Raw genomic sequence first — 144,179 nt, 5'->3', positions numbered from 1 at the left:
TCCATCCTCTCTTGTATCATCATGTCTGCAGTCTCTGACCCTCTCTTGTATCATCATGTCTGCAGTCTCTGACCCTCTCTTGTATTATGTCTGCAGTGTCTGATCCTCTCCTGTAGTATGTCTGCAGTCTCTAACAATCTCCGGTATCTGGTCTGCAGTCTCTGACCATCTCCTGTATCATGTCTGCAGTCTCGGACCCTGTCCTGTAGTATGTCTGCAGTCTCTAACAATCTCCTGTAGTATGTCTGCAGTCTATGACCATCTCCTGTATCATGTCTGCAGTCCCCTGACCCTCTCTTGTAGTATTTTGGGGGCAGTCTGGAGCTCTTCTTTAAGTTGTCTGCTGTGTTTACACTTTGCTACATGCAAGGAGTGCTGTCTTTTTTTTAGAACAGATAAAATAAAAAAATTTAGTTCTTCTGACTGCTTGAATTTTTTGGATGAAAACCATGAGCAGTAATCGTGATGCATTGCAAAATCGAATCGGAGACAGGATAATCGTAATCAAATTGTGAGGCCAGTGAAGATGCGCATCCCTACTATACAGCGGGTTCGGGCTGCAGAGCAGGGAAAGCCTCTGCAGTCTATGACAGTGGGCGGGTTTGGGCTGCGGGGTGGGGGAAGCCTCTACCAGTCCTTTCCTGAGCCCCCTGTACCATGCCCTCCTGATCTTTTCATACTGTGCCCTCCTGACCCCTCTGTACCATGCCTTCCTGACCCCCTGTACCATGCCCTCCTGACCTTCCCATACCAGGCCATCCTGAACCCCCTGTAACATGTCTTCCTGAGCCCCCTGTACCGTGCCCTACTGACCTTCCCATACCAGGCCATTTTGAATCCCCTGTACTATGCCCTCCTGAGCCCCCTGTACATTGCTCTGCTGACCCCCAGTCCTGCTCACCCATGTCCACTGCTCTACTTTTCCCTGTACACTGCCCTACCTACTAGTGACCTCTGTACACTGCCCTACTTACTACTGACCTCTGTACACTGCCCTACCTACTACTGACCTCTGTACACTGCCCTACCTACTACTAACCTCTGAACACTGCCCTACCTACTACTAACCTCTGAACACTGCCCTACCTACCACTGAACTCTGCACACTCCCCTACCTACTACTAACCTCTGAACACTGACCTATCTACTACTGACCTCTTTACACTGACCTACTCACATCTTACACTGGCCAGAACTCAGAGCAGAAAGCCAGGCCTGAAACTAATCAAGCAAGTCAGCTTGCAGTACCAGTACAAATTACTTCCCAGACATGAAAAGATTGTGACTGAAAGTGAATGCAGAGTTTCTGGCTGAAGCTAACTTTTAAGGTAGGCTACATTTATATTTTTACGGTGACATTAGTTTTATTATATTTTCTAAGTTTTCTCCATGCTCCTTGTCCTTACTTTTCATTGTGGCTTGCTAATTAAATTCTTAAAGAAAATATGGCGCTGCACCTCAGGGACCTTTCATCTCTTCCTTGCTGTCCAAGTAGATCTCCACCTCTCAAAGGTTGCCTACCCCTGATCTACAGTATATAATATCATCAAAAGATTCTGGGAATCTGGAGATATCTCTGTGTGCAAGGGACATGGCCAAAACGCAATATTAGTTGCCCGTGATTTTTGGGCCATCAGACAGCACTACATTAAAAATAGGCATGATTTTGTGAAGGACATCACTGCATGAGACTCCTTCCAAAAATCGCTGTCTGTGAACACAGTTCACTCTATTGTGCAAAGAAGAAACCATATCTGAACATGATCCAGAAACGCTGCTGTCTTCTCTGGGCTAAAGCTCATTTAAAATGGCCTGTTGCAAAGTGGTAAACTGTTCTGTGGTCAGACAAATATAAATTTTACATTCTTTTTGGCAACCATGGGCCCCGCATCCTCCGGACTAAAGAGGAGAAGAACCTTCATAATTGTTATCAGGACTGAGTTCAAAAGTACTCTATCTCTGATGATATGGGGTGCAAGCGTGTATATGGAATGAGCAGCTTGCACTTCTGGAAAGGCACCATTAAAGTTTCACTAAGCCCACATCATAAATAAATATAAGTAAATGCTGTATTACATGCTGTTTATAATCACTCACTGAAAATCACTCAGTCAGTACGAGGTTCATTTTCTGTATTCTGCAAAAAAAAACTGGTTGATCCTGCTGCTCTCTATCTCCACCTTCTGTTTCGGTCCCCAATTTGGCTAGGGATTTTGCAGCTGGGGTGGCAACTCAGCACATGCTCAGTTTTCAGTAAGTTTCTATGCTGAGCATTTCCTCCCTCTCACATTTAAGCAGCCCATGTGACACACATGTGGGCGCATACACAGTGGTAAATAATAGCCCACTCCCTCCCTCCTCCTCCATGTCCACCAACCATGTAATATCCCACCTCCATTGTCTAAACACAATAGAAGTGGGATATTACATGTAGATTAATGGAGGCTTCACCTCCCTATTATTCTAAAACACAGGCTGGAGGGGTGTGACACAGCCTGTGACTGGCAGAAACCCACCCACACCATGTTATTGCCAAAAATAATAAAGATTTGAGTTCAAATATATATTTGTATGACAATTTAAAACAGTTCTATGATATTAATTATTTTTACTCCATATCCCAAAGGCTTTTTTTTTTTTTTTTTTTTTTATATGTGACCAGCAGCAGATAACTAGAATCTCCTCCTGCTTATGTTTCTCTGCAGACAGGCTGGGAAAGATCTGGGTCATATGACAGCTGTATATCGATTAGGAAAAAGGTACTTAGATGTTCTTTTTTAATTAAAATAATTACAGTGCCATCATCCACATACAGAAGGGACAATGTAAATAAAACAGTGAGGGTTTAGTATCACTTTAATGCTGAAAGATATATCCAGGTTTTAGTACAAAATTTGAAAACATTCTGTTTATGGATTTCAAAGCACTGGGTTTCAAATGTTCTGTTATCTTGGGTTCATTGCAATACATATCTAAAGAAAAGCTTGTTCAATAGGGTGCAGTGAACCCTATAACTAGCTGTCGTAAGATTCTTCTCATTCTGCAGCAAACATTAACTGTCACCAATAGAGAACATAAACTATGCTTTAAAATACCTGATTAATCATTTAAATATGAAGATATATCTAATGATCGTTATTAGGTAGTTTAAAGTACAGTGACTTGCACAAAGTGCAGGGACTGTTCTTTGTAATGTGAATGCTGCATACATTTGGAGAAACACTCCAACAAAAACTAGCAGTTCTAAGGGTTCTTTATCGCGTGCAGATATTTTTCAATATGTTGGAAAATCTTTAAGAATGGTCAACAGTTGTTGCCTCTTCCCCTGAATGGGAAAGAAACCCTTCTCCAGAAATGCATCACGTGCAATTATTGGCTGAGTCAGTGTAGAAAAACAGAGTTGTATTCTGGTGGTTGCCAATCCACAAAGTGACAGGTAGTTATCTCCTTGCCCATTGCTCTTTGTAAAAATCTGCCTGTGTGTGAGTTCCTTAATGTACAGTATATGTATAGCATCCTCTAGTGTGCTACTAGTGTATGTGTAGGTAAATGAGGGGGCTGCACATACAGGGGGTTCTTCCAAAGAAGTGGGGTTCTGAAAATAAGAGACACTTCTGCTCTTGCAGCATCCATCTGAACATTTTCTTCTCTCTTCACAGGTAATCTGCGTTTATATTCCCATGTCCTGCAAACTGAAAATTGACTGACCGCTTATATACATTTTTTGGTAATCTGCGTTTATATTCCCATGTCCTGCAAACTGAAAATTGACTGACCGCTTATATACATTTTTGGTAAATCTGTTTGTCACCGCTGTCTCAACTACATCTGTAGCCATGCTCACATTATTTCAATGTTTATTTAGCCATTAAGTCTTACCTAAATTATGGGTTTCCTTATCTTTACAATTTTGGCCTTTTAGTCCCCTTGCAGTTTGATTGTGGTGTGAAAGTTATGCCCTGCTTGCTGTGTTCCTAATATGCCCTCCTAATTGATTAATTGCCAGATTCCATCCACACCCAACACAGTATATAACAAGGCCTTCCTTACGGGGGAACATACAGGGGGCTGCACATACAGGGGGTTCTTCCAAAGAAGTGGGGTTCTGAAAATAAGAGACACTTCTGCTCTTGCACTTCAGCGATTGCACAAAGCTAACCATAGCAGATTGCAGATGATCTCATTTTCATATTATCTCACCTTCTCTGAAACATGCTCTCTTTACCTCTCCTCCTCTTCACAATTGCAGCCTCTCTCCTCAAGCTCCCTTTTCTACATCCCTCTGCTCCACCACACAATCTGTACATATCACCCTCACTTCTCCCCTCCCCCTACTACTGCACTCATCACCTCTTTCTAACTCTAAGCCCACTTGCTAACATACCCCCCAGGATACTAAAGCATGTCTCCTCATACAAATCATATTCTCATATTACCTCCCTCACTCTTCTGCTTCTCCTAATCGCTGGAGACATTTCCCCAAACCCTGGGCCTCCCTTATTTAACTGTGCCCAACACACCCATTACCATCACCATCACCCTACACCCTCTGGCAGTAGTCGCAATCTACACAATTTAGTCTCCATTCCTGTTCTTTCCAACGCCAGCCTCCCTCTCTCCTGTGCCCTCTGGAACGCCCGCTCTGTCTGCAACAAACTCACTGCTGTTCATGACCTCTTTGTCACTAATTCCTTTAATCTACTTGCTCTCACCGAAACCTAGCTCCACAAATATGACACCCCTTCTCCTGCTTCCCTCTCCCAGGGTGGCCTTCACTGGACTCACTCCCCTAGGCCTAATGGACGCAAGGGAGGTGGAGTGGGATTCCTCCTATCCCCCCAGAGCACCTTCCAGGTTATTCACCCTCCTCCCTCTTTTTCCCTCTCATCATTCGAAGCCCACTGTATACGTCTATTCTCTCCTACTTCCCTAAGAATTGCTGTGATCTACCGGCCCCCTGGACCACTATCGACTTTGCTTGATGAGTTTTCTGCCTGGCTACCCTACTTTCTCTCTTCGGATATTCCCACAATCCTTCTCGGTGATTTCAACATCCCTGCTAATACAAACACTCCTGCTACTTCTAAACTTCTTAGTCTAACCTCTTCATTTGACCTGAAGCAATGGGTACAGGCTTCTACTCACTCTGATGGCAACACCCTTGACCTTGTATTCTCCTACCTATGCACTCCGTGCAACTTCTCGAACAATCCTTTTCCTCTCTCCGACCACCACCTTATTATCTCCCCCTGTCTTCCACCACCTTTCCCTCCAATCGCCTAACCATCACCCGTAGAAGCTTTCGCAACTTCAACTCCTGTCTCCTCTATTCTGCTACTGACCACCTCTATGACAAAATCTCTCCCCTGTCCTGCCCCAACCAAGCCATGTCCATCTACAATAAATCTCTGTCCTCCACCCTGGACAAGCTTGCTCCCCTCACTACACGCAGAATCAGGCCTCGACCCCTACAACCCTGGCAAACAGATGACACTAAAATTCTCAAAAAACGTAGTCGTGCTCTTGAGCGTCTGTGGCACAAGACTAAGTCTCTCAAAGACTTCAACCAATACAAATCTGCCCTCCAAATATACTATTCTTTCCTCCACACTGCCAAGCAAACCTATTTTACAACTCTTATTAACACTTTCTCATCCAATCCCTGTAAACTCTTCTCTACCTTCAACTCTCTACTTTGTCCTCCACCGCCTCCACCCACTGACTTACTCACTGCCCAGGAAATCGCTAATCACTTCAAAAACAAGATTGATACAATCCGTGATGAAATCTCCATTCTACAGGTATCTCCCCCAGCTAAGACCCCATGTCAACAGGTACAACTGACACTCCCCCTATTCAAATCTACTACTACAGATGAAGTTGCTAAACTCCTTTCTATCGCCCACCTAACCACCTGTCCCCTGGACCCTATTCCCTCTCAAATGCTACGGTCACCCTCTGACCCCATCCTACACTCTCTAACCCACATCTTCAATCTCTCCCTCACCTCTGGCATCTTCCCCGATGCTCTAAAACATGCACTGGTCACCCCCATACTCAAAAAGCCGTCCTTGAACCCCGCCATTCTTAACAACCTACGCCCAATCTCCTTGCTCCCCTTTTCCTCTAAACTCCTTGAACGCCTGGTTTACAACCAACTGAGTGACCACCTCATTAAAAACAACCTTCTTGATCCCCTTCAATCTGGATTTCGCCCTCAACACTCCACAAAAACTGCTCTTTTAAAACTCACAAATGACCTACTAACTGCAAAAACCAACGGACACTACTCTGTACTCCTACTTCTGGATCTTTCAGCTGCCTTTGACACGGTTGACCACCCCCTCCTCCTCAAAAAACTTTACTCCCTCGGTCTCCGTGACCGTGCTCTTCAGTGGCTCTCATCCTACCTATCCCAACGTACCTTCAGTGTCACTTACAATTCTACTTCCTCCACTCCTTTTCCCTTCTCTGTCGGGGTCCCCCAAGGTTCTGTTCTTGGACCTCTTTTATTTTCAATCTACACCTCTTCCCTGGGTCAGCTGATAGCCTCTCACGGCTTTCAATATCATTTCTATGCTGATGACACACAAATCTATCTCTCCACCCCTCAACTCACTCCATCAGTCTCCTCACGCATCACTAACTTACTAACTGACATATCTGTATGGATGTCACACCACTTCCTCAAACTCAACTTGTCCAAAACCGAGCTTATAATATTTCCTCCCCCACGTTCCTCTTCCCCCGACTTCTCTGTCAAGAGCAATGGCAAAACCATCCACCCGTCCCCACATGTCAGGGTACTAGGTGTTATCCTGGATTCTGAACTCTCCTTTCAGCCCCACATCCAATCACTTTCCAAAGCTTGCCGCCTCAACCTCCGCAACATCTCTAAACTACGTCCCTTCCTAACCAATGAAACCACAAAGCTCCTGATTCACTCCCTGGTTATCTCTCGCCTTGACTACTGCAACTCACTCCTCATTGGCTTACCTTTAAATAGACTATCCCCCCTTCAGTCCATCATGAATGCTGCTGCCAGACTCATCCACCTTACAAACCGCTCAGTGTCTGCTACCCCTCTCTGCCAATCCCTCCATTGGCTACCACTCGCCCAACGAATTAAATTCAAAATACTAACAATAAGTTACAAAGCCATCCACAACTCTGCCCCCAGCTACATCACTAACCTAGTCTCAAAATACCAACCTAATCGCCCTCTCCGTTCCTCCCAAGATCTCCTGCTCTCTAGCTCCCTCATCACCTCCTCCCATATCCGCCTCCAGGACTTCGCCCGAGCCTCGCCCATCCTCTGGAATTCCCTACCCCAATCTGTCAGACTGTCTCCAACTTTATCCACTTTTAGGCGATCCCTGAAAACTTTCCTCTTCAGAGAAGCCTATCCTGCCTCCATCTAACAACTGCACTATTTTCTCCATTAGCTCATCCCCCACAGCTATTACCCTTTGTATAACTTGACCCTCCCTCCTAGATTGTAAGCTCTAACGAGCAGGGCCCTCTGATTCCTCCTGTATTGAATTGAATTGTATTGTACTTGTACTGTCTGCCCTAATGTTGTAAAGCGCTGCGTAAACTGTCGGCGCTATATAAATCCTGTATAATAATAATAATAATAATAATAATAGTGTATGTGTAGGTAAATGTATGTTTTGGCTCATGGTTAACTGATAAGACTTGAAGCTGGGTCAAGAGCTTATTGCAGGTCAGGGCTGGATTACTCATACAGACATGTCTTTAGTTCCTTCTTCTGGTTCTGGGAGTTTGGAGAAACTTCTGGAAGCTGTAGGGCGTAGGCCAGTAGGGTTAATCGGCATACTTAGTGGAGTTTGGCCAATCCCCAGGCAGTGAGCCTGGCACAGTGGCTAAGCCAGCCCTTAACGTGGTTGAAAAGGCAGAAGGTTTTTTATCTTAATGCATTCTATGCATTAAGATAAAAAAAACCTTCTGTGTGCAGCAGCCACCCTCAGTCCCCCTAATACTTACCTGAGCCCCATCTCGATCCTGCGATGTTGCGCGAGATACTCGTCTGTACAATATTCTCCCTCCTGAGTCATGCTGGCAGAGGAGTTGGGTGGAAGATGGAGTGCTGAGGAGACTGTCAGTAGCCCTTGGGGCGAACCCCTGTCAGGAAAGGGGGACGATTCTGCCTCGGGCTGGAATTCAGGCTGGCTTGGGAGGATCCTGAAAGAATCACGGTTTGAAAGGAATTTTACCTAAGAGGCAGCGGGAGCAAGGAGGACAGTGTGAGTGCATCCGCACGGTCAGGTTCTTACAAGGGGATAGGCTGCCACCTTTAGCAAGCCTTTCTGGAAGGCAGTGTTGTGCTTTTTGAGAGTTCCTAATCCTTAGGGGGCTTTTTCATTTTTCAATCTCAGAGACTGTCAGTGTTCAGGAAGAGGAGACAAATCTGGAGTTGTATATAGTTAGGAAGAAGAGAAAAACCAGGAGTTGTACACAGGGAGGAAATTTCCCTGGTATTTTTGCTATCAAGTTGGGCATCCCATAATTCCTATTCCCCATCCAAGTTATTATCCCTAATAAAACATAAAAGCCAAGCTCACAGACTGTTCCTTGTGTCTGGAAAAAGTGTGGAAAATGCTAGTTGCCTGACTGTGTAGGAATGGGGAACCCAATCGTCTGCATCCCCTGCTGGGGTAGTGCCAATTTGGGTTATTTTCATCAAAAAAATTTAGCAGAATACATTTTGGCCTAAATGTATGAAGAAAAATGTTTTATTTGCAAAATTTTATAACAGAAATTAAGAAAAAAAATTTGTTCACAAATTTTGGTCTTTTTTATTTTTTTTTTAGCAAAAAATAAAAAACCCAGTGGTGAATAAATACCACCAAAAGAAAGCTCATTTATGCGGGAAAAAATATAAAAATCTCAGTGTACAGTGTTCCATGACCCCACAATTGTCATTCGGTGTGACAGCGCTGAAAGTTAAAAATTGGCCTGGGCAGGAAGGGGGTAAAAGTGCCCAGTATTAAAGTAGTTAAGGTAATGTATTTAAAAAGTGTCAAAAGTGGCATGACCAAGATGGTGATCAGGACAGACATCTAGGTGCAGAGCTCTGCAGCCACGGAGGGGATATTATCCTGTATTCTTATTCTGGGCATGCTCAATCCTGCACACAATTTCTACTGAGAGTCCTGTCAGATGATGACAAACGACAGGGAGAAACACCAGTCCGGCGGCATGGTCGTCCATGTTGTGGGAGCTTCCAATATGGCCACACAGACTACGGATGCAGACCCGGCTCTTACAGAGCAGGCTAACTTATCAGCCCTGATGCAGGCAATCACTGGCTGCCAGACTGCACTCACCACAAAGATTGATTCCTAACAACTGGAGATGGGTCTTGACATGGATATTTATAGATGGGCAACTCCTATCCTCATATTGATTAGTGGTTCCAAATTAATAATAACTACTGCAGTAGGGAACAGACACAAAAGATACACTCTGCATCTTTCCAAATAACTGTTCTGCTTTATTATGACGCAATTGAAGGTTTTTATACACATGATTACATAGGTATCACATTAATATTACAATTGTACGTTTATGGTAACAAGGGGCATAACATTGGCAGACTTATTTTTAATCAGGACTCGAAAGAATGCAAACATGTAATGAAAACTTTAGTGCCCTCTGCACAGTGAGGGCAGTGTGCAATACATACAAAATAGAATACAATTATATACAAAACTTACAAATTTCCTTTACAGTTTCCTCTCTTTTGATTAATATTTTTTTTTTCACAAGAAAATAAATGTTTATTCGATTTTTACAATACAAGCGATGTATATACACAGTTGTTCACAGAAATACTGTTACATAGATTGTTACAGAACGAATGAGCGACACCTTAAAACAGGAGAAAGATGTACGGCGTTATTGAATTACATCACATTAGGAGATGAGATTGGAGGTAGTAAGTTCCAGCAGTATTATTTGAGGAGGTCTTGGAGGCAGGGAGGGGGAGGAAAAAAGGAGGGGCAGGGACTGTGAGGGGAAAAGGGGGGGGGGGAGGGCCAGAGGAAGGATCTCATCCATCCTAATAGGTTCACAGAGCTCAAACAGTGGTTAGGCATTCAGAAGATAAAAAATATTGGTAAATTATTGCGAGACGGGTCTAACATCATTATCTTGGTGATCATCCTCCACCTCTGTGCCCCACGCATCTATCCATCCTGACCATATCTTGTCAAATTTGGCAGGACAGTTACGATTGGCATAGGTAAGTTTTTATATAATAAAGCACAGAGTTCAATTTAAGGCACCATGAGGATACCCTGAGTGGGGCATTGTCCTTCCAGTGAAGGAATATCTCTCTATGAGCATAAAATGTGGCATAGTTCAAAAATAATCTAGTATATTTGCCTCTTACCTTGAGTCAAAAACATTGAGCAGCATCATTTTGGGGTCTGTTCCCAGCTCCAGAGAGGTAACCCGACTAAGGGTGTCAGCTATCTCCAACCAATAGTCTCCGAGGCGAGGACAGGACCATATCATATAAAAGAAGGGGGCGGAACTCTGACCACATCTAGAACAGGCCACCGGGATGTTAGGATTCATAATAGTTAACCGCTTTGGAGTGTAATAGGCTCTGTGGAGGAACTTGACCTGCATAAAACGGTCTCTGGCCGAAATCATATTAGTGACAAAGGATGATACATATGACTCCCACTCCTCCTCTGACAGATCTGGGATGTCCAATCTCCATTTATCTTGGGTTTTTTCAAGTTTTTTCAATGGAGCTATGGACAAGTAGAAATATAAGAAGGAGAGGGGTTTATCTATGACCCTGGCTGTGAATAGTCCATCCACAGAGTCTGATTTCAATATGATTTGTGCTGGGAATTGTTTCCTATACGCGTGTCGAAGCTGGTAGTAACAAAACAACATCCAACCCGGTAGTGAATAGGCATTTTTGAGATCAGAAAAGGATCTCAGTTTACAACCCAAAACTATATGCTTCAGTTTCACCATACCTTTCCCTGCCCAAACCTGGGGGTCAGGTACGGTATTCATGTGTGATAGATTAGGATTACCCCAAAGAGGAATGTGGGGAGAAAACATCTCAGGGGAGGCAAAGCGGGCTTTGGCTTTATTAAAAATATTGATGGTTGTACGCATCAGATTCGTGATGCCAGGGTGAGACCTCGCCCCCCCTGAATACTATGTTACTGAGAGAAGAGTATGAATCCATTATGGCTGCCTCCGATTTTACTGCTAGGTTGTCCTGCATTTGGGAAAACCACCATCTGATCGCCACCAGAACGGCTGTCCAGAAGTAGATCTGAAAATCTGGTAGGGACAGACCACCCTGGGTGACAGGCAGCTGGAGGGTAGTAATGGCCAGTCGTGGGGACCTACCGTTCCAAACAAAGGAAGAAATGATACTTTTTAGTCTTGTGAAGAATGAGGCTGGAGGAATTAAGGGGGCATTACGAAAAAAGTAAAGGAATTTGGGGAGATAAACCATTTTAACTAAATTTACCCTACCCACTGGTGATAGGGGAAGGGTCCTCCAGGCTATGCATTTTTGTGAAAAAATTTTTAGGAGTGGTTGAAGGTTCAGCTCATAATATGAGGACAATGGAGTCCCAATCCTCACTCCCAGGTATTTGAACTCAGATGTCCAGTTTAGGGGGGTGCCTGTTGATGGACGGTGACCCGACGCATTCAGTGAGAAAAGGAGAGATTTCCTCCAGTTAACTCTAATGCCCGAGAATGATCCTAATTCATCTATTATTTGTAGCACCGGTGGGAGGGAAGAAATGTCTTTAAGGAAAAGGAGGGTATCATCGGCGTCTAATGATATTTTGTCAGTTATCACACCGACTTGGATTCCCTTTACTGAGGAGGAGGATCTAATACGAGCTGCTATGGGTTCCATGGCTAGCGTGAATAATCCCGGGGATAGTGGACAGCCCTGTCCGATGCCCCTGGACAGGGGAAACGGCAAGGACTGTGAGTTATTCGTACGTATACGGGCCGTAGGATTGTGATATAGCATCTGGACCCAGCTAATAAAACGAAGGCCAAATCCAAATTTGCGGAGAACCGCCCAGAGGTAGCGCCACTCAACTGAATCAAAAGCCTTTTCAGTGTCTAGAGAGGCGACTACCTCCGGGCCGTCCCCACTCACCCTAGACAAATGCGTGAGGAGACGGCGAATGTTTATGTCGGTCCCTCTGCCCGGCATAAATCCAGATTGGTCCGCGTGCACCAGTGTCGTATTCACAGTGTTCAATCGACCCAGGCCAACGGGTAGAAAAAGGCACGGTACAGGAAAAACAGTAGATAATATCAGTCTGCTTAAGTGGGCGATCAAGTAGGTCACTTATCTGGGTGGGAGTGTGTCGATCCAGGCAGAGGCCTCTTCTGGGGACACAAAGAACCAAAACAGCCTCCGCGTCTTCCACCCTCAGCCTGTTTGGGAACAGCATGCTGTATTTAATATGATGAGAGCGAAGCCTCGCTCTAACTGCATCAAAGGATTTCCGTTGCTTTTGGGTTTCTAGCGAATAATCCAGGAAAATTAGGAGCTTAGCATTTTCGAAGTGGAGTTCGCCTTGGGCTCTGGCCTCTCTCATCACAATATCTTTGTCCCGAAAATGAAGGAGTTTGAAGATGAAGGTACAGGGCGGTGCCCCCTGGGGCCCCCTGGTGGTGGGTATGCGGTGGGCCCTTTCCACAGTAAAGAACGGGGAAAAATGTGCTGTAGGGAGTAGTTGTTGCAATAGACGTTCAGCGAAGGCCGTAGGATTCGTGCCCTCTGCCCCCTCAGGCAGTCCCTATATGTGCAGGTTAATCCTTCTGTTGCGGTTTTCTGCATCTTCTGCGTGGGACTCAAGCGTCTTTACCATGGCTTTAAGTGCATGAATGTCAGCCCCATGGTCATGCAACATATCCTCCGCCTGGGAGACCCGTTGCTCCACCTCAGATACTCTTCCCCAAAAGGCATCAAAATCCTTCCTAATAAATTCTACATTCGCTTGAATATGATCCACCTTAACGGTCAAGGTGGTTATGGCCTGCAGAACTGCTTTAAAATCGGCTCCTGTGGCAGGCATCCTGTCAGGGTCTTCGGCCTAGTTCTCCATCCTGGCAGGAGTCTTAGGCGAGGCCCTGGCTGCGGCCCTGTCTGCGATGTCGGGCTTTGTGGCCTTCTTCTGGGATCTGGGCTGACTCTTTCTTTTTTGCATACCCCAGGGAGGGCACCAGGAGTAGAGAGGGACAGGGAAAGCCCGCCGGAACTTCCGTTGGCGACGTCCGGACAGGGACCGTGCCGTCCGTGTGAGGCCGCGGGCAGGATTTTCCAGGTGAAGCTGCGGCTTCGGCCTAGTTCGCGAAGTGCGGCCTTGTCACTTCTTTTGTGGATTTCTGCTGGCCGGTTCTTCCCAAAACGATCTGAGGTGATTCCCCTGTCAGGAGGGATCTAGTAAGGGTAATATTGTGGGGTCTGCACCCAGTAAATTAGGATAATGGCATCCGGTCCTAGAGAGCTCAGACAAACACGTCTGCTCCCTCTGCCATCTCGGACACACCCCTTTGATCAATATTTTGATCACTAACTATACCTGCTATCACCTTTAACCTGGAACCTCCACACGCTTAGGTGGAGGTAGTCCTGGCCAAAGAGGCAAAACTCCATTGTGGAGAATATAATAGCTGAGTAGCTTTTTTCATTACAAAATTACTTTTCATTGTGAGCAACAAATGATTGATAAGACATATTTACAGAGTACTGGCTGTACACTCCTGTGGCCAGAATGGCCTTCTAGTTTCATTGTTGGCATGCTGACTTATCAGCATATGAAAACAAAGACAATTCTACATAAAATGGAAGACGTACAAAAGACAAATATGACTTCATGACTAAACTATTTTTCAAATCACTTTTACAGTATCTGGTATGGATCCAGGTGACTTTTCCTTCAAGTTTTGCACAACTGTACATGAAATAGATGCTGTATTGAGTCTCCAAACATTTCCTTATATATAAATGTCTCTTAACAATCCACAAGTCACCTGGTTTTAGTTTTAGATCCATTTAAACTTTTAGGATCTGGAATTAGGGAGAAAACACATAAATAAGTTTGTCAAAAACCTTAAAAGATCAGCAACATTCTCTGTGAGATCCAAATGGAGGACTTCTGCTGCTGAGACAAAATATAAGCAAGTGAGTAACACACTCCCAAACAAAATCCCATAGGGAGAGAGTCTGAAATCACCTTAGGAGCTTGATAAAATATAAGAAAACATTCAGGCAAAAGTTTTCTAGTTTCTTACTCTACTTTTTCCGCTACATTGTAGACAGTAGTGGGGTGTAAAAATAAAACCTCAAAACTTCTAGTAAGGATTCTCCTATAAAATAAAAAAAAGATTTCCTCTGTTACTCTCTGTAGATTCTGCGCTCTATACTTACAAACTACTTCTGATAACACTTTTTACTGTGGCCTTTGCAGTAGCATTTGCCACTGGACATCCAGAAAACGTGTCCATACAGACAAAATGCATACTCGTAAGATCCTGACTTGGGCATCTGGATCTATCTTTTTGTAATCTCTGGAAGGGATGTTCAGCTTTTGGTAAAACAAAAGTGGTATGTTATAAAAAAACAACTGTGGAGAACCCTGGCTCTATCCCATGCTCATTTACTAAGGCAGCCATAACTGCTTCTGACTGATGACATGGTGTACCTGTCATGCTGGAGGGAAAAGAGTGACTGGCAGGCATAAAGGATCAAATTTTTCCAAAATTTTTCCAAAATCCTGTTTCATAGTAAGTTGCCCCCTGTGGATCATTTGTTCTTCTCGTTCTGGGTCCTTAAAGTTGAATTATTAATCCCAGCTATAGTAGGCCAGAACTAGGGTGGAATCTGTGAGTTGCACAGACCCAGCAAGTGTCCGGGGCTTTAATGCAGCATCCTTAGTCACCTGGTCTGCTTCCATGTGTGAATTTTAATGTTAGTCTAGCTACCTCAGCAAGAACCTGGAAGGATAAAAACAGCCAATCAAATTAACTTAGCATGCTTGATTGGTTTACCTGCCGAAGTAAAAACAAACTTCTGGCCCGTCAAATGGAACCAAAAGTTCTCTATATCTTGACTATCTATATAAATATATACTCTTTTTACAGCTCACAGGCTTTGCTAAAACATGGAGCTCTGCTTCTTGATCTGGGGAAAAAGGATCCAATGACTCTGAATACAGAGTATCCTTCTGGGTGATAAACTGCATACTCAGTATGGGTATCGCCATCCTCAGTATAAAACCGGGATCAAATCTACAAAAAAGAAATATCTGGGTCTTCAGGGAGTATGTCCTGCACTGGGCTCACAGCAGCTGATTCCTATGTCATCAATTTAACACATGTGGTTTTCCTTATTCTCCAGCCTCCTCCAATAGGGGCAATAAGGTGGCTGGATTCAAATGTATGCATTTTTCATTGTTAGATTTGTACATAAACAAACAAAACAAATTCATATTTTGAACCTTTCATTAGACAAACATTTAGTTAGCTGTATATTTCCTGTGCAGAATGTGGGACCATTAAAAATTAAATATTTGACCAAAATAATGTCTAACTTTGTCTAATAGCACCTCGGACATCCCAACCTGCGAAAACTCATTTCAGGGAGGTGGCAAACTCATTTCAGGGAGGTGGCGCTCCGTGCGCCCATGCCCCCCACCCCTAATTTAACACAACTAGAGGATGATCAAATAAAATGGAATTAGTATACAGAGTTTTTTTTTGACAGCAAAAGTTTTTTATTTTATTTAAACATTAAAAACATACAAAGCATTGACAGTATACAGAGGTTTACTTCTTCTTAGAGATATTAAAGGAACACTCTAACCACCATGACCACTACAGTGATTTGAAGTGGTCATGGTGGTAGGAGTCAGTATGTGCAGGTTTTCTGCTTGAAACAGGTAGGGGGGGCAGAGAGAGAGAGACGTGGGGCTGAAAGAGGAGAGGGCTGAGAGAAAGGGGTGCTGAGAGAGGGGGGCTGAGAGAGGGGAAGGCTGAGAGAGGGGAAGGCTGAGAGAGGGGAAAGCTGAGAGAGGGGAGGGCTGAGAGAGGGGATGGCTGAGAGAGGGGGTGCTGAGAGAGGGGGATGCTGAGAGAGGGGGGTGCTAAGAGGGGGGTGTGTTGAGAGAGGGGGTGCCGTGAGAGGGGGGTGCTGAGAGAGGAGTGTGTTGAGAGAGGGGTGTGCTGAGAGAGGGGGTGTTGAGAGAGGGGAGGGCTCAGAGAGGGGGGTGCTGAGAGAGGGGGGTGTTAAGAGAGGGGGGTGCTGAGAGAGGGGGTGTTGAGAGAGGGGGGTGCTGAGAGTGGGGGGTGTTGAGAGAGGGGGGTGCTGAGAGAGGGGAGGGCTCAGAGAGGGGGGTGCTGAGAGAGGGGGTGCTGAGAGAGGGGGTGTTGAGAGAGGGGGGTGCTGAGAGAGGGGGGTGCTGAGAGAGGGGAAGGCTGAGAGAGGGGGGTGTTGAGAGAGGGGGTGCTGAGAGAGGGGAAGGCTGAGAGAGGGGGGTGTTGAGAGAGGGGAAGGCTAAGAGAGGGGGGTGCTGAGAGAGGGGAGTGAAGGGGGAAATGAGAGAGATCCTTAGTCCTGTCCCTATCTGCAGTCCCTCCTCTGTCCCATTGTACCAGAGTCTATCTGCAGCCTGCCTGTGTGTGTATAATGATGGTACAGTACCTTCCATTCCATGCCAATCTGTCTTCTTGTGAGCATCTGCTTTGATCCTTTCAGCTGCTCCCAACTATCCTCTGTGCCCCAAGTTAGCCTGTCCTCGCTCCGGGCTTCACATGACGCTAGAGAGCGGAGGAAGTTGGAGCAATCCATGTTGCTCTGGAAGCGCGGGGGTACCGTATGCTGCGCTCGCCCTGCTGCTTCACGCCTCTACTGGGGGCGGTGTCAAGGAGGAGGAAGCGGTGCTGGTGGAGCTCTTCTTTTGAGTCCCGGGCTCACTCAGGCCCATCAGCCTATCATCTGCCCTCGGCTCGCTGATTACTAGTACTGTGTGTGGCGATGGATGCCCGGCTGGCGGCCCCCTGCACCCCAAGGGCGATGCGGTTTTGATTGCTGCAGTAGTGCCACCAGCCCCGCTCCTATTAGCCCCCATTAGATGGCCATCACACTGGGGACAATACACCAGCAGCCGGGAGATTGCCCTCCACTTGCGGGTGTCCGGGAGCCGCAGCTGAAATGCGGGAGGCTCCCGCACCTCACGGGAGATTTGGGGTGTCTGGCACCTTTGCATAAAGCTACAGCTCTGATATATTGGGGTGAACCCTTCATTACTGGGTCCAGCTTGCATAAATATATTACAATGGCTTGTTTTCTATCACGCTGTTTGTGTAAGAACTCCAGGTTCATGTTTCAAAAAGACAACTTTTTCCTGGATATATTTTACATTTCTCATTGCTTGGCCTGTCGTTAGTTTTAGCTAGATAACACAAGTCCTTAGTTTCCATCTGACATTATTTTCCTGATGTCATAACATAATAAAAGATAACAATACCCTGCGGTCATGCAGAGATGTCCAATAAATCCAAAGTATTCTTCTGCTTATACCACTGCACTTAAAAGGAAAAGGAGCGCATCATTTCACAATCCACACTGCTTTGGATTTCAAAAATAAAAATAAATAAAAACAAAAGGACCAACAATCTGTATATGACAGAACAGAAAGCTCTCAGCCAGATCAAAAACTATAAAACAACTGGCTGCAGGTGGCATCTATCCTAACAGGGTGTGTGGTTGTGATGAGTCTGTTATATTTAAATTTTATTTATTATTACTCTCACATCATGGACCAGATATCAAATTATTATCAGACCTTTAGATTTAATTTTTGTAGAAAAACTTCTTATGTATCCTATCCATCTTGGCTTAGTTAAATATTATGGCAGCTGTATTCCAATTGACAACCTCATCTTAATCCTTTTTTTTCACTCAATAAGGGTTTATTGTATAAATGTAAAATGACAAAATTGTTATCTTAATCTAAACTAATCCCATTTTACAAATATCCCCAATAACCTGGATTTCATTTCCAACCAAAGGTTGTCTAAACCAGTTACAATATATCTATATTATTAATAAAATTGTTAAACTCATATCAGAAATTAATACTTAAGTGATAATCTCAATATCACATCCTAATTCTAATATATATCCACAGATATATTTCCTTTAGGATATTTTACTTAAATTCCCTGTTTTAAATTCACTGTTTCCACTATCAAAGGATATTCAATATGTGCAATACACGGTTAAATGTAACCTTCATTTTACCATGTTTGGAAAACAGATTCAAAATAATTGTGATCACATTGTTTATCATTAGATTAATTAACCCGGTACATTTTGTTACAAATGTTTTGTCTAAAAAACAGAAATTGGCATGGTGTCCTGCCAGCTTATCACTGATCTCTCATCCCAGCTACATTCTTTCATGAGAGCGCAAAGGAGATAGAACTAAAGGTTCCAGCATTCACACACATACACAAAGGATCAAAGGATATTCAATTTGTGCAATACACGGTTAAATGTAACCTTCATTTTACCATGTTTGGAAAACAGATTCAAAATAATTGTGATCACATTGTTTATCATTAGATTAACTAACCCGGCACATTTTGTTATAAATGTTTTGTCTAAAAAAAAGAAATTGGCATGGTGTCCTTCCAGCTTATCACTGATCTCTCATCCCAGCTACATTCTTTCATGAGAGCGCAAAGGAGATAGAACTAAAGGTTCCAGCATTCACACACATACACAAATATCTATCTAATATCGCTTACATTTTTCCCATTTGTACACAACACAGGCATATCATTCTCTCACTTTCTTTTAACTCTTTAATATTTCCCTGATTAAATTCTGCTTTCCTTATTTTGTTCTGATATTCTTTGCATCCCATGTATTGTAATCCCTTTCTTCACATACTCTAGCTTCTATGATTCTATGATCACACGGGCAGCCATAGTGCTCATCCTATCTTCCCTCTCTGACAACATATAAAGTATTCTGTTTTGACTCTAGTTGTAGTGCCTGACCCCAAATTCATCCCACAACTTAACATCAAAATGTCCCTTTCTGTCTAGTGTTAATTGTAACCCTTGATCCATCTTGCTCACATAGATAGATGTTTCTCTAGCTGTTTACTCTGCATGTTTCTTAGTCCCTGTGGACTTTGGTAACCCAGTTACCCATCGTGGATCCCTGTCCATTCTAATCATTTATCTGGGAGCTCAGTATAGGCGGAACCGCACCTTCGGTTCATATATTTTATAGCGCTCCTCTTGCACTGGGCATTTTTGAGGATCTCTTACCCTTCATTCCCTTACTTAATTTAATGCCCATAATGACTGGCCAGTCTTGTCTCTTCTCTACTTGTGCCTATACCCTCTTGCCTCTAAACTACTTCATCTAGCAGATGTGCACTACATATAACCTGTTAACAGCACTATTCTTCCCTTTCTGATCTATAACACTCCGATGGATAGTAGACAGTGACCACATAACATATAACCACCAATCAATACAGTTCGATTAAGGGGAGAAAAATAGGTACCCTTTGTCCCGAAAATGCCTTACAGATCAAGGAAGTCTGATGACTCAAATGTAAGCAAAAGGCTTACCTCAGCTGGCTGATTATCAGAAATTCCCGGATTGTCTCAAGCTCCTCATTTTGGATTCTCAGGGTCACCTGTAAATCTCCTCCTAAGCAAAGCTCACCATGTGACATGGAAATTTTTAGATAGGCAACTCCTATCCTCATATTGATTAGCGGTTCCAAATTAATAATAACTACTGCAGTAGGGAACAGACACAAAAGATATACTTCGCATCTTTCCAAATACCTGTTCTGCTTTATTGTGACGCAATTGAAGGTTTTTATACACATGATTACGTAGGTATCACATTAATATTACAATTGTACATTTATGGTAACAAGGGGCGTAACATAGGCAGACTAATTCTAATCAAGACTTGAAAGAATGCAAAAATGTAATGAAAACATTATTAGTGCCGTGTGCACAGTGAGGGCAGTGTGCGATACATACAAAATAGAATACAATTATATACAGAACTTACAAATCTCCTTTACAGTCTCATAAGGAAGGACATTGACAAAATCCATCACCAGATGACTGAGACTGAGCACCGTGTCGGCTACACAAAGGATTCAGGGACCATAAAACTACCCTACACTCTGTTCAGGTGCAGCTGAAACATCTTGAGTACAAGGCTGAGAACGCAGAGAATCGCAACTGGCGCAACAACCTCCGGCTCATCAGCCTGCCAGAGGGAGTGGAAGGCTCAGATATGCCGGCCTTTACTGAGCAACTCCTCCGCACTGTCTCTTCCCCCAGGCGGCCTTCTCGTCGCACTTCATAGTGGAACGGGCCCACAAAATGCCGCCTGCCTGTGGTCCCCCGGGAGCACCTCCCAGCACATCCATCTTCAAGCTGATGACTTTTAGAGATCGCAACCTGGTCCTCAGAGAGGCCCAAAAAGTGGATACCATCCGTTATGAAGCTGTGAGGCTTATGTTCTTCCCGGACTTCTTGGTGGATACACAGAAGCTCCGGAAATGCTTCGATTCAGTTAAGCAGTCCCTCCTCTCCAGAAGCATAAAGTACAGCATGCTATTTCCTGCTCGCCTGAGGGTGGTTGATGGAGAGGCGGTTTGTTTTTTCACCTCACCGGAGGAGGCTGCACAATGGGTTAATACCTTACCCCGCCAGTGAAACCTGATTTCCCTGATCTCACGTCAGAAGATGCCATGTGAGTACTCTTCTGTTGGTGCTCCTTCTCTTTGGGCTGGAATGGGCTGTCTTGCCGCTATATTTGAGGTGCACGTGTGTCTCTTCATGGAATTGTAGAATACTCTGGAGGTGACAGTGTCTATGCACATCGTCAGTCTGCACAGGTTTTACTGCCACCTCTACCTGTTACACACTTCACTACCCGGTCCCATGATCAGATGACTATCCTTATGGCCCAAGGATACTGAAGCAAGACTGCCCCCCCTGTTGATAACAGTGCATACTTTATATCCTTGGGGCTGGTTGCTGATGTTGTTTTTCCTATGCAGACTACATGCTGGATGTACCTTCCACCTTTTTGCAAATAGTTGATTCTGACCATAATACCCCTTTTTATATACTGGACAACTAGTATTTAAGTTTGTGCCCCCGGCTTCGTCCGGGTGATACCAATCCTCTACATTCCACCCTGTTGGCAGCATCTCTGCATTTCACCTATTCACTTTGTGCCTGGGTTAAATTTGCCTACTTGACTATTGTTCATGACTCCAAGCGGTTCGTAACCATGTTTGTTTTGGGGATCCAAGTGCATTTTAGTTAGAGTGAATGCATAGGGTGGGAGGGAGTTGGGGGAAACTCTATGACAACTGTTTTGTTTTTGTTATTTTTCATATGTTTTACTTTGGTTTTGAAAGTGTAGCGGGTGTCTTATTTCTCCTGCAACCCCGCCAAACTGGCCATCGTGAGTACACAAGCTTTTCACAGAGGGAGAGCTGCCTGTCAGTTTCTGAGAGAGGGGAATTCCCCCCTCCCTTTCTCTTCACTTATTGCATGTTAACACAGGCACTGCCCACTCTCTGCCTTCCTCCCATGTGCTCCTATTGGCAGGAGAGGAGCCAATTAAAGGCACAATTACAGTAGCCAGAGGGACTGTACTAAGCTGGAGGAAGCAGCTGCAAAGAACTCTGGAATATGAAGTCTCAGCACAGAGCGGCCTCACTGACTTTTAAAGAGGCAGGACTACAGAGTCCAGCATACTCTGCTGGCAGGAAAGGAAAGACTCCATTTTGATTCATAGTTACTTATAGTTACATAGTAGGTGAGGTTGAAAGAAGACACAAGTCCATCAAGTCCAACCTATGTGTATAATTATATGTCAGTATTACATTGTATATCCCTGTATGATGTGGTCGTTCAGGTGCTTATCTAATAGTTTTTTGAAACTATTGATGCTCCCTGCTGAGACCACCGCCTGTGGAAGGGAATTCCACATCCTTGCCACTCTTATGCCGCGTACACACGGTCGAACATTCTGACAACAACATCCATGGATTTTTTCCAATGGATGTTGGCTCAAACTTGTCTTGCATACACATGGTCACAAAAATCTTGTCGGAAATTCCGAAAGTTAAGAACGCGGTGACGTACAACACATACGATGGCACTATAAATGGGAAGTTCAATACCAAGTGTGCCACCCTTTGGGCTCCTTCTGCTAATCTTGTGTTAGTAGAAGTTTGGTGAGAGACGATTCGCGCTTTTCAGCCTCATGCTTTTCCGATCATTACTGCTCTTCATTTTGTGCTTGTGGGTTTGTATCTGCTTTTCAGTGCTTGCCCCCCCCAAAGCACACACGAGGTCTGTATAAAATATATGGAGTACTTTGCGGATGGGAGGGCCATTGATATGCCAGAAAATGTTTAATAAAAATTTTACCAAAAAAATGTTATACTTAAACTGAAATAATATTTCTTTTTATTTACTGCTTGTGTTTCTTTTAACTGTCTCCTAGGTTCTCCAATGGGCTTTTATTATTTGACATTTTCTTCAATAGTGCAAACGTAATTTATTTGATACATGAGGTGGCAATCTCTTCTTCAGCGAACTATTATTATGTTGTGGGTCTGCTACACACACACCTTGTTTTTGTTGTTAATGTATTTAATGCATTACTGTTAAAAATATACATCATTTTCAGCACCATGAATGAATTTTGGGGAGTCACGGAAATAGCATGATTGTGGCAAATTATAAAGCACTGTGGGAGTTAAAAGAAAATCCACTTTGCACTACAAGTGCACTGCAAAAGTGCACTTGAAAGTGCACTTGTAGCGCAAAGTGAATTTGCCTTTAGGAAATAACCCCCATTGTCACTGTAAACAACAACTTACTCCAAAAACTGCTATTGAGCATTGAAAGAAGAAGCCACACATTGTTGAGTACAAAAGTTATCCCCGCACTAGTTTAGGTCTCACCAGGTGTAAAGCTGATCTTGCTCTCCAGAGATGAGAGGTTCCAGGTGCTGGCTCATGCTAGTAGAGACTATGTGCAAATGAGAAGATCTGGACAGCCGCACTCCAGGAAGTAATAATCCAAGTTTCTTTATTTTAAAATCAGGAACACATCAGATACAGGACATCATAGACAGAGTGTACAGATCATAGGCTAACGCGTTTCGCACTTGTCCACTGAGCTATGAGTAAGCACTTGGACAAGTGCGAAACGGGTTAGCCTATGATCTGTACACTCTGTCTATGATGTCCTGTATCTGATGTGTTCCTGATTTTAAAATAAAGAAACTTGGATTATTACTTCCTAGAGTGCGGCTGTCCAGATCTTCTTGTTTGCACATAGTCACACATTGTTGAGTCTTAACATTTTTTACTCTGTGCAAATTCACATGTGCGTTAGAAAAGGGATTTTGAACAAACCAACATATTTTAGGAAAAACATTTTTGGTATAGACAGTACAAATAGCCTTTTTTGTGTTAAATAGGCATGTTTAAAACCATAAAACAATACCCAACTCAGGAACTGTGTTGATCTTGCCTTCATCAGATGGGGTGATATCACCCCTGTGCAAGCCAAATTTTGAAGATACACACAAACTGAGAGTCAAAATGGGGATTTCCCTCCTGTTCCCATGCCTAATGTCAACATGTACTAGCTCCCATCATGAGGGATCAATGGACGTTTTTCGGGGGTGCAACCCCTTCTTCTCAGCTACTTTATTTGTGACGAAGAGGTTGCACCCACCAAATGCGTACATTGATATCCCGTGATGGCAGATAGCACATGTTGACACACTGTGTGCATTTTCAAAATTTGGCTTTCAAGATACTTAAAAAATTGGTGAAAAATATCCAAAAAATGAAGACTTTAGGTGCTTTTTAGATTCGGCCTAAAACATCAATGATGTTTTTGAGTCTTTTTTCAATATCATTGATGTCTTCCTTGATCTTTTGTAAATCACGATTGCACACCATGATCTCCCCGATGAGGACGTGTGCATTTGCACTTGTGAAATGAGTTTCTTCTTCCACAACATCCACATCACCTAAAATTCAAAAACACACCATGTATTAAAAATATGCAGGCATACATCTGTTACCTGAAACTGTGGTCTCAGACACTCACCTGCTGTGGTCACTATTTCACCAACTTCAAAAACGTCTCACTCCACATCCTCTGGTTATGTTGGTGGTATTTCCCCTTCTTTAGGAGTTTGTGCGTCTCTTGTGTCCTCAGATGTCCCGAGTCTTTTCTCCCCTATGTGAAAAAAAAGGTATACTTAGCACACAGATATTTGAGGGCAGAAATAGGAATCTGAAACATTGCTTGGAAGTGTCGTAGAATTGTCTTTTTTGGCAGAGTTTCAAGCTGAAGAAATTTTTTTAACCCTTTCTAAAGCTGGAATACTTACCTTTTTTGTACCATTTTCACACATGGAGACACCCCTAGTATCCACTGGAGCACCTGTGTGGGACACCCTAAAAAGTTTGTTCTGGTGTCCCACACTAGTGCTTCTTCATCCAGATGTGTAAACAGCTGCTGAGTGCCCTCTCCTTTCACTGAATCAAGTTTGCATTTCATTCTAGTTACAAACCAATCTAGACAACATGTACTAGACTTCTTTTAATACAAATAGGCCTGAACAAATGTAGTTAACCTGTATCTGCCCCAAACATCGTATTAGTTGGCGAACGCACAATGTTTAATACAAACTACTACTGTGCCCACGAACCTTAAAGTTGCCATTTTAAACTGTATAACAGTAAAGAAAAGCACATGGAGCAGCATGCAAATAATAATAATAATAATAGGAACACACACGACAACAACTTACTTTTTTGAAGAACTCTCTTGATCCTTCTGTACTGATCCTGCTCCCTCAATTTCAGGTCTGACCATTGTTTCCTCAATTGATCCTTGGATTGTTGTACCCCAAAATTCCGGCACAGACTCTTCACAACTTTAGCCATGATCTTGGCCTTTCTCACATTAGGGTTTAGGTAAGGTCCATACTTCCCATCATAGTCGGCCTTCTTCAAGACGTTCACCATCTCCACCATCTCTACAAAGGACATATGTGAGGCCTTAAATCTCCTCCAGGATTGGGACGTTCGTGGCTCCGGGCTTTCGTCGTTGCTGCTGCTGTCTGCATGCACTTGCTTTGTCTACGCCATGTGTTCTCTCCACTGCGTCGAAAGAGAAGGGGCAGGGAATAGACTAGAAAGAACGTCAGGGGCGGGCGGAGTTTCACGCATGCTCAGTGTATATAAAGCATAACGTGCATCTGTCGTACGTACGATCTGTGATCTTATCCCCATATTCATTGATATGTACAGGGAGCTGCCCTGTCTGTGGCAGGTAAACCACCCCTTTATAACAATAAAACAAAGAGGAAGGCAGCGCTGGATCAATTGTTGGAATTTGTGAAGCCGGTGATCCCCATGCCAGACATCACCTATTTGAAGGCCATAATTGGTGGCATGAGGAGCACTTATAATAGGGAGTGCAAGAAGGTCCAGGATTCCCAGAGATCAGGAGCTGCAGCATGTCACATTTATGTACCCAGGCTGTGGTACTATGACAGACTGCATTTTCTGGCAGGCCAGACTGAACCCAGGCCAGCACTCTCCAGTCTTCCTTCAAGGCTTCCTTCCCCCTCAGCTGAGGCTTCCGACATGCAACCTGGGCCTTCCAGCCAGGAAGAAGTGGAGGAGCCCAGCTTGAGCCAGGTATAGCATTGTTCAACATATTTCTTGTCAAATAATTAATGATGCTAACTAGATGTTATTATTGATCAGTAATTTCTGATTTTACAAAGTGTTTTACATATCAGTAGACAGTAGTGGCCACAAATGATTGGGACAAGAATGAAAAATGCTGGGGTCAGAATGATAGTCTTTTCTATTTATTAACATTCAATTTGTAACAGTCATGAGCTGAATATTGTGTGTGATTGATGAACCAAAAACTAAAACTATGTCCCTTTTTCATACACAGGAAAGTCTCAGCCAGGAGGAGGCTGTGGAAAGTGGCAGCCAGGAGGTGGCGGGGGTAACTGGCCCAGTAGCCTGCCCGAATCCCAGGTCCCTCCCCTCCGCCTTCCAAAAAAAAGTCCCAGGAAGAGGAGTAACCTGGAGGAGGCAGCACTTGGGCTATTTTGGAAGGCTACTGCGGCCCTCATACCCCCCCAATACAGTTGTATGCAAAAGTTTAGGAACCCCTGACAATTTCCAAGAAAGATTGTCATTTATAAATATTTGTGTGTTTGGATCAGCAATTTCATTTTGATCTATCAAATGACTGAAGGACACAGCAATATTTCAGTAGTGAAATTAGGTTTATTGGATTAACAGAAAATGTGTAATATGCATCAAAACTAAATTAGACAGGTGCATAAATTTGAAATACAGCGCTGGCAACTGGCACATGAAATGGTGAATTTAAATATAACTACAAAATTGTACTAAGTGCTTGATGGATCGAGTGACATATAGTGAGAGTAAAATAAATCTGTTTGGAAACAAAAAACATTGGCAAAAGAATATACCCCAATATTTAGCAAAATAAATATATATGCAAATAATCAAATAAAAAATCCAGGATGGGTGTAGACATTCCTCAGGATAAGACCCACTAAGCAGTAATGGCAGACTTCCAGCCCCTTAACCAAGGTTTGCATACAGTCACCTGAGATGCTACAGTGGTTGCAGCAGAATGGAATGAGACTTGGACTGCTGTCACTGGGATATAACCTTGAAAGCCGCGGACATCATATTCCACCCAAAAAAATATGAAAAAAGATATGGTATAATACCGTAGGGAAAAGGATCAGATGTGCATAATAGCACTACTCACAGAATGGAGACTGCAAACAGGCATTCAGAATTGTCCGAGAACGCCGCTATGATAGCGTGCGTTCCACAGAGAACAGGAAACAGCATCACTGGTTACGAGCGTGAGCCGGATATTGCGTCGACGCATTTCGCCCCTCCTCCAGGGCGTCATCAAAGACATAACATCCAGCCCACACATGATCAAATTTATATATAGCGTCAGGTAAAACTCCTCCCAAAGAGGAAGTGACAGCCAATCAAGGCTGGTGGATGTATGCCAACCACCTCTTCCTGATTCATCATATCCTGTTGCAACTTTAATAAACTTTACTAAGTGAACAACAGGAACACAACATTCCTGTCATAGAGACATAAAAGCATTCAAAGACATGTAAATTACATACGTAAAATGCTAATTGGTCTCAATAGAATGCCTGGAAGTTACAAAAAAAGAGGAATGCATAAAAAATATATACATACATAACACATTTTATATATATATATATATATATATATATATATATATATATATATATATATATATATATATATATATATATATATATATATATATATATATATATATATATATATTAATATAAAATGATTTATTCATAAGAAAAATAAAAACAAAAATTCTATAAAAAATGTGTATGTGCGCACACTAATAAAGCACGCGCACATACCAATAGAGGATGATTCATTTTATTTCTTAAAAATATACATTTCCTATCAAATATATAAGAAAATATTTTAGTATATAAAAATTAAAAATAATATGAAAAAATACAAAATTAGAAAAAATAATAATGAAAAAATAAAAATTGTAAAAAATTATGAAAAAATTATAAAAAGGGGAGGAGTTACCAATTTGATAGAAAGCAATTAAGATCCAGCTCGGTGTTGAGGCCAAAAGGACTCAACGTACGTAATCTATGGATCCATTGGGTTTCATTCTGAGAAATTGCCTTTTTGAGATTGGAACCTCGTCAATGTTCCTCAACCCTGTCTATCCCACAGAAAGTCAGTATACTGGGGTCTCTATTATGAAACAACCTAAAATGGTTGGAAAGGCCGTGGTGTCTATATCCTTTCTTAATCTTATTAACATGCTCCCTAAGCCTAACACCTAACTGTCTAGTAGTCCTCCCCACATACTGTAGGTTACACGGACAGGACAGGAGGTATTTGACATGTGTTGTACTACATGTAATGAACTTTTTTATCTCAAAGGATCTCCCTTCTGATAGAGAGCTAAAATGGGTAGTTTTTTCTTATGATACCTAGAGGTCCTACACATCATGCATCTGCCACAGCTGTAAAACCCAGTGCTATCCAAGAAAGTACATACTTTCTTTGGGGGTTGACAACATTGTGTGCCAGCTGGAGCCTAAGCGTAGGAGGTTTGGTGTAAATAAACTTTGGCTGAGTTGGCAGGATCTTCCTGAGAGCACTATCTTGCCGAAGTAGAGGCCAGTGTTCCTTAATAATTTTTCTCGAAATCTCAATATTGTCTATTAAAGCCAGTCATAAACGCTACACCGTAATCATGTTCCTTTTTATCTTTCGGTTTGAACAAGTCATTCCTATCCATCCCACCGATCATTTCTTTTGTCCTTTTGAGATCTTCTAACCTGTATCCTTTGTCATGATTGTTCCAGGATCACATTGGCTTGTGAATTATAATCATCTATGTTGCTACAATTTCTTCTGGCCCTTAGCATTTGGCTTTTGGGTATACCTCCCAGCCATCTAGGGTGATGGCAACTTGTTAAGGGAATGTAGCGATTCCTGTCGACATCTTTAAAGAAGGTACGTGTAGATAATCTGTTCCCTTCTTTGAATAACGTAAAATCTAGGAAGTTAATCTCTTGATAACTGAAACTCTCAGAAAAAGAAATACCAAAATGGTTGGCACCAATTTTGGCTACAAATTCAAAAAAGGATTCTGGTGATCCTGCCCAAATGATGAAAATATCATCTATATACCTATTATAGAGTCTGAGTTCCGGTATATTGGATTGATAGATGGCTTCATTTTCCCAAAAAATGAAAAGATTTTCTACTGATGGTGCATACTTAGCCCCCATTGCAACACCTTTTATTTGTCTATAATATTCTTTTTCATGCCAGAAGAAATGATGGCTCATTGCCAGATCAAGAGCCTTCAAAATAAATCTTTTCTGTTTGAATTTGATATTGGTGCTTCCCAATGCCCACTCGACTGCTTGTAGGGCATGTTGTTGCTGGATATTTGTATATAGTGAGTTGACATCAATACTTGCCAATAAACAGTTGTCATCCACTGTCACTGTACTAATTAATTCAATTAGATCTTTTCTATCTTTAAGATATGCAGAACATTTTTTGGTGAGTGGTTGTAAAAAATAATCCAGATATTCCCCAAGCCTAGAAAAGAGTGACCCAATGCCACTAACTATAGGTCGGCCGGGAGGTTTAAATGAATTTTTGTGTATTTTGGTAGCTGATATATCACAGGTACTTGTGGCGAATTTGGAATGAGATACCTAGCCTCTTTCTTCTTCAAAATTCCTTCATCAGTTGCTGTTTTAATCAGATTTTTAAGTTTAGCCTTGAATTTCTTTGTAGGGTTACCTTTAAGTTTTTCATATGTTTCTTGGTCGCTAACTAGTCTATTGAGCTCTTCTAGGTAATCAGTTTTGTTAAGTATCACTACCCCCCTCCCTTATCTGCTGCTCTAATAACCACATTTTTATTTTTCTCCAGTAACTCCAAACCTTTCTCCAAATCTTTTTTACGTCTTTGTGGCTGTATAGCAAGTCTGTCCAGATCCTGCTTGACCAATGATTTAAACACTCCAACAAAATGGTTGTTACTAATCTTGGGATTGAAAATGGAATTGTTTTTTAAAGATGTGTGTAGATACTCCTCTACAGGGGAATTCACCGAAGACTCATTGTTGGAAAAAAAAATTTTGATATTAATTTTCCTGATACATTTCTGGAAATCAATAAAAACATTGAATTTATTGAGATTCCTATCCAAAGCAAACTTGAGACCTAAATCTAAAACTTTCAATTCATCTTGAGAAAAAATAGCATCACTAAGATTAAAAATTCCTTCCATTAGACTTCTCTTTTGCGCTTTCCTTTGCCCTCCTCTGCAGCCTCTTGTTCTTCTTTTCTTTCTGCATCTTGCAGCAGAGAGGTTGTGGGATACCATGGTCTCCATTCCTCTGGTGGATTCTGATCCTTCCCACGTCCCCTGGGTGTCATAGCTCCTCTGCCCCTCATCATGGGGGGCCCTCCTGATCCCCTTCTCTGAAAATCCCCTCTTATCCCAGCTACCATCCCCCACCCACCAGAGGTCGGGGTTGGTACCCTAACAATCAAAGAGGGGATTTTCAGAGAAGGGGATCAGGAGGGCCCCCCATGACGAGGTAGATTCTGATCCTTCCCACGTCCCTGGGGCTATGACACCCAGGGGACGTGGAAAGGATCAGAATCTACCAGAGGAATGGAGACCATGGTATCCCACAACCTCTCTGCTACAAGATGCAGAAAGGAAAGAAGAACAAGAGGCTGCAGAGGAGGGCAATGGAAAGCGCAAAAGAGAAGTCTAATGGAAGGAATTTTTAATCTTAGTGATGCTATTTTTTCTCAAGATGAATTGAAAGTTTTAGATTTGGATAGGAATCTCAATAAATTCAATGTTTTTATTGATTTCCAGAAATTTATCAGGAAAATTAATATCAAAAATTTTTTTTCCAACAATGAGTCTTCGAGGAATTCCCCTGTAGAGGAGTATCTACACACTTTAAAAAACAATTCCATTTTCAATCCCAAGATTAGTAACAACCATTTTGTTGGAGTGTTTAAATCATTGGTCAAGCAGGATATGGACAGACTTGCTATACAGCCACAAAGACGTAAAAAAGATTTAGAGAAAGGTTTGGAGTTACTGGAGAAAAATAAAAATTTGGTTATTAGAGCAGCAGATAAGAGGGGGGGGGGGGTAGTGATACTTAACAAAACTGATTACCTAGAAGAGCTCAATAGACTAGTTAGCGACCAAGAAACATATGAAAAACTTAAAGGTAACCCTACAAAGAAATTCAAGGCTAAACTCAAAAATCTGATTAAAACAGCAACTGATGAAGGAATTTTGAAGAAGAAGGAGGCTAGGTATCTCATTCCAGATTCGCCACGAGTACCTGTGATATATCAGCTACCAAAAATACACAAAAATTCATCTAAACCTCCCGGCCGACCTATAGTTAGTGGCATTGGGTCATTCTTTTCTAGGCTTGGGGAATATCTGGATTATTTTTTACAACCACTCACCAAAAAATGTCCTGCATATCTTAAAGATAGCAAAGATCTATTCGAATTAATTAGTACAGTGACAGTGGATGACAACTGTTTATTGGCAAGCATTGATGTCAACTCACTGTATACAAATATCAAGCAACAACATGCCCTACAAGCATTTGAGTGGGCATTGGGAAGCACCAATATCTAATTCAAACAGAAAAGATTTATTTTGAAGGCTCTTGATCTGGCAATGAGCCATCATTTCTTCTGGCACAAAAAAGAATATTATAGACAAATAAAAGGTGTTGCGATGGGGGCTAAGTATGCACCATCAGTAGCAAATCTTTTCAAGAGTTTTTGGGAAAATGAAGCCATCCATCAATCCAATATACCGGAACTTAGCCTCTATAAGAGGTATATAGATGATATTTTCATCATTTGGGCAGAATCACCAGAATCCTTTTTTGAATTTTTAGCCAAAATTGGTGCCAACCATTTTGGTATTTCTTTTTCTGAGAGTTTCAGTTATCATGAGATTAAATTCCTAGATTTTACGTTATTCAAAGAAGGGAACAGATTATCTACACGTACCTTCTTTAAAGATGACGACAGCAATGGCTACATTCCGTTAACAAGTTGCCATCACCCTAGATGGCTGGGAGGTATACCCAAAAGCCAAATGCTAAGGGTCAGAAGAAATTGTAGCAACATAGATGATTATAATTCACAAGCCAATGTGATCCTGGAATGATTTCATGACAAAGGATACAGGTTAGAAGATCTCAAAAGGACAAAAGAAATGATCGGTGGGATGGATAGGAATGACTTGCTCAAACCCAAAGATAAAAAGGAACATGATTACGGTGTAGCGTTTATGACTGGCTTCAATAGGCAATATCGAGATTTCGAGAAAATTATTAAGGAACACTGGCCTCTACTTCTGCAAGATAGTGCTCTCAAGAAGATCCTGTCAACTCAGCCAAAGTTTATTTACACCAAACCTCCTACGCTTAGGCTCCAGCTGGCACACAATGTTGTCAACCCCCAAAGAAAGTATGTACTTTCTTGGATAGCACTGGGTTTTACAGCTGTGGCAGATGCATGATGTGTAGGACCTCTAGGTATCGTAAGAAAAAACTACCCATTTTAGTTCTCTATCAGAAGGGAGATCCTTTGAGATAAAAAAATTCATTACATGTAGTACAACACATGTCACACCTCCTGTCCTGTCCGTGTAACCTACAGTATGTGGGGAGGACTACTAGACAGTTAGGTGTTAGGCTTAGGGAGCATGTTACTAGGATTAAGAAAGGATATAGACACCACAGCCTTTCCAACCATTTTAGATTGTTTCATAATAGAGACCTCAGTGTACTGACTTTCTGTGGGGTCAACAGGGTTGAGGAACAATCTCAGAAAGGCCATTTCTCAGAATGAAACCCAATGGATCCATAGATTACGTACGTTGAGTCCTTTTGGCCTCAACATTGAGCTGGATCTTAATTGCTTTCTATCAAATTGGTAACTCCTCCCCTTTTTATAATTTTTTCATAATTTTTTATAATTTTTATTTTTATTTTTTCATTATTATTTTTTCTAATTTTGTATTTTTTCATATTATTTTTAATTTTTATATACCAAAATATTTTCTTAAAGCGGGGGTCCACCTATCTATCGTTTTTTTTTTTTTTTGAGTCCATTCACAAACTTTTCTTCTCAGCATTACATACTCACATATTGTGTGTAATATGTCCGCCTGTGTCAGATTTCGTCGGAAAGAATAACTTATATTATTCACTGCAGGCGGTTTCCATCTTTATTGTGGGCATTTGAAGCCCACAAGCATTTATTTCCTGGATGTGGTGAATGCTGTGCTCCCAGCATTCACCGCTCGTTCCCGCACATGCTCAGTGGCATCCTGGGAAGCCTGAGACTAGCTCCCAGGAGTCTGGGAGAGGCTAGAAACACGCCTACTCCCACGGGAGGAGAACCAGGAAGTGCAAAGAAGAATAGAAAAATAAAAGGTAATTACGGCGATTTAAATTTTTTTAAATGGCATGTCAGCATCTAGGCAAGGAAGAGAATACATACAGATATTGTTCAAAATTTGTGTGGAACCCCGCTTTATATATTTGATAGGAAATATATATTTTTAAGAAATAAAATTAATCATCCTCTATTGGTATGTGCGCGTGCTTTATTAGTGTGCGCACATACACGTTTTTTATAGAATTTTTGTTTTTATTTTTCTTATGAATAAATCATTTTATATTAATATATATATATAAAATGTGTTATGTATATATTTTTTATGCATTCCCCTTTTTTTGTAACTTCTAGGCATTCTATTGAGACCACTTAGCATTTTATGTATGTAATTTACATGTCTTTGAACGCTTTTATGTCTCTATGACAGGAATGTTGTGTTCCTGTTGTTCACTTAGTAAAGTTTATTAAAGTTGCAACAGGATATGATGAATAAGGAAGAGGTGGTTGGCATACATCCACCAGCCTTGATTGGCTGTCACTTCCTCTTTGGGAGGAGTTTTACCTGACGCTATATGTAAATTTAATCATGTGTGGGCTGGATGTTATGTCTTTGATGACGCCCTGGAGGAGGGGCGAAACTCGTCGATGCAATATCCGGCTCACGTTCGTAACCAGTGACGCTGTTTACTGTTCTCTGTGGAACGCATGCTATCATAGCGGCGTTCATGGACAATTCTGAATGCCTGTTTGCAGTCTCCATTCTGTGAGTAGCGCTATTATGCGCATCTAATCCTTTTCCTTACGGTATTATACCATATCTTTTTTCATATTTTTTTGGGTGGAATATGATGTCTGCGGCTTTCAAGGTTATATCCCAGTGACAGCAGTCCAAGTCTCATTCCATTCTCCTGCAACCGCTGTAGCATCTCAGGTGACTGTATGCAAACCTTGGTTAACGGGCTGGAAGTCTGCCATTACTGCTTAGTGGGTCTTATCCTGAGGAATGTTTACACCCATCCTGGATTTTTTATTTGATTATGTGCATATATATTTATTTTGCTAAATATTGGGGTATATTCTATTGCCAATGTTTTTTTGTTTCCAAACAGATTTATTTTACTCTCACTATATGTCACTCGATCCATCGAGCACTTAGTGCAATTTTGTAGTTATATTTAAATTCACCATTTCATGTGCCAGTTGCCAGCGCTGTATTTTTCTGTATAATTATTATCAAGTTGTAGCACTTGCATCCAGCGGCTGTAACAGTTTTTTGCACTTATTTATTTTTGCCATCGCTGTTTTCATTTATTTATTTTTATCACTAGGTGCATAAATTTGGCCACCCCAACAGAAAAATCACATCTATATTTAGTAGAGCCTCTTTTAGCAGAAATAACAGCCTCTAGACGCTTCCTATAGCCTGTAATGAGTGTCTGGGTTCTGGATGAATGCATTTTGGACCATTCCTCCTTACAAAACATCTCCAGTTCAGTTAGGTTTGATGATTGCCGAGCATGGACAGCCCGCTTCAAATCACCTCACAGATGTTCAATGATATTCAGGTCTGGGGACTGGGATGGCCATTCCAGAACATTGTACTTGTTCCTCTGCATAAATGCTCGAGTAGATTTTGAGCAGTGTTTTCAGTCGTTGTTATGTTGAAATATCCAGCCCCGCCATAACTTCAACTTTGTGACTGATTCCTCAACATTATTCTCAAGAATCTGCTGATATTGAGTGGAATCCATGCGACCCTCAACTTTAACCAGATTCCCAGTACCGGCACTGGCCACACAGCCCCACAGCATGATGGAACCTCCACCAAATTTTATTGTGGGTAGCAAGTGTTTTTCTTGGAATGCTGTGTTCTTTTGCCGCTATGCATAATGCCCCTTGTTATGACCAGATAACTCAATCTTTGTTTCATCAGTCCACAGCACCTTATTCCAAAATGAAGCTGGCTTGTCCAAATGTGCATTTGCATACCTCAAGCCACTCCGTTTGTGGTGTGTGTGCAGAAAAGGCTTTTTTCGCATAACTCTCCCATACAGCTTCTCCCTGTGCAAAGTGCGCTGAATTGTTGAAGGATGCACAGTGACACCATCTGCAGCAAGTTGATGTTGTAGGTCTTTGGAGGTGGTCCGTGGGCTGTTTTTGACTGTTCTCACCTGTTAGAAACCATGAACCAGACCAAGAAGAAGTACAGTAAAATCACACTTGTTTATTAATACAAATAAAAAGGTAAATAGAGTAAGCGTAGTCAAAGCATAGCCAGAGTCCAGTAACCGGATCGGGTAGTCAGCCAAGCCAGAAGTCAGGGATCCAAGTAGAGGAACAGCAAGCAGGATAAGGAGCCAGAAGGGATGTCAGCAAAGTCAGTCTTTAAACAGGAACGCAGGAGATGGTTTCTTGTGATGTGACCAAGGCGAAGGCAGAGATCAAGTGAGCTGGACGGCTTTAAGTAGGCAGGACTGACGAGCAGAATCAACAACAGCTGGGTAACTGTGGAGAGAGATGGGAGCTGGCAATTAGCCGACAGCTGAGTGGCCAGCTCAAAGAAGGAAGGGCTGAGCCCAGCCCTGACATCACCATCCTTCACCTTTGCTTCTCCAATATTTTATGTGGCCTGCCACTTCTGGCCTTAACAAGAACTATGCCTGCGGTCTTCCATTTCCTCACTATGTTCCTCACAGTGGACACTGACAGCTTATATCTCTGTGATAACTTTTTGTAGCCTTCCCTTAAACCATAATGTAGAACAATCTTTGTTTTAAGGTTATTTGAAAGTTGCTTTGAGGCCCCCATGTTGCCACTCTTCAGAGGAGAGTCAAAAAGGACAACAACTTGCAATTGGTCATCTTAAATACCTTTTCTCATGATTGGATGCACCTGTCTATGAAGTTCAAGGCTTAATGAGCTCACCAAACCAATTGTGTGTTCCAATTAATCAGTGTTAAGTAGTTACAGGTATTCAAATCAACAAAATGACAAGGGTGCCCAAATTTATGCACCTGTCTAATTTCGTTTTGATGCATATTGCGCATTTTCTGTTAATCCAATAAACCTCATTTCACTACTGAAATATTACTGTGTCCTTCAGTTATTTGATAGATAAAAATGAAAATGCTGATCCAAACACCCAAATATTTATAAGTGACAATCATGGAAATTGTCAGGGGTTACTAAACTTTTGCATACAACTGTATTCAAGAGGACTATGCCTACATGGCAGCCTGCAAAATGCATGAAATGGAAGAGGGCCAACGCCTCCTATGTGAGGAAGTTATGTTACAAGCCCTAAATAAAGGGTTGAGGGGTGAACTCCCAAGCCAAAGCCACGTTTGTGAGTTCAACCATGGTCCTCCTCCTCCTCCTCCACCACCTGCCACAACTACACCAGAGCCACAGCCTGGAAGCAAGCGTGGAAGGAAGACAAGAGTGTGATGGCCTGGGTTCAGTCTGGTCTGACAAAAGACACAGGCTGTGGTAAGACCACAGACTGTGGACAGATATGTCATCTGCTTCTGTTCCTGTTCTCTTGTAGTCCTGGACTGGATTGTGCTGACTATTATAAGGACTCCTCAGGCCACCAATTATGACTGTAAAATAATTGATGTCTGCCCTGGGGTACAAAGGCTTCCCAAATTTCACCAGTTTCTCCAGCGTTGCCTTCCTCTTTATTTTGTTATGACCCAGAATAAATGGCTATTTCTTTTTCACAAATACTTGCCTATGTGTTTTACTTCAAAAAGGACAGTTTGTTTGTGAGTAGGCAGGTACATTTCAAAAATACATTGTCAAATTAACAAGGGACACCAACACCAACCTCCTTGAGGTTAAAATATACAAGATAATAATGGTGTTGTGGTAACTTGACACAAAACGAAAGATAAAATTATGGAGATCACTATAAAAAAACAAAATAAAAATAGGAGATCTGGATCCAAAAAATATATATATATATACAAAAATTCAAAACATTATTATGGAGATCTGACAAAAAAAAACAAAAAAAAATTATTCACGAGATCACGAAAAATACTAAAGAAATCAAGATTTTAAAATTTGCAGCATGACAAATGTGCTATCTCCATTACAAACCCTAGTTTTACCAGAACAAGCGCTCTTCCGTCTCGTACTTGATTGAAAGCATGCGTGGAACTTTGTGTGTCGGAATTGTGTACACACGATCGGAATTTACGAGAACGAATTTTGTTGTCGGAAAATTTGAGATCCAGATCTCAAATTTTGTGTGACAGAAATTCCGATGTCAAATTTTGTGTGACAGACATTCCGATGGAAAATATCCGACGAAGCCTACACACGGTCAGAATTTCCGACAACAAGCTCCCAGCAAACATTTTCCGTCTGAAAATCCGACCGTGTGTACAGGGCATAACAGTAAAGAACCCTCTATATAGTTTAGGGATAAACCTCTCTTCTTCTAAATTTAATGAGTGGCCACGTGTCTTGTTAAACTCCCTTCCGCAAAAAAGTTTTATCCCCATTGTGGGGTCACCAGTATGGTATTTGTAAATTGAAATCATATCTCCTCTTAAGCATCTCTTCTCCAGAGAGAATAAGTTCAGTGCTTTCCTCATAACTAATATCCTCCGGACCCTTTATTAGCTTTGTTGCCCTTCTTTGTACTTGCTCCATTTCCAGTACATCCTTCTTGAGGACTGAGGCCCAGAACTGGACAGCATACTCTAGGTGCAGCCAGATCAGAGTCTTGTAGAGCGGGAGAATTATCGTTTTTATCTCTGGAGTTGATCCCCTTTTTAATGCATGCCAATATTCTGTTTGCTTTGTTAGCAGCAGCTTGGCATTGCATGCCATTGCTGAGCCTATCATCTACTAGGACTCCCAGGTCCTTTTCCATCCTATAAAAAATTCCCCCGGAGGCTCTCCCCCCAGTGTATAGATTGCATTCATATTTTTCCCCCCAAATGCATTATTTTAAATTTTTATACATTAAACATCATTTGCCATGTAGTTACCCACCCCATTATTTGTTCAGATCTTTTTGCAAGGTTTCCACATTCTGCGGAGAAGTTATTGCCCTGCTTAGCTTAGTATCGTCCGCAAATACAGAGATTGAACTGTTTACCCCATCCGCCAGGTCGTTTATGAACAAATTAAATAGGATTGGTCCCAGCACAGAACCCTGAGGGACCCCACTACTCACCCCTGACCATTCCAAGTACTCCCCATTTATCACCACCCTCTGAACTCGCCCTTGTAGCCAGTTTTCAATCCATGTACTCACCCTATGGTCCATGCCAACGGACCTTATTTTGTACAGTAAATGTTTATGGGGAACTGTGTCAAATGCTTTTGCAAAACCCAGATACACCACGTCTACAGGCCTTCCTTTATCTAGATGGTAACTCACCTCCTCATAGAAGGTTAATAGATTGGTTTGGCAAGATCAATTCTTCATGAATCCATGCTGATTACTGCTAATGATACTGTTCTCATTACTAAAATCTTGTATATAGTCCCTTATCATCCCCTCCAAGAGCTTGCATACTATTGATGTTAAGCTAACTGGTCTGTAATTCCCAGGGATGTATTTTGGGCCCTTTTTAAATATTGGTGCTACATTGGCTTTTCTCCAATCTGCTGGTACCATTCCAGTCAGTAAACTGTCAGTAAAAATTAGGAACAATGGTCTGGCAATTACTTTACTGAGTTCCCTAAGTACCCTCGGATGCAAGCCATCTGGTCCCGGTGATTTATTAATGTTAAGTTTCCCAAGTCTAATTTTAATTCTGTCCTCTGTTAACCATGGAGGTGCTTTCTGTGATGTGTCATGTGGATAAACAATCCAAACAAACAAGCCATCCAGAACTTTTGTTTGCTCTTTTAAATGTATTACCCAATGGGATGCATTGGCTAATGCCCTTATTTAATATGCTCTCCTCTGTGTTCTTTGTTCCTAAGATTTTATCCCAATTCATGCCGTCTAGCAAGGTTCATAGTTTAGGCAAGTTGGCTCTTTTGAAAATCAGTGTCTTTGTATTCCCCTTAGGTTTCCTATTTTTGTGATTTATACTGAAGCCAATTGACCTGTGATCGCTGTTTCCTAAATTGCCCCGTATTTCCACATCCGTGATCAGGTCTGTATTGTTGGTAATCAGCAGATCCAGTAATGCTTTATTTCTAGTTGGTACGTCTACCATTTGAACCATGAAATTGTCCTGCAAGACATTTAGGAACTGCCGAGCCTTAGACTAATGCGTGGTTCCCTCCACCCAGTCTATGTCTGGATAATTAAAATCCCCCATTATGATAACACTTCCCATCCTTGCTGCTAATCCAACTTGTGATAGGAGATCCGTCTCCCCCTCCTCCCTCAGGTTAGGGGGCCTGTAGCATACTCCCAGTATTATTTTCAACTTAGCTTAATCCCTCTGGATTCCACCTCCTCCCTAGCTCCCTAAGTGATGTAATCTCTCACATTCACTTGTACATTATTCTTGATATATAGGCATACCCTCCCCCTTTTTTATCTTCTCTATCCCTGCAATAAAGGGTATACCCTTGAATGGTTGCCAGTCAATCATGAGAGCTGTTGAACCAGGTCTCTGAAATTCCACACAAAATCCAAATCCTCCTCGTACAACAGTATCTCAGTATCAACAGTATCTCTAGTTCACCCATCTTGTTCATGTTCACCCATCTTGTCCGCCAGGCTCCTGGCATTGGTGAACATGCCACGTAGTTTAGACTGGTCGCATACTATCCTCTTATTGGGTATTCTAAGATTGCAACTAGGACTTGATTCCCTGAGGAGAATTTAGTCAGCACGAGGCGGAGGAAGAGATCAGACCTGAGGGAGAGATGCTGTCTCTCAGGTGATTTCACTGCGCAATTCAGGCCTTATCTGATAATTTTTTTTTAAATTCAAAAACATTGTCTGGCATAGCAATGGCCCCACTACCCATAAAATAATTCACATATTTTTGGCGAACTTCACGGGCGCTTTGGGGGGCCAAGCCAGGATGGCCAGTATCCAGGCCCGTCAGGGGATTTGCAGTAATAAGTCCGGCCTCAGGCCCAACTGAGGCAATATAATTTTGGGCGTTTGTCCATAAATAATTGTGCAATATACAGCAGCATGAGATGATGTGGTTGATTTTGTAGTCCGCCATATGTATTGCTGTCAGAAACAGGCGTAACCGACTGGCCATTATCCCGAAGGCATTCTCAACGACTCTTCTGGCTCTGGCCAGCCGGTAGTTAAAAACACTCCTCTCCGGGGTGAGGGTCCTCTGGGGGAATGGCCTCATCAGGTGCTCGCCCAGACCGAATCCACATAGAGGAACTCATACTGTGCAGACACCACAGCCATTACTATACTATTAAACCCCTTATAGGTATAATAGTAAGACCCCGAATGGGGTGGTGGCACGATGTGAATGTGCTTCCCATCTATAGCTGTTCCACAGTTGGGAAAGTCCCAATAGTCGGCAAAATGGGAGGCCACAGTCTGCCATTCCTGTGGCGTTGAAGGAAACTGTGGAGTCGAAACAGAAAAAAAAATATTAGTACTTTTGCACATAACATTGCAAGCAGATTAGACACAAACATTCTTGCCCAACATCAGTATAACATTTATTTTAAGGAGTATTTAAAGACAAAAATATAAGGACCACTTATCAGATTCCCCCCCCCCCCCGATGGCCCATTGTAAAAATTTTAGGGGGCGGGTTGAGCTGAGTTTGGGACACCAAAAAAAGTCTATGGCACTCTGCCTGAATTTAAAGTGGGGTTCCACTCAAAAAAACAAAACTACATGAAAAATCCTAAAAAAAAAAATACAAAAAAAATTTGGATATTTTTTTTTTTTTACTTACCTCTAAATGCCTGTTGCTAGGGGGTCCCTTGTAGTCTGCCTTTTCCAGTGCCTGGGCTAGTGACATCACTTCCCCCTCAGCACAGGAAGGGCTCGGCTCTGCTCCCTCCCTTCTGTCAATCATCTGGGACCCATTACAGGTCCCAGGTGACTGAGCGGCCAATCACGGCGCGCGGCGCAGCTCGCGCATGCGCAGTGGGTGCCAGGCTGTGAAGCCACAGCCTGGCGCCCACAGTTGCAATGCCGGTGCCGCTGAACGGAGGGGGAGACGAGCGGGGCTTCAATCCCCCGCATCGCTGGACCCTGGGACAGGTAAGTGTCCAATTAAAAGTCAGCAGCTGCAATATTTGTAGCTGCTGACTTTTTATATATATATATATTTTTTTGACTGGAACTCCTCTTTAAGGACAACAATAACATGTGTACACATTTTAGGGGGTGTTTTGGGTAAAGCACTACAATGGAGCTGACAAAATACATTGTTAAGTGACTAGGCTAGGTGTATATGGGCCCAGGATAGCATGCTGGGGAGGTTAGTGAAGGCAAATATGCAAGTAGGCCAAAAAAGGAGCATTAAAAGATTACAGCATGCATGAGGAAAAGGGGGACATTCACAGCATATTACAATCATGGTAATTATGGAATGATGAAAGGAATACACTACATTAGCATACATTAAATACATAGAATGTGATGTTAAAGGAGAAAACTTACCTTAGTATAGTCCTTCTGCAGGACCTAAATAATAGCAGAACAGGTCTCTGGGATAATGATCCCCAGAGCCTGGGGGGAGATGTCTGTTGAGAACTTGAGGTCCTGCAGGCTTCTCCCAGTCGCCAAGTACCGCAACATGGCGACTAGCCTCTGTTCCGGAGTGATGGCTTGCCTCATGCAGGTATGCTGCCTGCTAATATAAGGGGTCAGCAAAGCCAACAGACGGTGAAAAACAGGGTCCATCATACTGAGAAAGTTCCTGAAATCATCAGGATTATTCTCCTGGATCTCATGAAGCAAAGGCATATGAGAGAATTGGTCATGCTGGAGCCAGTGGTGGAATTACCAGGGTCGCACCAGTCGCACTTGCGACTGGGCCCTGTCATCACGCCACTATGGGGGGGCCACTGCCAGAAGGTTCTTTAGCTAGTTACCCAGAGGCAATGATAGGTGAGTGTACTATCACTGCACAGTGGATCGCTTACCCAGCCTCTCCGCCCACTGAGTTCGCAGCTGCACTGTTTACATTATTATCACCGCCGCAGTAACTGCACAGCGGATTGCTCACCCAGAGCCATCGGGAGGCAGAAGCTGTATAGTTTTCTCAGCCGCTCAGTCAGGTAGAGTGAAGGGGGTGATCCGAACACCCCCCTTCCCCCAGCATCTGCCAGTGATCCCAACACCCCCCCAGCATCTTCCAGTGACTCCCCCCAGCATCTGCCAGTGATCCCACCCCCAGCATCTGCCAGTGATCCCACCCCCAGCATCTGCCAGTGATCCCAACACCCCCTAGCATCTGCCAGTGATCCCAACACCCCCTAGCATCTGCCAGTGATCCCACAACCCCCCCAGCATCTGCCAGTGATCCCACCACCCCCCCAGTATCTGACAGTGATCCCAACCACCCCCCCCAGCATCTGCCAGTGATCCCACTACCCCCAGCATCTGCCAGTGATCCCAACCACCCCCCAGCATCTGCCAGTGATCCCACCCACCCCCCAGCATCTGCCAGTGATCCCACCACCCCCCAGCATCTGCCAGTGATCCCACCCCCCCAGCATCTGCCAGTGATCCCACAACCCCCCCAGCATCTGCCAGTGATCCCACCACCCCCCAGCATCTGACAGTGATCTCACCACCCCCCAGCATCTGCCAGTGATCCCAACCACCCCCCAGCATCTGCCAGTAACCCCACCCCCCCCCCAGCATCTGACAGTGATCCCAACCACCACCCCTTTAGCATCTGACAGTGATCCCAACCACCCCCCCTTTAGCATCTGACAGTGATCCGATTCCCCCCTCCAGCATCTGCCAGTGATTAGTCCACCCCCTCCCTCCCAGCACTGCCCCTGATCAATCCCCCTTCCCTCCAGCATTACCACTGATCGCATTATCACCAGCACTGCCACTGATCCCATCCACCCTAGAAGCGCTGTGTCCCATCCCCCACACAGCACTGCCGCCAGGGGCGTAACTACAGGGGTCACAGTTGCGATCTGGCCTCATGCTCTACGGGGGCCCATGCTCCAATGTACACCTGGATAGGAGGAGCGGCATATAGAGGAACCGATCCCCTCCATTTTCCTCATGTAGAAAAATGGAGAGATTGATTCCTCTATATGCCTCCCCCCTCCGTTACTTCTATCCAGCTTCTTTCTGCTGCTCCTGGGCCCCTGTCCTTTGTCCTGGCCCCCCTGCAGTATTGCCAGGGGATTTGTCAGGATGGAGAGCAAGGAAAGAGCTGGTAAATATGTAATTTACCGACCCCTTCCTTGTCTGAATGGACAGAGTCAGGGATCTATACTGATCACTGACTCTGTTCATTCATACCTATCTTAACTATGCTTTAGTTTGTGAATGAAAGGGAAGATTCTGTGCAGCTGAGGTTGCAGAGAAGGAGATTGGGAACTCAGCAGTGGAACATCAGAGGTCTGTTTAGACCCCTGATATCTTACCAAAGCCCCCCAATGGGGCTCCTAAACAAAATGTAAAAAAAATAATATTGTAAAAAAATAAAATAAAAAGTAAAAAAAAAATAACAATAATAATAATAAAAACCTACTGACTACCAGAGTCACAAAGGTTGCACTTGCGACTGAGCCCTGGCGTTCCGCCACTGGGCTTTGGGGGAAGGGTCCCAGGCTCATGAGAAGGGACCCCATCCGGGAGTCAGGGGTGCCCTTCATAGTCTCCTGCACCGGGGCCCTGAAGGTTCTAGTTACGCCTCTGGCTGGAGCAACCAATTCTTGGTCCATGAACTCCTCCTCGCCCTGTTCATGGACTGGGCTTGGGGCAAAGCAAGAACCCCAACACCATGCCCCCACACAGCACGAACTCTACGACGAGTTGGTACCCGCAACATAGCTTCAAAACGATCACCTGGTCAGAACGAACTAACAGAACGCACTGAAGAACAGCAAGGCCTGTGAAGAGCGAGCGGAAAATCAGAAACAAGCGGACAAGAACACACTGAAAAACAGATGCGAACTAACTACACGCACTGAAAAGCAGATACACACCCACAAGCACAAACTGAAGAGCAGTAACGGACTGAAAAGCACGAAAGCTGAAAAGCGGGAATCATCTATCACCAAACTTCTACTAACATGAGATAAACCCGAGATTAGCAGAAGGAGCCCAAAGGGTGGCGCACTGGCTATTGCACTTACTTTTTCTAGTGCCATCGTACGTGTTGTACGTCACCGCGTTCTTAACGGTCGGACTTTGGTGTGACCGTGTGTATGCAAATTTATGTACCGCACTACCTGATAGGGAAGAAATAATACAAAACAGCTGCAGCTCAAAAATGTGAGATATACACAAATCAAACAGTAACTATAAAAACGTGAGCAGCGCTACAGAAAGTGAATGTAATGTATGAAAATTAGTACAAATAAATAAGGATCAAGAGTCCATGATGGACCAAAATTAACAGTAATTAACAAAATAAGTGCCAAAAAAAAAGTGACATAAAGAGGGTGGTAACAACATAAAAGGGTAGTAAAAATTAGTCCCAACAGTGAAGATGTGGAAACAATGAAGACTCTGTGGAAAAACTCATCCAAACAAATAAAAGGTGAGATAAATCGGTCACACCAATAGCGATTTGTGAGAAGATCCACCACCGTATGTGCTAAACGCTTACCAGATGGCAAGCTTTGGATAGCTTGTAAGTAGCCTGACAATCAATGGTAAGCAGCATCACACCACGGCTTCTCAATGAAGGGCCAAAAAACATACAGGGTTGCTCCATCCAATGGGCGATCAGTAGGCAGGACCCAAAAAATAATAAAACAACGGCTCTCCATAGTGTAAATCAGTAAAATGACGTTTAATGATGCTTAAAAGTTGCACTTACATGCGTTTAGTAGATAAAAGCATAGACACGAACAATAGCAGCAGCTGGCCGGCTAGTAGTCACCCGTTCGGGACGAGGCAGTCAGCAATGACGTCAGCGCGTCAACCTTCCGACGTACGTTTCGTCTCACGAAGACATCGTCATGGGAATGTCTTCGTGAGATGAAACGTACGTCGGAAGGTTGATGCACTGACGTCATCGCTGACTGCCTCGTCCCGAACGGGTGACTGCTAGCTGGCCGGCTGCTGCTATTGTTCGTGTCTATGCTTTTATCTACTAAACGCATGTAAGTGCAACTTTTAAGCATCATTAAATGTCATTTTACTGATTTACACTACGGAAAGCCGTTATTTTATTATTTTTTTATGGGTCCTACCTACTGATCGCCCATGGGATAGAGCAACCCTGTATGTTTTTTGGCCCTTCAGAAGCCGTGATGTGATGCTGCTTACCATTGATTGTCAGGCTACTTACAAGCTATCCAAAGCTTGCCATCTGGTAAGCGTTTAGCACATACGGTGGTGGATCTTCTCACAAATCGCTATTGGTGTGACCAATTTACCTCACCTTTTATTTGTTTGGATGAGTTTTTCCACGGAGTCTTCATTGTTTCCACATCTTCACCGTTGGGACAAATTTTTACTACCCTTTTATGTTGTTACCACCCTCTTTATGTCACTTTTTTTTTGGGCACTTATATTGTTAATTATTGTTAATTTTGGTCCATCATGGACTCTTGATACTTATTTATTTGTACTAATTTTCATACATTACATTCACTTTCTGTAGCACTGCTCACGTTTTTATAGTTACTGTATGCAAGACAGCTTGAGCGGAATACCGTCGGACAAACCTACAGAGTTATTCCGACGGCAAAACCAGTCGTGTGTACAGGGCATTAGAGTTTGCAAAAGACTCGAGACTGGGGCAGAGGTTCACCTTCCAGCAGGACAACGACCCTAAACATACAGACAGAGCTACAATGGAATGGTTTCGATCAAAGCATATTCATGTGTAAGAATGGCCCAGTCAAAGTCCAGACATAAATACAATTGAGAATCTGTGGCAAGACTAAAAGTTCCCATTCACAGATTCTCTCAATCCAATCAGACAGAGCTTGAGCTATTTTCCAAAGAAGAATGGGCAAAAATGTCACTCTCTAGATGTACAAAGCTGGTAGACATCCCCAAAAAAGACTTGCAGCTGTAATTGAGGCAAAAGGTGGTTCTACAAAGTATTGACTCAGGGGGCTGAATACAAATGCACGCCACACTTTTCACATATTTATTTGTAAAAAAATGTTGAAAACTATTCATCATTTTCCTTCCACTTCACAATTATGTGCCACTTTGTGTTGGTCTATCACATAAAATCCCAATAAAATACATTTACGTTTTTGGTTGTTACATGACCACATGTGGAAAATTTCAAGGGGTATGAATATTTTTTCAAGGTACTATATACTTGCTTTGCCAACTTTGTCAAATACTTTTTTCCTTCCTTTTGTGCCTTGACTTCTAATACATAAAGATAAATATTTTGAAACGTGGACAGAAAACAGAAATTTCTCAGCATGTGATTAAATTGTGCGGAGCTGGCAACCTTTGTTTACTTTTCTATGATGTGACCTTACCCTCTGGCTGGCACGTAGGGAAGTGGATAATTGACATATGAAGTTTGCCTGTATCATGTTTTATGCCCTTTTCAGCATGCACATTAACAGCCTCTGCAGCAGAAATGGTTTGGCAGACTGAACTGTTATGCCACTAAGGCACAGAAGAATGGTGCACAAATACTTAGGGCTGTTATAACACACAAATCCCTGGAATTTATAAAGACTGCCGCAGACAGATTTTGCGAAAGTGTCTCTCATGCTTTGTCAAAGTGGTGCTGAATGCGCCAAATTCATGTACCTGTTTAGGGCTTGTACTTGAATTTGTCTCATGTTGCATCACTTTAATGCCCCGTACACACGGTCGGACTTTGTTCGGACATTCCAACAACAAAATCCTAGGATTTTTTCTGATGGATGTTGGCTCAAACTTGTCTTGCATACACACGGTCACACAAAGTTGTCGGAAAATCCGATCGTTCTAAACGCGGTGACGTAAACCACGTACGTCGGGACTATAAACGGGGCAGTGGCCAATAGCTTTCATCTCTTTATTTATTCTGAGCATGCGTGGCACTTTGTCCGTCGGATTTGTGTACAGACGATCAGAATTTCCGACAACAGATTTTGTTGTCGGAAAATTTTATATCCTGCTCTCAAACTTTGTGTGTCGGAAAATCCAATGGAAAATGTGTGATGGAGCCCACACACGGTCGGAATTTCCGACAACAAGGTCCTATCACACATTTTCCGTCGGAAAATCCGACCGTCTGTACGGGGCATTAGAATGCACGTGAGACACTTTCGCAAAATCAATCTGAGACAGGTTTTCTCTATGTACGCCAAAAAAGAGTTACAGTCCATTCACACTTGTGCGACTTAAAAATTGTGCGATTTCCATTGCAACCTTACCCTTGATGCAACTTTGTTACGACTTTCCCCACTGTGATAGTTTTGTATGTGCTCTACAAAGTCGTTAGACATGTGCAGAATGGAAAAATGTGTTTAGTTTCTTTTGGTTTCTTCTTTTTATAACTAATTCCAAATTTTCAGAATGATTTGAATTTGAATTGGTCAAAAATTGATCGACCGATTCAAATTCTGTGTGAAGAATAGGGATGAGCCGAACACCCCCCTGTTCGGTTCGCACCAGAACATGCGAACAGGAAAAAAATTCGTTCGAACACGCGAACGCCGTTAAAGTCTATGGGACACGAACATGAATAATCAAAAGTGCTAATTTTAAAGGCTAATATGCAAGTTATTGTCATAAAAAGTGTTTGGGGACCCGGGTCCTTCCCCAGGGGACATGAATCAATGCAAAAAAAAGTTTTAAAAACGGCCGTTTTTTCAGGAGCAGTGATTTTAATAATGCTTAAAGTCAAACAATAAAAGTGTAATATCCCTTTAAATTTCATACCTGGGGGGTGTCTATAGTATGCCTGTAAAGGGGCGCATGTTTCCTGTGTTTAGAACAGTCTGACAGCAAAATGACATTTTGAAGGAAAAAACACATTTAAAACTACCGCGGCTATTGCATTGCCGACAATACACATAGAAGTTCATTGATAAAAACGGCATGGGAATTCCCCAAAGGGGAACCCCGAACCAAAATTAAAAAAAAAAAATGATGTGGGAGTCCCCCTAAATTCCATACAAGGCCCTTCAGGTCTGGTATGGATATTAAGGGGAACCCCAGCCAAAATTTAAAAAAAAAATTGACGTGGGGTTCCCCCTAAATTCCATACCAGACCCTTCAGGTCTGGTATGGATTTTAAGGGGAACCCCGCGCCAAAAAAAAAAAAAAAAAACGGCATGGGGTCCCCCTAAAAATCCATACCAGACCCTTATCCGAGCACGCAACCTGGCAGGCCGCAGGAAAAGAGGGGGGGACGAGAGTGCGGCCCCCCCCCCCTCCTGAACCGTACCAGGCCACATGCCCTCAACATTGGGAGGGTGCTTTGGGGTAGCCCCCCAAAACACCTTGTCCCCATGTTGATGAAGACAAGGGCCTCATCCCCACAACCCTGGCCGGTGGTTGTGGGGGTCTGCGGGCGGGGGGCTTATCGGAATCTGGAAGCCCCCTTTAACAAGGGGACCCCCAGATCCCGGCCCCCCCCCTGTGTGAAATGGTAAGGGGGTACTTACCCCTACCATTTCACTAAAAAACTGTCAAAAATGTTAAAAATGACAAGAGACAGTTTTTGACAATTCCTTTATTTAAATGCTTCTTCTTTCTTCTTTCTTCCTTCATCTTCTTCTTCTTCTGGTTCTTCTGGCTCTTCTGGTTCTTCCTCCGGCGTTCTCGTCCAGCATCTTCTCCGCGGCATCTTCTATCTTCTTCTCCTCGGGCCGCTCCGCACCCATGGCATGAGGGGGGAGGCTCCCGCTCTTCTCTTCATCTTCCTCTCTTCTTCATCTTCTTCTTCATCTTCTTCTTCTTCTTCCTTCTTCTCTTCTTCCTGTCTTCTCCGGGCCGCTCCGCAGCCATGCTGTGGCATGGAGGGAGGCTCCCGCTGTGTGACGGCGTCTCTTCGTCTGACGGTTCTTAAATAACGGGGGGCGGGGCCACCCGGTGACCCCGCCCCCCTCTGACGCACGGTGACATGACGGGACTTCCCTGTGGCATTCCCCGTGACGTCACAGGGAAGTCCCTCAAGTCACCGTGCGTCAGAGGGGGGCGGGGTCACCGGATGGCCCCGCCCCCCGTTATTTAAGAACCGTCAGACGAAGAGACGCCGTCACACAGCGGGAGCCTCCCTCCATGCCACAGCATGGCTGCGGAGCGGCCCGGAGAAGACAGGAAGAAGAGAAGAAGGAAGAAGAAGAAGAAGAAGATGAAGAAGAAGATGAAGAAGAAGATGAAGAAGAGAAGAAGATGAAGAGAAGAGCGGGAGCCTCCCCCCTCATGCCATGGGTGCGGAGCGGCCCGAGGAGAAGAAGATAGAAGACGCCGCGGAGAAGATGCTGGACGAGAACGCCAGAGGAAGAACCAGAAGAGCCAGAAGAACCAGAAGAAGAAGAAGATGAAGGAAGAAAGAAGAAAGAAGAAGCATTTAAATAAAGGAATTGTCAAAAACTGTCTCTTGTCATTTTTAACATTTTTGACAGTTTTTTAGTGAAATGGTAGGGGTAAGTACCCCCTTACCATTTCACACAGGGGGGGGGCCGGGATCTGGGGGTCCCCTTGTTAAAGGGGGCTTCCAGATTCCGATAAGCCCCCCGCCCGCAGACCCCCACAACCACCGGCCACGGTTGTGAGGATGAGGCCCTTGTCCTCATCAACATGGGGACAAGGTGTTTTGGGGGGCTACCCCAAAGCACCCTCCCAATGTTGAGGGCATGTGGCCTGGTACGGTTCAGGAGGGGGGGGGGGCCGCACTCTCGTCCCCCCCTCTTTTCCTGCGGCCTGCCAGGTTGCGTGCTCGGATAAGGGTCTGGTATGGATTTTTAGGGGGACCCCATGCCGTTTTTTTTTTTTTTTTTTGGCGCGGGGTTCCCCTTAAAATCCATACCAGACCTGAAGGGTCTGGTATGGAATTTAGGGGGAACCCCACGTCAATTTTTTTTTTAAATTTTGGCTGGGGTTCCCCTTAATATCCATACCAGACCTGAAGGGCCTTGTATGGAATTTAGGGGGACCCCCACATCATTTTTTTTTTTTTATTTTGGTTCGGGGTTGCCCTGTGGGGAATTCCCATGCCGTTTTTATCAATGAACTTCTATGTGTATTGTCGGCAATGCAATAGCCGCGGTAGTTTTAAATGAGTTTTTTCCTTCCAAATGTCATTTTGCTGTCAGACTGTTCTAAACACAGGAAACATGCGCCCCTTTACAGGCATACTATAGACACCCCCCAGGTACGAAATTTAAAGGGATATTACACTTTTATTGTTTGACTTTAAGCATTAATAAAATCACTGCTCCTGAAAAAACGTCCGTTTTTAAAACTTTTTTTTGCATTGATCCATGTCCCCTGGGGCAGGACCCGGGTCCCCAAACACTTTTTATGACAATAACTTGCATATAAGCCTTTAAAATTAGCACTTTTGATTTCTCCCATAGACTTTTAAAGGGTGTTCCGCGGCATTCGAATTTGCCGCGAACACCCCAAATTGTTCGCTGTTCGGCGAACTTGCGAACAGCCAATGTTCGAGTAGAACATGAGTTCGACTCGAACTCGAAGCTCATCCCTAGTGAAGAATAGCTGGTTGTTAAGGAGCAGGCAGGAAGCAGGCCATGTTCTTAACAACTGATGACTCACCAGCTGTCAGTGGGCTTCCCCACTGACAGCTGAATGTAAAAAAAAAGAATGCTGGCAATGAAAAATAATGAAAAAAATGGCCAAAATGTTTTTTAAAAACGGTGTGGGGCCCCCCGAAAATCCATACCAGCCTCCAAGCATACAGCCAGGTAGGTCAAGAAAGGGGAGGGTGATGAGCCCCCCCTCTCCTGAATCATATCAGGCCACATGCCCTCAACATGGGGGGTGCTTTAGGGTGGGGGGTGGCTCTTCCCCACTACCCTGGGGAAGCAGTTAAACAAACATGCTCTATGTGAGTTCAGGAATTTTCTTTCATTTAAAGTGTTATTAAATTCTCATTATTTATCAAATATAATAATGAATAATGAAATTTTTCACATGTCGGGAACAAACCATGCAATCCATACATACAAAGAAACCAAAACAAATAAGGTCAGAAATTAAGTTACAGTGCCCTAAAAAATTATTCATACCCCTTAAAATTTTCCACATTTTGTAATGTTACAACCAAAAAGGTAAATGTGTTTTATTGGAATTTTATGTGATAGACCAACACAAAGTGTTGAAAATGACAAATGGTTTTCAAATTTTTTACAAATAAATATCTGAAAAATGTGGGGTGCATTTGTATTCAGCCCCCCTAAGTCAATGCTTTGTAGAACCACCTTTCGCTGCAATTACAGCTGCAAGTCTGTTTGGGAATGCCTCTACCAGCTTTGTACATCTAGAGAGTGACATTTTTGATGATTCTTCTTTGCAAAATAGCTCAAGCTCTGTCAGATTGGATGGAGAGCGTCTGTGAACAGCAATTTTCAAGTCTTGCCACAGATTCTCAATTGGATTTAGGTCTGCACTTTGACTGGGCTATTCTAACACATGAATATGCTTTGATCTAAACTTTACAGTGGTCTCCAAACTATGGCCCTCCAGTTGTTCAGGAACTACAATTCCCATAATGCCTAGTCATATCTGTGAATGTCAGAGTTTGACAATGCCTCATGGGACGTGTAGTTCTGCAACAGCTGGAGGGCCCTAGTTTGGAGATCCCTGATCTAAACCATTCTATTGTAGTTATGTCTGTATGTTTAGGGTCGTTGTCCTGCTGGAAGATGAACCTCTGCCCCAGTCTCAAGTCTTTTGCAGACTCTAACAGGTTTTCTTCTAAGATTGCCCTGTATTTGGCTCCATCCATCTTTCCATCAACTGTGACCAGCTTCGGTGTCCCTGCTGAAGAAAAGCATCCTTACAACATGATGCTGCCACCACCATGTTTCACAGTGGGGATGGTGTGTTCAGGGTGATGTGCAGTGTTAGGGCGGCACAGTGGTGTAGTGGGTAGCACTCTCGCCTAGCAGTAAGAAGGGTCGCTGGTTCAAATCCCAACCACAACACTACCTGCCTGGAGTTTGCATGTTCTCCCTGTGTCTGCGTGGGTTTCCTCCGGGTACTCCGGTTTCCTCCCACACTCCAAAGACATGCTGATAGGTTAATTGGATCCTGCCTAAATTGGCCCTAGTATGTATGAATGTGAGTTAGGGACCTTAGATTGTAAGCTCCTTGAGGGTGTAGGGACTGATGTGAATGTATAATGTATTTGTAAAGCGCTGCGTAAATTGACGGCGCTATATAAGTACCTGAATTAAATAATAAATAAATAAATTACAAGGAATGTAAACATCCCTTGTAATAGAAAAAAGCATGACAGGACCTCTTAAATATGAGATCTGGGGTCACAAAGACCTCAGATCTCATATTTACACTAAAATGCAATTTAAAAAAAAATTGTCATTTAAAAAAATTATTTTTAAAAAATGGCCTTTTAAGAGCTATGGACGGAAGTGACATTTTGATGTCGCTTCCGCCCTGCGGTGTCATGGAGACGGGTGGGAGCCATCTTCCCCTCACTCGTCTCCATGCCTAACACAAGAGAAGACCCGATCGCCTCTGCCGCTGCTGTTTGTTCACTAAGGTTCTCTAACAAACCTCTAAGGGGTTTACAGTATTTATACTGAGGTTAAATTACACACAGGTGAACTCTAGTTACCAATTAGGTGGCTTCTGAAAGCAATTGGTTCCACTAGATTTTAGTTAGGGGTACCAGAGTAAAGAGGGCTGAATACAAATCCACGCCACACTTTCATATTTTTATTTGTAAAAAAAATTAAAAACCATTAATTTTCCTTCCACTTCACAATTATGTGCCACTTTGTGTTAGTCTAGCACATAAAATCCCAATAAAATACATTTACATTTTTAGTTATAATATCACAAAAAATTTGTGACAAGGGGTATAATTTTTCAAGGCACTGTATGTGTAATAAAATTAAATGACACAGGAAAAAATTATTGAACACATGAAGATAGCGAGGTGCAAAAAGGCATGGCAAGCCAAGACACCAGCTAAAATCTATCAGTAATTAGAAAGCAATCCTGCCCCTTGTCAGTACAAATTAATATCAGCTGGTTCGGTCTCAGCTGATGGCCTAAAAATGGTGTCTCATTACCAAGGTGTCGCACAAGAAATATTTAATGATGGGTAAAAGCAAAGAGCTCTCTCAAGACCTTTGCAACCCTATTTTGGCAAAACATACTGATGGTATTGGTTACAGAAGGATTTCTAAATTTCTGAATGTTCCAGTGAGTACTGTTGGGGCCATAATCCGAAAGTGGAAAGAACATAATTTCACCATAAACCAGCATGACCAGGTGCTCCTCACAGGATTTCTGACAGAGGAGTGAAAAGATTTATCAGAAGTTGTCCAAGAGCCAAGGACCACATGCTTCAGAAAGACCTGGAATTAGCAGATACAATTGTAAGTAGAATATACTTCATACTCCTGTCTTCGTTTGTTTCAGCTTTTACTGCTGTTCTTAGACTTCTTATTCTAAGTGGCAATGTTTGTTCTCCATGCTCCCTTTGTGTATGCGAACGTAGCCACCCTTTCCTGCCTGCCTAAGGTGGACTACACATCTACGTTCAGACACTTTCAGCTCTATGGAAATTGTAGTACATATAGAGCAGATCATGTGATCACAAAAAAGGGCACTGCTGCTCTATACTAGCGGCATTGAGAAGCATCAGGGGAGAATAAGAGGCATGCACAGTTCAAAAAAGAAGCCTGAAAACAATGTTAAGAGAGGGAAAAAAAGTTATGGTATACTTGATATTTTAGAATTTTTGATGTTCAAAAAAAGTTGAATTTAGTTTAATTATAATAATCAATCTTACTTTGGACACATATCTGCACAATCCTGAAATCCAAAGCACCTTTCCAAGTTTTAAATTTCTACTTCATACTTTGCTTTCTCCTCCTCTTCTTTCTTATCATCTGAAGAACTTGCCAAATGTTTCACATATAGAATATACAAATATGCTGAGCCACAAACGCAACATACTTGTACATTATTACAGACTTACCTCTGGACACCTGGATTTGACCTACCCCTAGCACTGTAAGTTCTGTGATCCTGTTGCTGCTCTGTTTCATGTATTCTACATGGTATAGGGCTTTACTCTTTGCCAGAGATACAGCATGATTTACATTTCTGGTTATCAGCGGGCCACGTTTATTAATCTATCATTTACATATTCTTGTTAGGTCACTCTGGGGTTCTATATCTGTCATATCTGTCATAAGTTCGAGCCATTCATTTTTCACATTCACATTTCTGTGTGCTTTTTTGGACGGTCCACGGAGTGCCTAAATGACATATTATAAGGGTAGAATTACTCTCCCATTTTTACTTTGCTCGATATTGTTGGCACGGCTTCGGCATCTTCCAAATAGGTTCTGTTTATTGTGCACTCATGAATGAGTAATGTAATAGTATATATAAATTTAGGGGTATACTCATGTTTATGTATTAGTTCATATTTTGTCATGCTTAATATGTTCCTTTTTCCCTTTCTTTTGACATTTTTTAATGGGATAACCTTGTAGCGCATTGCAATGTGTATGTGGATCACAGAAGTCCAGCACGGTTCTTAAGAACTTTTGTTCCACACAGAGTATCTTGTTTCAACAAGACTTATATATTTTTGGTGTATTTTCATTTATACACATTCAGGTATTTATTTATTTGATATACATTAATTATATATATATATATATATATATATATATATATACATACATGTGTGGACATTTTGTAACTTTTCTCAGGTATTGAGCGAATAACTGCGATTGTCCAGAGTTTTATTGAAATGAAAGTTTTTTATCCAATAGGTTTTTTACTAGTATTCCACATTTTCTGGGCCTTTGAAGGTTAAATATGTAACGGGGGGTGGTGTTTTTCTTTGGTCTCTTTTTCTCGCCCTTTATCTATCGTAAAGTGTTTGATATGTTTTTAATCACCTACCTGTTATATGTTCATGTTGTGACAACCTTCAACTTAGCTATGAGTCAGCCCGCTGTAATAGCTTTCATTTGAATTTCCCATCTTCCAGGGGCTCATCGTCACATAGCCCCACCTCTTGGCCCGACGCCTTTGATGACGTCACATGTCCCGCATTGGATCGGCGTTCTGTCTATCAAAGGCACTGGAGCTATGTGACGTGAGCCCCGGGAACACTGGAAGTTCTAATGAAAGCTATTACATTGGGCAATTCAGCTCTCTGCTGATACGGACAGCTCGCCTCTTCCTTTCCTCTTATTCCCTTGGCTGGGAGACTGTGCCGGTGGTGCTCTTATCCTCACGGGGCCCCACTCGGCTGCGGGCCCCATAGTGTCCGCATGGGTCGCTATGGTGGTAGTTACGCCCCTGATTACAGATACTGGGAATGGGTAGGGGGTGTGCACATGTGCCACAGGAAGTGTACACAAAAAAAAAATAGTCTCTTCTGAAAAAAAAAACTCTCTACCTCCTAGCAATTGTTTTAGTTTATTTTGGCTTTAACGACAAGCTCTTTCTACTGGCACTTCTTGTCCTCATTCGAACGTGCAATCATGACATAAAAAATGTCTTTGGGCTCCCTCTCCAGCTATCCCTCCCTTCTCATGCAAACTACTCAAATGTTTTCTCTGACTTGGCAAACTCTCTCCCCACTAATTCCCTGTTCAATCATCATAAATCTCGTTTTTGCCCATATCACCTCAGTGAAATTGGACTTACCAAAGTTGCAAATGACCTTCTAAAGTAATGTTTCTTTCCTTGTCCAGTCACTAAGAATATATTCTGACCAACCCAATGAGTGAAATCATTCAAAAATCTCTATAAACATAAAAAAACATCTTCATTAATATAGAAAAAAATCAATTACATAAAAAGACCAAACAAAAAGATGTTTTCTTCTATTTTTCTATATTAATCAATATTTTTGTTGTTTATTATTAAGATTGTTAGCAAATTTAGGGTTGAATATGTGTTTATTGCCAATTTCACAAATATCACAAAGAACAACAGTAAAATTCCAACTTAGTGACAACCATTAATAGACAAGGGTAATGAGCCAGCTCGATGGCTGTCGCCCATAGCTTGACTCCCATTAGCAAACAACGTATTATAAGGGTTGACAACTGTCATCTGTTGCAAGGAGTCTTCTAAGCCGAAGATCCTTGCTGTTCATGATAAAACTATATGGGGGAATGATGAAAAAAAAAAAAAAGAAACCAAATCAAATAAAAGGGAAAGGAAAAAAGGAAAGTAACCCAAGTGAGGGCACAGATACTGTATGAGGAACATAAAGAAAGGGAAAGGGGTCATAGAAGAGAGAGAGAACTGCTGGGGAGACACTTGTGAGGAGAGGTATATAGAGGACAGAGGGTGAGACACCAAGGGATAATCACCTCAGCCCTCCCTGTGGTTAGGCTGTTTCTTAGGATGACCCTGTCGGGGTTGAGAGCATAGTCATGAGGGTATCTGAAGCAGAGAAGCTGGGCCAAATGGACCACAACACCTTGTATTTCAAGTTAGTAAATTTAGAAGTTAGCAAATTTAGGAAAGACCAGAAGATCAATTTCAAGCTCTGGGCAGCCAACAGTTATTGCTGTAAAATACACATTATTACATTACATTATTGCATTTGTACATGGGCTTGTATTTTTAAACAAATTTCTCTTGTAATGAACCTTGATTTTCAGTCTTATCTGGTCAAAACTGATTCTTTAGAGGTAGCTATTTGATGACCAAAAGGTTCTAGTGAGTCTATAAACTATTACAATTTGCAAGTTAAGCAGGAAGCATGTAGAATTTTGCAGCTCAGCTGTTTTTATGGTTTATAGATATAACACAGTATGGCAAAAAAGGCACACCTGTAGACATGAGTGCTGACACATAACTCATGGCTGATAGTTTAACTAAAGTCTGCCAAGGTAAAGGTATTACATTTCACCCATTTGCCACATTAAGAGGTGAATCAAAGGTTTGGCCTCAATTAATAAAATTAATTATGTTGTAGAATGGTTAATGAGTGAATTATAGCCATCTAAGGACAATCAATACTTTACATGAACAAACATATTTCAACATATTAAATGATGATTGTAGGGAATAAAATATAAAACCATCAAAATTTAACCTTCCTACGTGCTCTATTGACTAAGAAAAAAAAGTTACCAAATGTGGACCTCTGTCAACTGATCTGTGGGATTAAAAAAAATAGCTCTTAAAAGCAGAAGTAAAGTCAGCATTAAAATCTACAAAATACAACTTTAAGAAATTCTTAAACAGAACTGTGCACAAGATACCTGTGAACATGATAACAGTTACTGCAGGCCATGTGGCCCTCCTGCATGCTGAAGCCAATGCCACCTTAGATACATTCTGGCACTTGACTCCCTGTTTAGATGCTGCCCACCACTAATGTCACATAGAAATCCCTTGCTTGTCCATTGAGGAAACCCAAGCCTCTCTTTAGCGACAGTACTGTTAGGGCACTGCTTGCCAGATGATGCAACGTCCCCGTAAAATAAAGTAAAGCAAAGCAGATTCCAGGATTGAAGCATGTCAAGGCCACTACACGGTCAGCTTAATGTGCTGCAAAATAGTAATTTTTTGGAAGATTTGACCACAATGGAAAGACGTGTTTTAGTTTTACCGCTCTATTATAAAGTTTACCTGATAAGTTTACTTCTGCTTTAAGGCTGGTTAGGGTGCACAATTTTGCCTTTGTGTATCACAGTTGGTGCACAAGAATCACGCTCATTTACCGTGTTTTGCAGTACTCGGAGCGGGGAAGAGAGCTCCGGCGGGTCATGGAAGCGCCGAGAGGCGCTATAAGAAGGTATTTGGCACAATTATATTACAGAAACACACACAGTTTACATTATATAATAGAGTGGATTCTAGCATTTTACAACCACTTTTACTCGGTTCCACTGGGGATTCCTGAGAGGCAGGGAGGGGGAGAGAAGACAGCACATGACATGATAAGACTTACCTCGAAAATAAGCCCTACTGTGTCTTTTGTTGCCAAAATTAATATAAGACCCGGGCTTATTTTTGGGGAAACGCGGTAGTAGCAACCTCTGTTTGGCATCTGTTCAGTAATGGAGATGTTTTCTACTTGCCGAAAGTAAAAATCAGCAGTTAATCTTTCTAGGAATCCTCCAAGATGGCAATTGAAGAATAACATCTCTAACCTAACAAGAATCACAAAAATGTAAAATGTATGTAAAGGCAAAACTTGCAATTTTAGTTTTGGATAGAGTGGGGAAGGGTTAGAACCTCTTCCATGTTTTTTTGCCATTTTCGTTTTCATTGTGGAGATTCATTCCTCTGTCTGTTCTGGTGACCATTCTCACTGAGACAGAAAGTGAGGAGAATTGCTGAGCTGTAGATTTGTCAAGACAGCAAGACCGGAGGGGAAATCATTTAATGCAAATGTCCTGGTGGCAGCAGTTTTCACTCAAGAGGTAAAAATAAATATCCCAAAGCATTAATGAAGAATATTTTAAACAAAATCTCCCTCTCAGGAAAAAAAAACACAAAAAATAACCTTGTATGGGTTTTAACCCTTCCCTGATCTATCCAAAACTAAAAAAATATTTAGACTATAGATACACTTTAAAACACCACTCCAGCAGGCATACCCCAGTATATATACACACAAGAAAACATCAACATGTATATTATACATTATAATGGCCCTTCTTAACCTTTTTACATGGGGAAACCCTTGAAACAAACTTCCGGTCTCAGGGATCCTCTGCTAAGAATTACTGTCTATCACTACTATTTACAGCTCACAGTACATTAGTGATATGGTCAGTGGGAAGAATGCTTCCTACATTTGTGGTCAGTGAGATAGCTTACAGATAGCTAAAAAAAATCCACTTATCTTAAAGTCAGAAATTGTTCATTGACAAGGGAACCCTTAACAACCTCTGAAGGAATTCTAGTTCAGAAAGGAAATAAATGGACCCACAGGGCGACCAATGCCTGAGAAACTATAGCCAGACATAGATGGATTGAAATTCAGCCGGTTCAGCAGAGATGGGGAGGCTGGTTGTACAGGGGTTGATCAACCTCTGTACAACCAATTTGTAGGGTTTTTTTTTTACCTGATCAGTGCCGCTGACCACATTGGTCATAGTGTTCTGCCAGTGGGGAAGGCTTCCTGCAAGCAGAGCACAAAAGCACAGTGAAAGTGATTCCCCCATCAACCTCAAATAAGTGGATGGGGGAATCAGCACGTTTTTTCATTCAACCTACTGGTTGAATGAAAAAAAATGTATAATGTATGGCCTAGGAAAACAAGTGTTAACATTTTTTTATTATTATTAATTTAGTATCTAGGCAATATCATCTTTATGTAGCATCCACTATCTTTATGATGTTCCATTTTGGAAAAAATACAAACTACGCATGCTATTGTGGGTCACTTTTTATATGCCTGTTTCTTTCATATGTCTACTTTTTGTGATGTGTTCCAGAGTCATGCCAGGTTTTCCCTTTTGCATTTTTAATTCACCTGTGTTGGTTAATCACGTGACTTTTGTATATACTATTTAAGTGTTACTTATTTAGTTTTTTATCAGGCTGTTTTACAGCTCTGTACATGTATTTAAAAAAGGAATACTATTTTGGATGTCATCCTGAGTGCCGACGATCCCTTTCCATATAATGTATGGCCTGCCTTGGGACTGGCTTAAGATGCAAAAAGATGATGATCCACTAAAGTCTTATGAAGGTTTTCTCAGAAAAGGCACCACTTTTCTCTGTCCTTGAGGCAGACCATCTATAAACATTTTGTCTAGATTACAGACTGTGTTTACACTACCTTTGTTGATTCGATCGCATGATTAAAGTCTTGCATTTATATTTTCATTTTTAATGCTGCACTTTTTGTTTATCTAATGAAGAGATCCAATCTAGAAGTATGGAATATTGCTCATGCCATGCCAACACCAGAAAATGAGTGGGAACGTTAATAGAGAGATAATGCATGATTAAAGACTTGGTGTAAGGCCCAATCACATTATTTAGGACCTACGCAGTGTGCTAAAGGCATGCAACATCAAGGCATTTGAATAGGCTTCTTAATGCACCAAAATAACAAAAAAACATGCATGTACCATTTTCTCTAGCACAGCATACCACATTGTACATTGGTCTGCTACTGGCTTTGGGATGGCCTGCAATGCAAATGCATTAGAAAGGAGCACTGGGATGCCAATCAAAATGAAAGTGTCCTGCGATAACACACATTAGCTTAAGGGAAAATAGTAACCTCCACGCCAATAGTGACAAATTAAAAAAACATTTGTGATTTGCATAAAATCATAAACAGAATTGCCAAAAATAAGAGGTGTAGAATTTAACCACACATATACCAAGCTGCTCCCCAAATTTGAAACAAAAAGAATCAAAAGTGAACACTAATATACATAGGGAGCGCTAAAACTACAAAAAATTGGTTTGGGTAAAATATGAAAAAAAACCCAAAAAAGAACTGCTTAATATAAAAAATTGGCAATCATAATAGGTAAATAACCTGAAAAAAATGAAATATCAACAATATGTGATAGTAATAATAGTGATAAATTGTCCCAATCCAGTGAATATTTCAAAACAGAAGTGATGTCTTCAAAATATATGTGCCAAATTCTTGCCGTTGATATAAAGAATTCCATCACCAAAGAAGAAAGAGTACACCATGAAGTAATAGATATCTGCTTGCCAGATACCAATGACTCCTTTACTTAAAAAGAGAGTCACTAGCGCTTATGCAGGATTGTGCCTGCTCACATGGAAGGCTGAACAACTGGATGTTGCTTTAGGCATGGATCCCTCCCGTCCCACTCGTTCAAGGTAAGGATATATGGGAAACAAATAAAGTCTCCATAGCGTAAAACCATTTATTAAAAATTAAAATATAATAGAAATAGCCAAATGGCCTCTTACATTTGTAGGTGCCTACCCGGCACTGGGGCTGCTCGCATGTCAGGGTAAGGTTGTTGTCATAGACCCGTCGCATCGCATCATGTTCGCATCATGTTCGCATCATGTTCAGCGTGTGTTCCACCCTGTACGCAGATACAACCAGAAGATCCGGATGTTTGGAAGGCTAAAAAAAGGACACGTGACCACGTACCGCTCCAACGTACGTTTCGTTGTGAACGTCTTCAGGGAAGCGTACGTTGGTCACTAGGTGGCGTGTTTATATCGAAAGAAAAAAGGGGGCGGGTATAGCTGGCGTAATGAGGGACTTCCGTTCGTATCAATAAAGTTGTAATGCCGATCATTATACACAAATAGCCAGGAAGCAGAAGACTCCCTCTAGTGGCCATAAGTCATAATGGTCCAATGGTTTCTATGACCAAACAGGTATTTTGGCACCTTACCAAGTAATTCTATGGTGCTCCCCCTACTGGTCATTGACAAAAACAAGTGGAGATGTTCCATACTGACAAAAATAATAAATATAATAATTGTTGTTTGAGAATCCAAAAAATACAATTAGTGGTTTAAAGTATCTTAATTAATAGGGATAAAAAACTTAGATTTTACCCTGTACTACATGCAGCCACAGTCTCGGTTTACATTTAGCATAGTAAATACATAACCAATATTAAAAAAACTAAAATACTGTAAAATTTCATAGGTCAAATCACGTGTCCAATAATAGTAAAATCCTATTTGGGGAAACTATGATTCTGGCCTACACTCCCTATTTTATCTACCTACCAATAGTGGGATTTGGGAAATAAAGTGCATCCAAATCGAACCCACTATCAAATTCAATAGCATGACCAATAATTACCTAAATTAGTCGTTAGTTAGAAAACAATTAAGATCTAGATCTATATTCATCCCACAAGGTTGCATACTTTGTAGTTTGTAGAGCCAATACGTTTCGTTTTTGGATACTGCCCTTTTCATATGGGTACCCCTCCAATCTCTTGAGATTTTGTCAATCCCATAGAATGTACATAATGATGGATCACTTTCGTGATAAAGTTTGAAGTGTCTTGAGACACTATGGTTGGGGTAACCATTTTTAATGTTTGCAAGGTGTTCATTACTTCTTACTTTTAATTGACGTGTGGTTCTACCCACGTATTGTAGGGAACACGGACATTCCAAAACATAAGTTACGTGGTCAGAATCACATGTAATGAGGGGTTTAATATTAAATTGCTGTTGGGTTACTACAGATTTGAGACCTCTTTTTCTTAGAGCCCGGTTTTCTAGTTATTCTACAGGCATTGCACCTTGTACAATAATGGAAACCAGACCCATCTAGAAAAGTGGGTGGTTTCTTTGGTGGATCAGGTACATTAGGGGCTAATCGGTTTCTAAGGCTAGGGGCCCTACGGTATATAAATTTTGGGTTTTTTGGCAGAGAGGACTGAAGATCTTTATCTTTTAACAGAATTGGCCAGAATTTCTTAAAGATGCCTTCTACTGTTCTATATTGGCGATGGAAACCTGATATAAACCCACAATCGCCTTTAAATTCTTTTTTTGGTTTGGGAGCCAACAAGGATTGCCTGTCCATGTTTGACACCTGTTGAACCAGTTTGTCCAATAGATGGGCTGAGTAGCCCTTCTCTATAAATCTAGTGGTAAGAATTTCTGCTTGTGAAAAATAATCCAGGTCATTATCGCAATTCCGCCGTATGCGCATATATTGCCCTTTAGGTACTGCCCCTATCCATTGCGGGTGATGGCAGCTATGTGTAGGGACATAGGCGTTGTGGTCTGTTTCTTTGAAGAAAGTTTTTGTACTAATGGTGTTATCTTGTTTGGAGAGTGTTAGGTCTAAATAGTTCACTGTACTTAAACTGTATTCTGCTGTGAATTTTAAATTGTATCTGTTAAGATTCATATATCCTAAAAATTGCAAAAAGCTTTCCTTTGTGCCCTCCCACAGAATAATAACATCATCGATGTATCTTTTGTACAACAAAAGTGATTGGTGTCTATTTTTGAAAATGGTTTCTGATTCCCATTTGTTTAGCGTAATATTTGCCACACTAGGGGCATAACGAGCTCCCATGGCTACACCGCCAGTTTGATTATAGTAATCATTTAAAGCCAAAAAATAATTGTTCCCCATGGCCATAGATAATCCTTCAATCAGAAATTTGATTTCTGATTTCTTTATGGTGGATTTATTTGTGAACGCCCACCTAACTGCTTCTACCACATCTGTTTGCCGTAGATTGGTATAGAGAGACTCAATGTCTATTGTTACTAGTAAAGTTTGATCAGTAGTGACAATAGATTGTAACAATGTAATTAGTTCTCGGCTGTCTTTGAGGTAGGATTGGCTCTGTGGAACCAGAGGCTGGAGGAAAGTGTCAAGGTATTCCCCCACCCTAGAGTACAGAGAGCCAATCCCACTCACTATTGGGCGGCCTGGTGCATTTTCCTTGTTTTTGTGTATCTTTGGCACTATATACAGTACCGGAATTCTGGGTGTAGTTATATTGAGATAATCTGCTTCTTTCTGGTTTAATATTTTTTTAGTAGTTCCTTTAGTGATCCATCTTTGTAATTCTTGTTTTAGTTGTGGGGTAGGGTTCGATTTTAATTTTTTATATGTTGTAGTGTCTTTCAGCAGTCTTATTATTTCTTTATTGTAGTTTTCCTTAGTTAATATTACCAATCCTCCCCGCTTGTCTGCAGGTCTTACCACTATCTGTTTGTTCTCCTCCAATTTTTTAATGCCCTCCCATATTTTTTGATTATTTTGGTGTTTTGATATTTCTATTAGGCGTACTTCATCCTGGACCATAGTCCTAAATACTTCTATATGATGGTTGGAGCCTTTTTTGGGATTGAATACAGAGTTATTTTTCAGGGTACTGTGTAAAAACGGGTCCTCTGTCTCCTTAGTTATAGGGTTAGCATTTTGGCCTGAAAAATATTTTCTGATATTTAATTTTCTTATATATTTTTCAATGTCTACAAATAAATTGAACTTGTCTATATTTTTATTTGGCGCAAATTTCAGTCCCTGTGCCAAGACTTCTAATTCTGAATCAGAGAATTCCACAGTAGTTAGGTTGGGAACCCTGATTTTAATTGTTTCTCTTCCTTTTTCTTTCTCCCTCTGCCTCTTCTTCCTCTCTTTCTACTTTTTCTGTATAATTCTGTTGAGGATTGGTTGGGATTCTGTAAGGCTCTTTCCAATCTCTCCATTCCCCCCCACCTTGATGTGGATAGGGATTATGTACCGGTCTACCTCGAAAATTACCTCTATAATGTCCACTGGGAGGTCTCGGTGGGTACTGGTTGCGATTATTGGCATAGTATCCATAGTCAGGAGGTCTATAATCTAGAGGGGCTGGTCTATTGTGATTGGATCCCCGATAGGGTGAATTGTAAGTTGGTGGATAAGGGTGGGAGTTTGTCTTAGGGTAATTATTTTGACTGTGGGCTGTTCTATTACTGGCCCTATGGGGTAAGCAGATATCTATTACTTCATGGTGTACTCTTTCTTCTTTGGTGACGGAATTCTTTATATCAACGGCAAGAATTTGGCACATATATTTTGAAGACATCACTTCTGTTTTGAAATATTCACTGGATTGGGACAATTTATCACTATTATTACTATCACATATTGTTGATATTTCATTTTTTTCAGGTTATTTACCTATTATGATTGCCAATTTTTTATATTAAGCACTTCTTTTTTGGGTTTTTTTTCATATTTTACCCAAACCAATTTTTTGTAGTTTTAGCGCCCCCTATGTATATTAGTGTACACATTAGCTTAAGGCATGGTAAAGTGTGTTAAGTGCATTTTTTAATTAGGGGGCCCCCAGATCCTGCCTCCCCATGAGAATGAGTATGGGGCATTGTACCCCTACCTATTCACCCCAAAAAAGCAGTTTAGTGTAAATAAAAACAAGAGATGGTTTTGACAAGCCCGTTCTAAAAAGTGAAGAATATCCCTCGCTCCCGTCGTATCGACAACGTGTCTACTTTCTCCGGGTTCCGCCACCGATGTGTTCTTCTTGCCCCAAAGCACCCACCCACCAACTGGTAGGGATTTTGAGGGGGACCCCATGCCATTTCATTTATTTATTTTTTGTTTGTTTTTAATTTTGGCGTGCGGTTCCCCCTCAAGATTCATACCAGACTCAAAGGGCCTGGTATGGTCAAATTGAAGTGAGATTCTGTTAATTGAAGCATGGAAGTCGGACATGAAGTTGCATTGCAAAATCAGATCGGAAGTCGCCCAACTCCTGTGTCGGAGCAGTGTGAATCCGGCCTAAGGGGGAGATTTACTAAAACTGGAGCACTCATAATCTGGTGCAGCTGTGCATGGTAGTCAATCAGCTTCTAATTTCAGCTTGTTCAATTAAGCTTTTGACAAAAAAAACCCAAAAAAAACTGAAAGCTGGTTTCTATGCAGAGCTGCAGCAGATTTTGCACTTTCCAGTTTTAGTAAATAACCCCCTTAATGTCCAGAATGTGAGTGATTAAAAAAAACATCAAAACAACATAAAAAACTTTACAGGGTTCTGCAGACTTCAAACTGTATTCTACAATCTATACCATTCTGTTGAAGTGTGATTCTGCCACCACTTTTCACAACACTCAGCAATTTGTATGATCCCCAGATTGTAGGTAGGTCAAACTACTTCAGGAACATTCACATGGGGCACATTAAATTCTCATATGGGCACATTAGAATATCACTCCCAATAATCTCATATCAGACAGTTAAAGGATCCGTTCAAACAGAACAAAGGATTTTCTTCTCCATTTTAGAGATTCTTAATAAATGTCACATTGTCTGGTAACAGGTTCTTTTCATAGCCTACCTGCTCTGCAATTTATACATACCTTCCCCATCTAATATACCTTCCCCAGCACTGTCATGTAGGGGCAAACAGGGGAGGAGAGGACTTTGGCCCTGTTGAAGCTCAAACACAGAACTTTCTACTTGGGGTGGTAGGGCCTGCAGGTAAGGTAGGTACTAATAGCAGAGGTATGTTATGAAGAAAACTTGTGACAGGTTTACTTTAATGGCTGGCTTTGTACTATCTTACTGCTGCTTTCCACTACCATAATCAAATGGCAATTTCATTATTCAAAAGAAAGTCTGTTATCATGGATACGTTGTAGGTGGGATCTAGCATTTTCCACACAGGTGCTCCTGGGTGGTACTTTGCCATGTTTTTGGGTTATACAAATTTCCTATCCTGCTGTAATTTGTGTTGAGAGGGAGGGCAGAGGCAGAGAGGGTAATCCTTTTACCAGTAAATACATTAGTTTACATTTTTATAGGATATGCAGCATTTTTCCTTCCTGTGAACAATTTTATAGCTGCTGGAGGAGTGAAGGGGAATATTAGAGTGTAATTTGAGGGACAGCTTTGAGTCTGTTGGGGCTGCTGACATTACATACCAGATGCCAGCACCCAGCAGCAATCTCAGGACTTTTGGATGTCTAAGGCAGCCTTTTTCAACCAGGGTGTCCAGGCACCCCAGGGTGCCTTGTTGTGTCTTCAGGGGTGCCTTGGCAAAATGCTTAAAAATTGGCCAAAATTTGTATACAAGCCTACATGTGGATGAAGCCTGCTTTTTAGTTACAAAGCCACAGGTTTTCATTGTTCACCATTACAATCTTCTAGCTGCTGGTGTCCTAACGACCAATGGCATGAGTTGATGCAGAGGATGTCAGTCACCCGCATAGCATCCTCATTTGACCCTCCCCTGCCCCTCTCCATCAGTGTTGGGGTCACATTAGCTGAGTGATGAAGAAAAACTGAGGGAAAAGAGAAACATTTGCATACTAGTCAGTACCAGTGTGCAAAAGCGTATTTCCTTTGGAAGAATAAATCTCCTCTAATGTTGGGTGTCCTACTTGTGTGGATGTTGCTGCATTGTGTAAAACTGTTAGAATAGTTTTTCCATTTTAGAATCGGGTGCCTTGAGACTGTCCATCATTTTTAAAGCGTGCTTTGACAGGAAAAAAGGTTGAGAAACACTGGTCTACGGAATGCTTTTACAGGTAATTAATATTAATATTATTATTATATTATTAATTTGCTAACAGGCATAAGTGCCATTTGTTTTGTAGGCCCACAACTTGACGATTACCCTCAACTCTGTACCTCCAGCATATTTATCCTTAGCATATTGTACAACCTTGTTTAAAACACAGTTGGCAGTTGTCTTTCCTAACTGCCAGCCTATACAGTATAAAATCCTGACTCAGTTTGCAATCGTTGTCTCGCAAAACGAGCAGGATTCAAGCCTCTGCGACGTGCAGTGCCTCATTTGGCCAGAGGTGTGGGGGCACCGGTGACATTCGGAGCCGCTCGGATGCACTCGGAAACACTTTGTTCCCGAGTGTTTCAGAGCCTCTCCGAGTGTTTTTCCAAGTGCATCTGAGCGGTTTCAGAGTGTCTCTGGCCCCCCCACCTCTGGCCACATGCAGTTCTGTATACCATAGAAGTCACTGTGGAACGAATTATCTGAGTTTCCATTGACTTCTATGGGGAAACTCGCTTTGATATACGAGTGCTTTGGATTACAAGCATTCTTCTGGAACAAATTATTCTTGTAATCCAAGGCTCCACTGTATTTACTTTACCATACACTGACACTTTCTAAAGCACTTGATCTGCCTCCCCCTTTTCTGTCCATACGCTGTATATCTTGTTGCACTGTGTCCTTATTTTTGTCTCCCTGTACTCTCAATTATTGCAATTTGTATGTCTTTTTGAAACTTAAATCTAATAAATTCTTTGTAAAAGAAAACATAATTTATCCTCCTGCTGACCGCACACAGTAAATATTCTGCGACGAGTGGCAGATGCAGGCTTGGCTATATACATGTACGTTGCCAGCTTGCTTCTGGGTTTGGACACAGCACAGGTTTGGCAGGCGATTTCAGCAGATTTTGGCTGAAACCTGCTGATCGGCTGTGGCCAATCAGACACAGAGTTCTGTGTTTACAAACACACAGAACGCCATGAACAGTGAACAGCGATCTGGCTGTGTACAATATTATCACTGATTACTGTATTCGAAGTTAGTGACCCTCCCAGCTAATGTCTGTTAGCGCCAGATTGCCACACTATTACAGTCCCACTATAAATCGCCGATCAACGTCATTACAGTATAGAGTCTATAGCTGCGTAAGTCCCAGTATATACATCATAGTTTGTAGACACTATAACTTTCACACAAACCAATTACTATACACTTATTGTGATTTTTTTTACCAAAGACATGTAGCAGAATTCATTTTGGCCTAAATATATGAAAAAAAATGATTTTTTAAATTCTATTATACGATATGTTTTACAACAGAAAGTTGAAAATATGTGTTTTTTTTTCTCAAAATCTTTGTTTTTTTCCATTTATATAACAAAAAACCCAGTGGTGATCAAATACCACCAAAAGAAAGCTCTATTTGTTTGAACAAAAATTATATATATTTAGATTGTGTACAGTGTTGCATGAGTGCACAATTGCCAGTTAAAGTAGCGCAATGCTGAATAGTAAAAAATGTTCTGGTCATGAAGGGGGTAAAACCTTTCAGAGGCTGAGCAGTTAATTAAAGAAAAAAACTGTTGTTGAAATGGTTTGTTGACAGGGTCTCTTTAAAAATTCAAAAACTTAACAGTCTGCATTCGGGGCAGCGCACATATTCCTTTACGCAGGTACTGCTCTGATGTGCATCCAGGTCTGTGCACCCATCGCTGCATACCTGTCAAATGCGGATGTGCAGGTGAGTCTGCATTGCCAATGTGTACCCACTCACTTTCTATAGGCTGCCTGTATGCATGTATGGTGGGGAAAAAAAGTAAACTGGCCATTGCAGAGGGCTGAGTGCCCGTTTGAATGAACCCCAAAGAAGCAACATCTAAATGCAGGAAAAAGTGATGTTTATACTTCCCAGATAACTTCTACTGTTTTAGAACATATAATGGAAGAGTGCCAGTGTGAATGTAACTGTAAGGGCCGGTTCACACTGGTTCGACATACGCTCTGACTTTGAGAGCACAAGTTGTATGACATGTCAAAATCAGTGGTTCCCTATGAAAGCCGTCTTATCTGGTCCGACTTTGAATACTTTGGTCTGACTTGGGCGAGATTTCAGCCCTTTACTTTGAATGGAAGTTGCATCCAAGTCAGATCATCAGCTTAACTGATCTGACTTGTGGCATGCGACTTGTGCTCTGAGATTAAGGGTATGCAATGTAAAATTTCCCAAAAAAAAAAAAACGGCGTGGGGTCCCCCTTCCGAAACCATAACAGCAGAGAAATGCATGATGGAAACATTTGTTTCATTTTGGTTTATTTCATTAAGTAAATAATTTTGTTTAGTCATAATCGTTATGTTAGAATGATGAGATTATGGAAGGATTCGTTATTTCAGGATAGTATATACGGTATTTGTTGTTCCTAATCGATTTGTATTTTCAGAAGATCTGTTATTCTTCTGTTACTTCTGAAGATCGGCTATATTAGTTTTAGCGTGTTTGGATGATATCACCTGGAGTTGTGTGCATCCCAAAGTAACGAATGGAACAAAATTTATTTTGGATTCACATGTTATGTTATGATTCAGAAATTCTGATGGATGCACCTCCATCCAACCCAAATGCAATAAGTAGGAATCATCTTATTTCACTTTTTATACCTTACTGTATTTATTGCAATATGTTTTCATTTCATATTTAGTTTTTTTTTTTTAAACGAAAAATGCCAATGCAAAAAGAATCGACTGATTATCCAAGAGTCAAAGACTACTGCGCCGCTCTCATCTAAATAAAACAAATTAATCAGAATTAATACATTTCCATTTGTTATGTTATAAACTTTAACATTAATTTCCCCTATTAAATATGTACAATATGGACTCTCAGGGCAAACATAGTTATATGCTTAAATGGGAGCAGGCTCTTGGGGAAGAGCTCTCCACCGAACAGTGGCAGATCATATGGTCCCGGGCAGCCAAAAGCCCAATTTGTACTCTTTATGAAGAAAATACATACAAAGTGCTATCTTTTTGGTACATGACCCCTACCCGCCTACATGCCATATACCCACCAGTTTTGGATTGTTGCTGGAGGTGTCGTAGAGACCGTGGCACTTTGCTTCATATCTATTGGCAATATCCATCTTTGCAACCATCTCCTCCACCAACTATTCGATGTAGATATCCCCCCCATTCAAAAATGTATCTCTTAGGGCTACTCCACCCCAAGTTGCCTAGAATAGCCAAGAAACTGACAAGTCACATGTTACTGGTGATAATAAATGGGATTAGACTGCGCTTAGGTGATATCTATTCATTAAACTTGTCCTGCTGCTATCAGATTGAAGGGCCTCAACAAATAAAAGTTTTTGTTACATAGTTTTATATTATATTTAGATATAATTATCACTGTTTATTGGTAACACTAGCAAGTATTGGAGAGATACCATATGATTTGAGTTTGGTTTTGAGTTTTACACTTGGTTGTTTAATTTTGGATTAACTTGCACCTGGGCACAGCGCTGTCTTCTTTTTCTTACCAGTGGCCAGATGTTTGATAGCCCTCCAATGGAGAATGCAAACCAGCCGACTTCCACCGAGCTCTATGCGAGGATCAGAGATGTAGAGTCTCAACAGCACGTCTGGTTGATAAGGTAGACCATCACTGTGCGGTCTGGGAATCCTGGCATCTCAGAGGACCCCCCATGAGCCTCCACAGACCCTTCTCTGCTTGTGGTCTTGACTCTCTCTATACCCAGGAGTGACAAGCTCTGTTTCCCTTACTTTCTTTGACTCTTTTTTCTTTTCCTCACTGTTTTCTGGACATCTTATATGAGAAACTACAATGTTGTTGTACAACTGATTGACTTTCCTGTAGTACACGCACTATACTGTAGCTGACCCTAGTTGCAGATTTGAAGGCTTCATTCGTTCTAAGTGAATTAATGTGTGTACTCCATAACAGACTGCTATTGGATTCTTGTAAGATTTCCAGTGTTTGTTATTATTCTCCTTTTTGTATTGAAAAAATCCTAAAATTTTATAAAAATTGTCAATTATAAAAAAATATATATAATTTCCCCATTCCCAACTGACTGTTTATTGGGTCGTGCACAATTGAACAAATGGTTTCTCAACCCCAATACAAAAAGAATCTTATTAAAATATTTATGCTATGTTCACTAGAATAAAAACTAATGGATCTGAATCTATTGGGATCATTTGTTATGTCATTAGTTATTTTGGATGCTTCAAACATTAACAAAAGGCCCAAGCTATCACATCATGTCATCCGAATGAAACAAATGAATTTGTTGTTTTCATTAAAACATATATCGTATTCGTTGAAATTCATTATTATTGTGATTCAGAGATTTGGATACATCCGAATCTCCAAGTCACACAAATTTCATCCAAATTCAGATGTGTAACGAAGCGAATCGCACATGTCTACATCTTACTTCCTGTTATGTTTCTGAGGATATGAAGGGGAATTTCCACAGTGGGACTTTTACCATTACCTAATCTATTCAAATCTAAGGTTTAGCTGAAGATACATTTAAAATAAAGCTGCTTTTTTCTTTAGTAATAACCAAATGCAGTGCATCTCCACACTGACTGTTTTTTTGCTGCACTGGACAAAAGGCTGCTTCTGATTTTCCCCTCAGGCACCTGCGCTGCAGCTCTCCGATTCAACACTATGTTGGAAAAGCAACAGCAAGTAGCTTTTTTGTATTGTGAACAATATATATGCATTATACCTTTCTATCTAGCAGGTGGCACTGCAGTGCTATAATGTAATAAGAGTGTTTGCTTTCCTCTCTGTGCACTTGTTTGTTGTTCTCTTCCTGTTCTATGATGAAAAGACATGTTCTGATATTCCTCCATAAAAACAAAGCATATTGCTGTATACAAGCTTCCAGTGCATTATTTTAATAACCAGCTAATAGGTTATGGGTCCCAGGCACACCCAGCAGACACTGGAAAGTGAATTCTGCTACTCAGTGAGTACAGTGAGTCTGTGAATACTGTATGCAAGCAGCTAAAAGATGACAAGCGGTTCAGATGTGAAGTATGCAATTGCAAAGCTGAACAATGCCAATTACCAGCTGTGGAAGTTTAAACTGGAAGTGTTTCTCAGCAAGGATGACTTGTGGCAAGTGCTGAATACAGACAGACCCATAGACGGAGAGATGGAGGAATGGGACAGGAAAAATAAGCAGGCAAAAGCAACCATAAGCTTACAGTGGAAGATGACCAGCTTATCCACATAAGAACAGAGAAAACGGCCAAAGGTATGTGGACTTCATTACAAAAACTGCGTGGGCGTTCAAGTCTAAACAGCAAGCTATTTCTAAGAAAGGTATCTAAGATGAGACTAGAAGAAGGCCAGCAAATGTGTTTGTGAAAGCTATGCTAGAGATTATAGAGTGGTTACGGGCCATCGGAGAGGACATCAAAGATAACCATATTGTTGCCCTGCTCCTCTGCAGCCTTCCACAGACATATACTGCCCTTATTAATGCTTTAGAAACCAGACCTGAGCAGGAGCTGAAACTTGAATATGTCAAAGGCAAATTAATTGATTAATATGACAGAAGGAAAGAAAATAAACAGTATGAGGAGGAAGCTCTTAAGATGTACAAAGACACAAAGCACAACAAAGAAAGCAGAGCCTATTGTCATTGTAAAAGGACCTGTCTATTTGGAAAGCGGAGCAGCAAAAACTAGAGCTATCCACTAAAGAAAGATTCAAAGAAATCACAAAAGAAACTGCAGACACATCATGTAGTGGCACCTTTAAGTGGCTGGTGCATAGACTCAGGTGCAATAAGTCACATGACTAGCGATGGGACCTTCTTCACAAGCATTGATTACAGTGCTAAAGACAAAATTTTCTTAGCAAATGGGAAAAGCATCACCTCTGAAGGTAAAGGCCAGGGCTTCCTGAACAGTATTACACCACAAGGAGGCAAGCAGAGTATCCTTGTAAAGAAAGTGCTGTATGTTCCAGAACTAGAAGGCAGTCTTCTATCAGTGAAAAGTCTTGCTAACAACGGTCTCACAGTTAAGTTCCAGGGTGATGAATTCATTCACAATAACAAGTGATTCCTCACAAAAGGAAAACTGGATGACCACCTATACAAGCTCATCACCACAGACCAGCAAGCCAGTATAGTCTCTAATGACATACACAGCAAATGTATTCATTTATGGCACAGGTAGCTGGGGCACAGAAGTTCAGAAGCTATACAGGACATTATAAAGAGAGGCTTATCAGCAGGTTTAACAATAGCGCCTTGCAAAGTGCTCATAAATGCAAATGCTGTACTGAAGCAAAAGCCACATGTAATCCCCTTCCACAGGCATCTCAAAGAAAAACCACCCACCCCCTGCAGCTCATACACAGTGATGTATGCATTCCAATGAAAACTCCCATGTCAGATGTCTACTGACTTTCTTTGATGACTATTCCAGGTACACAACTACTTATCTGATGAAACACAAGAATGAAACATCAGAGAAACTTCAAGAGTGTGTGCAATGTCTAGCAACAACTTCCAACGGAAACCAGGAATAATATGCACCGAAAATGGAGGAGAATACATAAGCAAAGAAGTCGCCTCATATCTGAAAAGACAAGGAATAGTACACCAGACAACCACACCATACACTCCTGAACAAAACGGTGTAGCAGAAAGGAAAAATCGCACTCTTATAGAAATGGGCAGGTGCATGTTGTCGGATGCCAACCTACTTCACATGTACTGGGGAGAAGCAGTCATTACTGCAACCTACCTACAGAACAGACTACCCTCAAGAGCCAAAAATGTGGCATGGATCAAAGCCTAGCATAGGGCACATCAGAGTGTTTGGATGTAAAGCATATGGCTATATTCCAAGCGAAAAGCGATCCAAGCTGGAGAACAGAGCCATAGAGGGCATTCTAGTAGGCTACAGCGAGCAAACTAAGGGTTACAGAATCCTACACCCAAAGACTGAAAAAGTGACAATAAGCCGTAGTGTTTATTTTGATGAGAGCCCATCATCAGAAACCCCAATCCCTAAAAGCTGTGAAGTGAATATGCCCAACAAACCAGAAGAAAAGGTCAACCAAAGCGATCCTTTGTAGAAGTCAGAACAAGAGTTGGAACTCACATCGCCTAAATCAAGTTCCCCACCAGATCCTGCTGAACTGCCTGAAAGCAGAAGATTCACTCGGACTACAAAGGGGATACCACCCCGCAAGCTATCATACACTGTCAAAACACACAGCATACTTAAACCAAGATCCTGGGAAGACATAGAAAAACAGCCTAAACGTGAAGCCAATAAATGGAGAAAGGCAGCAGAAGAATAATTAAAGTCACTTCAAGAAAATAAAATCTGGACACTCACAGAGCTCCCTCCTAACCGCAAAACTATAGGAAGTAAGTGGGCTTTCAAAGTAAAGTCAGACGCAGAAGGGAATATCCACAAATACAAAGCCAGACTATTTGCCAAGGGTTACTCCCAGAAATTTGATGAAGATTACGATGAAACATTTGCTCCCGTCGTAAAACACTCCACCATCGGAGCGATTCTTCGCGTTGCAGCCGGGAAGGGCATGCACGTCAAACACCTAGACATTAAAACTGCTTTCCTTTATGGAGACATTAAAGAAGGCCTCTACATGGAGCAACCACCAGGGTTTGAGCAAGGAGACAACCTTTTGTGTAAAGATCAGAAGAGCATCTATGGTCTTAAGCAATCTGCAAGGGTGGGGAATGAGAAAGTGAATGAAGTGCTTACTAGCGAGGGATTCTCAAGAAGTAAAGCAGACCCCTGTCTCTACTCCAGGAATCAAGGAGACAGATGAATATACATCTTTATCTATGTTGATGACATTGTAGCCTGTTTTGAAGGGGATTACAATCAGATAGTTCACAAGCTAAAAGAAAATTTTGAAATTGAAGAGCTAGGGAACATTAGCTACCATCGGGGAATCCAAATAGAGAGAGAAGAGGATGAAAGTTATCTTCTAAACCAATCTCAGAAAATCTCCAAAATCTTGGAACATTTTCATATGCAAGATGCAAAGGAAGTGAAAACTCCTATGGAACCAGGCTATCAAAAGAGCAATGAAGCAGAAAACTTGCTACCCAACAATGAAAGAGCAATCAGTAAGCTGCTATATGTTGCCGCTGTGACAAGACCAGACATAGCCGCAGCAGTGGGCATACTATGCAGGCAAGTTTCAGCTCCCTGACAGCGTGACTGGAACGCAGTAAAAAGAGTGATACAGTACCTCAAAGGAACAATTGATATGAAGTTAGTTATCTGCAACATCCAATCAAAAACTGGTCAGATATGTGGATGCTGATTGGGCTGGGGACTGCACAGACCGCAAATCCACAAGTGGATTCATCTTCCAGTATGGGGAAGGAACCATAAGTTGGTCTAATTGAAAGCAAGCAACTGTCGCTCTATCCTCAACTGAAGCAGAGTACATTGCAGCAGCACACACATGTCAAGAATTGATATGGACTTGTCAACTTTTTGTGGACATTGGGATTGACATGTCAAAACCAATTAACATTTTTGAAGACAGCCAGGGATGTATAAAGCTTACGCAATCAGAAAGGGTCAATCCTAGGACCAAACACATTGATGTCAACTAGCACCTACTGAGGGATAATGAAGAGCAAGGTGTTATTGACATTCAATACTGCTCATCAGAGGAGATGACTGCTGATGCACTCACCAAGCCTTTATTGAAGGAACGTCATAATTATATCCAGAAGAAGCCAAATGTAATTTGACCAAGCACATGCTGTTGAGCAGGGGTGATGAAAAAGCAACAGCAAGTAGCTTTTTGTATTGTGAACAATCTATATGCATTTCTATCCAGAAGGTTGCACTGCAGTGTTATAATGTGTATTCTATGGTAATGTAATAAGAGGAAGTGTTTGCTTTATTCTCTGTGCACTTGTTTGTTGTTCTCTTCCTGTTCTATGATGAAAAGACATGTTCTGTGCCACTTGCTGTGGCCTCAGCTACATACAGTTTATACTGCACATGCAGCAGCCTCATCTGTTGGCGAGGGACAGTTTGTTTGGGTCAGCTTGGCCCAAACAAACTATGTGAAGTGTAACAAAAGCTGAAGTGCAGCTTTAAAGCAGAACTAAAATCATTCAACTTGCCTTCTCTCTAAGGATCCATTCACACCAATGCGTTGTTTTTTTTCATGCTTTATTGTTTTTTTTTTTTTTTCAAGAAACAAACAGCATGGGTCTGGTATGGATTTTGAGGGGAAACCCCCACACCAAAATAAAAAAAACATCCATACCAGACCCTTATCCGAGCACGCAGCCTGGCAGGCCAGGAAAGGTGTGTGTGTGTATGTGTGTTGGGGGGGGGGCACGAAAAAGCACTGCAGAAACGCTCAAAGGCAACATGTATGGACGTTTATCGAGCCTAACAGCCTGGGTCCCTCGCAGTCGTTGGCATCTTCGTCCTGGGTGCCAATCTTCAGGTATCTCTATTGGCCTGCTTAGGATAACATAACTCCTGCACATATGCAGCCCTGTTTACATGCCATAGAAGACTCTGAGCAGGCAGGTGCTTGGAGTCTGTTCTAATAAGACTTCATTTTCACTTTAAGGCCCCTTTCACACTGGGGCGGTGGGGGCGTCGGTGGTAAAACAGCGCTATTTTTAGCGCCGTTTTTGCAGCTGTATTCGGCCGCTAGCGGTGCGGTTTTAACCCCCGCTGGCGCCCGAAAAAAGGTTAAAACCGCTCGCATAGCGCGGCTATAGCCGCGATATAGCTGCGCTGCCCCATTGATTTCAATGGGCAGGAGCGGTGAAGGAGCGGTGAATACCCTGCTCCTTCACCGCTCCAAAGATGCGGCTTGCAGGAGTTTTTATTCTTCTCCTGCCAGTGCACCGCTTCAGTGTGAAAGCCTTCGGGCTTTCACACTGAACAAACAGCAGCGGCTGTTTTGGGTCGGTTTGCAGGTGGTATTTTTAGTGCAATAACGCCTGCAAACCGCCCCAGTGTGAAAGGGGTCTAACAGACATCTTGTTCTCTCTACTTTCCTATGATCTGATCTTCCCTTCAGACTGACTAGAATCATTTTGCTATAAACGTTCCAGTTTTAGTCAATTGAACAATGACACAGTATGTGACTTTTCAATAATTCATAGATGTGATCATGTTGTCCTTTGTGAGAAGTCGTTTGATCGTATTGTTGCGTCTTTGGGCACCATAAAGCAACCTTATGCAGCACAAGGGCCACTTAAGTGATTTGGTAACCGGTCAATGGCCACAATGAAATTTAAATGGTTCATAATTTAGTTTTTTTTATTTGAAGTATCATAATGTACATTTTCCTCCTGAAGCCAATGCAGGGAGAGGAGGAGAATCCAGCTTTCGGCAGCTGCAGTAGGAAAATGGAGAGGATTGCTTCCTGTTTATGCCGCCCTTCTGCCCAAGCTTAAAACAGAATGTGACAGGGAAGCTGCACGGGGACCCTGGAGCATGGGGTGGACCCCAGACGTTACACCAGTGGCTGGGGAGGCAGGGTCGGTCTGCAGTAAAAACAATTGATATCCATCAGCCTAAGACAGGTCCCGATGCTAGAGAGGAAGTATTGGCTTATGTGGTTCCTGCTCTCTCTGCGGCCACTTGCTTCCTCCACTGGCTCGATGCACTCTGATGCTCTGGGATGGCGGGTCAGCGAGCCCAGGTCACGATGGGTTGCTGACCCCAGGAATGCGCTTCCCTGGTTTGAGGTCGACAGCCACATCAGAGGGCTCCAAGGGCCAGGAAGTCTTGGAGCAGTCCGTCAGGGAGCAGGGGGTCCACGCGCAGCCAGGCAGGGAGCAGGGGGTCAGCGGGCAGCCAGGCAGGAAGCAGTGGGTCTATGGAGAGCCAGGCAGGGGGTCCACAGAGAGCCAGGCAGGGCACAGGGGGACCACAGAGAGCCAGGCAGGGTGCAGGGGGTCCCCAGAGAGCCAGGCAGGGCGCAGGGGATCTGTAGGCAGTCAAGCAGGAAGTCTTGGGGCAGCCAGGCAGGGAGCAGGGGGTCAACAGAGACCCAGGGAGGGTGAGGTGGTTCAGCAGGGAGCCAGGCAGTGAGCAGGGGATCCGTAGGCAGCCAAGCAGAAAGTCTTGGAGCAGTCCGGCAGGGAGCAGGGGGTCCACGCGCAGCCAGGCAAGGTGAGGAGGGTTTGTGGAGAGCCAGACAGGAAGCAGAGGGTCCATGGAGGAGAGTCAGGCAGGGCGCAAGGGGTCTGCAGAGAGCCAGACAGCACACATAGGGTCCGTGGAGAGCCAGGCAGAACACATGGGTTTGCAGAGTCAGGCAGTGTGCAGAGGGCCTTAAGGAAACCACATGGCACACAGGGGGTCGGTGGAGAATCAAGTGGCACACAGGGGGTCAGTGGAGAATCAAGTGGCACACAGGGTGTCAGTGGAGAGCCAGATGGCATCTGAGGTCTATGTGTATAATAGCTAAGTAGGGGGTGGGGGATCCCATTCAGGGCTCTTTCTACAAAAGTACACCCGTCATGAATGTGTTCTGTAGATAGACATCTCCTTTTGTTTCAGTTAGTTCACTGGCTGTCAGGCAGATATGTTTTTGAGTCACCAACCTGCCAGGTAATTAGCATTTCCAGCAGACCAGTAATAGCAGCCCCCATAGTTCTCCTATAACTCACTGTTGCCATCTTGTGGCTGGTAAAGATAACTATTCTTCCTATTACAATGGTGCCGACAGACAAATGCTATAGAAGCCTGTCATTACCGCCTATACTAATTCTCTCTTCAGCCTTGCAATAATGACGTTTCCTTGACCTGCTACTTTTACTACAGGACCTGAGGATCCTCCTCATCCCAGACAAGCAGGCACTCCGCACACCAAATCCTCCTCAGAGCAGGGAAGAGGCTGCGTGCCCTCAACAAACATGGCCGCCCTGTCACCACGTCCTGTCATGTGACCTGTGCATTGCTGACCTTGCGATGACTGAGGCGATAACAGCGGATCTCCTCCTCAAACATGGCGCTGTACAGAGCGGGAATGGATGTAGGGGACCGGCGACTAATGAGATGTGTTATAACGCTGTGAGTAGCCCGGGAGGAGAGGGTAGGTGGGTGTCATCAGATCGCACATGTCTGCCATCATGACTGCACCTGCTGCTAACAACCCTCATCATGGTGAATAGAGTGCAGGGGGTGACAGGAAGTCTCTCCAATGGTGGCCAATGGCTATACACAGAATGATTTTCTATAGGGTCGTATTGGCGAGCGATTAATGCTAGGGTCACACACCTATGCATTTGCTGCGCCTCATGTTTGCGCAGGCAGGGTAGTCCATTCATTTGAATGAGCCGCTGTATCTGGAGGAAACGCAGGAAAAAGGTCCCTGCACCTTCTTAAAAACGCAGCCGCAGGGAATTTGCGCAGTGCTATTGCACCATGAGAATTTCCCTTAGGGGTTCCATTAGAATTGAATGACAGCTCCGCGTGTCCGCAAAAGAGTGGCGCTTTGTGGGTGCAGGAACAGGTGTGATTTACATGCTGTTTGCGCCCACAACAGTGTGATCCTAGCCTTGTCCAAGTAAATACAATCAGCGATGGAAAAGATCGTTCAATGTGCCATACGCTTTCCAATTAGAGATGAGCTCAGGCGTATTCAGACATGACTCCAAACCCACCGGAGCTATCCTGATGGAACGCTGACCAGCCCGACAGCCAATCATAGGTGGCGGAAGCTTTCCCCGTCCCTCAGCTGCAAGTATGTGGAGAATTGCTCAGTCACCTATGATTGGCTGTTGGCTTTGACAACTTCCTGGCAGGATAGCTTAGGTGCGTTCAGACTTGTGTCTGAGCTCATCATTGTTAGCTACACTCCAACTTTTGTTACATTTTATATAGTTCATTTGGTACCGAGCTGGCCCAGACAAACGAGGTCCCTCACAAACATGTGAGGCTGCTGGATGTGCTGTATAAACTGTATTAAGGATGGGCTTGGGCGTGTTCGCACACTCCACGTCCAGAGCCCGCTAGGAAGTCGGCACGGCGATGCGCTAATCACAGGCAGGGAGACATTTCCCGATGTGTGGCTGCAGAGATCGGGAAATGTCTCCCTGCCTGTGATTAGCGCAGCGCCATGCCAACTTCCTGGCGGGCTCTGGACGTGGAGTGTGCGAACACGCCGGAGCTCATCCTTAAACTGTATGTAGCTGAGGCTACATACAGCAATACCACACTGTGTTCTGGGTGCAAGTGGAGACTTCCAGTCTCCTCTCATGCCCGGAACACATTGTTATTATTATTATTCAGTATATATTATACAGCGCCAACAGTTTGCGCAATTCTTTACAAAATGAGGGCAGACAGTACAGTTTCAATACAGGAGGAATCAGAGGGCCTTGCTCAGTGGAGCTTACAATCTAGAAGAACATTATAGTCTATCTGAGCGGCGCTCAGCCATTCAAAGAAAGCAACATATTCTAGTAATAAATACAAAGAGTCAGAGAGGCAGGCTGATGTCACAACCTCTGACTTAGCCAATCAGAGAAAGCTATGTATTCATCATTAGAATACATTGCTTACCTTGACTGGTCGAGCACCACTCGGACACTATTATGTTCCGGGTATGAGACCGGAAGGTCTCGCTCACACCTAGAACACAGTGTGGTATTGCTGTATGTGGCCTCAGCTACATACAGTTTATACTGCGCGTGCAGCGGCCTCATCTGTTGGCGAGGGACAGTTTGTTTGGGTCAGCTTGGCCCAAACAAACTATATGAAGTGTAACAAAAGCTGAAGTGCAGCTTTAAAGCAGAACTAAAATCATTCAACTTGCCTTCTCTCTAAGGATCCATTCACACCAATGCTTTGTTTTTTTTCATGCTTTATTGTTTTTTTTTTTTTTTTTTTTTTTTGTTTTTTGTTTTTTTGCAGAAATGCAGGACATTTTTTTTTAACATGGGTTCCTGTGGAACACGTTCACATCAATGCATTTTTGGAAAGGGTCAGGGGCTTTTTTTCCCTCAGCATATTGCATGTAGTAGAATTTAATGGGCCCACATCCAAACCGCAAGTACTGCGAATTGTATGTTTTGTTTTTTTTTTTTTTTTTTTTTTTGTAATTTTTTTTTTTTGCTTTACATTCACTGTATATAGGCAGTTGCTAAGGAGAGGACCGGGTTCCTCGCTGACAGCTGAATGTAAAAAACAGATTTGCCGGTAAAAAAAAATTCAAGAAACAAACAGCATGGGTCTGGTATGGATTTTGAGGGGAAACCCCCACACCAAAATAAAAAAAAACATCCATACCAGACCCTTATCCGAGCACGCAGCCTGGCAGGCCAGGAAAGAGGTGTGTGTGTGTGTTGGGGGGGGGAGGGAGCCCGTGAAAAAGCACTGCAGAAACGCTCAAAGGTAACATGTATGGACGTTTATCGAGCTTAAAAGCCTGGGTCCCTCGCAGTCGTTGGCATCTTCGTCCTGGGTGCCAATCTTCAGGTATCTCTATTGGCCAGCTTAGGATAACATAACTCCTGCACATATGCAGCCCTGTTTACATACCATAGAAGACTCTGAGCAGGCAGGTGCTTAGAGTCTATTGTAATAAGACTTCATTTTCACTTTAACAGACGTCTTGTTCTCTCTACTTTCCTATGATCTGATCTTCCCTTCAGACTGATTAGAATCATTTTGCTGAAAAAGTTCCAGTTTTACTCAATTGAACAATGACACAGTATGTGACTTTTCAATAATTTATAGATGTGATCATGTTGTCCTTTGTGAGAAGTCGTTTGATCGTATTGTTATGTCTTTGGGCACCATAAAGCGGGGGAGCTCAACCTTATGCAGCACAAGGGCCACTTAAGTGATTTGGTAACCGGTCAATGGCCACAATGAAATTTAAATGGTTCATAATTTAGTTTTTTTTATTTGAAGTATCATAATGTACATTTTCCTCCTGAAGCCAATGGAGGGAGAGGAGGAGAAGCCAGCTTTCGGCAGCTGCAGTAGGAAAATGGAGAGGATTGCTTCCTGTTTATGCCGCCCTTCTGCCCAAGTTTAAAACAGAATGTGACAGGGAAGCTGCACGGGGACCCTGGAGCATGGGGTGGACCCCAGACGTTACACCAGTGGCTGGGGAGGCAGGGTCAGTCTGCGGTAAAAACAATTGATATCCATCAGCCTAAGACAGGTCCCGGCGGCTGCAGTAGGAAAATGGAGAGGATTGCTTCCTGTTTATTAGTACTAAAGAAAGGTTTCCGCGCTCACGGACCCAGGCTTGCAGCCCCCCCTTCTAAAACACACCCTCAAAAGGGTGGAATAGATTAGAATGAGTTTATAAATAGGGGTAGGTGGCGCTACCTGTACTGGATACCTAGTTGAATATATGATCTCTACTGGGTGCCCAAATGTGCACTCTAAAAATAAATAAAGCAAATTAATATTTGAATATGCGCCATTTTTGGTTAATGTGCCGTCCCAGTGTGTGCAAACAGCTAAATCCTTATTTGTGTAAAAAGGTGTAATTACACCCACCCCCCTATAGGTGTATAGAGGGGTTAAATAAATAAGTGAGTAACAAATCCTCTTATAAAATAATGTGATCGTTAATCAATTATTAATATTATAACAACTGATATAAGTGTTAGCAAATTATCCCCCAGCAGACAGCTGGGCAGCTAAATATAGTCTATACACAGTTCATCAGCAATTAAAAAACCCTGGTGCACCTAGAAAAATGTGAAATTGATTATTTAGAACCACATTGGATGTGCAAACATGTGTGTTAAAGGAATAAAAACGTGAAAAAATGAGTAAATCAAACAATCAAAAAATCTATTAATGAAAGTCCCAGCTTGCAAAGTTCCATATATTTGCACGCCGCTCGGTTGCCAGTTTACATCCACGAGCTTCTCTCTATGCTTGACCTCCCATTATCTAGTGTGATAGCCTGACTCCTTATAGGAGTACGAACTTTTTTACATTTTATTTATTTATTTTTTATGTTATTTGACTGCTGTAATCAGCATTTTTTAATAAAATTCTAATACGTTATCACACTATGGGAGCCCTGTCTCTTTCATGTGAGGGGAAACCGGAGTTCTGAAGGCACACTTATTTGGAGTGGATAGTCCCAGGGAGAACCCCACTGGAATCCTAGACGCTATCAGGAGCCGGAGACTATACGCTGTCTACCCCTGTAGGGGTGCATGGAGTTGGTGAGTGGGGATCCTTGAGGGGGAGCACCGGAGTCACTGGATATCAACTGTTGCTGTCACAAAAGTCACCTTACACAGATTACTTGGATTTGGTGGAAATATATGAAACTTTGCAAGCTGGGACTTTCATTAATAGATTTTTTGATTGATTGTTTGATTTACTAATTTTTTCAAGTTTTTATTCCTTTAACACACATGTTTGCACATCCAATGTGGTTCTAAATAATCAATTTCACATTTTTCTTCGTGCATCAGGGTTTTTTAATTGCTGATGAACTGTGTATAGACTATATTTAGCTGCCCAGCTGTCTGCTGGGGGATAATTTGCTAACACTTATATCAGTTGTTATAATATTAATAATTGGTAATTGGTTAATGATCACATTATTTTATAAGAGGATTTGTTACTCACTTATTCATTTAACCCCTCTAGTACACCTATAGGGGGGTGGGTGTATTTACACCTTTTTACACAAATAAGGATTTAGCTGTTTGCACACACTGGGACGGCACATTAACCAAAAATGGCACATATTCAATATTAATTCGCTTTATTTATTTTTGGAGTGCACATTTGGGCACCCAGTAGAGATCATATATTCAACTAGGTATCCAGTACAGGTAGCGCCACCTACCCCTATTTATAAACTCATGCTTCCTGTTTATGCCGCCCTTCTGCCCAAGTTTAAAACAGAATGTGACAGGGAAGCTGCACAGGGACCCTGGAGCATGGGGTGGGCCCCAGACATTACACCAGTGGCTGGGGAGGCAGAGTCGGTCTGCGGTAAAAACAATTGATATCCATCAGCCTAAGACAGGTCCCGATGCTACAGAGGAAGCATTGGCTTATGTGGTTCCTGCTCTTTCTGCGGCCACTTGCTTCCTCCACTGGCTCGATGCACTCTGATGCTCTGGGATGATGGGTTGCTGACCCCAGGAATGCGCTTCCCTGTTTTGAGGTCGACAGCCACATCAGAGGGCTCCAAGGGCCACAGGTTGAGCACCCCTGCCATAAAGCCTCATTAGGATGGGTGAATGAGTGCAGATAGGCTGCAGTGTTCAGATGTGGCCTCTAGACTCAACGCCATTCTGTGGATGATTTTTTTTAACAAACAGGTGTGCTTTATTGTATCACACGGAAGAAGGTTACAGAATACCTCTTGACATATTTCAGAACATTACATGACAGATAAGCATGAGCAATCGCATAGCAGTGTCATACATGTGTAGGAGGTGAAACATCAGTATATATTAATATTTTAGACAAGATGATCACAGAGAAAAGTACCTCATGTATCCGGGGACTACCCCTCCCTCCCCCCCACATAATACATAAATCCACTGTGGTTCCCTAAGATGAGAGCCAAGGTGTCCACACTTTCTTAAATTTCCATGGACAACCTCGATTGATATATGTGATTCTGTACATAGGTATAGCTGCCTCAATCTGTGCCTCCCAGGCCGACACGGTCGGGGGTGAGGGGTCTGTCCACTTCATCAGTATCTCCTTCTTGGCATAATAAAGTAGAAAGGAAATAAGCAATTTTAAATGATAGGCTCTTTGTTCATTGTCATGAATCCCGAGAAGGGCCAACTCCGGAGTGATTGGTATGGATATTTGCAACCTGGAATTTATCTCTGCAAATATTGCACACCAATATGTTGCTATCAATGGGCATTCCCAGAACATGTGGAAAAAAGTTCCAATTTGACACTTACATTTGTTACACATAGGGTCTCTGTCAGGGAATATGCGATGGAGTCTCTGTGGGGTGTAGTAAGTCCTATGTATAAATTTGACCTGGATTAATTTATCCTTGGATGCAATCACCAGTTTAGGGCCATTATCTAGACATTCCTCCCAATCCTCTCTGTCTAATGATGGAATGTCGGTGTGCCAGCTGTCCCATAATTTTGCTATTTTAGGAGAGTCCTTACCCAGGAGTACAGCATACAAGGTGGAAAGGGGCTTAGAGACATCTCCAGACGCCAATAGCTCCTCAATGGGATCTGCCTGAAGCAAAGGTGTCTGAGGAAACTGAGCCCGTGCCGCATGTCTTAGTTGAAAACATCTAAACCTCATCCCTCTGGGCAGCTGGAATTTAGTCATTATTTCCGTGATAGAGAGCAATTCCCCTCTGGGCATAATTTGTTCTATAGTTGTAATGCCGAACCTGGCCCAAAGCTGTGGGTCTGGCACAGTCCGGAAGTGTTTAAGAGCTGGATTTCCCCATAGCGGGTTCGCTGGCGATAACTGACCCGGAGAGAGGAATCTACGTCTTGCAGCCACCCACACCCTCCACGTCGCCCGAGTGGGCTCAGGAACTCGCGTATACGCACCCGGACCTCGATAGGGAAAGTTACGTAGATCAGTAAGGGAGCCCAAATAGTTTGCCTCAAGGCAGACTGCCGCATTCATTTTAGAGCCTTGAAACCACCAGTAAACCGACACCAACATAGCCGCCCAGTAGTAGACCTGAAAATTGGGGAGGGCTAATCCTCCAAAACAGGTAGGCAGCCACAGAGTGGAGCGCGCCAATCTGGGGTTCCCACCCCTCCAAATAAAGGTCCCCACCAGACCACCAACCTCCCTAAAAAACGAAGCAGGGACCCATACAGGGAATTTCTAAAAACATAATTGAATTTAGGAAGTATCATCATCTTAATGAGGTTGATGCGTCCCAATAGATTTAAGGGCAAGTCAGCCCAGGCCAAACACTTCGCACGCAACGTACTCACGATAGGGCTCAAATTTTTAATTATAAAGTCTGATGGGTTTTTCGTGATCACTATCCCTAAATATTTAAACTCCGTCACCCACTGTAGTGGGGAGGATGATGGCCCAGAGGCAGCTGCGACGTCCAGAGGGAACAGCACTGATTTGGTCCAGTTGATCTTTATACCAGATAACCCCCCAAAGTTGTCAAAGATTCTCAAGGCCGCAAGGAGAGACGGGCCCGCATCATTCAGGTATAGAAGCGCGTCGTCCGCGTACAGAGACAGCCGCTCTTCCAACAGACCCACCCGCAAGCCCAGGACATCCGGAGCACTCCTGACTGAGATTGCCAGTGGCTCCAATGCCAGAGCGAACAGGCTGGGGGAGAGCGGGCAGCCCTGTCTCGTGCCGCGGAATAGATCAAAGGGCTCCGAGACCCAATTATTTGTACGGACCCTAGCTCTGGGGGCCTGATACAACAATCGAATGCCATGTATAAACTTAGGGCCAAACCCAAATCTCTGTAATACCAGCCACAAATAGTTCCACTCCACAGAGTCAAACGCCTTTTCGGCGTCGAGAGAGGCTACAACTCTGGTCCCTACATTGTCATGTGGAATGGTAAGATTAAGAAAGCGACGCCTCAGATTGATATCGGTTCCCTTGCCAGGCATAAATCCGGTCTGAGCTATACCGATCAGGTCTTCTATGACGTGAGATAAGCGGATAGCCAGAACTTTCGCAAAGATCTTGGCGTCTACATTAAGTAGCGATATCGGCCTGTACGAGGCACACTCTAGCGGATCCTTACCCGGCTTGGGAATCAACACAATTACTGCAACGTTCATGGACTCTAGTAAAGATTCTAGGGCCATAAAATTAGATAATAGCGAGGTTAATTTAGGAGCTAGAATTTCGCTAAAGTTGGAATAGACTTCAGATGGTAGGCCATCTGCCCCAGGAGCCTTCCCCCCCCTTGAGATGTCCCATAGCGACCTGAATCTCCTCTAGCGAGATATCCTTCTCCAATTCTTCCCTGGCTTCCGCTGTTAAGTTAGGGATGGATAGTGAATCTAGAAACCTGGCCAGGTCTGAGTCAGACGCCTCAGACCTGGAGGAGTAAACCTCTCGGAAGTATTCCCGAAAACGAGTGTTAATATCTTGGGGGGATGTGAGTAACTGGCCGGAACTGTCCCTGATGGAACCAATAGGGGTAGCTGGGATATTACCCTTAGCCAACCATGCAAGGAGTTTCCCATTTTTTCCCCCCATGTTCGAACACTCTTTGGGCCGAAAAGAGTAGCGCTTTATCCGTTTGTGCCATCCTAGCTGTGGAGAGTCTGCATAAAGCCCGTTTCCACTCCCTATATCGGTCATCTCCCGGGTTAGCGACAAAGTCAGCCTCCAGAATAGCCGCCCGTCTCTCAAGTTCCTCCAATTCATGAGCGGAGTCACGTTTAAGGCGAGCAATACTGGTCATAAACTCCCCTCTAGCCCAAGCCTTAAAGGTGTCCCACAGCACGATCGGTGGGGCAGAATCCACATTATCCGTCCAAAAATTGCAAATAGCTGCGGTGAGGGGTTCCTGTAGTCGCTCGTCATCAGCCCAGAACTTGGACAGCCTCCAAAGCCGGGGGCCCGGGGGGGCAGTCAAAGTCAACGTCAGGCAGAGGGGCGTGTGGTCAGAGATTCCCCTGGGAAGCACAGAAATGTCTTTAACAAATTGTAAGGCAGGGCATGAGGCATATATCAGATCAATTCGAGATAGAGTTTTATGAGAAGCAGAGTGGCAAGTAAATACCTTTGAGGTCGGGTATATGTGTCTCCAGACATCAGTGAGGGCATAAAGATCAGCCCACTGAGGTCCAGAGTGTCACGAGCCGACCGGTGCAACCTATCTTGTTCCACCGAGGGGGCCATGTTAAAATCTCCCAGTAAATAAACAAAGTTGTATCATATTGTACCACAGTTTGCATGATTTCATGAAGAACACTACCGTTAGCTGGAGGGGGAATATACAATCCGACTAATACCACAGTTTTGTCATATATGTTAGCATATAAAATTACGTATCTACCCTCCTTGTCTGTCTTGACTTCCAGAAGCCTAAACGGCACTGTCTTGTGTACTAAGATGCTGACCCCACGGGCATACGTGGAAAATGTGGAGTGGTAATGTAGGCCGACCCAAGTCTTATTAAGGCAAATGGTTTTGATACCCTGCAGATGTGTCTCCTGGAGGATACAGATCTGCGGTTGATGCTTTTGTAGGAACTTGAACACTAGGGATCTTTTCACTGCAGTATTAAGGCCTCGCACGTTCCATGAGATTACCTTAAGTTCAGCCATTAGGTGGTAGAATTGATAGGGGTACACGGATCACCCAGCCCGAGGGATCAGCATCCGCACACTCAATTACATAAATTGTCATGCACACTCCAATATCTAGAAACCTTCCCCGTGTCGACACTCCAAAGCACATAGAAAAGAAAACAAAAAAAAACCCAAAAAGAAAATCTAAAACAACAAAATAGTGTTAACAAAAACAAACCTAGCATTAAACCCCGCCCCCCACCCCGCATCCCCCACCCCAACCTAGGAATGCCTTGTTCCCCAAACATCAACAAAGAAAAATAAAACCCCAAGTTCAGGGAGCGTGAACCAGTGGGTGTAGACCCTTAGTGGAGAGGATTGTCCACGTAAGGTGACGAGAGACTCCGCCGCCATTAAGAGTAAGGAGAAAATTAGCGTTCCAACCAACAAAGGTTATTTCGAACCTTCTCATTTCGGACCATTGTGGGTGAGCAGATGTGTGGATTAAACTAGCAGCACATGCAGAATAGAAAAAATAAAAAATAAAAAAATAAAAAATAAAATAGAATATGTTCTCTGTTCAGGATAAATGAGGAAGACCATTCTGTAGCCCAGGAAGACAGGGTATGTCAAACTCTAGGCAGTCAATCTGGCAAGGTGCTGTCTCCTGCGGTTAGCAATTGATTGTCTCCCAGAGTGGAATTCCAGCCTTGGCATTCATAATAAAGGGTGCATATCTCTTGCAAGTGAAAGAAGAGGGAGAAGTGAACCTGCAATACGTGTAATGGTCACTAGAGTCCGCCAGTGGCCCTCCTTCAGGGATTAAGGTCATCACTGAAATCTGAGCTTCCAAGAGAGCCAAACAGGACATTGCTGCAGTAAATCAGTATATCATAGTTAATCTTCATCTCTAAAAATCCCAACATCTCAGGAACATCTTGTAAAGAACAAAAAAGGTTATCCCACAGTAGATTCAAACAGTGGCAAGCTTGAGAGTAGGTATCACCTGGCATAGCCAGGGGCACAACACTTATATTGTACACCGACAGGGAATACAAAAGGCACAACGGGTGCAAGGTTAAGTCCCCTGTTGAGATTTAAACAATCAGCGGCCAATATTCAGAGCAGAAGTACAGAAGAGCATGTTGCAGCGTTTAACGATTAGGGGGCAATGATTCCAGCCATGTGTTAGCATCCCTGGGGGAAGTAAAAAATCTGGTGGTTTCCCCGTCCTGGACCCTCAATCGTGCTGGAAACAGAACACTGTATCGAATGCCCTTAAGACGCATGGCAGCCTTCACCTGGTCAAAGGAGCGTCTGAGCTTTTGAGTTTCAACAGAGTAGTCAGGGAAGATAAGTAGCTTGTTATTTTGATGGCGTATTTCTCCCTGCACTCTAGCAGCCCGTAGCACCTCATCCCTGTCACGAAAGTTCAGAAACTTTAGGATAAATGTGCGTGGCGGTGCTCCAGGAGGGCCCGGCTTGGGAGGGATCCGGTGAGCCCGTTCCACCGCATAGAAAGGTGAAAATTGAGCCCCTGGTAGGAGGGAACGTAGTAGGCCTTCAATAAACTCCGTCGGACATTTCCCCTCAGCTCCCTCCGCCAGACCTACAATACGGAGGTTGAACTTACTGAATAAGGAAAATTATTCCCGCGCTATCTATTATGGAAGAGGCTGTGGGTGGAAAAGCCGCAAGCACCGATAAGGTGAACACCTAACCTTTTAGATAAATGTATATGAGTAAGTGGTGTTGCGCTGATCCTTAGTGTAGAAACAGGTGAACATAGAATAATAAATAATAATAATCAATGCGCTAGATAGGAAAATGGTGAAATAGCGTAAGCGTGGGGGATAATTCGTATTAAAAAATGTTCATTTAAATATTCAATATCTTCAATAGTGCATAAAGAATAACGTAAGTATACTCAAATAAAATATCACTTCAATAACCTAAAAATAGAATCCACATAATTACAATATAATAACGTGATACTATCAGAGCAACAGTGGCTAGCTCTGAATTTAAAATAGAATAAAGTGCATAATAAACGTACATGTATACTTGGACCAGTGAAATGTAAAGTGCGGACAAAAGGTGTTATGTGCAACTCAGAAATATGGAAGAAAAGTGACTGGCTATTTCTATATAAAGTGCATATTGACATCAAATAATGAATAAAGGTGAAAAGTATTTGAAATGAGAAAAAATCCTGTTTTGCAAAAAAAAAAAAAAAAAAAACACAATTTAAATGTAATGTGACAGCAACGTGCTAACATGCACACGTTGCAATTAAAGTGCTAAAAAATGCATTCATAAATGTTCAAGGAGGTTGTTCCTCCTATTACGATTTTCCGCATCTTCGGATTTATATTCCAGTGCTCTAATTTTGGTTTGCAAGGCCCTTAAGTCTGTTCCATGAGACTCTACAGTGTCCTCCACTTGCCCCAGGCGCTGTTCCGCAACAGAAAGTCTGCCCCTAATTTTATCCATGTCCAGCCTTATTAGACCAACATCTAATTGCACAACATCTACCTTGGAGGTAAGGGTAGTAAGGGAGGCTTGGCAGTTTCCTATAGCAGCCAGGACATCAGCCAGGCCCGGCTGCGTAGAAGGGGACTGCTCTGGCTGTTCTGTCTGGGACGCCATGTCGCTACTGGCGCGCTTCCCGGACCCCACGCGACCTACACAGGCCGCCTCTGTCTCCACCAGTTCGGGGGGAAATTTCAACTGCTTACCCTTTCCTCTGGCTGGCCGTGATGATCGGCGGTGCATGTGAAGAATCCGTCGGCTTAAAGACCTGCTGCTGATGCTGCCTAAGGAATCCTCCACAAGTGAGTGCCAGGGGTGGAGGTGATCCCAGGTGCAGCAAAATGGCCGCTGCTCCAGAGACCAGGACGGGGCCCCAGAGCTACAGGGTGCAGAAATGCTGTGGCAGTGCCCACAGGTAGTCCGGTGGCCAGGGCAGGTAACCAGGGGCTTCCAGGGAGCAAGCTGTGGCAGGGAAATGAATAGAAGCTGCCGCCGGGTGTAGCAAGATGGCCGCCGCTCCAGGCAGCAGGTCGGGGCCTCAGTCCTTCCAGCAAGCTGCTACAGGGCTTAAAGTTGCTGTGGCAGTGTCCACAGGTGGTCCGGTGGCCAGGGCAGCTAAACAGGGGTCTCTGGGGAGCAGGATGTGGCCAGAAATTATGTCAGGGCCGCCGCCGGGTGCAGCAAGATGGCCGCCGCTCCATGGACTAGGCCGAAGCCGCGGCCTGTCCTACAAGCAGTCCCCGGGTGGGGATATCCGGCGATCGCGGCCGCGGATGGCACTCCAAAAGGCTAGATTACCTCGATGGCCAGTCAGGGAACAGGACAGGCTTGCTGGTCACCGCAGTCAGGTTAGGATCGCCCGGATTTCAGCAGGATTGTGTTGTAAAAGTATGGGCAAGCGGAGCTCTTCCTAAACACGTCCTACCCCATCACTCTCCAGGCCACGCCCCCATTCTGTGGATGATTAGCTGCAGAATTGCATGGAGCCAGAAATTCCATCGGTCAGAGTCCTAAATCATGTGTAAGGCCTCGTTCACATGAGGCGATTGGTTTAGTGCCCTGTACAGGGCTGTGTTACTGGCAAGTCCCATAGATGTGTATTGGGACATGTGGCTGCAGGGACCCAGCTGCTGTGCCACAATGTCAAATCCATGCAGGTGCACAGCCCTGAATCTATTTATCTGTAAGGCACCCTTTATCCACTCATGTGGCTTATACCTATGCAATAAAAATTGCCAAAGAAAGTTTTAAAGTGTGTGTTTTGTGTGTGTGATTATTGTCTTCACTACCAACAACTACAATTCATTATTTTCCCAGGTACCAGCAATGCCATCTGTCAACAAACCAGAAGCCACAAAGCATTCTATCAATATTGACTTTGAAGGCCAGACATCTGAATGCAAGATATGAGCAGTTTTTGGAAAGGAAGTTCCCCAATTTTTATACATTATATTCCACTTTTATGAAGGGTAAATATTCGGATCATAGCTGAGTACATTGCTGGAAGAAAGTGTTAACATGTAACTAAAGGCAAAACGTTTTCTTTAGTTTTGGATAGAGTGGGGAGGGATTAGAACACCTGTCAGTTTTTATTGCTGCCTGTGCCCCCGTTAAGGAGATTCACCCTCTCTATTTGTCCTGTTTACCATTATCGGTGAAGTAAAGTAAGTAAATCCCAAATTTAGGGTTGTCGCTATAAAAATAGCAGAGGTGAAATCTTCCAATAGGGAAACACTAGTTCTGGTGATCAGGGGGTCCCAATGGAATTCCCTTAATTTTCAGGGATTTCCTCACACTTCCTGTTTGGTTATGGGACAGGAAGTGAAGGGAAATCCCCAAAATAGGACAGAGATGTCGAAGAAAAAAATCTGACGGGTTATAATCCTCCCTTGCTCTATCCAAAATGAAAAAAAAAAAGTTTTTTGCCTTTTAGTTCTACTTTAACTGTTGTCCTATAGTGTTTGGTTGACTTAAAATAATTGACCTTCCTTTAATTAATCGTAGATCTTGGCTTTTGTCTTCATATCAGTTCTGCTTGTCCCCGGTCATGTCACAATGAGTGAGTGACCTTGTCTTCTACTCCTACAGGTTTTCGGATGTTGTTGGTAGATGGGAAAGATGTACGCATGATCAAGATGAATATGAGAAGTCGGGGATTAAAATATTACCAACTGCCTTACAGAGAAATGGAGAAACTGAGACAGGTATGTTTGTGTACTCAATACAACAGGTTTTTTTTTAACCCTTAACAGGGATTTCACTTTGAAGTGAATGGACATAAAAAAAAAGTAGGACTCCAGTCTAACATGAAGGCTTTAAAAGGGAACCAATTTTACCTATATTTCTTATTATGTGAGTGTAGCTATTTTTCAGTTCTGTATTGGACATCCTTAGAAATGTAAAAAAGGAATTTATAAAAGGTGTCATAGAGGCTTGACTCAATGCAGCCTTTTATATATTTTTATATATATCTATCTCGATATATATCTATCGCTATCTCTCTATCTCGATAGATATATCTCTCCATATATATATATATATATATATATATATATATATATATATATATATATATATATATATATATATATATATAATATACTCTTATTTATTTCAGGTACTTATATAGCGCCGTCAATTTACGCAGCGCTTTACATATACATTGTACATTCACATCAGTCCCTACCCTCAAGGAGCTTACAATCTAAGGTCCCTAACTCACATTCATACATACACATACTAGGGACAATTTAGACAGGATCCAATTAACCTACCAGCATGTCTTTGGAGTGTGGGAGGAAACCGGAGTACCCGGAGGAAACCCACGCAGGCACAGGGAGAACATGCAAACTCCAGGCAGGTAGTGTCGTGGTTGGGATTCGAACCAGCGACCCTTCTTACTGCTAGGGTGAGAGTGCTACCCACTACACCTCTCCCTCTCTCTCTCTCTCTCTCTCCTCTATAGATATATCTCTATATATAGATAAATATATGAAATGGGTGTTATAATTTTAGCACAATGGGTTGAATGTTAATAATCCCCTGCGCTACTATGTACTGAAAAAGTGAAATAAACACAAGTGACTTCAGGAGAATTTCTGCAATACCTAATGCGTTCACAACTACACGTGCATAAACTAAAATTTCAGAAAATCAGTGAATAAACATACAATATAAACGTGTAAATAAACAATCCAGAAACCAAATGCAATTGTTATCCAAACATATGATGTCCAATAGGCTGATGAGAATCAGGTATTAACTGATGATCAGTCCTTCGTCTTCTAAATAAATGGATTTATTTTAAACTTATTACACCACTGGAGGCATATTGTTTATTTCATCCCCACATATGGAACTGGAGCCCGGATCTTTGTTTGTATGCAGAGGAGGTTCTGGGAGGAAGGATTACCAACCTCATATTAGAATTTGATCAAAGGCTCTTGATATGTGGTTATGAGGTGAGAGTTCTGTGAGCACCGAGGTGTTGGTGGAAGTACAAAGAATTTGTGGGAGTAGTCCTTAACCGATTGCTGACCAGCCCCCGTCATTATACTGCGGCAGGTCGACGCGTTCCCGTGAGCCGTCGTAGCTGTACGTTGGCCCTTTAAGCTGGGATAGCAGGCGCCGGCTGCACTGCGGGGGAACTTATGCATGTGACCGGCGGTCGCAATGACCGCGAGAGCCAGAACAGGGACGTGTGTATGTGTAAACACACAAATCCCTGTTCTGTGAGGAGAGACAGATCGTGTGTTCCTACTAGCTAGGAACAACGATCTGTCTTCTCCTCTAGTCAGTCCCATCCCTCAACAGTTAGAGCACACACTGACGTAACATAGTTAACCCCTTGATCGCCCCTAGTGTTAACCCCTTCCCTACCAGTGACATTTACACAGTAATCAGTGCATTTTTGTAGCACTGATCGCTGTATAAATGTCAATGGTCCCAAAAATGTGTCAAGTGTCTGATCTGTCTGCCACAACGTTGCAGTCCCGATAAAAAACGCAGATCACCGCCATTACTAGTAAAACAAAAAAAAATTATAATAAAAAAAATTTCATAAATCTCTCCCATCGTTTGTAGACGCTATAACTTTTGCGCAAAGCAACCCATATACTCTTATTGCAATTTTTATTACTAAAAATATGTAGAATATATTAACCAAAACTGCTGAAGAAATTAGATTTTTAAAAACTTTTGGGGATATTTTTTACTATAATATCCCGTGTTTTTTTTTTTTTTCAAAATTGTCGCTCCTTCTTCTTCCTTTTTTTTTTTTTTTTGTTTTTTTTGTTTTTTTTGTTTATAGCACAAAAAATAAAAACCGCAGAAGTGATCAAATGACACCAAAAGAAAGCTTCTTGTGGGAAAAGGACGTAAATTTTGTTTGGGTACAGTGTCACACAAGTGTGCAATTGTCAGTTAAAGCGACGCAGTGCCGTATCGCAAAAAATGGCTTGTCAGGAAGGGGGTAAATTATTGCGGAGCTGAAGTGGTTAAAAGGACTGATCATCAGTTAATACATGAGTACTTGATTCCCATCAGCCTATTGGACATTATATGTTTGGATAGCAATCACATTTTGGTTTCTGGTTTGTTTATTTACACTATACATTATTGGACACATTTATATTTGTATGTTTATTCACTGATTTATTATTCATGAAGGAATATCGCAAGACCACTTATAAATTTTATCATTTTTTGGTGTATTTCTTTGTTAAAAATCTGTTTAACAAACATCATAATTTTTCTTGCAAAAAATGCAGATTATAACGTGTGTATGTGAGAAATTACAAAATTGCCCTCAGGTTGCAGGAAAGAAAATTGCTTGATTCCCACATAAACACAGTCGGTGTAAATGGGGAAATCCCTCCCTCGGAGCTATTGTGTTCTCCCCTCTAACAGTCGCTAGCAATAATCACAGCTAAATGCCAACAGGCTGGTTGTACTCAAGTTGATGGATCGATCAACTTGGGTACATTCAGCCTGTCCATACATGATTTGAATCTTTGGCAGGTTCCTGCTGACCTGGCCGAGATTCAAACCGTTTATGGTCGGCTTTACTCTATGGGACCATAGCTGTATGCAGGGATGCGGTGTAAAAGTCTGTCCTAGAAAGTGTTTTTATATTGAATTTTTACATTTGTGACTTAATAATTACAAGTCAGTTAGGTTTTATTGGATGTGTTTGTCTTCTTTAGATCTGCCTTTGTGTTTGTTTTTTTTCCCCAAATAGCCTTTCTCTGTCTCCCTTAGTTCCGAAGAGATATTATTAAAGCAGCACCGGTGATGATTATTTCAATTCCACCCTTTGCCAATTACTTAGTCTTTGTTCTGATGTAAGTATAGCACAAACATTTTTTACCGTTAAATGACATGTTACAGTGTACACAGATCATCCAGAACTTTATGACCACCCACCTAATATTGGCTAGATCCCCCTTTTGCTGCCAAAACAGCCCTGACCCATGGAGACGTGGACACCATTAGACCTGTGAAGATATGCTGTGGAATTTGGCACCAAGCTGTCAGTAACAAATCCTTTAAGTTCTGTAAGTTGCGAGGTGGGGCCTCCATGGATCAGAGTTGTTTTTCCAGCACATCGCACAGATGCTCGATTGAATTTAAATCTGGAGAATTTCACCTCCACGTCAGTGCCTTAAACTCATTGTTGTGTTCTTCAAACCGTTTTTTAAACACATTTTTTGCAATGTGGCAGGGCACATTATCCTGCTGAAAGAGGCCACTGCCGTAGGGAATACTGTTTCCATAAAGGGGTGTACTTGGTCAGCAACAATGTTTAGGTAGATGGTACGTTTCAAAGTAACATCCACATGAATGGCACTGTCCAAGGTTTCCCGGCAGAATATTGCCCAAACTATCACACTTCCTCTGCCAGCTTGCCTTCTTTCCAAACTGCATCCTGGTGCCATCTTTTCCTCAGGTAAATGATGCACATGCACCTTACCATCCACATGATGTAAAAGAAAACGTGATTTGTCAGACCAGGCCACCTTCTTCCATTGCTCCATGATCCAGTTCTGATGCTCACATGGCCATTGTAGGTGCTTTAGCTGTGTACATGGGTCAGCATCTGCACCCAGGCCGGTCTGCAGCTACAGCAAAAACAAATACTCTTGCGCACGGGTGCGTTGGCTAGGCAGTCCAAAGTTCAGAATGGACGATAGCTTTCGGCCTTGCTGCCCTCCAGGATAGGGATATCCTAGTAGTCAAATGGAAAAACAGAAAAGAGAGGGCGCACCGGCCTTGTGCATTATCCTTTGATACATTTATTCAGAAAAAACTTAATGAAAAACTACTCACAAAGGTAGATAGAAAATCACGCTTGTAACTGTCTTTGACTTGTGACAGTCCGTCCACTGATGGCAGTCTCCAGGTCATGAAAAGAGGATGTGCGAACCATTGCTGACTGACGCGTTTCAAAGGTTTACCTTCTTCCTCAGAGCCTGTAGCTATACTGCCCCATACACAACAAACTGTGATTTCCATTTTTATTTTTTTCTGTTTTAAACAGATCTGCTTCATGGACAACATGTTTACTTGCTGCTTAATGTGTCCCACCTACTTTCTGATGCCATTGTAACAAGATGGACAATGTTAATTACTTAACCTGCCAATAGTCACAAAATTACAGCTGATCGGTGTAAGATAAAGGCAGTCCCAGAGTTACGAACACAATAAGGACTGTAGGTTTGTTCGTAAGTGGAATTTGTGTGTAATTCGGAACACTGCATTTGTAAGTGTAACTTCTGCCTGTGCATGGATGTGGGGTGTTCCGGGCTCTTCTGGCCGTGCAGTACATGTAGTACTGCAGTGTGGGATGTGTCCGGCGCTGCAAGAGTCATTCGTAACTCGGGTGTTCGTAACTCAGGGACTGCATGTATATTGATGTCTCCCTGTTAGAGACCCTTTTATATCTGTATTGAATTTTGATAAAGAGCTGTGTCATGCCCTGGCTTGATGTGGCTCTAGCAGTAAAATCCTCGCACCCACTTTATTTTTCATCCAGCAGAATTTATTCTAGTGGATCTCCCTTTCTGTTGCATTTCCTTTTACACTGCAGCAGAAGGGGTGAGGCATGGCACAAGAAGCAGAACCATGAACCTTGATGGGAAGATCTTTCTTTTACTGGAGCCCTCATCGGAAATTTAGTGGTGGTTCTGTATTTAAGCTTGCACGCCTAACTTAGATATCTGTTTATAGATAATATAACTTAATTAAAGCAAACCTTCCAGCGTAATTTTTAAAAGTAAGTTTATGATAATCAAAGAGGCTTACCAATATGAAGTGGGTCCAGTGGGATGCATCCTTTACACCGTTTTCCTCCTCTCATTCTTTAAAGCGGTAGTAAACACCACTTGGTAACTTGTACCTACAGGTAAGCTTATCATAAAGCTTACCAGTAGGTACAAGGAAAATCTCCTAGACGTGCACCATTTAGGAGATTTTCACTATTTCTGCAGCCAGTGACATCACTGGTGCATGTGTATGGCGCCTGGTAAGGAGTTCATACTTTTAAAAAAATGATCATCAAGCAAATGTGACAGGTACTAATAGGTTGCTACAAACAAACTTTTTCCCAGAACACTTGGAAGCTAGCCTGCAAAAAAACAAAAACAAAATGGCACCGCCTAAAGTTTTGTTAAAAATTGAGGTTTTAGTTACACGTTTGCAAATATATGTGGGGACGGCACAGCTTTGTCAAGGCCTGTCTGTAGAGTGAGGTCTTAATTCTTATACTTGAGAGTCTCCATATTGGAGCGTACATGGCAATGGCTGAATTGAGGGCAGATATGCCCTGAGGGAGCCCATTCCTCTTCAACCACTTCAGCCCCAAGCCTCATTTTTGAGATTTGGTGTTTACAAGTTTAAAACAGTTTTTTTAGCTAGAAAATTACTTAGAACCCCCAAACATTATATTGTTTTTCTTTCTAACACCCTAGAGAATAAAATGGCGGTCGTTGAAATATTTTCTGTCGAACCGTATTTGCGCAGCGGTTTTACAAGCGCACTTTGTTTGGGAAAAGTACTTGTCATTTACTGTTATTTTTTTAATAAAAAAAAAAAAAGCCCCATTTTTTTTTTTTTTTTTTTTTATTTTTTTTTTTTTAATCTTGTGAAAGATGTTATGCCAAGTAAATTGATACCCAACCAGCCATGCTTCAAATTGCACCCGCTCCTGGAATGAGTTACAGAGGCGGTCTAGGGCTAGAATTATTGCTCTCGCTCTAATGATCGCGGTGATCATGTGTGGCTTGAACACTGTTTACATATGCGGGTGCTACTCACGTATGCGTTCGCTTCTGCACGCAAGCTCGGCAGTAGGGGGCGCATTAAATTATTATTTTTAAAAGTGACACAATTTTTATTTTTTTTTCCCATTGCAAAGAATGTAAACATCACTTTTAATAGAAAAAAAAGCATGACAAGCGGCTCCGGTAAGCGGCAGAGGGCACCGGAGCACGTCGGGAGGGGGGCCCTCTCCCGCCCCAGATAAAAGTGGTCTAGCGACGAATCCGCAGCAGAGACCACTTTTATTTGAAAGTCGCCCGCTGAAGAAGTGGATACTGGGGTTATGGTAGCTAGCTTTCCACTTCAAACAGCCGACATATAATGCGGGCGGTCGGCAAGTGGTTAAGGGCCAGTTCACACCTCAATTTCTGCATCTCGGGCGCATTTCTGCATGCGTGTTTTTGATGCGATCCCGTGCATTTCCTTTTTTTTTTCTTTGAGTTTTGCCATGTTCCAAGATGCATCTAATGCAGAAAATAAGCAGAATGAGTGCACTGGAACGTACTGCACTGGTGTGAATTAGGGCGATTAGAATCCATGTTAAACACTGTCCATGCACTTTTGATGCAAAATAAAAACACACGGGACTGCATCTGTTGTGTACCAGCCCTAAAGGTGCAGGGACACTGTAGATGCTTAGCAAGGGCACAGTGACAGCTGAAAGTGTCCAATGTGTCCCTATGGCACCGGGTTACTAGCCTCTCAGGCACCAGAGGCAGTTGTCAAGTGTAATGCCCCATACACACTATTAGATTTTCTGCAGATTTTCTTCTTTAGAGTTACCAAAACTGTAGTGCAAGGGCCTGCCTGATTGTATAAAAACTGAAACTCTTGAGATTTGACCTCATTATATGGTTTTGGTAAATCTGAAGACAAAAATCTGCAGAAAATCTAAGTGTGTATGGGGTCTAGGCCTCATGCACACCGGACGTTATAAAAAAAAGTCAGTAGCGTTAGCTGTAGAGTGAGGTTGGTTTTTCCGCTTTTTTTTTTGCAAAACATTATATATATATATATATATATATATATATATATATATATATATATATATATATATATATATATATATATATATATATATATATATTAGCTTTTATCAGAGTTAGAGCGTTTTTACAGCCGAAACTCCTCTTAAAACCTTTCTGGGGTTTTTTCCAGCCAGAAACGCCCCTGCCAAAAACTGCTGATAGGCTGTGTGTACATGAACACCTAGGATAACATGCTGGGGAGTTTACTGGCTGCAAAAAAAAAATGTCTGATGCCAAAAAACAGCAGCTGTAAAGACGTCCAGTATGCATGAGGCCTAAGAATCAATGCAGGATACAGTTACAACAAAAGGGATTTAGCAGGATAAGAATACTAAACCTATATCTTGTGCACTGTTCTTTGCAAATGTATATTCTATCTATGGCTTTCTTACAAGTGCTGTATCAATACTGCTCAGCTACACTTGAGACACTCATTCACTTTCTGAAAAATGTATCTTTCTTTCTCGAACATCACGGGACACAGAGCCACAGTAATTACTGATGGGTTATATAGGTATCACTGGTGATTGGACACTGGCACACCCTATCAGGAAGTTCAACCCCCTATATAATCCCTCCCCCTTGCAAGGATACCTCAGTTTTTACGCCAGTGTCTTAGGTTATGGACGTGTAAAGATGTCCTGTGCTGAGCTCCAAAGGGAATATCCTAAGATCCTATACTGGGGCAAGCCAGGCGAACCGGATCCATTCAAAGTGTCTTTTCATGGCCGAATTGAATGGTACCCGGGCCTCGTGTCCGAAGAAACGAGGTTTTACCCGTAATGCTTCTCTTTTTAGAGAGCTGGACCCCGCAGATCAGAAAATGGCTTTAAACTTCCTAATTTCTGGCGAGGTTCTTTACGGTCCCAGAACTGTTGGATCCCCCTACTGATGGGGGCCCCAGTCTCTGACGGTTTTTTCAAACGGAGCCCACCGTGAGAGGTGAAGATTGGGTCTGTGTAAACAGCACCCTGCGGCTGGATAACGTAAGAGGAGATTCCACAGAATTTTTGAGTTTCAGTGGCTTTTCTCCTTTAAGGTAAATGCATGCTATGCCTATTGTGACCACCGGGGGCTGCCAAGAGCACAAACCTACACATGCTGACTCTGTCTCAGGTGTTGTAATCGCTGTTTATGTCCCAGCGTCTCAAGCAGGCTGCAAACAGGTAAGGTGGAAAGGGGGATTTCTCATGTTTGAATGTTCCCCCCCAGGCTAGAGAGGGGCCACAGGGGTCTAGAAAGTGGTTATACTACCCGGGCTCTGCGGCCTAATGGCCACCATCTCTCAAGATAGCCGTTCAGGCAGATCTTGTTACCAGCCTCCCCCATCCCCAGCCTTTCTCCGGAAGCATGACAGGAGAGTCGGCAGCGCGGGAAGCGCTAGTTTTTTTCAAAACTCGAGGGGGGGGGCGGTAGAGGAGGGGGCGGGACGTCAGCACAGAGTGCTTAGACTCCCACTCAGGCCAGCTGCAGGCTATTAAAGGCACTCTGTACAGGTGCACTCAGCCTTCTGAGAGACACAGAGCTGACGGTCGCATGTAAGGTGGGACACAGGCATTCTCCTAGGCAGCATTTACTGAAGTAACACCAGACTGAGCATTGGGTAGCAAGGCTTTTAGCCAGACTACATCGCTCAGCGGGCAGTGTTCATTTGTATACCTCACACCTTGTTGCTTTGCACTATGGGTAGAAGAGGTTCAAGCACCCCAGGAACCAGAGACACTAGGGGATCTCGTTCAGGTTCTGAGGGCCCCCTGTCGGCAGCATCCTCCCCCCCTAAAGATGGGCCAGGGACGGCTAGCCGGGGAGAGCCATCGGGGTCAGGGGCTACACCTGCCTCTGGCACTTCAGCCCCTGTATATATTACACAAGAGGTTTTTTCCTCAACCATTAATGGTCTAGAGGAAAGATTAATGGCCGTGATTACGTCTTCACTCAGTGGAAGAAAACGCACTAGGCTTTCCTCTGTTCCCCAAGACCCTCAGACAGAGGAGCTCTGGGATAAAGGAGATGAATCCCTTTCAGAGGATCGGGATGGGACGGATGATTCCTCTTCAGGGGAATCTGGTGGAGAGGGACCCTCTGCGACTTCCCAAGAGGAGAAAGTCTTAGTGCAGATCCTCACTGGATTGGTCCGCTCCACATTTAAGTTGCCCATACCTGAAACTGCTAAGGAATCCTCTTCTGCTTTGGGGTCACTGAAACCTTTCCAAGCAGCACATGCTTTTCCTGTTCATACTTTACTTGAAAAGCTCATTTATTCTGAGTGAGATCACCCAGACAAACGTTTTTTTCCGCCGAGAAAGTTTTCAACACTTTATCCGATGGAAGAAAAGTTTATTAAAATGTGGGGAATACCGGCTATTGATGCCACCATTTCCTCCGTAAATAATAGCCTGACTTGTCCTGTAGACAATGCTCAGATGCTCAGGGATCCTGTAGATAAGAGGATGGAATCCCTATTGAAGGATGTTTTCTCCTTAGCAGGATCAGTGGCCCAACCTGCAGTAGCAGCGATTGGAGTCTGTCAATACTTAAGAGACCATGTTAAGCAGGTCATCAAAGTATTACCTGAACAGCAGGCCCAGGGGTTTGCTAACCTTCCAGCGGCCTTATGCTTTGTGGTTGACGCCATTAGAGATTCTATCGTGCAAACCTCCCGTCTTTCACTGGGGTTGGTGCATATACGTAGAATCCTATGGTTGAAAAATTGGTCAGCCGAAGCACCATGTAAGAAGCTACTGGCTGGGTTTCCATTTCGTGGTGCAAGGTTGTTTGGAGAGGACTTGGATAACTATATCAAGAGAATCTTTTGTGGGAAAAGCACTCTCTTACCTGTCAAGAAGAAGAGTAAGCGTCCCTCTTTCAAACGGACTCTTTCCCCAGCGCCGGGGGCTTCAGCCTCCAGGCAGTCTCGACGGCTGCCTCCATCGGGGTCCAGAGACAAGAGTCAACCCCAGGGACAAAAGAAGTCCCGGGGAAAGAAGCCTACTAGGCAAAACACTAAGACCTCTGCATGAGGGGGCACCCCCGCTCACTCGAGTGGGGGGAAGACTGCGACAGTTCTCAGAGCTCTGGCACGAGGACTTCCAGGACAGATGGGTAATCTCCACGGTAACCTTAGGGTACAAGCTGGAGTTTCAGGAATTCCCTTCTCCTCGGTTCCTTAGATCAAATGTTCCCAGAGACCCAGAGAAGAAGCAGTCGCTCCTTCTAGCGTTAGAGCGACTTTTGTCGCAGGAGGTCATTATGATAGTTCCCGCAAAGGACCAGGGATTGGGCTTCTATTCCAACCTTTTTACGGTCCAAAAGCCAAATGGGGATGTCAGGCCCATTTTGGACTTAAGGGATCTGAACCGATTCCTAAGGATTCAATCCTTCCGCATGGAATCAATTCGAACAGTAGTTCCCACCCTGCAGGGAGGAGAATTTCTGGCATCAATAGACATCAGAGATGCATATCTGCATGTGCCCATTTTTCCTGCTCATCAGAAGTTTCTGCGCTTCGAGGTAGGAGGGCGCCATTTCCAGTTTGTGGCTCTGCCTTTCGGGATAGCCACTGCACCTCGAGTGTTCACAAAGATCTTGGCTCCTCCTCTGGCCAGATTAAGGGCTCAGGGTATAGCTGTCATAGCATACCTAGACGACCTGCTCTTGATAGACCGGTCGGTAGCCTCTTTGAATGGAAACTTGAGGACCACGGTCAGGTATCTAGAACACCTGGGTTGGATCCTCAACTTAGAAAAGTCTTTCCTAAAACCAGTAAGAAGACTGGAGTATTTAGGTCTGATTATAGATACAAGCCAGGAGAAAATATTTCTACCCCAGGCAAAGATCACTGCTTTGAGAGAGCATATTCTGACAGTAAGGACCAAGAAGGGTCCCTACTAGGGGCTGAGGCTACTAGGGAAGATGGTGTCTTCATTCGAAGCAGTTCCCTATGCTCAGTTTCACTCAAGAATGCTGCAACACAGTATTCTGTCGACCTGGAACAAGAAGGTTCAGGCATTAGACTTTCCGATGCACCTGTCGCATGCGGTGCGTCAGAGCCTCAATTGGTGGCTCATACCCGAAAACCTGCAGAAGGGGAAATCCTTTCTACCGGTTACCTGGACGGTGGTAACAACAGATGCCAGTCTGTCAGGTTGGGGAGCAGTTCTGGAACAGGCTGCGGTCCAAGGGGTATGGTCCAAGACAGAGAGGACCTTACCCATCAACATTCTGGGGATCCGGGCGATACATCTAGCTCTAAAGGCCTGGACTATCAGGCTACAGGAATGTCCGGTCAGGATCCAGTCCGACAATGCCACAGCAGTGGCTTATGTCAATCATCAGGGAGGCACCCGGAGCCGAGCTGCTCAAAAAGAGGTGAACCAGATCTTAGTCTGGGCAGAGATGCATGTGCCATGCATATAGGCAGTTTTCATCCCGGGAATAGAGAATTGGCAGGCGGACTATCTAAGTCGCCAGCAGTTACTTCCAGGGGAATGGTCTCTGCATCCCGACGTCTTTTGGGCCATATGCCAAAGATGGGGGGTTCCAGATGTAGATCTCTTTGCATCCCGATTCAACAAAAAGATAGACAGATTTGTGGCAAGGACAAAAGATCCTCTTGCATGCGGGACGGATGCGTTGGTGATTCCGTGGCATCGGTTTTCACTGATTTACGCATTCCCGCCTATTCTGCTACTATCACGACTCCTTCGCAGGATCAGGCAGGAAAGGAAGTCGGTACTTCTGGTGGCCCCCGCTTGGCCCAGAAGGACTTGGTATGCAGAAATAGTAAGGATGACGGTAGGTTCCCCGTGGACACTACCGGAACGCCCAGACCTGTTATCTCAAGGTCCAGTGTTCCATCCTGCCTTACAAACGCTAAATTTGACGGTTTGGCTATTGAGACCCACGTTCTGAAGAGTCGTGGGCTCTCAGGTCCTGTCATATCTACCTTGATTAATACAAGGAAGCCAGCTTCCAGGATGATTTATCATAGAGTCTGGAAGGCTTATATAACCTGGTGTGAATCCAGAGGTTGGCATCCCAGGAAATATGTCATAGGTAGAATCCTTGATTTTCTACAGATGGGATTAGAGATGAAGCTGGCCTTGAGTACCATCAAGGGCCAGGTCTCTGCTTTATCAGTATTATTTCAGCGGCCACTTGCTTCGCATTCTTTGGTCCGAAACTTTATGCAGGGGGTGATGCGTCTTAATCCTCCGGTTAAAGCGCCCCTAAACCCCTGGGACTTGAATTTGGTCCTGGCTGTGTTACAGAAACTGCCTTTTGAACCAATAAGTCAGATTCCTTTGGTCTTGTTGACAAGGAAATTAATTTTTCTGGTGGCCATCTCTTCTGCTAGAAGAGTATCAGAATTAGCAGCTCTTTCCTGTAAGGAGCCTTATTTGATTATACACAAGGATAGAGTGGTACTACGCCCTCATCCTAGTTTTTTACCGAAGGTGGTTTCTGATTTTCATTTAAACCAAGACATTGTTCTACCTTCCTTTTTTCCAGATCCCTGTTCTCCGGAAGAGAGATCTCTACATTCGTTGGATGTAGTAAGAGCAGTTAAGGCCTATCTAGGGGCAACTACTCAGATCCGCAAGACGGATGTTTTGTTTGTGCTGCCAGAGGGTCCCAATAGAGGACAGGCAGCGTCAAAAGCTACCATTTCTAAATGGATTCGACAGTTGATCATTCAAGCTTACGGTTTGAAACAGAAGATTCCTCCGTTTCAGATCAGGGCACATTCCACAAGGGCTATTGGTGCTTCTTGGGCAGTGCATCACCGGGCCTCTATGGCTCAAATCTGCAAGGCCGCAACCTGGTCTTCAGTTCATACATTCACCAGATTCTATCAGGTGGATGTGAGAAGGCATGAGGATATCGCCTTTGGGCGTAGTGTGCTGCAGGCAGCGGTACAGGGTCCTCAGGTCTGATTGCACCCTACTTGGCCGTGGTTCCCCCCCCTCAGGTAGCATTGCTCTGGGACATCCCATCAGTAATTACTGTGGCTCTGTGTCCCGTGATGTTCGAGAAAGAAAATAGGATTTTTTAAAACAGCTTACCTGTAAAATCCTTTTCTTTCTAAGGACATCACGGGACACAGAGGTCCCGCCCCTCTTCTAATACACTATATTGCTTGGCTACAAAACTGAGGTATCCCTGCAAGGGGGAGGGATTATATAGGGGGTTGAACTTCCTGATAGGGTGTGCCAGTGTCCAATCACCAGTGATACCTATATAACCCATCAGTAATTACTGTGGCTCTGTGTCCCGTGATGTCCTTCGAAAGAAAGGATTTTACAGGTAAGTAAAGTGTTTTAAAAAATCCTATTTTTTAATGAAGTTCTAAAAAAAATATATATTAAGCTACTGGTGTTTTAACGACCAGTGTGCATGAGGTCTTTTTTTTTTGTTTGCCAGAAAATCATTTTCTGTGCATCCCTGTAATCCTGGTTACTACAGGCTTGACTTCTTACATAGTTTAGCAGGACTCCCCAAAGCTAAGCACCAGAGGGTGAAGTCAGGAAAGGATCAGAAGAGGAATCCAGGCAAACCTTATCTGGGTTGAAAGTAAAAACTGTCACCATAAATTTACTTCAACCACTTCCATACTGCAGGCCGTCCTATGACGTCCTTGGCTTTCAATGGAGATATCTGAATGATGCCTGCGCTACAGGCATCATTCAGATATAGATTTTTTAGAGCCGGTGATTCTGAGGACAATAAGAACAATCATAGCAGCTTATCGTTCTTGGAGGGGACAACCCCCCCCCCCCCCCCCCCCCGCGCCTTCGAGTTCTCCGGTCTCTCCTGTGCAATTTGGGGACCCAGAGAACAAATCTGCCTGCACCGGAAGAGAGGCATAGAGATTTCCGAGGGACAAATGGTCGCCCGCAATCTCTATGATCATGAGGTTATGACATCACTTCCGGGCCGCACAAGTAAACAAAGCCGAGACTAGACAAACATCAGATCAGAAAAAAATATTTGACGATCTGATGCTTTCCAGAATGGAGGAGAGATGTGGGGTCTTGTAAACCCCACATCTCTCCATAAAGAGGACTTGTCACGCATCATTCCTATTAGAAGGGGTGTTTACATAGGAATAAAAGTGGGATAAAAATTACACCGGAATAAAAGTGGGATAGAAATAAAAATGACAGGAATAAAAGTGATCAAAAAAAGGAAAAGTGTGAAAATAAAAGAAAATAAACAATAAAAAAAATTAAGTGCCCCTGTCCCCGCGAGCTTGCACGCAGAAGCAAACTTATACGCAAGGCGAGCCCGCATATGTAAATATGTAAGTCCAAACCACATGTGGGATATATATATATATATATATATATATATATATATATATATATATATATATATATATATATATATATATATATATATATATATATATATATATATATTCACTTGTAGAGGAGAACCGCACTCTGCTTACAGTTTAGTGCCTGCAATCAGGTCTTCCCACCGACCTTGTATATAGAAAAAAGTCCAAGAGGTTGCTACACTTAAAAACTTCTTTTGCTTTATTTCACAATGTCTTCAGGAGAGATTTACAAAGCAAGTATAATCCTTTCAAGCAGTATCAAAGGCAACAAATGCCTACACAGTTTCAGACATGAGTAGATTCAGATATGGATGGATGGATGGATGAAGTTTCGGGCTAGTCAGCTTACGCCCTTCCTGAGATCCATTGAAGCACATCTGAAGGTTTCATTCCAATCATTGATTTAAATACAGGTTTAGTGAAGTACTTCACATATGGAATCAATTTGGCTAATTAGTTCAAATCGCATACCATTTAACATCTATAGATGCATATGTTTATCTATAACATGCCATTAAAGCAAGGATAAGCAGCAGGTGTCAAATCTCTCAATCTCCTCACTCGCATTTTAATATATTCAGAATACCTATAAAAATGCAGGGAAATGGTACATTCATGAGTAAAAACAAAAAGATATCCCCATGATAAAGTTATTTTATCTGGCTACTTTTAAATGCTTATTCCAACATATGGAGCAATAGTATTTAAAAAATGTATCCAGTATACTTCTCTTTTTCTTGGGATCAATTCACGGTTGCCCCCTCTCCTATTTTTCTCAATACCTTCTAGGACCATATATTTCAGTTGTGATACATTGTGGCCAAATTCCAAAAAGTGTCTCGCCAACGGTAATTGGGTTAGTTTATCTCGTATTGAGTATTTGTGTCTCGCTATCCTGTCTTTTATTTTTTGTGTAGTTTCCCCTACATAAACTAAACCGCACGGGCACTTTATGGCATAAATTACATATGAGGATTGGCATGTATAGTAACCCCGTATGGGGATATTGAAACCCCTATGTGGATGTGTAAAGTATTTACCTTTAATCATAGAGTTACATTGTATGCATGACAAGCAGGGATACGATCCCAGATTTTTTGGTCCCAGAAAGGTTGGTTTGGCTGCTGCAGCCACAGGTTGATCAGATTTAATCAATCAATCTCGTATTGTTCTACCTTTTCTATAGGAGGACATGGGTGGATTCCAGAATTCCTGTACCATGGGGTAACTGGATCTTAAAAGATTCCAATGTCTTTTGACAATTTGGTTGATTTTGTTGGAGAAGGGATGATACTGCATAATAAAGGGGATTCTCTTGTTTTCCTTTCGGGGTGATCTATTATAATCTGTATTAGAGTAATCGATATTAACTAAAGCTTGTGGGTATCTTCTACTAGTAAGTTTGTTTTTTATTTCATTAAGTCTCTGATCACGGCACAGCGGGTCGCTCACGATCCGCTGTATCCTCATCATCTGACTTTTTGGGATGGATGAAAAAACGTTTAGGGGATGAAAGCTATTAAAATGTAGCAATTGGTTACGATCCGTGGGTTTCACATATAAGTCGGTAGTAATCTGCCCATTGTTCAATTTAAGTAGAGTATCAAGAAAAGAGATCTCATTTTTACCAATTTCAATGTTAAACTTTAATCCAGGTACTAAATGGTTAATGTATTTATCAAATAAGTATAGGCTTTCCATGTTACCATCCCATATAGCGAAAACATCGTCCTTTGATACTGCTTGAAAGGATTATACTTGCTTTGTAAATCTCTCCTGAAGATATTGTGAAATAAAGCAAAGACGTTTTTAAGTGCAGCAACCTCTTGGACTTTTTTTCTATATAAATATAGATAGATAGATAGATAGATCTATATATATATATATATATATATATATATATATATATATATATATATATATATATATATATATATATATATATATATATATATATACATCTCACAGAGCACTGTTCAATCCATCATGCGAAAATGGAAAGAGTATGGCACAACTGCAAACCTACCAAGACATGACCGTCCACCTAAACTGACAGGCCAGGCAAGGAGAGCATTAATCAGAGAAGCAGCCAGGAGGCCCAGATAAGCTGCAGAAATCCACAGCTCAGGTGGGAGAATCTATCCACAGGACAACTATTAGTCGTGCACTCCACAAATCTGGCCTTTATGGAAGAGTGGCAAGAAGAGAGCCATAAGATGTCCCGTTTGAGAGAAGTCATGTGGGGGACACAGCAAACATGTAGAAGAAGGTGCTCAAGTCAGATGAGACCAAAACTGAACTTTTTGGCTTAAAAGCAAAACTCTGTGTGGGGTGACTAACACTGCACGTCACCCTGAACATCATGTTGTGGGGATGCTTTTCTTCAGCAGGGACAGGAAAGCTGGTCAGAGTTCATGGGAAGATGGATGAAGCCAAATACAGAGCAAGCTCAGAAGAACTCCTGTTAGAACTAGCAAAAGACTTGAGACTGGGGCGGAGGTTCACCTTCCAGCAGGACAATGACCCTAAACGTACAGACAGAGCTACAATGGAATGGTATAGATCAAAGCATATTAGTGTGTTAGAATGGCCCAGTCAAAGTCCAGACCTAAATCCAATTGAGAATCTGTGGCAAGAAATTTAAAATTGCTGTTCAGACGCTCTCCATCCAATCTGCAAGAGCTTGAGCTATTTTGCGAAGCATTGGCAAAAATGTCACTCTCTCTAGATGTGCAAATCTGGTAGAGACATCCCCAAAAAGTCTTGCAGCTGTAATTGCAGTGAAAGGTGGTTCTACAAAGTATTGACTCAGGGGGGACGCAATACAAATGCATGCCACACCTTTAACATTTATTTGTAAAATAAATTTAAAACCATTTATCATTTTCCTTCCACTTCACAATTATGTGGCACTTTGTTTTGGTCTGTCACATAAAATCCCAAAATACATTTAGGTTTTGGGTTGTAACATGAAACATTTTGAATATTTTCAAGGGGGTATGAATACTTTTTCAAGGCACTGTATAACATTGGCTTTTCCTCTTGACTGGAATTCGTTTTGCTAAACCTGTGATTGAGAGAAACATACTGAAAATGCTGAATGTAATGTGATCAATTCTTTTTTGCTCACTTCTGCTGTCTCTGTGACCCAGGCATCCTCATAAGCTGCAAGCTTTTTTGGTGGCTTCTGCCTTCTCCTCCTGTGAATGCTACAGTGGGTGTGAGCACAGCGACTGACAGTTGTGTGGAACTGTGTAAATACCAACAAAATGGTCACTAATCGGTGAAGCACATATCCTTTTGATGAATTTCTTATTTTGCCTACAAAACCTCTAAGCTGGCTATACATTATACAATTTTATTATTCAATTTCCTTTAGATTTACCTTCAACTATAAAGTGCAAGGGCGGCTTGCCTGATTGCATACAAATTGAAAGTGTTTAGGTCTGACCTATTAAATGGTTTTGGTAAATCTAAAGGAAAATTGTGCAAGAAGATGTATGGCCAGCCTAAGTAGTATATATTTTTTTTTTTTTTCAATTTTTTTTTTTTTTTTTTCTGGAAAGTCCCATAAATCCTTATAATAAATGGAAGGCTCTCCTCCCATATATATATATATATATATATATATATATATATATATATATATATATATATTTTTTTTTTTTTTTTTTCTCTTCTCTCTTCAGGTATTTTTTTCCTCGTCAGATGTTAATCCGACATTTTTGGACTCCCAGACAACAACAAGAGTTTCTGGAAATTTACCATAATATGAGAAAAGAGGTCTACGGAGATGTGCTAGAAAGTTTACAAATCGCTGCTTCTAAAGTCTCCAAGGAGCCTCTGCACAATCGCATGGTCCAGTTATTTACGCAGGTATATTTTATACCATATCACAGATGACAATACACAGGTCCACATCAAGGACAGTCTGAATATGTGTTGATTGTACATGACTGCCTTCTATTGATTTTTAAAAAAATCAGCATTAGAAAATTACTTGTTAGTCTTTAGCACAATGTACAGTGAACATCTCTGTAGACATTTGTTTAATGGCCAGTGCTGTTTTACAACAGATGTTTTTTGTTGCATGCTCTTTGGTAGATCAGGGCTCATCAGAAAAAGTCTGTGCGTGTGTAGGTAGACCAACAATTGGACTGTTTTTGGGTGGATCAGGTACACTTCATCACATGTTTATGGTTGGCCTTGAAGTACACCTTTGCCTAGACTATAAACATTAAATATTTTACAGTGTATGTGTGTTTATATATAATCTCAATATATCTCATCTCATACTTTTTTTTTTTTTTTTTTGAAAAGCCAACTTTATTGAGCGAACGCACATGGTACACGTATCCAGTGCATAGATTTAAGGGGACCACATACAGTGTAAATTTTAAGGCAACAGTCCTCCAAAGCATTAAACATTGAAGTTCATACTTTATGATGTATGTATGTATGTATGTAAGATATACTATGGTTAAATTTAGTAGTTAACAACTGTATGATTTGTAATGAGAAGCATTTACGGTAGTTAAGTCCAAGTTTCACCATTGGATAACCATCTGACCCATATCTTGGTATAGTTGAATGGGCATCCTCTATGTGTATAGATCAGTTTCTCATATGGTAAGGTATCCCTTTTAATCTCTTTTTTTCCAGCACTGGACCATGGGAAGCAATGCCTGTATCCAATTCTGGGCCACTGTCTTCCTAGCCAGGAAAAGTGTTTCACGCAGGAAAGTAGCGAGGAACTTGTCAATGTCCAGGTCTGGTAGTAGACCAAGCAAACACAGTTTAGGCTCTAGAGCAGTAATGGAGAAACTTGGCACCTCAGATGTTTTGGAACTACATTTCCCATGATGCTCAACTACACTGCAGAATGCATGAGTATAGGGGTGGTAGTCAAGGAGGGGTTCATAGGGTGTGTAGAAGTTGAAGATATCTAAATAGGTGTTTGGAGAGAGAGAATTCTCCCCTTCAGTGCTTGGAATGTCTTTGGTCCAAAGGGAGTCATAACTTGGTTTAAGTATAGTATCCTATGGGTAGCCCAAATGACAGAGTCCGGATTGTCAGTAGTTCTGGTAAATGACTATTGAACCATAGGGGGGTGTAGGGAGTGGATTGGCTGAACATTTCGTTTATGCAAAGTAAATTCCCAGATGCACTGATGTGCAAGCATGCCATCTTTATGCCAAGAGGGCCCATGGTGTGCTTTACCTTTAAGAATAGCCTGAAGGGGGGGGGGGGGGTATAAGCAGGGTGTTTGGGTTATTGCAAGCCAAAGACTGATATCGCTGAAGGTCTGTTTGATCTAAATAGTAAAAATGGGATAATTGAGAGGCCAGGTAGTAGTTGTGAAAATCAGGGAAAGCAGCTCCACCCAGTGGTGTTCTTTAAAGTGGTTTTAAACCCTCTGGGACCACTTTTACCTACAGGTAAGCCTAGATTAAGGCTTACCTGTAGGTGCAACAAATATCTCCTAAACCTACATGGTTTAGGAGATATTTGCAAAAGACTGGCACCGATGTCTACGGCGCATGTGCCATAGACAGCGGCGCACTGAGCATGCCGCTGCTAACGGGAGTGGGAGTGATGTCATCGCGGCTCTGGCGCTGTGACTGGCCGGAGCCATGATGACGTCACTCCCACTCCCGTTAGCAGCGGCATGCTCAGTGCGCAATACCCGGAAGTCACTCCGGGATAGATGGCGGCGATGAAGGCGAAGAACGAGGGTCGCTTCGGGGGCTTCCATCTCAGGTAAGTTTATTCATAATGAGCTAGTATGCATAGTAGCTCATTATACCTTTTGCCTTACAGGGTGTGTGTGTGTGTGTGTTTTTTTTTTTTCCTGCCTTTACTTCCTCTTTAAAACTGTCCAAGGTATATTTTACATTTAAACAACAAAGCACTTTAAAACAAGCCTCTACTGCTGCATGTGTGAAGTAATTTATATTTAAAGATCTTCAAAGACACTCTATTAGTGTGTGGTGTGTGTGGTTTTTTTTTGTTTTTTTAACCATTATTAAAATGGCCAGATTCTACTGCAGTAGAAAGAAAACACTAGTCTCCATTTCAAAAAATGAAGAGGTTACTAAAGTACAAAAATTCGGAAGTGATGTAATGCATTTGTAGTATATTTTTGGATGAAAACTGTATTGATTAACCGCTTCCCAACTGCCTCAGGCAGCTATACTGCAGTAGAAGGGCACGTACAGGCAGATTAACGTACCTGTACGTTGCCCTTTTAATAGGCGGCTTAGCCCCTACAGCGCCACCTAGTGGTTAACCCCTTCCCTGCCAGTGACATTTTAACAGTAATCAATGCAATTTTTTAGCATTGATCGCTGTATTAATGCCAATGGTCCCAAAAGTGTCAAAATTGTCCGCTGAGTCCGCCATAATGTCAGTCACGATAAAAATTGCTAGTAAAAAACAAAAACAAATTATCAATAAAAATGCCATAAAACTATCCCCTATTTTGTAGACGCCATAACTTTTGCGCAAACCAATCAAACGCTTATTGCATCTTTTTGTTAAAAAAAAAAAAAAATATGTAGAAGAATACGTATCTGCCTAAACTGAGGAAAAATATTTTTTTTTAAATATTTTTTGGGGATATTTATTATAGCAAAAAGTAAAAAAAAATGCTTTTTTTTTCAAAATTGTCGCTATTTTTTGTTTATAGCGCAAACAATAAAAACCGCAGAGGTGATCAAATACCACCAAAAGAAAGCTCTATTTGTGGGAAAAAAAGACATCAATTTTGTTTGGGAGCCACGTCACATGACCGCGCAATTGTCAGTTAAAGTCACTCAGTGCCGAATCGCAAAAAGTGGTCTGGTCAGGAAGGGGGTAAATTCTTCCGGGGCTGAAGTGGTTAAACAAAAATCGTCTGTTCTGGCAGGGCTTCAAACTACCTACAGTAAAGCATGTGCTATAACAGAGACCAATCTCCTGATCAGGCTACCTTTGTTTTGGGTAACTGCGCTCCTTGTAGATTTATGCAGGCAGCATTGATTTCACTACACAAGTGCTGCATTCAGTGGGAGGTCCTTGCTTGAAAATAAAGGCAGGCTGTTCTGCCATTGCCTGTCTTTTCCTGCCTTGCTACACCCTGTTTCACTGAACAGCTTTAGTAGAGCTAGAAAAATTAGCTTCTTTGAAAGCTGCTACACATTTGAAGCCTCGTACTTTGCAGGAGCTTGCACATCAAGGGCTCAGTTTCTTTTCTATAAATTCTTTATTTAAGGAAGGTAAGCATGCAAAAATACAGAGATCACACTGGCTTATATCACAATAAAGCAGACATTCCCCCAAGTCCCACAAGTAGATAACCCTGTAAAGAGGGGGTCCCAACTATCAGAGGGGAATCATATCATGTATTAATGTAACCGGAGACCTCTGCATCCTACACGACCATTTTTTATGGCGAAATGCTATTGTAAGTTTAGGGTATGTAGAACTAAAAAGAAAAGAAGGGGGAATGATTTGAGCCTGTAAGAGCGGCTCAAAAAAAAAAAAAAGTGAGGGCATAGCATATTATTGCTGAAATCCTAGACAGTACAAGGATAGAGAAAAAAGATGAGACAGGAAGCATAGAGGAGGGGGAGGAAAAAAAAAGGGGGGGGAGTGGGGGGAAAGGGGTGTTGCGGAAGGGAGTTGAAGAACGGGGAGCTGGTACCATCCTCCAGTCGCAGCCACTCCCCCCCCGGCGTCTCTCATAGACGACCCCCTCAGGGATGTCGAGCCACCAGCCTTACGTACTCTTCAGAATAATAGAATTCGTGCCAATAGAACCATTTTTTGGAAAATGTCTCGTGTAGGCCTTTCTCTGTGGCCATCAAGTCCTCCATTGCATGTATGTCCGCCACTCTTTTCAACCAACCCGCCACCGACGGAGGCTGCGTCTGTTTCCAATTCAAAGGGATGCAGCTCTTTGCCGCAGTGATCAAGAGCGGCAGTATAGATTTTCTATATCTCTTACTCGGTATCTCGTGGTGGTGCAGAAGGAAGAGCTCAGTGGACATTGGCAGCGTCCAGTCTGTGAATTTCTGGATGATGCGGTGTACCTCTGCCCAAAAGGGTTGTAAGATGCGGCAGGTCCAAAAGACATGCAGGAGTGTTCCGATCTCCTCCCCGCATCTCCAACACAGGCCCGTGCATTGAGGGAACATCCTATGTATCCTTTCTGGTGTATAGTACCAACGGGACAGTATTTTGTATCCCGCTTCTTGTTGTCTTGCGCATATAGAGGTCTTTTGGGTGAAAAGAATGATCCTGTCTACCTGCTTCTCCGTCAATTGTATATCCAAATCACGCTCCCATCTGGAATTATAGGGAGGCCTATACTCCGGGGGCGGCGATACCAGTAGTTGATATGTCAGGGATATTGCATGTCTCAACGGTGTCTGATCCTGGCACAATGATTCAAAGGGGGTCAATTGTCTTTCATATGCGGCCGGGGAGGGCAGAGAGCCAATGAAGTGGGATAGCTGGACCTTTTGCCAGAAAGAGAGCCCACTCTGGGCCGGATCGTCCAATATTTGCTGTCTATTTCTCCATTACTGAGGAAATTTCGTGCCTGTGATCGCTCACTCTGTTTCAAATCCAGAAATCTAGGATCATTGAGACCTGGAGTGAAAGCAGGATTGCCCACTACAGGGGTGAGTGGGGATGGGGGCGGTGCAACCGACAAGTCTTGGAAAACCTTCCAAGCCATCTGTATTGTCACCCCCACTGTGTGGTGGTCTGAAATCTCTTTTGGCAAGGGTTTCTGGCACCAGGTTAACGACCTGAGGTGGACTTCTGTTGGGGATTGTTCTATTTGCACCCATTGTTTCAGGGATCCGTGGCGACACCAATCTAGTATACGGGTAAGATGGCTAGCCGTATAATAGAGAATGACGTCCAGTAGGGCCAAGCCTCCCTTCAGCTTTGGGAGCTGGAGAACATTTTGGGTTGACCGTGGCGGTTTATGGGCCCATACAAAATGCACCAACACTCTGTTCACTGCTTTTAGGAAGGAGGACGGCACCTGTATAGGTAAAGCTTGGAATTGATATAACAGCCTAGGCAGGAAATTCATTTTTATTATGCTGCAGCGACCGAACCAGGAGAACAGCCCGTGTTGCCACTCCTGTAGGTTTTTCTTTATGGCTGTTAGAAGAGGAGGGAAGTTACAGAGGAAAAGCTCCTCTGTCCTAGTGGACAGTAAGATCCCCAGGTATTTAATGTGGTTAGCCGCCCATTTAAAAGGAAAGTCTACCTGGAGCAACTCAGGGATCGAGGCAGAGAGACGGCAAGCGCTTCTGATTTTTGGTAGTTAATACGGAACGATGATAAAGTCCCATATATCTTCAGTTCTTTAACCGGTTCAATACAGGGCATTTTCACCCCCTTCCCAGGCCAATTTTTAGTTTTCAGCGCTGTCGCACTTTAAGCGACAATTGCGCGGTCGTGCGACGTTGTACCCAAAAAAAATTTACGTCCTTTTTTCCCCACAAATAGAGCTTTCTTTTGGTCGTATTTGATCACCTCTGCGGTTTTTATTTCTTGCGCTATAAACAAAAGAAGAGCGACAATTTTGAAAAAAACACAATATTTTTTACTTTTTGCTATAATAAATATCCCAATTTAAAAAAAAAAAAAAATTTTTTCCTCAGTTTCGGTCGATACGTATTCTACATATTTTTGGTAAAAAAAATCGCAATAAGCCTATATTGATTGGTTTGCACAAAAGTTTTATAGCGTCTACAAAATACGGGATAGATTTATGGCATTTAAAAAAAAAAAAAAAAAATTTATTTATTTTTTTTACTAGTAATAGCGGCGATCGCGATTTTTTTTTTTTTCGTGACTGTGACATGGCGGAGACATCGGACACTTTTGACACATTTTTGGGACCATTCACATTTATACAATGCTATATATAAAATTGCATTGATTACTGTGTAATGTGACAGGCAGGGAAGGGGTTAACCACTAGGGGGACACAAGGGGTTAACTATGTTTCCTAAGGGAGTGATTCTAACTGTAGGGGGTGGGGACGTACAAGAGGAGGAGACCGATCAGTGTTCCGCTGTACTGGGAACACAGATCGCTCTCCTCTCACCTGATAGGACGTGGATCTGTGTGTTTACACACACAGATCCACGGTCCGGCCCGGTTAACGGGCAACCGCGGGTGCCCGACGGACATCGCGGCCGCAGGGCACACGCACCGGGTCCCGAGCAACGCGGCGGGCGCGCGCGACCCCTAGGCGGCCGGGAAGCCCAGGCCGTCATATGACGTCCACCCAGGATGGGAGATCCCATCTGTGGACGTCATTTGTCTATGGCCGGGTAGGGAAGTGGTTAAGCAAGTTTGGAATAGAAACAAGGGGATTTGTCAGGAAAAAGAGCAGGTCGTCTGCAAATGCCGCGATTTTCGGGGACAATGTGACATCGAGGCGAGGGCCCGTGATATTTGGGTTGTCCCTGACGAGACGCGGGAAAGGTTCAAGAGTAAGAATGAATATCAGGGGCGATAAGGGACACCCCTGTCTTGTCCCATTTGTTATCCCAAATGGGGAGGAGAGGTGGCCGTTGACTTTGACCTGTGCCGATGGGCAAGAATAGATAGCTTGTACCCAATTCATCATGCGCTCCTTCAGGCCTATTCAGCAGAGGTTTTCAAACAGGAAAGGCCAGCTCACCCTGTCGAACGCCTTTTCGGCATCCGTCGAGAGGAGCAACAGTGGGATTTTTCGCGTCCGTGCAGCATGGATAATGTTGATTGCTTTTGTAGTATTGTCGCGCGCCTCCCTTGTAGGTACAAATCTGACTTGGTCAGAGTGGATCAGTTGTTGTATCGGGTCGATCAGACGCATCAATAGAATTTTTGTAAAAATCTTTAGATCTACATTTAGAAATGAGATCGGCTGGTAATTTTGGCAGCGTAATGGGTCCTTGCCCTCTTTTGGAATCACTTTTCTTTTGGGGTGTCCCTTCTCCTGTTGCATTATATGCTGAGAGAAAATGAAGTCAACAGGTCCCTAAAGGTCCTGTAGTAAAGAAGTGAATAGCCATCCGGGCCCGGTGCCTTGCCTAGTTGCATTTGCTTTATTGCCAAGACCACCTCATCCACCGAGATAGGTTTCTCTAACTCGGACAGCTCCACCTCCGAAAGACCGGGGAGGCCAGACCTATGCAGGTATTCTCGGATGTTCCTCAGCACAGAGGATTTTTCCTCCTCAGATGTCGGGTATGGGAGATTATACAAAGATGTATAATACTCCTGGAACAGTTTGGCGATACCTTCCGTAGTGTGGACTTTATTGTTATTGTCATTAAGAAGTTCAGGAATAAATGTGCGAGCCCTCTGAACTCTCAAGGCCTGAGCTAACATTTTCCCGCATTTGTTGCTGTTTTCATAAAATGATCGTCGACATTTAGATATCACTGCCTTGGCCTAAACAAGGCTAGGGAGCGGAGCTGGTTCCGCAAAAAGGCAATCAATTTAAGGAGGGTTTGGGAAGCTAAAGACTGTTTATGGGCTGTTTCAAGGGATCTTATTTTTTCAAAAATGTCTACGATACGTTTTGAGCACTCTTTCTTGATTCGAGATCCTATTTTGATCAGAAGACCTCTGATGCAGCATTTATGTGCCTCCCATACTTATTGTCGGGGCAACCCCGGGGCCTACATTCGTGGTAAAGGACTGTCTCAGTTCCCTGGACACCTCTTCAGTCACCTCAGGTATCTGGATCAGTGAGTCATTAAGCTTCCAAGTCCACTGATTCACTGCCGGCTGGAGCAAGTCGATGTCTACAAAACCCGGGGCATGGTCCAAAAAGTAATAGAACCAATTGAGGCTGAGGTGACCTTAGACAGGAGCGTTTATGGCAGCATGAACTGATCAATTCTGGTATAAGAATTATGAGGATGCAAATAGAATGTATAGTCCCTGTGATTTGGATAAAGTATCCGCCACACATCTACCAAGTGGAACGCATGGAAGTTCCTTTTTAAGGCGTTTCAGTGTTGCGTGAGGGGTCTGAGATTTATTCCTTGTAGAAAAAAAAATCATCATTCCTTCGGTGAAGTCACCCAGTTCAGACATAACCGGTTCCAGAAAGGAGATCTGGTTGGAATTGGGGAGATATAGGTTGAGCAGGGTAATCAGAGATCCCCCAAGCGTCCCCTTCACAAAGAGAGCTCTTCCCTCCGCATCGCCCCACCGATCCCTTAACTGCCATGGGATAGAGCCTCGGATCAAGATGCTCACACCCCTTGACTTAGAGTCAGAGGCGCAGTCATGGTACACTGTTGGGGAAAAAAGCGGTCATGGAGTCTTGGTGTACTATCCGCACGAAAGTGGGTCTCCTGAAGGAAACACACTTGGGCCTTCATGTGTTTTAGAGTAGCTAACACCATGGAGCACTTGTCAGGGGTGTTCAGTCCCTTCACATTGAAGGAAACGAGGCGAACAGGCTCTGTTTTACCAGAGGGCATGACCGCGACTGGAGGACGCAAACGAGGACAAGAAGGGGGAGAAAGGGGAAAAAAAAGGGGGGCATGGAGACTAGAGAGTGAAAGGAAGGACAAGGAAGAATTGACTGTGAATTAGAGCAAGTGAAGAGGGGAGAGAGAAAGAAAGGTAATCTGAAGAGAGAGGAAAAAAAGGGGGGGGGGGGGGGAGCAGGAGAGGGAGACTAATACGCCTTAGGCGTAGGAGAGACCTAGTCTCACAGCACCCTTGTAACCCTTAAATATGGGTCAGGGCTCAGTTTTCTTTAATTCCACTTCACTAACGCCAATCAGTGAAGCAGTGCTGGAGACAGCAAACTGAGTGGCAGCTGCTACAGCTCTGCAGGCTATCTGCATTGATACTAGAATCGTGATACGCAAGCTGCTACAGCTCTGTTGTCTGTCTCGGGTAAGCTGGCCACAGACGGTGCAATTTTTTTCTTTCTTGCAACCGCCTGGCCAGTGTTGATAGGAGAATCCCTCCCGCGGAGCTATTGTGTTCTCCCAGCAGGAAGGGGGGACGGCCGGAGAACATAGTGATTATTGCTAGCAGTTCATAAATTGGGTACAGCCTGCCAATACATGGTTTAAATCTCCAGCAGGTCCCTACTGAACCAGCCAAGATTCGAACCATCTATGACTGGCTTCAATGTACTTGAACAGTAACAGGGTAGCTCTCTGCCTCCCTATCACCACCCATATGCCGGGCCTCAGCAATGGTCTTACTCCCCAGAGCCAGCCCACAACTCCTGAGGGCTCATGGGGATAGTAGTGTGTAAAAAAAAAAAAAAAAAACTGGCATGGGTTCCCCCTCCAAGAGCATACCAGCCCCTTTGGTTTGGATTTTCAGGGGCACCCCCTTGCCGAAAAAAAAAAAGAAAAAGCCGTTAGGGGTCCCCCAAAAATCCATACCAGACCCTTATCTGAGCACACAGCCCGGCAGGTCAGGAAAGGGGGTGGGGATGAGCGAGCGCAGTGTGCCACTACTTATATTGGCATAGGGCGGGGTCACTGGAGGCACGCCTCATATGTCACCGCCCATCAAGCCTCGGGCAGTGATGTCATAAGGGGCGGGGCCTCCAGATGTCACACGGTGACCCAGCCCAATGCCAATATAAGTAGTGGCACACCGTGCTCTGTTTTTGTTTTTTAAATTTGGCGTGGAGTTCCGCTTCAAGATCATCAAAGCACAAGTCGCATGCCAAAGTCTGATCAGTCAAGGTGGCGATCCGACTTCAGTGATACTCAATGGGCTGAAGTAGGATCAAAGTCGAACCAAACTAGTGCAGGGAGCCTTTTCAAAGTCGGACCGATTTGTGTCGGACCAGTTAAGACGGCTCCCATAGGCAAACATTGGTCATGCGACATGAGCTCCCAATGTTGAAGTGTTTGTCATACCAGTGTGAACCCATCCTTAGGACTTTAACCACTTTCCACCTGGCCTATAGCAGAATGACGGCCGGGCGGTGGTTCTGTTATCCTGACTGGGCGTCATATGACGCCCTACAGGATAACAGCCGCCGCGCGCCCGTGGGGGCGTGCATCGTGGTGTGGTGTGTCAGTCTGACACCCCGCTACACCGATCTCGGTGAAGAGCCTCACGGCAGAGGCTCTTTACCACGTGATCAGCCGTGTCCAATCACCGTCTGACAGACGCGAGTAGAGTAGAGCCAATCGGCGGCTCTCCTGACAGGGGGTGTCTGCGCTGATTATTTATCAGCGCAGCCCCCCTTCAGATGCCCACACTAGACCATCAGGGAAGCCCCCAGCATGTGGATGGCCAGGTACATCCCCCATGGCCATCCACATGTGAAAAAATATGCCAATCAGTGCCGACAAATGGGCACTGACTGGCACCTCTGTGGCACATTACAAAACAGGGATGCTCATCAGTGCCGCCATATCAGTGCCCGTCAGTGCCGCCATATCAGTGCCCGTCAGTGCCGCCATATCAGTGCCCGTCATTGAAGAAAACGTACTTATTTACAAAAAAATGTAACAAACAAATAAAAACTTGGGTTTTTTTTCAAAATTTTTCTGTCTTTTTTTATTTGTTGCGCAAAAAATAAAAATTGCAGAGGTGATCAAATACCACCAAAAGAAAGCTCTATTTGTGGGAACAAAATGATAAAAAATTTTGTTTGGGTACAGTGTAGCATGACCGCGCAATTGTCATTCAAATTGCGACAGTGGTGAAAGCTGAAAATTGGCCTGGGCAGGAAGGTGTCTAAGTGCCTGGTATTGAAATGGTTAAGCATGTGTGATTCTCAGTTCCTTCCTGTGGGAGCCTTAAATCTAGTGTTTATTTAACAGGTACACAGATGCAAAAATACTCCGGAGCCAGATTGCTGAAATCTGATTACCTGCCAGTATGTTTTTGTGTGTAGGAGAGAGCCCACAGGGAGAACCTATGGATTCCATGCAAATATCACTAACATCCTGGGTGAGAATTGAACCAAAGACCCTCAGCTCTGCAAGACACCAGCACTAAACACTTTACTCAGTCATTTTACTTAGTTTATTATATAGCAGTGTACATTCTAGTTCCCAGTTGTGTAACAAAGCTTTCTGTTCCAGGTGCAGAATGGAGCTCATCCCCAGCTGACGGACATTGAATCAATCAAAGCAGCTTTCTCAGGCCCCCCCCTCTGTATGACAGAATTGGATATTCCTCAAATGGTATTTGTTAAAATATTGCTGGTTTACAAGACCTTAATAGAAGGTACTGCAGGAATATTCTTGTATACATTCTCATGTGATGGTACACATTTGCCATTATAAAGGTGCTGAATGCTGCAGACCTTTCAGAGGAGAATGGTTATATGCCCCTACCTGTAGACCCAATGTTATTATTATTATTCACGATTTATATAGTGCCAACAGTTTACGCAGCGCTTTACAATGTAGAGGGGGGGACACAATTACAGTACCATAACAATGTAATGTTTGTTCCCCTTTGAATTTGGTTATGCTTTCATGATGGTGGGTTGGGTCTCGCTAGCAGTGCTTGTCTTATGGATCTTACTTCATAAAGAAGCCAGTATAACACCTGTGCTCCGGGGAAGCCCACAAAGCCTGCCTTGTTTGTGAGGCCAGGGCAGGTTTAGAAAGTAGTGTCCTATGACATGATGTGGATAACTGATACAGCCTTTTGTTTTCTGCAGAAAGCTTTAAGCCGCATTATGTTCCTGACACCACACCTCCCAGGCTTCTTCCTGAAGCGCTGGCTCAAATCGCACGTTTTAGAGATTTGGCACCTAGACGCCGCGTTGCTGCAACTCGGGATCGATGAACTTACTGACGAGGAAGTAAAAAGGGTTAGATAATCCATTTTTTTTATTCCATACAAGCTGTTCAAAATTCAATTTAGCTCAAAGTTTGAAGTCAAAAGTCAGTTGTTGCATTGCATTTTTTTTTTTTTTTTTTTTATTTGCTGACGTGGTATGAGTGAACTCTATCCTTCCTGTTTAATGGTGTTTGAAGTGAACCTTCGCTTTTATTCGCCCAGAGCTCCAAACAGGGGTGATCTATTGTGCAAATGCCAATGTGTGTTCCAGAAGTTTGCCCTCCCATGCCTTTCTATTTGGTAAGTGAGATTGCCCATCATAGTGATGGACCAGTAGTGAGGGGACAGAGGAGGCAAAGGAAGACTTCAGGAACCTGAAGTAGGTTTGTGGGCAGCCCCAATGATGAATGTACCGCTTACAGGCTAAGGAGGAGGATTAGAGCAGGTGGGGAATTTCCAGTGGCGGATCAGCACACTGAAAATGGCACTTACCTAAAAAAGCTACAGCCAGCAAGGTGTAAGGGAGGCAGGGTAAAGTCCACACACTGACATGATACTCTGAGTTGGAGGTGGGTGCAGCCTTTCTTATCAGCCCTGTTTGCCAGGCGGGGATGGAAGCTGGAGGACGGAAACTTGCATGGTTGAAACTGACATCTGCTATTTGGGGATGGCAGGAGAGAGCTCTTTACTGGAGGGATATGGGGGAAAGTTCATGCATCGGGAGGGATTTGGGGAAGAAATCTTCACTGGGAGGATTACTGTTACTTGTGGCACAGTAATAAAAGCATATTGTATGGGTACTAGGACTGCCACATATACTGTATGCATTCATAGCAAGTAGACTCATTTAATTTGACTGTGCCCTCACATTGTTAAGCCTAGTACACATGATGAGATTATCGAAGGCGTGATCGTCTGTGGGGTTTTCTTTTTGCATGCCAGTTTCCATATCGAAATTAGAGGTTACTAAACTACAAACCTTTTTATACGACAGAATGAAAATTCATAAGTGGTGTCATGTTATACTGTAATTTCAGGCTGTTTAAACAAAAATCGTACGATCTGGGATCGTACGAGAAAAATTTTCATGTTTGTCCCTTCGGACAAATATCATACGATCGCTTCAAAAGAGGTATTTTTTGTACGATTTTCTGATCAGGCTTTTAATGCAACTTGACCACACCCACGCTTCACTACTCTCCTGCAAAAAAATAAAACCTTGTGTAAATGTGTAGATGCCTGCTTTAATGTATCCCTATGGTTTGGAGCTTAAAAATGAATACTTTAAAGAGCAACTCCACTCAAAACAAAGTTCTATATTTGGAGAACATTTTAGACACTGACAGGCCATTCCCCTTATTTATTTATTTTTTTGCTGAGCTGCCATTGTTGACTACCTAAGGCTGGATTCACACCTATGCAGTTTTAGTGCTTTTTGCATTTTGCAGATTTGCACTACAGTCCATTTAACATTGTTTCCTATGGAACACTTTCTGTAGTACAAATCTGCAAAATGCAAAAAGCACTAAAAATGCATAGGTGTGAATCAAGCCTAACAGTTGTTTTCGTAGAGATTCCAGCAGCAGTCATGTGCGCTATTGAAGCTCTTTACCTGCTAGTGGATAGGGAAGCTGTGTAATCTTGTCACATGTACTGTGAAAAGTGCTCATTCATGACAATGTTGCATTAATGCAAATTGCATGAATAAAACCAATAATAAATACACACAGTGGGTATAGAAAATAATCGCCCCCCTTTTAAAATCGCATTTCTTTTCATACATCAGGGGACACAGAGCCATAGTAGTTACTATGTGGGTTATAGGCCACCTTCAGGTGATTGACACTGGCACGCCCTAAATTAAAAAGTGCACTCCCTATATAACCCCTCCCACTGGTGGTAGTACCTCAGTTTTTTCGCCAGTGTCTAAGGTGTTGGTCACGAGTAAAGATGTGCTGTGCTGAGCTTTTTTTTTTTTTTTTTTTTTTTTTTAAGAAAGCTGGATCCTGGGATCCAGTACTTTTTGGTAGTGAGGCTATAAAGTTTTACTGGCAGGGTGCTGTTGCAGGTCTAGGATTGTGGGTTACCTCTAGGTTCCCCTGCTCCTGAAGGTTTAACGGAGCCCACCGTGAAGGGTGAAGATTGGGTCTTGTTGGTTTACCACAGAAAACCCTGCGGCGGGAAGGTAAGTGGAGTTTTCTAAGAAATTTTAATTTTTTTCTTATGAAATGTCTCCTTTAAATTAGTAAATGCTGTCATGCCTATGTGTCACCACTTGGGGCTGTATTGAGTACTCACGTCTCGTGCTTCTCAGAGCCACATTGTGTTTGGAAGCAGATGCTTCTCCTTCGGCCCAGCGACAGAACTCTGGTAAGTTTTAGGGGGTTCTTTCTCCCCACAGACGCCCCCCTATGCCAAAATTTCTTCCCCTCTTCTTTGGGGAAGGAAGTGCCAGGGATCCCACAGGATCGAGAGCCCCCGCCGCTCGCGCGGGAAAGACTCTTTTTGAAAGGGAGGGCCGTAGGTGATGCGGGGGGGGGGGGGCACGGTTTAGTGCGGCATTGGCGTCCAGCGCGGGAGGGTTTGTTTTTTAAAAATACCTCCGTGTGTATTCTGTGTAACTATGGAGGGACACAAGAGCAAAAGTGGCATTTAAGGTTGGTGACACAGGTTTTTTAAAAAAAACCTCTGACACATTTACTACATCATTAAAGCTGAGCCTTAATAGCAGTATTGAAGCTGATCTATTGCTCAAGCAATGCATGCGATGTCTTCTGATGGTACTTCTGCTTTGTGCATCGGGCTAAGGTCAGAAGGGGGGTTAAAACACCCCCAGAAATGGAGCTAAAGGAGTCCCCCTGTAGCTCTGGTAAGCTTACTCATCTCTACAGATGGCATCCTTCCCTGAGAAGGAATCACTGGTTAGAGTAAGCATCAGGGGCATGAAATGTTTACAGTTGTTCAACGCTGCAGCCCCTGTGTACTTTACCAAAAGTTCTTTTTTCCCTCAGCTATGATGGGTTTAAAAAAAAAAAAAAAAGTTTAGTGACTTTAATCGCACAGGTTCTCTATCATTGCCCAGGACCCTCAAACAGAGGAACTAGGGGTGGGAGAAGACTAATTCCCTCAGGGGACCGTGAATGACTCCTCTTCTGAGGTGTCAAATGCGGGAGAACCAGCTGGTTTCAATGTCCCCACATTTATGCTCCTTAACTGAGTGTTTGAGTTCGTTAAAGCCTCCTCAGACTGTGCATGCTTTTTCCTGTCCATTTATTGTCGGGAAAGCCTTTTTTGTATCTGTGAAGATCTCCCAGATAAATGTTATTTTCCTCCTAAGAAAGTTTTTATACTTTATCCTATGGTGGAAGAAATTTACTAAGTACGGTATACTAGCAATGAACGCAGTATATCCTCTGTGAATAAGAGCTGTTATTGGCAGACAATACTCAAATGCTTAGGCATCCAATGGATAAGGTTGGAATTCCTGTTAAAAAACAAACAAAAAAAAACACTTTTTTTCTCTGGCAGATTGAGCAACCTGCTAACAGCAATTGCTTAATCGTTGTGAGGCCAGTTTAACAGGTGTTCTAGGTGTCCTGCTTAGCAGGCCCCGAATTCTGGCAGCTTTATGCTTGCAATAATTGACTGTGAGTTCCTTTTTATAGAACTTGCACAAGGTCCTCATGCAGGTGCTGGCTTATAAACTAGCCAAACGCACAACTGCTGGGATGCCTACAGCTGTTTGTACCTATATAGGCAGATGCTAAACACAAGCAGCTAAAACGCATGAGTGCAGGAATGCACATCAGCGGAGGATAAGCTTCCTTTCACCATGCAGATACTCCTGGCTAGTCTTCCTTTGCGGCGGAACAGCTAGTTGAGGATGTTTGGATAATTCATCCAAAGAAATTCTAGTGGGAAAAGTTCCTCCCTTTTTTTTTTTTGTATTTAAGTAGAAGTAAATATATTTTATATATTTTTATTTTTAAAAGCTCTGTCTGTCTGTGCCAGGGGCATCAGCCTCCAGGCACTCACGATGGCTTCCGCCATCAGGTTTAATAGGTAATCCTCAGATTTAACCCTAGGGGTTACTGTAGCCTCCTTATCAGGAGGCGCCCCGCTAGCTCAATATAGGGAATTCTTCTGCAGTTCTCATAGATCTGACAGGAAGACGAATGGGGGACTTCAAAAGGCTCCAATCTGGAGTTCCAAGAGTCCCCGTCTCCTTGTTTTTTCTCAGATCAAACGTTCCTAAGGATCCAAAGAAAAAGAAGTCTTTCTCTCCTCATGGAATTTATCCGATCAGTAGTCTCCTTCCTACAAGGGGAGAACTTCGGGTGTCTATCGATGTCCTGGATGCTTATCTCCATGTGCCGATCTTCCCCGCTCATCAGAAATTTCTATGTTTCAAGGTAGAAAGTCTTTTTTTTCCAGTTTGTAGCTCTACCTTTTCAGGCTAGCTACTGCACCTCGAGTGTGTATAAAGATCCTGGCCCCTCCTTTAGCCAGGTTAAGGGCTCTAAGTATAACAATACTAGCCTACTTAGACGATCTACTCTTGATAGGTCAATCGGTAGCCCGTTTAAACCAAGGTCCGATTACCACAGTCAGCTACCCGAAATACTTGGGTTGGCTCCTCAACCTAGTAAGATCCTCCTTAAAACCATCAAGGAGATTGCAGTACTTAAGGCTGATCATAGATACAGTCCACTAAAGGGTATTTTTACCCCAGGAAACAAAGAAGTACCCTTCTATTTATCTTTGCATGTGTTTATTAGGAAAGATGGCTTCTTCAAGGCCGTTCCTTATGCGCAGTTCCATTCAAGACTGCTGCAAAAGAGTATCCTGTCAACTTGGAACAAGATCCAAACTCTGCACTTCCCGTTACGTTTATCCGTCAAAGTGTGTCAGGGTCTCATTTGATGATCGATATCCAAAAATCTTCCAAAAGGAAGATCCTTTCTAGCAGTTACCTGGAAAGTGGTAACAGATGCCAGCCATTTTCGGCTGGGGAGCAGTCCTGCAAGAAACATCTGTCCAAGGGAAATGGTCCAGATCAGAAATGACCTTTCCCATCAATATTCTAGAGATTCAGGCAGTACGCCTGGCCCTGGAGGCCTGGACGCTCAGACTATTGTCCTGTCAGGATCCAGCCTACGGCCACATCAACCTGAAAGTGCCCAATCTCGTCTGATCTCGAAGGCTAACCAGGTCGGGCCTGGTTAGTACCTGGATGGGAGACCGCCTGGGAATACCAGGTGCCGTAGGCTCAATCCAACAATGCCACAGCGGTGGCTTATCTCAATCACCAAGGGGGCACGAGAAGCCATGGGCCCAGAAAGAGGTGAATTTTTTTTCTGTCTTGGGCAGAAAGCAACATTCCTTGCCTATCAGCAATTTCTTTCCAGGAATGAAGAATTGGCAGGCGGACTACTTGAGTACTATTTTTTTTTTTTTTTCCGTGAGAATGGTTCCTTCTCCCTGGCATCATTCTGTCAATATGCCAAGGGAAGTTCCGGACGTGGGTGTATTGGCATCCGGGTTCAACAACAAGATCTACAACTTTGTGTCAAGGACAAAGGATCCGATGGCATGCGAAACGGATGCCTTGTTTCCATGGGATCAGTTTTTCACTGATCTATGCTTTCCCTCCTGTTCTGCTTCTGCGCCTTTTTTCACAGGAGCAAGCAAGGAGGGAAGGAGGTGATTCTTGTGGCCCAACATGGCCCAGGAGTTCTTGGTTTGCCACAATCATAAAGATGGTGGTGGGCGACCCTTGGTCCCTACCACTGTGGTCAGACCTTCTTTTGCAAGGTCCTGGTATTCTATTCATCCTTCCATACAAACGCTAAATTTAACGGTTTGGCTATTTAGAGACCCACATTCTAAAATAAGACCGTGGGCTGTCAGTTTCAGTAGATTCTACTTTGGTTATGCTAGTAAGCCGGCCTCCAGTGTCATATACTAATGAGTCTGGAAGGCATATGTCTCCTGGGATGAATCCAGGGGTTGGCACCCCAGGAAATATGTCATAGGTAGGATCCTTGAATTCCTATGGACGGGATTAGAAATTAAGCTGGCCCTGAGTACTTTCAAAGGCCAGATATCGGCCTTATCGGTGTTTTTTCAATGACCACTTACTTCTCACTCTCTGATTCGTAGCTTATTCAGGGGAAACGTGGATTAAATCCTCCAGTTAGGTCACCCCTGAATCTTTGGGATTTAAGATTAGTCCTGTCGGTTTTACAAAAACAATCTTTTTGAGCCAATTTGGGATTTTTCCCTTGGTCCTCTTGACGAGGAACATAATTTTCCTGGTTTCCATGTCTTCTGCAAAAAGAGTATTAGGGTTGGCTGCTTTTTTTTTTTAAAGAGTCATATTGGATTATTCTTAAGGATAAGGTTGGATTGCGGCCTCATCCTAATTTCCTACCGAAGGTAGTGTCAGGTTTTTTTTCATATTAAACCAAGGTATTATTCTGCCTTCATTTTTTTTTTTCAGAACTTCATTCTCTGAAAGAGAAAGGGCACTACATTCTCTTGATGTGGTGAGAGCAGTCAAGGTGTATTTAAAGGTGACCGCTCTGCATAAAAACAGATGGTTTTTTGTTTGTGTTGCCTGACTGTCCTAAAAGAGGACAGGCAGCATCTGAATCTACGATTTCTAGATGGATTCATCAAGTGATTGTTCAAGCTTTTTGGCTTAAAAGAAGAGCATTCCTCCTTTTTCATTTTAAAGGCACTCCACCAGTGCTTCTTGGACAGTGCATCACCAAGCCTCCATGGCTCAGATCTGCAAGGCTGCAACTTGGTCTTCAATCCATACATTTACTAGATTCTATCAAGTAGATGTAAAAGATCGTGAGGATATCGCCTTTGGGCGCAGTGTACTGCAGGCTGCAGTATAAGTCCTCTAGTCTCTTGGTGCCCTACTATTGTTGTGTCTCCCTCCCTTCAGTTGGCATTGCTATGGAACATCCCACATAGTAACTACTATGGCTCTGTGTCCCGTGATGTATGAAAAGAAAATAGGATTTTTATAACAGCTTACCTGTAAAATCCTTTTCTTTGAAGTACATCAGGGGACACAGAGGTCCCTCCCTTCTATGGTATATGCGTGTATTGCTTTGCTACAAAACTGAGGTACTTCCACCAGTGGGAGGGGTTATATAGGGAGTGCACTTTTTAATTTAGGGCGTGCCAGTGTCCATCACCTGAAGGTGGCCTACAACCCTTATAGTAACTACTATGGCTCTGTGTCCCCTGATGTACTTCAAAGAAAAGGATTTTACAGGTAAGCTGTTATAAAAATCCTATTTTTGTTGCTTTGCAGCCTGAAATGAAGACGGACACAGTTTTTGTTTTATCCAGCTGTTTTATCCAGCTGTATTTACTCAGTGCAAATTATAACATCCAAGTGAAAGATAGAACACCAACATGCCAGAAATTTTTTTAAAAAAAGCTAAAAACAGAATCACTGAGTTGGAGAAAAAAATCGCCCCCTGGTGTCAGTATTTTGTTGAACCACCTTTTGGTGCTCTATCTTTCACTTGGCTGTTATAAGTTGCACAGAGTAAATACAGCTGGATAAAACAAACTGTCTTCATTTTAGGCTGCAATGCAACAAAATGTGATCATTTTAGAAGGGGTCGATTATTTTCTATACCCACTGTAGGTATTCAGATTCACAGGCCAATTAATAACGTGATGTGGTAGTATAGAATGGTGGGTGGGGTACATTTGTTAAATGCTCAACACCAGATATATGCATATGCTTGTTTCAGGTCAGTGACTTGCTTGGTAATGCAGCGAGGATAAAGTTAACTTGTCCATGAGCATGTACTTTGAAAAAAGTGAGCATTGCCTGCTCCCAGACAGGTTCCTTTAAAAAAAAAAAAAAGTGGTGCAGTGGTATTCTGGGAATAAGTGTTACAGGTTATTCTGCTGCATGTGATAATTTAGTGGTATTCTGGGAATAATTGTTACTGGTTATTCTGCTGCATGTGATAATTGTATGTCTTTGCCTACTGCAATTGCAGGCGTGTTACCTCAGAGGGCTAAATTCTACCAATCTTGGTACAGAAGCTTGCAGAAGGTGGTTAAGCTGCTGGATCCAACTGTCTGGAAAATTGGAAGGTAAAGACCCTGTTGTATATAGTGCCTTGAAAAAGTATTCATACCCCTTGCAATTTTCCACATTTTGTCATGTGACAACCAAAAAGGTAAGTAAGAAGGCTGGTCGGAGGCTAGCCTGTATTTGTAGGAGGAGTCCAGGGGTATATATCCCTCCTCCTCTGTCTGATCCTCCATCGGCTCGTCTCCAGGGTTACAGCTGATGTCGTTTCCGGGTTCACAGGGCGTCCACGTCACTTCCAGTTTGCAGAGCGGCAGCGCGGTTGGCTACAGGAGACTCGTGGCGGTCACCTCTCCCTTTGTTCACAGTTCTGGTTGGTGCGGGGGGCCTGTGTCTGATTCCTTCCATAGCTCGGTTGTCATTACCAGAGGGGGGGGGGTGTGACAGGGGGGTCTGCCCACTACCATCCATTCCTGGGGCATTGGAGTAAGGGGAGGGGGACCGAGTAGCCAGCTCTGTTGCTGGAGATCCGGGAGAAGTCAAACGCATGCTGTCAAATAAATATATATTGTCCTTCTGTAATTGGAGAAATGATAGATGCAAAGCAGATAAAATTGTTTCAGGTGTAAGAACAACCACAATTATGGTTTTGTTTTAGACTGATATGGGCTTTATAACCTTTAGGCACTAAGTGGGGAGATCACCACTAAGATTGCAGTTCCACCACAACCGTAATTTCTCTGCCCTCTGGTTTGGCTTTAAAACAAATACTGCAGTAATGCAATAATGCCATTTTCTCCCTTTATTAATGCTGGAAGTGTGTGTGTGTGTGTGTGTGTGTGTGTGTGTGTGGTCAGATTTTAGAGGGGAGCTTGTATGCATAGTTCTCTAGCGCCCCTGTTGTGGGTGAATTTATGCTTTCATCTTCTGCAGTCCAGGTCTGGGCTTTCCTTGCAGCGTGGGTCACGGGAAGAGGGGGAGCTGTGGCCACAGATTACTGCACTGCATACTGTGTGCAATATACGTGTATGTACTGATGTCCCCCCCCCCCCCCCATCTATACTGAGCTACACGCCATGTATACTGTATACGCGTATATTTACATCTGTCCCTTGTCATCTCTGCAAGCTGTGAGGTCTGATTGCCAGATGTTTTCTGGCTGGAAGGATAACAAAGGGGGGGGGGGGGGGGGCTGGCTGGTGACTCGGCTCCACTGTCAGTCATTCTTGCGATAAATGCAATTTGTCATAGCATTTCTGTTGTAGCGGGTTCTGTCATAGCAGTTCGGTGACATGCAGTTACGGCATATACACCGGTAGCCGTTTCATTTGTTTTTCATGTCTCATCGTACCTTTTGTTTAGGTTTCTTTGTATACCTGGGTTGAATTGGCTAGTGCTCACATCTCAGGAATCTGTAGACATGACAGATCCTATGGGCTGAGGTTTCGTCTTTAAATGATTGTTAATCACAATCTTCTCGCCCGTATACCATACGTCATATGATGCCCGTTCATTTCATTACACCTGTACGACTACCCACCACGATCTGTGGGTACACTAGCCCTGAGTGTTCAGTTTTAATTACCTGTCTTTGCGCTGCAGGTTACTTGGGCTCACTTACACTAGGGTGAGGGTCATGAGGGTCATCAGGTTCATTAATGCGCTGTGGTCTTGTCATTACTGCTCACGTCCTCGTACTTAGGGGTGGTGTTCTCATGTCTGGTTGTCTGTTGTCACTTTCTAGTTTGTGTTTCCTTAGGTTGGGCATGCCGCACATTTCAGAAGTGACTAATTCACGTTTATCCCTTCAACTCCACGTGGGATTCAGAGCATGGTCGCACCCTGTCATTAAGGAGTTGGTCTATACTTAAGCTCACAGTGGAGCTTCCTCACAGGGGTTTTTCCTTTCCTGGCCTCAGCCGGGAAGGCAGGGAGCTTCGGATTTTTTCCAATTCTGTCCCAGCTACTCCCATCCACCAGCATGGAACATGTTCTGGGCATTATTCTTTAACTCAGATTCATGTTGGCTAAATATGCTCTCCACGGCCTGTTACGGTTGCAAGACAGGATGGAGGTGATCGAAGCTCGCTCGGTTAGAAGCGGGGTGTCGGCGCATCCCCAGCTCCTGCTCTTCCTACATTCCTGCAGGCAAGGTCGGCATCCCCTAAGTCTACCGGTCTTGTCAAGCCTTCTGGTTCAATATGTCTGAGCCAAGTAATGTTTCTTTGAAAGGGGCTGTGTAGGAATCTCCCATCCCCTGTCTTCAGTCAGCCCCTGCTGGAGGAATTTTTCAGTAAGCCTTCACACGGGCCTCATCACTATCTCGTCGGAGTCTCTTTCATATGTAGTATCTTGGCTTCAGCAGACAGTCATGCTTTCATTATCGATAAGTTACTGGGAACAGTAATTTCTAAGGGGTGCTTGGTCTGGTTTTTTTTCACCATCGTTCTGAAGGTGGAGGGTCGGCCCACCGGGGTGTCCAGTGGCAAGTTTCCGATATAGTTTTTTTTTTTCATTTTGGCTGTCTTCTTTCCCACGGAAGTTTTTTCATTGAAGTGCTTGTCCGTGGACCTGACATTTCAGCACTTTCTGCAGTTAGGGGTGGGTATTGCCTATCCAGCTGATATTACCAATGCTTTGAAGCAACTTCCATCAGGCCCGCCCACTGGTATGGCATGGTAAATGGAGCAAATGTCATTTCACCACTAGGTTAACCTTCGGGTCAAAAGCAGTCCTTGCTTATTTGACACCTTTGCCGAGCACTCCATTGGATTTTGGGTAACTACATGGGGGTCAGGGGATTATTCATTTTTTGATTTCCTGTTGCGTGAAGACCCTGGTTACCGCAAGGGATCTGCAGTCTCTCTCTCAGGGTGGGTGCTGAGCCAACGTCCCCTGACTGCCCACAAAGTGGTAGATCCGGGCCAAAAATCATAATTATTTTTGGTTTCACTCTCTGCTCTAATTCCTTGTTTGCAAGGTTGCCTGGCGAACTTGTTGGATAAGTCAGACCATTCATCTTTGGTCCGATCCCCAGCCTGTTCAAAGGGGGGTGTCATTTTTGGGTATGATGAATCGGGCCATGAGAATTTTTCCTCAGGATAAAGTCTCCTTCCCCTGTTTTAGGACTCCGACTCGGTTGTCAGGTTACAAGCAGAAGCATGACCCGACTCTAATCATGCGGGCCCAGTTTTCTGTGTGTCTGGAATGGTATATCCATGTTTATTCCACAACCATGAGCAGGGCTCTCGGAGTGTTTCAGTCGCCTCTGATTTTGGCCCCCCTGGAAGTTTTTCGTCTGCCCTAGTTTGCGCAACGTTGAAAATCTTCCCTTTCATTCAATCCTATATGAATTCCTCCTTCCGTTACACCCCTGAAGGACTATACCGTATCCTGAAACGCGTTGGGTGTAAGGAGGTCTTTTCAAAAAATTCTTCATCTATAATGATAATAATGAATTGTATTGTAACAAACTAGAGTATCAATGTTTCATTTTATTTTTAATCATGTTTAAATAAAATTGTTGTTTTTATATAATTTTTGCACATATATATTCTTTTATGGTTGCCTGTAAAGTCCACTTAGGGAAACCCCTTCTTTTAGTTTGAGCATTTAGTTCGTTATTTGTCCAATACTGGCAGTTACAGTCACATGGGGACTGGTTGGTCAGGGAGCTCAGTGTTACGGGGGGTTTGGCCATAGCCTCATTTTTTTTTAATGAAGTGGATCAGGGGGTTGGAAGATTCCTAGGTTCCTGACTCTGGCTTTCGATGCATATTGCCACAGTGTATTGGCCTTATCCGCCAGCACTATCAAGCATATCTAATAGGTGTCCAGCACTTCAGACCCCTGCAAACTCCTGTCAGTTCATCCATTTTTGCGGCTCGCCCTCTCAAATTCCCTATACCAAGAATAGGGGGGGGGGTTTTGGGAATTTTACAGAGCTACTTAACTGGTGTCCCTTTTTGAAGTGTTTGATCCTCTGCAATTATTTTGCGGGTGCGCCTCGGGTCAGCCCTTGCTCCCTTTATCCCACGTATCCTCTCACTACAAGCAGGTCATTCTTATGTCTGTGTGGTTTTTTTTAGGAATTAGGCTTAATCCAAATCATTTACGGGGCATTTACTTGGGTTCTGGGCAGTTTTGCAGGTTCCAAACAGGGGGTCCCTTAGCAATTCATGGGATGCTGGAATTCCTCCTGTTATAGCTGATACATACCGGATCCGTATACTGAAGCCATCCAGGCATTCGCTACTCTACTAGACGGATTGTTACCTACCCTTCATCAAGCTTTCTTATCACACCTACTTTCGTGTCTTTTTTGCCCTCCTTTTAGGTGTACTGACCAGCTAGGCCAAGGCGCTTGGTCTTGGTAGGATATCGCATTTCCAAGTGAAGACTCTGACTACAAATTTATTTTATTGGGATTTTATGTGATAAACCAACCCAAAGTGGCACATAATTGTGAAGTAGAAAGAAAATGATAAATAGTTTTCAAAACTTTACAAGTATGTGAAAAGTGTGGCTTGTATTTGTATTTAGCCCCCCTGAGTCAATACTTCGCAGAACCACCTTTCGCTGCAATTACAGCTGCAAGTCTTTTTGGGTATGTCTCTACCAGCTTTGCACATCTAGAGTGACATTTTTGCCCATTCTTCTTTTTAAAATATCTCAAGCTCTGTCAGATTGGATGGAAAGCATCCTGAGAATCTGTGGCAAGATTTGAAGAAGAAACTTGCTGTTCACAATTAGATTTAGGTCTGGACTTTGACTGGGCCATTCTACCACATGAATATTCTTTGCTCTAAAACATTCCATTGTAGCTCTGGCTGTATGTTTAGGGTCGTTGTCCTGCTGGAAGATGAACCTCCACCCCAATCTCAAGTCTTTTGTAGAGTCTAACAGGAATTCTTCTAAGATTGCCCTGTATTTGGCTCCATCCATCTTCCCATCAACTCTGACCAGCTTCCCTGTCTCTGCTGAAGAAAAGCATCCCCACAACATGATGCTGCCACCACCATGTTTCACGGTGGGGATGGTGTGTTCAGGGTGATGTGCAGTGTTAGTTTTCTGCCACACATAGCGTTTTGCTTTCAGGCCAAAGTTCACTTTTGGTCTCATCTGACCAGAGCACCTTCTTCCAAATGTTTGCTGTGTCCCCCACATGGCTTCTTGCAAACTGCAAACAGGACTTTTTGTTGGCTTTCTTTCAACAATGACTTTCTTCTTGCCACTCTTCCTTAAAGGCCAGAGTGCACAACTAATAGTTGTCCTGTGGACAGATTCTCCCACCTGAGCTGTGGATCTCTGCAGCTCCTCCAGAGTTACCATGATTAATGCTCTCCTTGCCTGGCCTGTCAGGTCATATGGATGGCCACGTCTTGGTAGGTTTGCAGTTGTGCCATACTCTTTCCATTTTCGGATGATGGATTAAACAGTGCTCCATGAGATGTTCAAAGGACAGGATGTTTTTTTTTATAACCTAACCCTGCTTTAAACTTCTCCACAACTTTATCCCTGACCTGTCTGGTGTGTTCCTTTGCCTTCATGATACTGTTTGTTCACTAAGGTTCTCTAACAAACCTCTGAGGGATTCACAGAACAGCTGTATTTATACTGGGATTAAATTACACACAGGTGGACTCTATTTACTAATTAGGTGACTTCTGAAGGCAATTGGTTCTACTAGATCAGGGGTCTTCAAACTGCAGCCCTCCAGTTGTTCAGGAAATTAAATTCCCTTCATGCCTAGTTATGTCTGTGATTGTCTGAGTTTTACAATGCCTCATGGGAAATGTAGTTCTGCAACAGCTGGAGGGCCGTAGTTTGAGGATCCCTGTACTAGATTTTAGTTAGGGGTATCAAGGTAAAGGGGGCTGAATACAGGCCACACTTTTCACATTTATTTGTAAAAAAAAAATGCTGAAAACCATTTTCCTTCCCCTTCACAATTATGCACCACTTTGTGTTGGTCTATCACATGCAATCCCAATAAAATACATTTAGGTTTTTGGTTGTAACATGACAAAATATGGAACATTTCAAGGGGTATGAATACTTTTTCAAGGCACTGTACTTAAAGAAATCAAGCTCGTCCTGTTAATGTAAATTTAGGCCTAATTATTATTATTAGGCAGCTGTCATATATTTCTCTTACACGTATATCAGTGGCTGAGCTGATTATGCAGCCGAAGAGGAAATTAACTAATGAGCAGATAGGTGGCTAGGACCCTTGGTTTACAGAGCCGCATTTGCAACAAGTGTACTACATTCCCACACATTACTTAGACTGTGTTTCCTCAGTATTCTAATAGATTAATTGGCTTCCATCTAAATTTGCCCTGCTGTATATGCTTGTGGAAATGATGGATAGGGGCGCTCCTTCTTGAACAGTGACTAATATGACTGATTCAATGTTGTCTGTAAGAGCCCTTTCACACTGGGGCGGGGGCGGCGGCGGCGGTAAAACGCTCGCTAGCGGCCGAGAAAGGGTTAAATACCACCGCAAAGCGCCTCTGCAGAGGCGCTTTGCCGGCGGTATACCCGCGCTTGATTTCCCACCCACCCGTGATTTCAATGGGCAGGAGCGGTAAAGGAGTGGTATACACACCGCTCCTTCACCGCTCCGAAGATGCTGCTGGCAGGGCTTTTTTTACCATTCTGCCAGTGCATCGCTCCAGTGTGAAAGCCCTCGGGGCTTTCACACTGGAATGAAAGTAGCGGCACTTTCGGGTCGGTTTGCAGGTGCTATTAGCGCAATAGCGCCTGCAAACCGCCCCAGTGTGAAAGGGCTCTAATGGTCTGAGGATAAAGTATCAGCACTATAAATAAAAATAGCTTATGAAAGAGAAAAAAATAAATATACAGTGGGGATGGAAAGTATTCAGACCCCCTTAACCACTTAAAGACTAGCATCGTTTTGGATTTTAGGTGTTTACATGTTTAAAACCGTTTTTTTTTTTTTTGCTAGAAAATTACTTAGAACCCCCAAACATTATATATGGTTTTTCTTCTAACACCCTAGAGAATAAAATGGCGGTTGTTGCAATACTTTTTTTGCACTGTATTTGCGCAGCGGTCTTAAAAGCGCACTTTTTTTGGAAATAATTCACTTTTTTGAATAAAAAAATAAGACAACAGTAAAGTTAGCCCAATTTTTGTTATATTGTGAAATATGATGTTACCCCAAGTAAATTCATACCCAACATGTCGCGCTTCAAAATTGCGCCCGCTCGTGGAATGGCATCAAACTTTTACCCACAAAAATTTCCATAGGCGATGTTTAAAAAATTCTACAGGTTGCATATTTTGCAGTACAGAGGAGGTCTAGGGCTAGAATTATTGCTCTCGCTCTACCGGTCGTGGTGATACCTCACATGTGTGGTTTTGCGCACCGTTTTCATATGCGGGCGCTATTCGCGTATGCGTTCGTTTCTGCGCGTGAGCTCGTAGGGACGGGGGGTTTTTAAAAAATTTTTTTATTATTTATTTTAGTTATTTTTACACTGTTTTAAAAAAAAAAAAAATTGTGTCACTTTTATTCCTATTACAAGGAATGTAAACATCCCTTGTAATAGAAAAAAGCATAACAAGACCTCTTAAATATGAGATCTGGGGTCAAAAAGACCTCAGATCTCATATTTACACTAAAATGCAATTTAAAAAAAAAAGTCATTTAAAAAAAATGACATTGAAAAAAATGTGCCTTTTAAGAGGCGTGGACGGAAGTGACATTTTGATGTCGCTTCCGCCCAGCAGTGTCATGGAGACGAGTGGGTGCCATCTTAGCCTCACTTGTCTCCAGGCACACCACAGAGAAGGACGCGATCGCCTCCGCCGCTACCGACGGCTGCGGTAAGCGGTGGAGGGCACCAGATCGCGGCGGGGGGGCCCCCTCTCCCACCACCGATTTAAAAGTGATCTGGCGGCGAATCCGCTGCAGGGACCACTTTTATCTCAAAGCCTACCGCCGCACGAAAACGGGGATACCGGAGTTATGGCAGCTAGCTGCTGCCATAACAACGATGTCCCAGTTCAAAGTTTGGACGTACAGCATCGTGCGGCGGTCGGTAAGTGGTTAAATTTTTCACTCTCTTATATTGCAGCCGTTTTCTAAAATCATTTAAGGTTCATTTTTTTTTTTTTCCTCATTAATGTATACACAGCACCCCATATTGACAGAAAAACACAGAATTGTTGACATTTTTGTAGATTTATTAAAAAAGAAAAACTGAAATATCACATGGTCCGAAGTATTCAGACCCTTTGCTGTGACACTCATATATTTAACTCAGGTGCTGTCCATTTCTTCTGATCACCCTTGAGATGGTTCTACACCTTCATTTGAGTCCAGCTGTGTTTGATTATACTGATTGGACTTGATTAGGAAAGCTACACACCTGTCTATATAAGACCTTACAGCTCACAGTGCATGTCAGAGCAAATGAGAATCATGAGGTCAAAGGAACTGCCTGAAGAGCTCAGAGACAGAGTTGTGGCAAGGCACAAATCTGGCCAAGGTAACAAAAAAATTTCTGCTGCACTTAAGGTTCCTAAGAGCACAGTGGCCTCCATAATCCTTAAATGGAAGACGTTTGGGACGACCAGAACCCTTCCTAGAGCTGGCCGTCCGGCCAAACTGAGCTATTGGGGGAGAAGAGCCTTAGTGAGAGAGGTAAAGAAGAACCCAAAAATTACTGTGGCTGAGCTCCAGAGATGCAGTCGGGAGATGGGAGAAAGTTGTAGAAAGTCAACCATCACTGCAGCCCTCCACCAGTCGGGGCTTTATGGCAGAGTGGCCTGATGGAAGCCTCTCCTCAGTACAAGACACATGAAAGCCCGCATGGAGTTTGCTAAAAAAAACACCTGAAGGACTCCAAGATGGTGCAAAATAAGAGTCTCTGGTCTCATGAGCCCAAGATAGAACTTTTTGGCCTTAATTCTAAGCGGTATGTGTGGCGAAAACCAGGCACTGCTCATTACCTGCCCGAAACAGTACCAACAGTGAAGCATGGTGGGGGCAGCATCATGCTGTGAGGGTGTTTTTCAGCTGCAGGGACAGGACGACTGGTTGCAATCGAGGGAAAGATGAATGCGGCCAAGTACAGGGATATCCTGGACCGAAAACTTTCTCCAGAGTGCTCAGGACCTCAGACTGGGCCGAAGGTTTACCTTCCAACAAGACAATGACCCTAAGCACACAGCTAAAATAAAGAAGGAGTGGCTTCACAACAACTCCGTGACTGTTCTTGAATGGCCCAGCCAGAGCCCTGACTTAAACCCAATTGAGCATCTCTGGAGAGACCTAAAAATGGCTGTCCACCAACATTTACCATCCAACCTGACAGAACTGGAGAGGATCTGCAAGGAGGAATGGCAGAGGATCCCCAAATCCAGGTGTGAAAAACTTGTTGCATCTTTCCCAAAAAGACTCATGGCTGTATTAGATCAAAAGGGTGCTTCTACTAAATACTGAGCAAAGGGTCTGATTACTTAGGACCATGTGATATTTCAGTTTTTCTTTTTTAATAAATCTGCAAAAATGTCAACAATTCTGTGTTTTTCTGTCAATATGGGGTGCTGTGTGTACATTAATGAGGAAAATAAAAAAGAACTTTTAAATGATTTTAGAAAATGGCTGCAATATAACAAAGAGTGAAAAATGTAAGGGGGTCTGAATACTTTCCATCCCCACTGTATATATTTCAAGGTGAGAAACCTAAATCAGATTGTCATTACAGGGATAGTGTGATAAGACAGCCAGTAGGGGGCTGACTAGGGATGCAATAGCTTTCCACATTGCTGTACAGACTGTCAGGGGGTCTGCAGTGCAGTTAATACAAATATTAAGATTTAAATGTAGTATAAAAAGGTCATGGATCCACTATCGACTATGTATTAAAAAAAAAAAAAAAGCAGTCAATTTTGTTGATGCAACCAGGGATGAGTCTGTTTAGGCAAAGAACACTAGAAACAAATACGTCCAGTAACATGCTCCAGTAAAAAAAATGCTGCTTGTGTCCCGAGAACTTTGCCTTTTACCTGTTATGTTTTTGTAGGTAAAGTCTTAAGACAATTTAAACTTTGCAGCAATAAGTATCAGTTTTGCTATATATTAATACTGTCATGTTTTCCTTAAGCAAGTAATAACCTATAGATATACTGAGATGTGTTTTCCCTTTTACAGTGTCTGAGGCTTCCTTATTGTTGCACAGCATGGTCCTTCTATCTACAAACTATCACCAGTCCCTGAAGGATTGATCGTTCTCCAAAACATGAACAGTGATAGCCTAAATATTTCCCTCTGCTACAGCTTCAAAGACTGGGACATGATGACAAAGTGTGCACTATGGAGGGGTTTCTTACTTTTATTCTAGCCAGATGTTGTTAAACTACTTCATTTACATCTGTGAAACTATTTGTAGGATCTCACTTTACCTGGACAAGTACTTGAAAGGAGGACATGGACAAATGGGACCAAACAAATGGCATGTCTTGGTTATGATCTTCTCAACTGACTGAACCAACTTGAATTAACAATTTGCAGACTTTCATTATATGTTCTATTGGTTTCTAAACATAAATGGTGTATTGTGGTCCAAACTCCTCTGCACCAAAGTTAAAAAAAAGAAAGGGGGGGGGGGGGGGGGCTAAAGACTAGTACAGTTTAGTACACAAGATCATTTGTTGTATAGAGAGCACTGCAATGCAAACAGTCTGTGTCAACAGTCTTTGAGCTTCTGCCGATTGGTATCCATTTAAAACACTTCTGAGATCATTGATTGGCGCATTTGACCTCCGTTTCACCTGTTTCAAGTGGGTTTTGTGCTCCCAGAAACTTGTACCGTAATGAAAACCCCACTTTGAAGTGGGGAAAAAAGGGCCATCAACACCAGCCCTTAATCCATATGCATGCACTTAGTCTTAACTGTACAGACGCAGTATGGCAGCTTTGTTCAGTGGCTAGCTGCATGCATGATGCTGATTGCTAGCTCTACATTTATTTAACTGGGCCAGATTTAACAGAACGACAATCCTTTTGGTTCCACATCTTCAATAAAACCAGAGCCCTGCCACCTTTCCTATTGTGCTTATAGTATGAGCTTTGTTTATATAGCTTGTCTATAACCCAGATAATAAGAGTCATTTGGTAGATACAGCCTTACAATACTCAGGGTGACTAAATACTGATGCTCAAGAATGTATGTCTTTTAACCTTCATACTTATAACTACCAGTACTTCTCGTGAGAAATTCGTTATTAGCACTACATTCTATAGTAGAGAAGTGCAACACGCAAATACTCAAAGCAATCACATGCCTTTTTTATTTAAAGGTTAACAATGGGCAAGATGATAAATGACTTATATGATGCACTTTGTCAGTAGCATTAACAGCAGTCCCACTGTAACATAGTTATGGTAAATTTTATGAGCCTGCCAGTAGATCAGTTATTTTTACTAGGGACACATGATAGTTAAAACAGTTTTTAAACTGTATTTAAAGGGTAAACTCCACTTTTGTGGGGGGAAGAGGTGCAAAATAAAACAATATAGCATATACAATTGAGATACAAGTCCTATCTTAATTGAATGTTATTAAAATTACCTGTCAATCTGCAGCTCTGCAATTTTTTGTATAATGCAGTGTGGCACTCTGAGGCTGTTCTGAACAAACCCCCCCCCCCCCCAAAAAAAAAAAAAATTATTTCCTGCGTGTGTGATTGGCTCACAGATTTTCCCAGAAGTGTGCACTAAGATGCAAGTCAGATTTTGGGCATCCCCGGCAAGCTTTGGTGAGATACGCCCAAAGGGAAATGTCTAAAGGGATTTGGATCCTCTACTCTCCTCATTAGAAACCTGCAAGTGTAGCAACTGATTGATAATTATAAAGTCACTCACATTTCCATTACCTTTGCACATGGCTACAAACACTTGCAATGTACATAGATCACCCAGAGGGGAATGTTTTTTTTCTCTCAACAAAAGTGGAGTTAGGCAGGGTTCACACTATTGCGAATTTGATGCGGGATCCCCGTACCTGGAACCCCCAGGTATTGTGCACAAAAGGAGGGAGGGAGGGAGGGAGGGAGGGAGGGAGGGAGGGGGGCAGGTGTGTATGGATGTGTATATGTATACATACCAGTGTGGGATTGAAGAAAAATGTATATGCTTTTCTATGAGCAAAATACCAGTCCTCTTTAAATCAGATGGGTGAAACATGAGTCCTGCTAATTTTTTATGGGTTTCTGCACTTTGGTTTACTGAATGTCCATGCACAGTTGTGTCCATGAACTGACATCCTGCTAGTTTACCTCTGCCAGGCTTATTCAGTAAAAATGGGCGGTGGGTAAAGTGCAGTACCCAACCAATCAGAATGCAGCTTTCATTGGTCT

General features: G+C 43.0%; 1 protein-coding gene and 1 pseudogene across 3 annotated transcripts; both read left to right on the top strand.

Annotated features, from left to right (window-relative positions):
• Positions 1 to 79,393: 79,393 nt before the first annotated feature.
• LETMD1 (LETM1 domain containing 1) lies at positions 79,394 to 143,632 on the top strand. Of its 3 annotated transcripts, none has more exons than XM_073613715.1 (9): positions 79,394 to 79,541; positions 92,549 to 92,700; positions 93,320 to 93,435; positions 96,491 to 96,573; positions 111,607 to 111,793; positions 123,004 to 123,105; positions 123,591 to 123,743; positions 131,752 to 131,848; positions 141,973 to 143,632. In XM_073613715.1, the coding sequence occupies exons 1-9, from the start codon at positions 79,477 to 79,479 to the stop codon at positions 142,044 to 142,046; spliced, it is 1,029 nt and encodes a 342-aa protein (XP_073469816.1). In that variant the 5' UTR covers positions 79,394 to 79,476; the 3' UTR covers positions 142,047 to 143,632. The 3 variants fall into 3 exon arrangements, with proteins under 3 accessions (XP_073469816.1, XP_073469815.1, XP_073469817.1); XM_073613714.1 differs by having other exon boundaries at positions 79,413 to 79,567; XM_073613716.1 differs by having other exon boundaries at positions 79,439 to 79,563.
• Positions 128,865 to 128,982, top strand: LOC141130802 (5S ribosomal RNA; annotated as a pseudogene).
• Positions 143,633 to 144,179: the final 547 nt, after the last annotated feature.

The sequence above is a fragment of the Aquarana catesbeiana genome, linkage group LG02, assembly GCF_042186555.1.
Source record: "Aquarana catesbeiana isolate 2022-GZ linkage group LG02, ASM4218655v1, whole genome shotgun sequence".
Lineage (NCBI taxonomy): Eukaryota > Metazoa > Chordata > Amphibia > Anura > Ranidae > Aquarana > Aquarana catesbeiana.
Note: the sequence above shows the minus strand (reverse complement) of the source record. Positions and strands in the feature narration are given on the sequence as shown.

Bases quoted from the DNA above. Each gene is read 5' to 3' on its own strand.
- LETMD1 (XM_073613714.1), top strand. From the start codon at position 79,440: ATGACTGAGGCGATAACAGCGGATCTCCTCCTCAAACATGGCGCTGTA. The intron at 79,568-92,548 runs GTGGGTGTCATC...TTATTTTCCCAG, and splicing joins AGCCCGGGAGGAGAGGGTAG to GTACCAGCAATGCCATCTGT. The intron at 93,436-96,490 runs GTATGTTTGTGT...TGTCTCCCTTAG, and splicing joins AAATGGAGAAACTGAGACAG to TTCCGAAGAGATATTATTAA.